General features: G+C 43.7%; 1 protein-coding gene across 3 annotated transcripts; it reads left to right on the top strand.

Annotated features, from left to right (window-relative positions):
• Window positions 1-66,206: 66,206 nt before the first annotated feature.
• On the top strand, window positions 66,207-90,605 carry LOC141140944 (serine/threonine-protein phosphatase PGAM5, mitochondrial-like). Of its 3 annotated transcripts, none has more exons than XM_073628511.1 (6): window positions 66,207-66,450; window positions 68,015-68,193; window positions 69,938-70,063; window positions 76,733-76,821; window positions 76,920-77,050; window positions 89,344-90,605. In XM_073628511.1, the coding sequence occupies exons 1-6, from the start codon at window positions 66,296-66,298 to the stop codon at window positions 89,492-89,494; spliced, it is 831 nt and encodes a 276-aa protein (XP_073484612.1). In that variant the 5' UTR covers window positions 66,207-66,295; the 3' UTR covers window positions 89,495-90,605. The 3 variants fall into 3 exon arrangements, with proteins under 3 accessions (XP_073484612.1, XP_073484604.1, XP_073484621.1); XM_073628503.1 differs by having other exon boundaries at window positions 76,917-77,050; XM_073628520.1 differs by lacking the exon at window positions 66,207-66,450 and adding an exon at window positions 66,462-66,671 and having other exon boundaries at window positions 76,917-77,050.
• Window positions 90,606-144,179: the final 53,574 nt, after the last annotated feature.

The raw sequence follows: 144,179 nt of genomic DNA, 5'->3' as shown, positions 1-144,179 counted from the left end.
ATGTGATGCGAAGGGTCTTGGACACCATTCACCCTGACATGCAAGCAGTCCCAGTGCCGGGTAGGCACCGATCAATGTAAGAGGCCATTTGGCTATTTTATTGTCTCTTTTTTTACATATATTAAACGGTTTTACGCTATGGAGATTCCTTTTTGTTTCTCATATTTCCTATCCTGAATGAATGGGACGGGAGGGATCTATGCCTAAAGTACCACCCAGCCTTCCAGCCTTCATGTGAACAGGCACAATCCTGTATAAGCGCTAATGACTCTCTTTTTAGTTAAAGGAGTCATTGGTATCTGGTAAGCAGATATCTATTATTCCAAGGTGATTTCTTCCTCTTTGGTGACGGAACCTTTTATCATCGCTAAGATTTTGTTGCATCTATGAAGATTTATGTGTTTTCCTTGGTGTTGTTTTTCAATATTTTTTGCTCTAATCTCTTCATTGGATTGGGACAATCAATTATCACGAATGCAGTAAATATACCCACAAACAAGGACTTTTTTATTTTGAATATCACGCAACAAGTTTTTTTGAACAATTTTTTTAGCACAATTACTTTATTATGGCTCACTGTTTTTGATGTGGATTGTTATGTCTTTATTGGCAGCAGTTTATTAACACTTATGTATATAGGTTTTTAGCGCCCCCTATTGTATACCATTTCTTTATTTGATTATCTCATTCAAACTAAGGGGAGCAGCTTGTCACTTGTGTTTTTTGGGTTTTGTTTATTCAATTGATCATCTCCAAGGTGCTGTTCTTGAAGGCAAGGGGAGAAAACCCTAGTTACTTACCGGGTACATTATTTCTATGAGCCTTTCAGGACAGCAGCTACTTCCCTCCTTTGCTTATTATATGCATTGATATAGTATCTCTGGTCGTTGGTGTTTTCTATGCTTATATCTTCCAGCATGTCGGAGGAATTCTCGGGGATGACTGATGGCATGGTGGAAGCAGCTGCATTTAAAGGGCGTTGTCACAGCAGTGTTTCCTGTGAAGGGTGGAGCTACTCTCTCTCCAAGGTGCCGTCCTGAAAGGCTCATAGAAATACCGTTACCGTCTAGAAAACATGGTGGGAGAAATCTACAGTAAGTTGCATCTTTCAATTCGGGGTAGGCAACCTTTAAAGAGGGTGAGATATACCTGAACAAGAGAGAAGTCAAAGATCATCAGGCTCAGTGTATCCCCTCCTCACACACAATTTAAATCTCTATTTGCTGTACTATGTTCCAATCGTGTGCATGGCATTATGGGTTTAAATCAGGTGGTGCGGAAGCAACATAATATCGTCCCCTCCACCTCTCACACACACTCAGATCACTTGCCTGCTGCACTTGTGATTGACCCCTTAGTTGCATTTGGCAGCAGCACACGTAAAGTTTCAAGTAACTAGGGCCACTCTGCAAGCATTCCTCAAATGAATGCTTCTGCAGGGTCTAAGGGGTTAAAGCTAGTGGTGAGAAAGCAACACTGCCTGCTTTACCCTCTTGTTTGCTGTACTGTACAAGGTTGTATGGCACTTCAGTCTGCCCTCGTTCACTTGAATGGGTCATGCTTGGCAGGTGCTACACCCACCAACCATGACAGGGTGTAAAACGCCGGCTGCCACTGTGACATGTACACCCCTGGGCACTGCAGCTAAAGGGGATGCAGTTGGGGCAAGGGTGGTAAAAGAAAGTCTTAACTGTGGGGTTTTACTCCCCCCACCTGCAAATGTAAATGAACCCTTCTGTTAAGGGCCTATAAGGCTACTTTCACACTGAAGAGCTGCGGTTTATCTGCACCGCAGGGGCAGTGCATCTGCAACTTTCCTGGCTTTGCCATAGATGTCTGTAGCACCCCCTAGCAGTAGGATTTTTAGTAAGTGTAGGTAAATTGTCAGGCTTGGATAGCAGCCAAGCCTGTGTTTTTCTGGGTCAGGTGTGACTCAGGGAGGCTGGTATGATTCACAGGCATCATCTCTGATACCTCCCCCTACTTCTGGAAACTAGCAGAAGATTCCAGAAGGATGGGTGTGGAGGGGAGGAGGAGCTGCCTAGAGTAATCTGAGGGCTCTGACCAATCCCAAACAGATGGGTTGGCAGGGGGCAGGCCCCCTCAAATACTCAGTCAGCCCAGCTGGGGCAGTGTGAGTTGAATTGGAAGATGGAGATGCAGTGTTAAGCTGTCGGAGGACTTTGAGAGTAGCTCCCTAGTCGGGGGGGAGGGTGCAGAAGGGGGACCCCTTCTCATGACACACAGCAGGATCCTGAATCAGGAGACACAGGAGCAAAGAGAGGATAGCAGGAGAACACTGCTGGGCAAATCTCCAGGGAGAAAGACAGCCAGGGCTGGTGAGTGTTAAGCTGGATACACACTATACAAGTTTTGTTGTTTGATTCCGTTTTAGATTTACCAAAACCATGTAATGCAAGGGCCTGCCTGATTACAAATTGAAAGTGTTAAGGTTTGACCTCTATATTATATGGTCTTGGTAAATCTAAATGGAAAAAATCTACAGAAAATTGTATAGTGTATCCAGCTTTAGTCAGAGGACTGAGAGGAATGCAGGGACTGGGTGCAAACAGTCTGGGATGGATGCAGAGTCAGTCTGGGAGGACTGTGGAGAAGTAGCCAGGGGGGCTAGTGAAACGGGCAGTTGCAGCCAGCTGGGCTGGCAGTGCTGAAGAAGTGGTACTGTGATCATTAGCCACAGGAATTGGACAACTAAGCACTAAAGACCTCTTTTTCTGCTACACTACCAAAGGGGCCCATGGTCCCTGCCTGCAAAGGGCAATTGCTCTGGATCTGCATGCTATTTATATCATAGGAGCCAGTCCAGGAGGCGGGACTTTGTATGACAGCTGTCACCAGGTAAGCTGGAGATCCCCAGTTCCAGGTGGTCCCACTCCCGATCGGCCCTGCAAAGCGGGGACAAAACCGGGGACACACTTGGTCCAGGGACAGTGTTCTCAGTCTGGGGAGATATCTGGTCACCCTAGGCTAGTAGCCAGCAGGCCCCACAGGTCCACGGCCAGCTCCTGGGTGCTGTGGGTCCTGCTGGGAGCTGCCCACCGGCCTGTGGGTCCTGCTGTCCTGTAGGTCCTGCTGGCCATGGCCAGCTCCCAGCAGGATCAACAAGTCATGGCCAGCTCAGAGCAGGACCCACAGTGTTGAGGGCTATTTTGAGGTTACTGGGTGGCCACTAACCTGGGGCAGGGTAAATAGGGTGTATGCTGTATAGGAGGGGGGTAGATGGGATGTGGGGTTCAGCTGCGGGTGTCAGGGTCTCTCATCTCAGTGATGACAGGTGCCCATGCCAGCTCAGCAGGTCCTTGCATGGCCTCCTCCGGTCCTGGGGGTGTGATGCTCCTGTCCTGAGGTCAAGTAAACTTGCAGCCTGAGTCAGTCACGAGGGTCCCTACTCCCTGGCGCACCCCACTGCCTCTGCCTGCCTACAAGATCTGGAAGTTGTAGTTTCCTGGCTGCGTTGCGCTGCTCTCAGTTCTCCACCCATCGGGAGCTTGACTGCGCACATGGACTACAACTCCCAGAATGCCACAGAAGGATGTCGGGCTGCGGCTGTGCCCCTGGCCCGACATCCTTTAGAAAAAAAAAAAATCATCAGCGGGTGGCTGCCAGCCGTTTTGCATATAAAGTTGGGACGGCCTGGGGGAAATTGCCACCCTGCCCCCAGGCCCAGCTTGCCCCTGCTGGAGACCGCTAGCCAGGATAAGAGGTGGAGCGCAGTTGGTATCACTCCACATAGGACAGGAGCCAGCACTACAGAGAAGACATCTGTTTCTTGTTCTTGCTCCCTACTACAGCTCCAACTTTACAAGTAATCCTTTTGCATTACACCTCTGTTTGATGCTCTGAAATGGCTGGTCAGCAAGCCCGGACTGAGATCTACCAGTCACCTGTCCACGATCTACAGGTTGCTGACCCCTGTTTTAGATCCATTTCCTGCTCCTCTACCCTCATTTGCGCATCTTAAGGTTGTCACTGCCCTAAAATATTTGGGTATTTATAACTAATTCCCTAAGATTGGCTCAGATAATACACCTTTTACTGCTGAGATTCCATAATCAATGTGAAGTGTGGTGCAAGCGGCACCTCTGTCATTGGTCATGTGAACTTGCATAACTCCCAATATGGATACTGCCAACATTTTTTTTATTAAAGATTAATGCCATTTTAAGGGATCTGACTTGGGAAAAGTCCACTGGGGTCAAATTAAAGCTATTACAATATTCTAAAAGTGCAGGAATTTTAGTGGTTCCCAGTCCCTGGATATATTTTATTGCGGCCCAGTTGCAACATTTAGCTGGGTGGGACTTTGTGGATTGTCCTAACAGTTTCTTTAGGTTACTCAGGTTTTATTTCATGATAGGCATCCATTGTATGTACTAGAAACACCTATTGGTAACAGATCTATCTTCTCAGACCACCATTTTCCTGATAAAGGGATGCGATTCAGCAAAATAAATTGTTAGGGGTAACCTCAGTAAGTATATTTCCACTTGGCACAATGACCTGTTTCCAGAAGTTCATAAATTACAGGGATTTTAGAGATGGGGAAAGGGCTGGAGCTTGTTCCCTGTCCATCTTTATTTACAATGGGTTTTTAAAGTCTTCTCCAGTCCTTAGACTTCATCAAAATACTTTGTGTTCCCAACACCCTGGCTGCATTTTCAAGCAAATCCTGGCTGTTTTGATAGCTGAGGCTGGTTCAGGATCTGATCTTGTGGTTTGACACTACTAGAATGACATCCAAAGTATTAAGAGGTGTTATGTAGCAATTGCTACATTTGCCCCTTTTTCAGCTGTCTTGCTGCTGACCTTGTTTTGCCCACAGGTGAGCTGATCTCGCTCTTCAGTGATGGTGATCTCCGCTTCCTCCTCCTCCAATTCAGAAGTCTGAAATGAAGGAAAATACATTCAAGTGATTATATATATATATAAAAAAACAAACATGTTATACTTCCCTGTTCTGTGTAATGGGTTTGCACAGAGCAGCCCCATTCCTCCACTTTTCCTCCCCACCCCCCCGCTGATGCTCCTGGGGGCTCCCCCCCCCCCCCCTTGCTCCCATAGCAAGTCGCTAGCTATGGAGCTGCATACTAAAGGTTTTGTACCTTCTTGTACAAAGGGTTTTATTGAAATAACAGATCAACAGGCTATTACAAAAACAGCGATGAACACATTATGTAGGAATATTTGAAAACTTCAAGTATCAAAAAGGGTTAGTCCGAGACACAGAGATTTACGCAAGTTCTTAAAAATCCAAGGGAGATGAAGTGTGGTCAGCAAGAGGCTGTCAACCACTTGTAAGTCCTGATGCGGAGATATCAAGTTAAACTAGATTTGCATGCTAGTGGTCTAGCAGAACCATATGTAACTCCTGTGTCAAGAGGAGGATGTAAAACATAACATTGTAAAAAGAAGAGGGGAAAAAAAAGTACATAAAGAAAGATGGTATATACCGTTATTCAGTAAAAACATTTTCACATCATGTGTCCAATCCCAGCAGGACCAAGCCTGTGGGCCAGAGAGACATAAAAAAGAAGATAGGAAGGAGCAGTGAAGAGGGGCAAGACCGGAGAAAGAATAGGATAGGTGTACAAGGCAAAGAAAAGGGAAAAGGAAGAAAAAGAGGGGGGGTGAGGGAGAAGAGGGGAGTCCACAGGGTGGGGGGAATAGAGGCACACTAGAGAGAAAGGAGCGCTGAGTCAAATCGTGAAGGGTGGTTATGAGCCACCCAGGGATGCCATGTCCGGAGGAATTTGTCATGGGTATCTGCTAACACGGCTGTCAGTTTCTCATTAACCATGATGTCATTGACATGGTTTTTAACTGCTTCAAAAGTGAGGGCCGGAGTTTTCCAGGCCCTTGCTATTGTCAATTTAGTTGCAGTAAAAATATGCGACGCCAGTTGGCGTTCTGTGATTGGTTTCCACAGAAGGGCCTCAAAAGGGTCCCTCTTTAGATTAGTGTTGAAAAGGTTGTGAAGGAGTGCGTAGACTCTGGCCCATGGGCGGATCCAGAGTCTTGTCTCGGGAGGGGCACTGCCAGAAAATCCGTTTATTTTTGTGGGCAATTTATCGGGGAAACGGCTGGTGTTGGCGCTTCAATCATCCCAGCACCATGGTTGTTACAGTGTTAGGATGATTGAAGCGCATTATTTTCTATAATTACATTGTAATATAAAATGAAATAGTTCAACTCACCATAATGCAGAATCAGTGGGAGCCCTGAGTGTGTCACTTGCCACGTCACCTGCCACACGTTGCGGATTGTCACTTGCCACATCGCCTGCCACACCTTGTGGATTGTCACTTGCCTGCCACCAGATGCAGATTGTCACTTGCCACGTCACCTGCCACACCTTGTGGATTGTCACTTGCCTGCCACCAGATGCAGATTGTCACTTGCAACGTCGCCTGCCACACCTTGCGGATTGCCACTTGCTACGTCACCTGCCACACCTTGTGAATTGTCACTTGCCACGTCACCTGCCACACCTTGCGGATTGCCACGTCACCTGCCACACCTTGTGAATTGTCACTTGCCACGTCACCTGCCACATCTTGCGGATTGCCACTTGCCACGTCACCTGCCACACCTTGCGGATTGCCACTTGCCACGTCACCTGCCACACATTGCGGATCGTCACTTGCCACGTCACCTGCCACACATTGCGGATTGTCGCTTGCCACGTTACCTGCCACATCTTGTGGATTGTCACTTGCCTGTTGAGGTGTTTTGGTTGTCCCTTGCTGTGTCCCAGACTCCCAGACTGAGTCAGGCAGCAGGGAGATAATGTAATCTCTCTGCTGCCTGCCCACTGAGGGCGGAAGTTACTGCAGGGATGCAGGGCTGGCGGAGAAGTGTATACTGTATGTATTGTAACAGGGGCGGCGCCGCTCCAGGCTGTGTCACACTGTCACGTCGGTCGGCTCTGAGAGGCTCGAGTCAGACCTCCGACATGACGCCGTGACTCACTCACTCATTGCAGTGTGAGTGTGACTGACCGTGACGTCACTCGTTGCTAACGCCAGGGCCGCCTGGCATCTAGCAACGAGTGCAGAGCAGGGAAGAGGCTCCACCCACCTATCCTTCCTTCAGTGTCAGTGACCGCCACCGTCGCCCGTACGTACCACACGCGAATCTCTCTCTCTGCGCCGCTGATCGGCACATGTGAGAGAGAGACTCGGGCCGGCAGCGGAGCGCAGCAGACAATTACATTCAGAGTGTGTGTGCTATTATTTGGGGGGGGCAATTGCCCTGTTGCCCCCCCCCTGCATCCGCCCCTGCTCTGACCAACAATCTACATACCCTGGGGCATGTCCACCAGATGTGCGCCATTGTACCTTCCTGGGAATACCCACGGAAACATAAGGGGGAATAAGATGGAATAAAACTTGCCAATCTGGCTGGGGTGTAATACCATCTGTAGAACACCTTTATAAAAAGAGAACATTCTTGGAGCATTTGGACAGTGCAATAGTCATGATCTGCCAATCTTCCGGGTCTAGCTGTTTCCCAAGCTCCGCCTCCCACTGGAGGTGATAAGGTCTCAAGGGTGGTTTTTTGGAACCAATTATGGCTGCATAGATCAAAGAGATTAGACCGGAGGTTTGAGGACGTGATCTACAAAGACTTTCGAAAGGGGTCAAAGTGTAAGGGGTGCTTTGAGATTTTATGAGTTGTTGGAGAAAATGTTGCAGATAACTGTAGTGCTCCCTTAGGGGGATATCGTGAGAAGAACGTAAGGTTGCAAATGGGATAATCTTAGTGGGGGTGAACATGGAGTGGATATCCACAAAGCTGTTCTCGGTCCACCATGAAAATTGAAGTGGATTATCGCAACCTGGTGGGAATAATGGGCAATGAAGGAGGTGGAGTAGGGGAAGATGGGGAGAGGTCAGGCACGCTGAGTATTTGACCGTGTCCCACAGTCGAAGCGAATGAGCCAGACATGGAACTATTGTATCTGGGCGGTGGGCTCGAGGGAGGCTAGTGGTATTGGATGAGAATCCACTAAGTCAATGGTGGCTCACAATGACATTTTATGCTTCTCGTGAAGATGAGACAGTGGGGCGATGGCTGCTGCTGTGTAATATGTGTGTAGGTTGGGAACCGAGAGGCCACCATTTAATTCTGCGGGCGTATAGAACCTGTTTTTTGATCCTGGGTCTCGTGGAGCCCCAAATAAACTGCATCATGATTTTGCGCTGGTGTATACGCAAATTGTGAGGAGGAATTTGGACCGGCAAGAGAAAAAAATAAAGCAGCTTTGGGAGATAAGTCATACGCACAGTCGCAATTCTACCGAACTAGGACAATGGAAGAATGGACCAGGAGGAGAGCACAGCCGCCAACTATTCAAAAAGTAAAGGAAAGTTGGCTTGGTATAGATCCGAGTATTTTGGGGTAAGCCTGATCTCCAGGTAGGGTAATGAGTTTAACCATTGAAAGGAGAATGCAGCTTGTAGGGATTCCAGCTCTGAGGGCGAAATATTGATCGACATTGCTTTGGATTTCGCGGGGTTGATTGATAAGCCCGAAAACGTAGCAAAAGTATTTAAGAGAGAAAGTAGGTTAGGGAGGGTGATTCTGGGTTTATTAATAGTCATCAGAATGTCATCTGCAAACAATGACAGTTTGTGCGAAGTGCCCGCTATCTCCACCCCCCATACATCCGGATGGGATCAGATGGACTCTGCAAGGGGTTCCAGTGCCAGGATAAACAGAAGTGGAGACAGCGGCCAATGCTGGCGGGTTCCCTTATTAACAGGGAAGGTAGGCGACTCAAAACCATAGTACTTTATTTTGGCCTGGGGGGAGTCATAAATAACTGAAACCCATCTCAAGAAGGAGGTGCCAAAACCATAATGGTGAAGCACCTGTGTCAAGTAAGGCTATGACAGAGTGTCAAAGGCCTTATTAACGTCCAGTGACTAAAACATTGTTTCTAAGGATCTACCATGGACTATATATTGGATTTGAAGGAGGCGTCTAATGGCGTCACCCGCCTGCCTCCTTGGGACAAAGCCCAGGCCAGGTGGTCTTTCTTTATCAGGCGTGGGAGAAAGGAATTCAGGCAAATGGCCAATATCTTAATCAAGATTTTCATGTCTATATTGATTAGGGAGATCGGTCTAAAGTTAGCCCAAGAAGAATGGTCCCTGTCTGGTTTAGGAATAATTACAATGTTGGCAGACAGCAACTTTGATGTGAATGAATGGCCCTCCTTTACTGAGTTATACATAGCTGTTAGGTAGGGGGCAATAACATCTGCTAATTTTCGGTAGTATAGTGCCGTGAAGCCATCCGAGCCCGGCCGTTTACCTACCTTCAACTCTTTAATGCACTGGAGAACTTCCGAGATCTGTATGTCTCGGTCCATTAAGGACGTTGTATGTTTCGGATAGAGAGGGTAAAGACAAGTCTGCCAAGAAAGTGTCGAGGCCTTGGGTGGCAGAATGATCGGGGGCAGAATAGAGCTTAGCAAGGCGATGATGAAATTCGTCCAGAACCCTCTGGCGATTGCCAGTGAGGATGTTGTGGCGGGTGCGCAAAGTTATGGGAGCATATTTTGGAGAGAAAGTGCGCAATCGATTGGCCAGCATCGCGTTAGGCTTGTTCGCCTTGGCATAACACTTCTGTCGTGCCCAGCGTAGGGTGCGTTCTGCTTCTTCGGTTAAGCATAAATCTCGATCCATGCCGGCTTTGTCTAAGAGCCTGAGATTGGCAGGGGTGGGAGATTGCTTGAAGGCCACTGATAGGGCTTCCAGTCGCTGCTCCATATTGCGGCGAGTCTGGGCTGGCTCTTTTTTGCAATTCGACACTAGGCGAATAACATGGCCCCGAAGGACAGCCTTATATGCTTCCCACAATGTCACTGGGGATGAAACTGTCCCTGCATTGAGTCTGAAGTATTCCACAGAAGCTTTGTGAATGTCACTAAGAATCATTTTGAAAGTTAAGAGGGAGTCCTTCATCACCCAGGGGGGGTGTTGTGGTTTGCTAATCAGGGAGTGACAAACAGTCAAGATAGGGTCGTGATCCGACCATGGGGCAGTGAGGATGGAGGCCAGATCGATTAAAGGGAGGTGTTTCCGTAGCAGGAACATATGATCGATCCTGGAGTGAGAGTGATGGGGATGGGAATAGTGGGTATAGTCTCTGCCCAGGGGGTGAAGCTCCCGCCAAATATCTACAAGGTCATGGCTTTGCAAGGAATGTAAGAATTTTTTCGCGGCAGGGGAGGGGAGGTTATGATCCGATGGGTAGTTATCAACAGAAGGGTTCAGTGTCACATTAGAGTCACGCACCAACAGAAGGGTGCCTTTCTGGTGGGACAGTAACAGGGAGCAGATGTGGGTCAGGAAAGGCCCCGGGTTGTTATTCAGAGCGTAGTAAGTCATGATGGTCACCTCATTGTCTTGGATGGTACCTTGCAAAATAAGGTATCTGCCATTTGGGTCTGCTATTTGTTTACTGCAAATAAATGGAACCGATTTGCATATAGCAATAAGGACTCCTCTTCTTAGTAGGGCCATTGGCCAAGTCGACTTGGGGGTAGTTTGCAGCAAAATATTTTGGACAGGAAGAGGAAGAGAAGTGGGTTTCCTGCAAACATGCTATATCTATATTTTGTTGTTTGAGATATTTAAAAACCTTAACCTGTTTTTGGGGGGAATTCATGCCCTGAACATTCAGGGACAACCAACGGAGGGTCATGGAATCAAGAGGGTATGGCTATATGGTACTCCGTCCACACACCCCGGGGACTGGAAGGGAGAGAGAGAAAGGGGCAGAAAGGAGAAGAGACAGAAAGGGGGGGGGGGAGCATGACATAAGACTTAAAGGTTGAGTTGAAAAATCATTGAGAACTTAGATGTTTTAGTTCGTGGGCTGTAAGGCCCACAATGGGGTGGGACATTGGCCAAGACAGCCATCTTAGCCAAGTGCCAGCTCATGGAGGGGAGCAGTGGTCCATCGGAACCACCAGCCTACCGTGAAATAATGCAATCAACTTAAATGTCATTGGCACAAAATCTAACAAACTTCTAATAACATGGTCAATGGGAACAAGCAAAAACAATATGGAGAACCTAGTACATATATAACTTGTGAAGGTATAAATGCCAGAGACCCCCGGGCTCCCCGGGGCAAAAGCCGTAGGCCCTTCGACTCAGGGAGCCAAGGCGTGCCAGTGTAGCACTTCCACATCCTTAGTTCCGCCAAACCACCATACAGGAGTGGGGAACTGTGGTGCGGAGACAAGAACCATAACCAATTTGGTAAACAGTGGAAGGTTCAAACAAAAAGGAAAATGCTGCGCTATCCAGTGAGACAAACTAAAAAACTATAGAAAAATGGTGAAAAAAACTGCGCTAGCAACCAAAAAATCAAATATTGTGAAAAGCAGCAATCCCCACAAAAACATCAATTGTAAAAGGCATAAAAAGAAAATAAGGGGTAGCGCTAATACTGATATGACATAATAAATAATTTACAGTGAAGAAGAATTCATATAGTGATCATAGATGAAAATAATCAATGTGCAAAAACATTTAGGTGATAATAAAAAACCATTAAATAAAACATCCATAAAGTGTCTTAAAAAGTCCAAATCACCAACAAAGTACAAAAAAAGTCCAAGTGATGATAATAAAATTCTGTGACAACAAGGGAAGGTCCACCACCAGGAATGGAAGGGGTTACTCCTTACCAGAAGGCCATGACCCCCCACCACAGAGGATCACAGCAAGCAAAAGCCTTTAAAAGCCAAGAAATGGAAACTGCCAACGGTGTCCACCAGGGGTCATCTCATCATCAGCAACTCCACCAGCCCAGGGCGTAGATACAACTGCAAGCAATCTCTTATAGGAGATCACAAGTGCTTCTGGTTTATTACCTAGCCCAGGCCTCTGATTCACACTGCCAAGATTCCAGCGTTTTCACAGGAAGTATAGCTCCTATAGGTGTGCATTGCCAGATGTTTCACCTCATTACGCTGAGGCTAAAGCATAAGGCAATCAGAGCTTGTGTTGTCTCCTCAATACTGACACGAATGTGTGGCAAGTTATCCTTGTATCTGGGATAGTACCCTGAACACATATGAACTTTTATCAGTTAAGGTGCATTTAGATTGTAGGCGCTCTAAGTGCCTACAATCTAAATGCACCTTAACTGATAAAAGTTCATATGTGTTCAGGGTACTATCCCAGATACAAGGATAACTTGCCACACATTCGTGTCAGTATTGAGGAGACAACACAAGCTCTGATTGCCTTATGCTTTAGCCTCAGCGTAATGAGGTGAAACATCTGGCAATGCACACCTATAGGAGCTATACTTCCTGTGAAAACGCTGGAATCTTGGCAGTGTGAATCAGAGGCCTGGGCTAGGTAATAAGCCAGAAGCACTTGTGATCTCCTATAAGAGATTGCTTGCAGTTGTATCTACGCCCTGGGCTGGTGGAGTTGCTGATGATGAGATGACCCCTGGTGGACACCGTTGGCAGTTTCCATTTCTTGGCTTTTAAAGGCTTTTGCTTGCTGTGATCCTCTGTGGTGGGGGGTCATGGCCTTCTGGTAAGGAGTAACCCCTTCCATTCCTGGTGGTGGACCTTCCCTTGTTGTCACAGAATTTTATTATCATCACTTGGACTTTTTTTGTACTTTGTTGGTGATTTGGACTTTTTAAGACACTTTATGGATGTTTTATTTAATGGTTTTTTATTATCACCTAAATGTTTTTGCACATTGATTATTTTTATCTATGATCACTATATGAATTCTTCTTCACTGTAAATTATTTATTATGTCATATCAGTATTAGCGCTACCCCTTATTTTCTTTTTAAACTAAAAAACTAAAAAACACTATCTGCTAGCACACAACAAACCAAGTTTTCAAAATGTAGAATAATAATACAGTGCAGCGCTAAACTACATGCATAAATATGATGTGGTATGCTCATGTGAAACAAAGTAACATATAGTGTCAAACATCCAAAATATGTGTAAGCAGTGACCTGCTATAAATGGACAAAGTAATGTCTATGCCAAATGTGACAAACACAAAAGTCCATCAATCGTGGGGTGAGTGACCGTCTTCTCCAGAAAGGATGAGGGTACCATGTATCCTGATGAGACTATGGGCACTCGAATGTAAAAGCGGCCACAAATGACATAAAACTTCAAGAAGGAAAGATGGGTACCCTTACCGGATCAGTAGGACGCATCTACCGTATGGCAGTGTGTCTTATCAGGCATAAAGGGGTGTTGTGTCCAGGAAATCCAACCGGATGGCGTCCTTTGTCTCAATCACCAATGAGGGGTGGTTGTCTCAGGCAGGCGTTAGACCTCCGGTGCACACGATCTCCGGTTCCAGAACGGGTAAATCAAGAGAAAATGATTCTCAATGGGCCCATGGAGGAAGAAAAAGGGGAACTCCACATAGTGTAAATCAAATGGGGTTTTTAATGTCCAAAAAAAACATACAAAATACAGGTGATCACGAAACAGATAAAAAGTATAAAAAATGCCAATGTGCGAAGCTGAGGGCCGGCCCAAGCTTCCCACATTGCCATTTTTTATACTTTTTCCTGGACACAACACCCCTTTATGCCTGATAAGACACACTGCCATACGGTAGATGCGTCCTACTGATCCGGTAAGGGTATCCATCTTTCCTTCTTGAAGTTTTATGTCATTTGTGGCCGCTTTTACATTCGAGTGCCTATAGTCTCATCAGGATACATGGTACCCTCATCCTTTCTGGAGAAGACGGTCACTCACCCCACGATTGATGGACTTTTGTGTTTGTCACATTTGGCATAGACATTACTTTGTCCATTTATAGCAGGTCACTGCTTACACATATTTTGGATGTTTGTCACTATATGTCACTTTGTTTCACATGAGCACACCACATCATATTTATGCATGTAGTTTTAGCGCTGCACTGTATTATTATTCTAAACAGTGGAAGGTTACCCTTACGATAAATGCATTACCCTCCCCTGCTGTGGCATTCCAGGAGTCAGCTAGAGAAAATAAGGCAACAAAAGTCAAAAACAGGCTCGGGCTAATGTGGATGCAGCAGCATGAAAGGAGGCCGAAAACCCGCGTGAGATCATCATAGGGGAGGTAGGCAACACCCCTGACCGCCATCTCACAGGTGGGGCGGCCTATAGCAGGGTGACCCCCTCCGACTCTGCGGCAAGGTTCAAGGCAGGGTGCAAATGTGGCAAGGGAGATGTTCCAAAGTAGGCCGCTCTGAGCTGCGTGTAGAGATTGTAGTTACACAAAATCCATCAGGTGCGGCTCAGGGTCAAGTGGCAAGGAAGACTGGATTGATCAAGGATACAAATTAGGAACATTCAGCCATTGTTGGAGTTCTGGAAATGTTGGGCCTGTAGGTCCAGCAGTGCCTGGGATCCAGATTGAGATCTTTGGGGAGCTTAGGGAGCTTGAGAAGGCCGACGAGGAGGCCGAGAGAGTACGGTCTGGGGGACGAGGACGGTGCATCAGGTTGAGACTGAGGCAGGTCCAGTTGTAGGTCCAGGAAGTGGCGCCTCAGTTTGGACGGAGAAGTGGTGTGAAAGTGACGGCCTAGGTGGGACAAAGAGAGCTTAAATGGGAAGCCCCATCAGTACTTGATCCCCTGGGTTTGTAGAATTTGAAGATGGGGTTTGAGGTCCCGTCGTCTGGCAATAGTGACTGGTGAGAGGTCCGCGAACAGCTGGAGGAAGTTCCCTTGGAAGGAAAGGTCTTGCTGCTCCCTTGCTGACTGTAGGAGTTTCTCTTTAGTACGGTAATAGTGAAATTTAATGATGACATCCCTCGGGGGGCCATCAGAGGGTTTAGGGGCCAGGGACCTGTGGCTACAATCAAATTCCAATCTGTCCACTGGGATCTCGGGGGCCAATTCCTGGAAAAAAGCGGTGGCTGTTTCCTGCAGGTCAGTGATAACTTCAGGGATACCACAAATGCGAAGATTATCCCTGCGGGCCCTATTTTCTGCGTCCTCTAATTTGTCTCTCAGGGCCTCCAGCTCAGCAGACATTTTATCTACCTCCTCCTCATGGCCCTTTAGCACAGTGGTGGCCAAGGCCATGCGTTGATCTAGCTGATTAGTGTGGTGGCCTATCTCTTTAAGGCCCCACACTAAGTCTGAGGAAAGCTTGCGGGAAGACACAGTAATCTCATCCCGCACAATACTGCGGAATTTGGCCAGCATATTGTCTGAATCAACAGGCAGAGGACTCACCAGGTCCGTGGGGAATTGATTGAGGCTGGTGACCCTGGATCCGCTGCAGAGAGCTGTGTAGTATCGTCTGGCTCCGGAGGGTCGGGCGCCATCTTGCCTTTGCCCTTGCCTGAGGCTGGGGAGGGCTTGCTAGGCTGCCTGTGTTTAGGCTTGTTTTTAACAGAGCAAGGCATAACCGCTAGCAGCCTGAGGTGTTCCGGAGCCTCTGGAGGTGGGTGAGCGGCGTCCCTGCTTGATTTGTGCTTTGTTAGGCCGGGTAGTTTTTTGCATAGTTACATAGTAGGTGAGGTTGAAAAAAGACACAAGTCCATCAAGTCCAACCTATGTGTGTGATAACGATGGTGCGGAGCGGAGGAATCGGGCGTCCATTTCCTTCATTCGCGCGCATGCGCCCCGAAGGTTTTGTACCTTCATGCAGGGAATACATTAGGGTAACGCACCTTCAGGATTTAGAACCAATTTAACATCTTGTGGACCGCCCATCCACAATGTACTGCAGACAGGCGACCCATGTAGGCAAAGCGACTTCCCGGTCCATAGCTGAGTGCCTTCGGGTTTAGGGCCCCTTCTTCCCTCTCCGCCCCTTCCTGGGTGGATCCTCTGGGGCAGGTTTTCTATATATACCCCCTCAGTAGCTGGTGAGCTTTCTTTATGTCTGCATGATGTTATAAGGTGAGTTTGTTGGGTGGGATTTTGTATTTATTTTTTTTGCTTCTGTTTATTACATGTACTTGTATACTACTATCAATTTATGCAGCTCCCTACATGTATAGAAAATTCATGTCAGTCCCGGCCTTCAAGGAATGTACAATCTAAAGTCCCTAACTAACGTTTTTTTTGTTATCTCAATGTTTTCTTGGGGGGCCAGTTTTTTCTGTTTCATATTATCAATTTAATTTATTTTGCATTTGTTACGTTTTTGCTAGCTTAACAAATGTGATACATTTTGATCATGCATCCTTATATTCTTCACCCCACACGAACATTGTTTTTGGCTTGTCCTTTGCTTTTTTCCAGCCTGTTAAATATTCCTTGTTAGATTAACTTGTACGTGGGTGTTTTCCATGTTCCTGAACTAACAACCCTCGATCTATTTTCAATATTTCTTATAGCCTGAGGTTTTTACTCTGCTGCTTTCTTACCCCATCAGTAGCAGGTGTCAGTGTAGACCAGAATACTGCCACAAAGAGGTAACAGTTTAGGTATTATACATTTTACTTGTTGTCTGTCTTTTCACTTCCATGGCTATAAAATCATATTGTCCTTGGGACAAGAGTATTATAGTAACACTTTTTCAGTCATGTTTACCTATTAAAGTAATTGGGTGCACTTTAAACGTTATTCCAATATTCCCAAATTTGTCGTTTATATGCCTTAGCGCTTTGGTTTCTCCAGCCTTGAAAATGGTTTTGGGCAAATCTTATCTACTACATTCTATGAATCTGTGCATCTTGCATGTTTAGTTTATGTTTTGGTCACACCACTTCCATTACTATAGTTTTACTGGACAGTATTTTATCTCCTGCTGTTATCTATAGTTTTCCCATAGTCCTTTTATTTTGCATTTAATTCTATTTTCACAAGATGTTCACAACAGTATCACCCCCTCCCCTCAGAAAAGTTATCACTTGAACCGAATAGGCAAAATCTGTCAATGCCAAGACTTTTTCGTGATAACTGTATGAAGATTTCCATTACTTGTCTAGAGGAAGGAAGTATTATTTTTTTATAATGATTTGTTGGATATTGTGTTCTCTGTCCAGCCCAACCTTTTATGTTGCTCTCCCCAATGAATCCATCGCTGATGTTTGGAGAGTCAAAGACTTTTCTGTGTGACCTGACCGGCTTTTATCCGGAAGATCTGGAAATTTCATGGTTTAAGAGGAGCCAAGATGGAGAATTGGGTCTGTCCAAAAACATCTGCACAGGGCTTCCTGTTCTGGAGGACAACGAGACCTTTAGGGTCAGCAGCCAGATCACTGCAGCATTTTCTGAAAATGATGCCAGTATTTTTCTGATCTGTGAAGTCCGACACGAGTCTCTACGAAGTCCATTGAGAAGCAGCAGCACAGTTTATTTGATGGGTAAGTGCAAATGTGCAGCTTATCTGTGGGACAAATTAGATAGCAAGCAAAGTTAAGGTGCCTGTCTCGTATCAAAGCAGACAAGCCCTTGCACTTCATAGCTTGATGGTGGATTTAATGGTGACCACATGCTTGGAAGTTTTGTGATCAAATTGATTCGCAAACAATTGAATAGTCATAACTTCCATTCCTGTTTTAGACAAGACTGGATCAAACTGTCTAGCAACCAAGGCAGATAATTGGATTGTGTTGCATTGATTGGCAGCACTGGGACTTCATAAATACAACTGTATTTTAATTGGTCAGATTGTGAGATGACATGGGAGGAGGGGTGCAAATGCGATTGATAAAATCAATCTTAAATATTTATTTTAACCCCCTTCTATGTGTGGCATATCGATTGAATAGGTTGATTACAGATAAATTATTCCTAGTGGAAGAAATCGGTCATTGAAGCTTGTATGGTTATCACGTAAGAGATTGTACGATCAGACTGTATAGTGTATGGTCAGCTTTAGTAGTCACACAATATCATATAAACCCAAACATCAGTGTATTTTCTCCATTGTGGTCTGGTATATATACAAAATCTGTTCAGTGACAATGACATGCTGTACTCTGCCTGCGACTCTAATCGCTTTGCTTCAAGCTCTTTGTGCTACACAACTTATCACCTGTAAGATGAGAGGAAGGTTAGTGTAGTCCTGTCCTATGGTTACAACGCAGCTCCACCAGATGCAATACAGTGAGCCTCGTCACCCTTATGCCCTGTACACACGGTCGGACATTGATCGGACATTCCGACAACAAAATCCTAGGATTTTTTCCGACGGATGTTGGCTCAAACTTGTCTTGCATACACATGGTCACACAAAGTTGTCGGAAAATCCGATCATTCTTAACGCGGTGACATAAAACACGTACGTCGGGACTATAAATGGGGCAGTAGCCAATAGCTTTCATCTCTTTATTTATTCTGAGCATGCGTGGCACTTTGTGCGTCGGATTTGTGTACACACGATCGGAAATTCCGACAACGGATTTTGTTGCCGGAAAATTTTATAGCCTGCTCTCAAACTTTGTGTGTCGGAAAATCCGATGGAAAATGTGTGATGGAGCCTACACACGGTCGAAAGTTCCTATCACACCTTTTCCGTCAGAAAATCCGGCCGTGTGTACGGGGCATAAGACTGTTTTGCTTTGTCTTTTAACCACTTGCCGACCAGCCACCGCAGTTTCACTGCTGCAGAATGGCACGACTGGGTGAATCGACGTTATGTAACATCGCTTCGCCCTGTGACTAGGGGCACGCGACCACTGCTTGCCCCCCCCGCGGTCACGATCACTGCCGGGCTACCACAATCACTGGTGACAAACCAAGAACCAGGATCTATGTGTGTAAACACACAGTTTCCAGTTCTCCGAGGGGAGAAGAGACTGATCATCTGTTCATACAAAGTATGGACAGCGATCTGTCATCTCCCCTAGACAGTCCTCTCCCCCCTTCAGTTAGAACACAGGGAGGGAACACAATTAACTCCTTGATCGCCCCCTAGTGGTTAACCCTTTCCCTGCCAGTGACCTTTTTACAGTAATCAGTGCATTTTTTATGCACTGATCGCTGTATAAATGCCAATGGTCCCAAAAATGTGTCAAAAGTGTCCTATGTGTCCGCCATAATGTCGCAGTCCCAATAAAATTCGCAGATCGTCGCCATTACTAGTAAAAAAAAATTAATAATGAAAATGCCATAAAACTATCCCTTATGTTGTAGATGCTATAACTTTTGCGCAAACCAATCAATATACGCTTATTGCAATTTTTTTTACCAAAAATATGTAGAAGAATACCTTTCGGCCTAAACTGAGAAAAAAATTGTTTTTTATTATACTTTTGGGGGATATTATAGCAAAAAGTAAAAAATATCAAAAAAATTTCAATTTTCAATTTCAATTTTTTCAATTTCAAAATTGTCGCTCTTTTTTTGTTTATAGCGCAAAAAATAAAAACCGCAGAGGTGATCAAATAACACCAAAAGAAAGCTCTATTTGTGGGAAAAAAAGGACGTAAATTTTGTTTGGGTGCAACGTTGCACGACCGCGCAATTGTCAGTTAAAATTACGGTTAAAATTACTCTGCGGTTAAAGCAAGGAAGCATAAAACATCTGTAATGTAGTAATATGCTTTACTAAACAAATGCTGTACATATAAACTATCTACAATTAGATGAAAACAATAAAGACTGCAAGATGAACATGTACAAATGCACAAGCTACCTAAACTTCCTAGCGAATGAGTATGAACAGTGGTCTGTGTACAATGGGAATATGCTTGTTGGCACAGGTTATAGTAGCTTTATGATCGCTGTAGGCAACAAGGACCCGAGGCTCTACTACGAGTGATTTTCTTTTTTAAAGTTACTTTGCAGTAAAGCAAGAAAGCAAAAACCCCTCTGTAGTATATTAAAGTGGTTGTAAAGGCAGAAGATGTTTTATCTTAATGCATTCTATGCATTAAGATAAAAAGCCGCTTGTGTGTAGCAGTTCCCCTAACACTCACCAGAGGTCCCCCTCTGTCCAGCAATGTCCACGAGTGTCTCAACCATCCAAGAGTCTCCTTCCTGATTGTCTGAGACACAGAAGCAGCGCCATTGGCTCCCACTGCTGTCAATCAGCTAGCCAATCAGGGGAGAGGGGACGAAGCTGGAATAGGGCTCCGTGTCTGAATGGACAAAGGGAGCTGTGACTCTGCTCGGGTGCCCCCATAGCAAGCTGCTTGCTGTGGGGGCACTCAACAGGAGGGAGGGGCCAGGATCACAGAAGAGGGACCTGAGAAGAGGAGGACCCGGGCTGCTCTGTGCAAATCCACTGCAACAGAGCAGGTAAGTATAACATCTTTATTATTTTTATAGGAAAGAAAAAGAGGCTTTACAATCACTTTAATGTGCTTTTCCGAAATGCTGTACTCACACACTACATACAATTTTATGAATATACACAACATACAGAGTATCTTAAAATATGCATACAATATACGCAGCAAAAGCTATCTATCCTTTCTAGCAAATGAGCATGGACTATGTATGCCAGTGGTCTCCAAACAGTGGACCGGGGATCGGATGCGGCCCTTTGCTTGTCTTTATCTACCCCTTGGAGCACTATTTCCTCCACTGACACCAACAATGAGGCACTTCTTCCAATTAAACCAATGATGGGGTGGTATTCCTCCCACTGACACCAATGATGGGGCGGTATTCCTCCCACTGATACCAATGATGGGGCGGTATTCCTCCCACTGACACCAATGATGGGGTGGTATTCCTCCCACTGACAGCAATGATGGGGTGGTATTCCTCCCACTGACAGCAATGATGGGGCGGTATTCCTCCCACTGACAGCAATGATGGGGTGGTATTCCCCCCACTGACACCAACGATGGTGCAGTATTCTTCCCACTGCACCCAATGATGGGACGGTATTCTTCCCACTGCTGACACCCATGATGGGGCGGTATTCCTCCCACTGCTGACACCCATGATGGGGCGGTATTCCTCCCACTGCTGACACCCATGATGGGGCGGTATTCCTCCCACTGCTGACACCCATGATGGGGCGGTATTCCTCCCACTGCTGACACCCATGATGGGGCGGTATTCCTCCCACTGCTGACACCCATGATGGGGCGGTATTCCTCCCACTGCTGACACCCATGATGGGGCGGTATTCCTCCCACTGACACCCATGATGGGGCGGTATTCCTCCCACTGACACCCATGATGGGGCGGTATTCCTCCCACTGACACCCATGATGGGGCGGTATTCCTCCCACTGACACCCATGATGGGGCGGTATTTCTCCCACTGACACCAATGATGGGGCACTATTCCTCCCACTGACACCAATGATGGGGCACTATTCCTTTCTTCAGCACGTGGCTGAGTTCAAGCCCTTTGTTTCCTCCTCCTACTTTCTGCCAAAATCACTTTCTGTTGCATGAGCTTCATGAACCAGTCAAGTTCATTAGCATATGCATAGGGGAAGCCTAGATTCTAAAAACACATGGTAACCAAAATGTATAATTCCACATATTTATGCTATAAAAAAGATCACTAAAATAGCCTTGGCCACACAAGGACAGGAAAGGTTACTATCAGGATCCCCGGGTGAAAATAAAGTAAGAGCCTGAAAAAAGAATGCAGCCATACTTAATAAGTTGTAAGCTGCAATATATTACGTTTTCTGGGTTTAGCTCATTTGAATGTAAAAGAGGGAAGACACATTAAGGAGTCAATGCTGCTCACCCCAATATGGACAAAAAAATGGAAAAAGGTCCCCCGAGCGGGGTTTTTAGGCAGCTAACCATAGATATGAACAAGGCATTAAATAAAATATTATATTAAAGTGCTTTATTGAAGGGTAATGAATGAATGTAACATATAAATATAAATTGGGAGCTCCAGTGGGAAAATACCCATACCAAATACATATAATAGCAAACATAGGTTATACACAGCATATGATAAGGCTATTGCATAACAATCCTGACGCGTTTCGACCCATGAATTTTGGGGTCTCTTCAGAGGATGAGTTTGCTACAAAAAAGAAGAAAAATTTATAACAGTATGTCCAGCTTATTTAAAAGAATTACAGCATAGGCAAGTTTGTTTAGCAACACTTTGCACATAATTACCACTGAGTTTGGATGTACCCCTCGATCAGAGCCTCCCCACACAGCAGCCAGACCATCCAGTGTGCCCGCACGTAGCAGTACCCCAGGAAGAAGGGGGAACAGGAATCCACTTGATATGGCTTGCAAGGAGTCACACGTATAATTGCCCCCCTACCAACACACCACATTGAATGTTGCCTTGAGCACCATCGGCATAGTACCTTCTGTTTTTCCAAAGACCATTTATGTTCTGAATGGCTGTGTGTAATGTCTTACGGGTTCTCATGTTTTTGCAGCCCGGGGTGAACCACAGGGGAGTACAGCAGCCACAGTGTCTATTGTCTGTACAGTCCTGTTGGCGATTATATTTGGAATCTTGTATCAAAGATTTCTTGCTAAAGGTAAGATGCGGTATGATCACTTCTCAGAAATTGCAGAAGAATCCTCAGCTTTAGACCTCAACGTAAGATGAGCAAATCACACGCACACCGCAAATTGGTCAGCTTTTGAAAAACACATTGATTTAAAAAACAAGATCAATGGGCCTAAAAATGCTACTGGTATTCTGTGCAGAACATTTCCTCCCATGCTTTGCATCTGTACTGACCATATTACCTTAACATCTTTAGGCTCCATGCACACTGGAGCTCATAAACAGAAGTTTTTTGGAGTTTGGGTGTTTTTTTTAACAGCCTATGAACTCTACTCTATGTTATCCTATGTGTCCATGCACACATGGACGTTTTATTAGCTTTTATCAGCAGTAGAGTTTATGGGCTGTTCTCTGAATGCCATAAAATCGTGTTCATAGAGCCGTTTTTCTGACCACAAAAAACGCTAAGAAACAACAAACGCCGATAAACGCACGTTAATTAGCGTCCAGTGTTTATGTCACAGCTAAAAAAAAAGATACAGGAAATTCTGTGCATACAGGAAGCAAAATTTGACCTCCCATCCACCCATCTTGAGCAGATCACCTCCTCTCTTGCTGTACACACATCTGGTGAGTCTTTTGCAAAATGGCAAAGGACGTTTCGCAGTCACAGCTCATTGCTGCAGAGCAAATGCACCCTGCAATTTGGGACTTGTCTCACCCTCACCATGGGGACTGTGTATCAAAAAGGAACGACTAGAATGAGATCTGCTGCAGGAGGACTGGGATGGAATGACCCATAGGATGAAGAAAGATCGAAGTGCAGATGCGTGCATGAATGGAATGTTTTTATGTGCATGTTGTATATAGTTTCAAAAATGCTTAATAAATCCCTTTTTTTGCCTCAGTTGTGGCTTTGCAGACTCGATGGAAGTCACTAGTTGACCGAATAAGGAGGGAAGTAAAAGAAAAGTTGCTTGCACACCGCAGTGGAGCACCTTCAAATATTAGGTCACACCCCTTAGCAGAAGAGCTGCCTTTCCTAAGATGCTCCATGGAGTCAAGAGCTTAAGTCATTTTTATTGCAGGGAGGGGCCAGTGGGGTGATGTAGCATTGGTACTGAGTATATTACACTTTTTATAAGATTTTTTTTTTAAATAATTGTATTAATTTTTAAAATATTTAAACTAATCAAATTTTTTTTAAATTTTTTATAAAATTATGTTTTAAAAATGTGTGTTTTTAAACTTCATTGATTTTTAAAAAATAATATTATAATTTTTAAATATTTTAACTAATATTAATAAAAATTGTATTTATTTTTTAAAATAAAAAAAAATAAAATAAAAATCACATTTGAAATGTTATTACGTTTTTTAAATATTTTTAAATATTCAATAAATATTGTAAACATTTATTTCAAAATACAATTTTCAATTTATTAAATTTTTTATAGCTTTATTTTGTAAATTTAAATTTTTTAATATTTTACCAAAAAAATTACAATAATATTTTTTAAAATAACTAAAATGTTTTTAACAGTAGTCACAACATTTCTGTTATCTTTAGAACCACATCAAATTGGAATGCTGAGACAGAGGCAGATGAGGAGGATGATCAGAGGGAAGGAAGTGTTGCACAGGCGACTGTTTCCCCAAATCTTAGCACATTGTCCACGCCGTCAGAAGTTGGGGGTATTGATCCGGAAAATGAGCAGGTATATTTCTTATTATTATCTAATATATCTATCCATCTTTAATAAAAATCAATTATCTGCTTTTTTTCTTCATAGGAAAATACAGTTCGCAACGCATGCTCTGCCAGGGGTGGTCGTGGACGTGGTAATCGTCGGCAGCGTGAACCAGACAACACCAACCGCAACCAAACGGAACAGCGCATTGTACAGCTGATTGATGATTTAAACAAACAGAGAACCGAAAACGATGTCTTTATGGACCATAGTCATCCTCGTGCGACTTTCTGTTGCAGCCTATTCATGCTGCTTTCAGATCTTGATGCTGAAAGGGAGAAGCAGTGCATGGAGAACATGTACACATATGTGTTGGCCTGCAGAGTGTCGCAAAGAAGTGGAAGGCCAACACCACCCATTTTGGTTTCTCCTTTTGGCAACATCTCCAGCACTGCTTCCTCCTCTTTAACCAAATAATTCCACCTCATCTGAAATAGTGCCAGTTCCCTCTTCCACTGCTCCTCCTGGGCCACCAGTGTACCAGTCCACCTATGTGCCAGGTCCCTCTTCCACTGCTCCTCCTGGGCGACCAGAGGACTTGTTTTCAGAGTGTCCGGAGCCCTCCCTCCCTCCACCAATAGGGCGGTAACGTATGAGTGGAATAACCAAACTCCTGCTTTAATATATGCATAGTACCTTTGACAACTGTCTGCATAGATGTTACCGATACCGGGCTTATATTCAATCCATATGCTAATGAGCAGTGCCTATCGGAGTTTATTCGCAATTCTGCGGTGACTTGTGCTGTATAAAGTCTACTGTTACTAGACCATCTTGACTTTATAGCGTGCCTAGCTATACATGTTTTGTATACCATTCTGCACCAACAATCATTACCTTGCCATTGCTGGACACAGCCAGGTACTCCATCCACTCTTGTCATCCGGCTGCCAGGCAACCATCTCCAATGACCCCCTAACAGTTCCCTTTCCCTCTTTCCTCCCCGGCCCCCCCCCCCCCCCCAATATATGCTCCTCGGCAGCATAGTCCTTGAAATAACCACCTACACCAGACGGCTATGCCATTGTGCTTGCCTACATTGATTTAGACCCACTAGCTGCCGAACAGCATATTAAGTCCGGACCGTGTCGGTGTCGTTGTGTATGTGTGTCTGTTTTTAATGTTGTCCTAGGTATAGTAATACCTTGGTTATTTTTGTTGTTTTTTTGCCATATCCATACTGTCAGCATAACCTCCATGTTTGCCTCTCACACATTTTGTGGATTTTAAATCATTTAATAAATTGATTATTTCATGTAACTACCTCTGGTCACTCATTGCTAAAATAACCGCTTTTCCACTTGATATCTCATATCAAGAACTCCCTCCCTTACCCCTCCCCATTGTCCCCCCTTTGAATCACCAGTGTACCAGTCCACCTATGTGCCAGGTCCCTCTTCCACTGCTCCTCCTGGGCCACTAGTGTACCAGTCCACCTATGTGCCAGGTCCCTTTTCCACTGCTCCTCCTGGGCCACCAGTGTACCAGTCCACCTATGTGCCAGGTCCCTCTACCACTGCTCCTTCTGGGCCTTCTTCGTACTCATACAATGTGCTAGGTCTCTCCTACGTACAAAATGTTCTCCAGCAAGCATGCCATCCCCACCTCAACACCGGGTACATTTATTTAGCACCACTAATCCCTCCAAATCACCTTGCCAGGAATCACAGAGTGAATATCCTGTTTATGAGCAATTATGATTTTATTTTTATTAAATTTGTGTTTTTTGAAGTTGTCACCCATTTTATTGATATCAGATAAAAAGTTATTGGCCAGTTGTTACAGTTTTGACCTTTTTTTTTAAAAAAAAAAAAAGTTACACTATATTAAAGTAATGTGGTAAAATCATAATGTTTTGTTGTATGATTTTCCATTACCAAATAAAAAAAAGAAGCAAAAAGATCTGAACTTTATTGTAATGTAATGAACTTTATTAAAATTTACTTAACTTTATTGAAATTTAAAAAAAAAATGCATTTTTTAAAATCTGTGATATCATTCAAGGTAAGTAACTAAAAGGCTAATATCAAGAACAAATTAACTAAATATATTGGTCTTGCCAGGCCAAACTACCAGCAGGGGAAACAAAAAAAAAATTGGCAAACTGACTCCGGATGTTTATAATTCTAGCAGTGCTGCGCAAGTCCATGAATTGCATATCATGTCCTGGGTTTGGGGGTGCAGGTTCTGTGGTGACTCTCTCGTTCACAATTAAAAAGTTATGCAGCACACAGCATGCTAGCTATAGTGCTCTCCACATCAAGCTGCATGGCGGAGAGAAGTATACGCCTCTTTGCTGTGCACTCCACAACACGTCTGGCTCGGCTTAGTCTATAGTTGTAAATTCTCTGCTGGTAAGTCCGCTTCCACTATATGGGCGCATTTGATTTTCTGCTAAGCCACATGCTTCATTGGCTATCATCACCAGTGGAAGACCGAGCTCCGTAGTGCCCGGAAGTGGCCTACAAGAAGAAATCACTAGCCATCCTTTGTGCAGCCGATGACCCAGTGCAGACTTCCAGAATATTCGGGCATCCCCCTGACTCCCGTAGGCCCCCACATCCACAAATATGAATTGCAGATTTGCATCCGCCAATGCCACAAGTACAAATAACGCACCCCGGAGTTAGGTGGTTTTTTGACGCGGACATGCTTTCCATCCAGAGATCCTATACAGTTTGGAAACTGTCTTTTCCCAAAAATCCTTAGTCACCTGTTCCCACGTTTCTTCTGTAGGCTCAGGCATCATATCGTTATTTAACTCCTCCCACAGAGCAAGGCAGGTCTCCCGGGTCACTTTTCCCACCGTGCTTACACCCATCAGAAACTAGTGATGTAGCGAGACAAACGATTGTCCTGTGGCCAGGAACCTACAAAAACATTAAAAAATGTTGTCAATAAAATTTTAAAATGGGGAAAAATTTACAAACTAACATTTTTTATATCCAATCATTTTTATTTTATAAAAAAATATAAAAAAAAAAAAAAAAAAAAAATCAACAAGCAATTTTTTTGTGGATAAAATATTGTCCAAGCAAAAAAATAATTCTGCATTAAAAAAAAAAATGTTTCTGTAAAAAAGGCAAACAATATTTTTAAAAAATGTATATTTTTTAAAGACAACTGCGGAAAACATGACTGTTTAGCAAAAAAAAAAAAAAAAAAAAGTAACATCCAGAAGATTGTCAAAATGTGCCAACAGACATCCTTGTAAAGTTAAAAAAACTTTTCAGGATAGTTACACAGCTGAACGTATAGGCTGGTGAAATATCCTGAAGATATGCATTGGTCCATCAACGGATGGGTCCAGTACCGACGAACTCTGGTACTCTCATTCATTTCTCTCCATCTTCTGATCCGATGGAACAAAATCAAGAGGAGCATTTCCTGCATTGTCTTCACGGCTGGATCCAGAGTGAACGCAGCTAGCAACAGTAGACAGCTCTCTGCTGAAGACAGTGCTCTTTCTGCTCTTAAATGGCTCCTAGGGTAAAAAATTATATTTTTTCAATGCATTGTAGGAGTTTGGGAATGCATTGTGGGATTTTTGGAGTGTCTTCTGTGTATTTTTATCAAAAACACGCATAAACGCTAAAAAAGCGCATAAACGCTAGTACAAAACGCTGTTTTTCAACCAGCGTTTTCTGCCAGCAATCTGGCATCCAGAAAAAGCTCTTTTGAGCTCCAGTGTGCATGGAGCCTTAATAGGTGCTTAGAGGTTTACCAAGGTATATGTCATGTTGTTCATGTCGCAGATCAGGATTATAAACCTTCCATTTGGATCGCAGATTACAACATGCAATTTAAATACGATAGAATGTTTAACCGCTATCAGCACTCCCCTTTTTTTTTTTTTCACTGGTGCTGTGGTGGTGAAGATATGTGGGAAGGCTCTATGGGAGCATTTAGGTTGTTTGTTTGTCATGAAATGAGTCTCCTAAATGCAGAGTAAATCGCCTTTAAGATTGTCTATTTCCTTCCACATGAAGCTTCTTTTGAACGGGCTATTTAGGCCATGAACAGAGACAATTGACAGTGTCATGAGTAGTGTATTAACCACTTCAGCCCCGGAAGGATTTACCCCCTTCCTGACCAGAGCACTTTTTACAATTTGGCACTGCGTCGCTTTAACTGCTAATTGCGCGGTCATGCAATGCTGTAACCAAACGAAATTTGCGTCCTTTTCTTCCCACAAATAGAGCTTTCTTTTGATGGTATTTGATCACCTCTGCCGTTTTTATTTTTTGCGCTATACACGGAAAAAGACCGAAAATTTTGAAAAAAAATGATATTTTCTACTTTTTGTTCTAAAAAAAATCCAATAAACTCAATTTTAGTCATACATTTAGGCCAAAATGTATTTGGCCACATGTCTTTGGTAAAAAAAATGTCAATAAGTGTATATTTATTGGTTTGCGCAAAAGTTATAGCGCCTACAAACTAGGGTACATTTTCTGGAATTTACACAGTCTTTAATTTATGACTGCCTATGTCATTTCTTGAGGTGCTAAAATGACAGGGCAGTACAAAACCCCCACAAATGACCCCATTTTGGAAAGTAGACACCCCAAGGAAATTGCTGAGAGGCATGTTGAGCCCATTGAATATTCATTTTTTTTGTCCCAAGTGATTGAATAATGAAAAAAAAAAAAAAAAAAATTACAAAAAGTTGTCACTAAATGATATATTGCTCACACAGGCCATGGGCATATGTGGAATTGCACCCCAAAATACATTTAGCTGCTTCTCCTGAGTATGGGGATACCACATGTGTGGGACTTTTTGGGAGCCTAGCCGCATACGGGGCCCCGAAAACCAATCACTGCCTTCAGGATTTCTAAGGGCGTACATTTTTGATTTTACTCCTCACTACCTATCACAGTTTTGAAGGCCATAAAATGCCCAGATGGCACAAACCCCCCCAAATGACCCCATTTTGGAAAGTAGACACCCCAAGCTATTTGCTGAGAGGCATGTTGAGTCCATGGAATATTTTATATTTTGACACAAGTTGCGGGAAAGTGACAATTTATTTATTTATTTATTTTTTTTTTTGCACAAAGTTGTCACTAAATGATATATTGCTCACACAGGTCATGGGCATATGTGGAATTGCACCCCAAAATACATTCTGCTGCTTCTCTTGAGTACGGGGATACCACATGTGTGGGACTTTTTAGGAGCCTAGCCGCGTACGGGACCCCGAAAACCAATCACCGCCTTCAGGATTTCTAAGGGTGTACATTTTTGATTTCACTCTTCACTGCCTATCACAGTTTCGGAGGCCATGGAATGCCCAGGTGGCACAAACCCCCCCCAAATGACCCCATTTTGGAAAGTAGACACCCCAAGCTATTTGCTGAGAGGCATGGTGAGTATTTTGCAGCTCTCATTTGTTTTTGAAAATGAAGAAAGACAAAAAAAAAAATTTTTTTTTTCTTTTTTTAATTTTCAAAACTTTGTGACAAAAAGTGAGGTCTGCAAAATACTCACTATACCTCTCAGCAAATAGCTTGGGGTGTCTACTTTCCAAAATGGGGTCATTTGGGGGGGGTTTGTGCCACCTGGGCATTCCATGGCCTCCGAGACTGTGATAGGCAGTGAAGAGTGAAATCAAAAATTTACGCCCTTAGAAAGCCTGAAGGCGGTGCTTGGTTTTCGGGGTCCCATACGTGGCTAGGCTCCCAAAAAGTCTCACACATGTGGTATCCCCGTACTCAGGAGAAGCAACAGAATGTATTTTGGGGTGTAATTTCACATATTCCCATGGCATGTTTGAGCAATATATCATTTAGTGACAACTTTGTGCAAAAAAAAAAAAAAAAATAAATAATTTGTCTCTTTCCCGCAACTTGTGTCACAATATAAAATATTCCATGGACTCGACATGCCTCTCAGCAAATAGCTTGGGGTGTCTACTTTCCAAAATGGGGTCATTTGGGGGGGGTTTGAACTGTCCTGGCATTTTATGCACAACATTTAGAAGCTTATGTCACACATCACCCACTCTTCTAACCACTCGAAGACAAAGCCCTTTCTGACACTTTTTGATTACATGAAAAAAATATTTTTTTTTGCAAGAAAATTACTTTGAACCCCCACACATTATATATTTTTTTAAAGCAAATGCCCTACAGATTAAAATGGTGGGTGTTTAATTTTTTTTTTTCACACAGTATTTGCGCAGCGATTTTTCAAACGCATTTTTTGGGGAAAAAACACACTTTTTTACATTTTAATGCACTAAAACACACTATATTGCCCAAATGTTTGATGAAATAAAAAAGATGATCTTAGGCCGAGTACATGGATACCAAACATGACATGCTTTACAATTGCGCACAAACGTGCAGTGACAACAAAATAAATACATTTTTAAAAGCCTTTAAAAGCCTTTACAGGTTACCACTTTAGATTTACAGAGGAGGTCTACTGCTAAAATTACTGCCCTCGATCTGACCGTCGCGGTGATACCTCACATGCATGGTGCAATTGCTGTTTACATTTGACGCCAGACCGACGCTTGCGTTCTCCTTAGCGCGAGAGCAGGGGGGACAGGGGTGCTTTTTTTTTTTTTTTTTTTTTTTTCTTTATTATTTTTTTGCTTTTTTATTTTATTTTAAAACTGTTCCTTTCATTTTTTTTTTTTTTAATCATTTTTATTGTTATCTCAGGGAATGTAAATATCCCCTATGATAGCAATAGGTAGTGACAGGTACTCTTTTTTGAAAAAATTGGGGTCTATTAGACCCTAGATTTCTCCTCTGCCCTCAAAGCATCTGACCACACCAAGATCGGTATGATAAAATGCTTTCCCAATTTCCCAATGGCGCTATTTACATCCGGCGAAATCTAAGTCATAAAATGCTCGTAGCTTCCGGTTTCTTAGGCCATAGAGATGTTTGGAGCCACTCTGGTCTCTGATCAGCTCTATGGTCAGCTGGCTGAATCACCGGCTGCATTCTCAGGTTCCCTGTTGAGACAGGAGAGCCAGAGAAAAACACGGAAGACAGTGGGGGGGGGGCATTCTCTCCCACTGCTTGTAAAAGCAGTCTAGAGGCTAATTAGCCGCTAGGATTGCTTCTACATGAAAGCCGACCGCTGGCTGAAAAGAATGATACCAAGATGATACCTAAACCTGCAAGCATCATTCTGGTATAACCACTCAAAGTCGTGAATGCTGTACCTGAAGACAAAAATATGGTTAACAATAAAGCACAGTAAACGGTAAAGTATAAAAAATTGCAGACCTGAAAAGCAAACATGATAAAACATAATAACAATAAAACATTGCAGAATAGAATACAGTAAAAAAGAGCAGAACAATAGAGAGAATAGAGAAAGAGAGAATAGAGAGAGAACAATAAAACGACAACTATTATTTTTTATTTTATATTTTTGTTTGTGTTTTTTTTTTTTTTTTTTACACTTTTTTTGTAACTGTAACTTTTATAACTGTAACCGGTTCCAGGTTCGGGTCTCTCAAAATGCGATGGCATCTTGGGAGACCCTGTGAAAGTGTGTCCTAGTCTGTGCAATGCTGTACCCTACGCTAATACTCAGCTAGTGAATGGTAGCGTTCAAAACATTCACCAATGCAAAGACCAGGATTGTCAGGACAGGAGGGACAATAATAGTGGGTGTCACGCCTATATCCGCGCTTGCTGCAGACACAACATCTTTTTTGGGGGGGTTCGTTGGGTAGGGGTACTCGGGAGGACATAAAAATGCCTCTCATGCAGCCGACTGCATTTGGTTGGGGATGTGAATGGGGGAAGTACGGGCGCTGCAGAAGTGGTGGGTTCCCAATTAGGATTGGCGAATGCAGCAGGAAGGGCACTATGGGCATGACGGGCCTGTGTTTGTCTTCTTGGTGGCAGCGGGACACTATTTGTGCTTGCCACCTCACCAGCTTGAACTGCACTTATGGGACTCGCCACGTCACCAAGTGTTACTGCAGTGCTGGTTTGACTACGACCGGGGTGTACTAGGCCGCTGGCGCTTGCCAGTTCACCAAAACGCTATCAAAAAAACTGTTAACGATCGCAGGGATCAGGCCTGACTCTGCGAACGCTGCAGTTATGCATTTAGTGTTTTGTAAGTGACAGTGATCGATACTGCACTTGGGTGGGCTGGGCTGGGCCGGGCGGAGGGGCAAAACGCAGGTGCTAGCAGGTATCTGGGCTGATCCCGCTAACACTGCGTTTTTGGGAACCCTAAACTGCTGGGGACGCCAGTATAGATCTGATCGGATCAGATATTGATCAGTTCAGATACTATACCACTAAGGGAGGTGTACAGTGCGTGCGTGGGTGTTAGCGCTACTGGCACTAACCTGACGCTGCCTGGGGCTGGTGCTTGCCAGTTCACCAAAACGCTACAAAAAAAACTGTTAGCGATCGCAGGGATCAGGCCTGACTCTGCGAACGCTGCAGTTATGCGTTTAGTGTTTTGTAAGTGACAGTGATCGATCGATACTGCACTTGGGTGGGCTGGGCTGGGCCGGGCGGAGGGGTAAAACGCAGTTGCTAGCAGGTATCTGGGTTGATCCCGCTAACACTGCGTTTTTGGGAACCCTAAACTGCTGGGGACGCTAGTATAGATCTGATCGGATCAGATATTGATGCGTTCAGATACTATACCACTAAGGGAGGTGTACGGTGCGTGGGTGTTAGCGGTACTGGCACTAACCTGACGCTGCCTGGGGCTGGTGCTTGCCATTTCACCAAAATGCTACCAAAAAAACTGTTAGCGATCGCAGGGATCAGGCCTGACTCTGCGAACGCTGCAGTTATGCGTTTAGTGTTTTGTAAGTGACAGTGATCGATCGATACTGCACTTGGGTGGGCTGGGCCGAGCTGGGCGGAGGGGCAAAACGCAGGTGCTAGCAGGTATCTGGGCTGATCCCGCTAACACTGTGTTTTTGGGAACCCTAAACTGCTGGGGACGCTAGTATAGATCTGATCGGATCAGATATTGATCTGTACAGATACTATACCACTAAGGGAGGCGTATGCTGCGTGCGTGGGTGTTAGCGGTACTGGCGCTAATCTGACGCTGCCTGGGGCGACGCATATCACCGCCGGGCGATCAGGGGGCTAAATCTTTATTCGGTAATAAACGGCGGGTGCCCAGACACTATAAAAAATAAACAAACTAACCAGCGTCACCCGTAACGGTTATACAGTGATCAGTGGTGAAAGGGTTAACTAGGGGGCAATCAAGGGGTTAAAACATTTATTAGATAGTATATGGGGGTCCCTGTCGCTATAAAACTCTGACGGCGAACCTAAATATTTACGTCCCTAACTAGCGTCACCAGCGACACTAATACAGCGATCAGAAAAATGATCGCTTAGCGACACTGGTGACAGGGGGTGATCAAGGGGTTAAAACTTTATTAGGGGGGGTTAGGGGGGTACCCTAGACCTACAGGGGGCCTAACACTCACTGCCCTGACACTGTAACTGTCACAAACTGACACCAATACAGTAATCAGAAAAAAAAAAAAAAAAAAAAAAAACCTGCTTGGTGTCAGTTTGTGACAGGGGGGGGGGTGATTGGGGGGGGATCGGGGGTGATCGGGGGGGGGATCGGGGTGTTTAGTGTGCCTGGCATGTTCTACTGTGTGTAGTGTGTTGGTGCACTTACATTGCAGTCTTCTCTCCTCGGCCCGGAACGGAAAATACCGAGCCGAGGAGAGATGACATCATTTCCTCTGCCTCTGTGTACAATACAGAGGCAGGGAAATGATCCCATTGGCTGAGAGCGATCGCGAGGGGGGGGCCACGAATGGATGGCCTCCCCCTCACCTCCGATCGCCGGGGGAGATTTGCCGACCGCCGCAGGCACCGGGGGGGGGTCCGATAGGACCCCCCACCCGCGGGCAGGCAAGGACGTACATATACGTCCTTTTGCCTGCCCGTGCCGCTCTGTCGACGTATATAGTCGTGCGGCGGTCGGCAAGTGGTTAACCACTTAAGCCCCGGACCATTTGGCTGCCCAAAGACCAGAGCACTTTTTGCGATTCGGCACTGCATCGCTTTAACTGACAATTGCGCAGTCGTGCAACGTGGCTCCAAAACAAAATTGATGCCCTTTTTACCCCACAAATAGACCTTTCTTTTGGTATATCGATCTCCACACACACACCCCAAAAAATATATTAAAAAAAAATGTTTTCCTCAGTTTAGGCCAATACGTATTCTTCTACATATTTTTGGAAAAAAAAAAAACGCAATAAGCATTTATTGATTGGTTTGCGCAAAAGTTATAGCGTCTACAAACTAGGGGATAGTTTTATGGCATTTTTATTAATTTTTTTGTTTACGAGTAATGGCGGCGATCAGCAATTTTTATCATGACTGCGACGTATATCGGCGTGAGCCGGCCGGTAAGCGGTTATAAAAGATCTTAAGGGTTGATGGTAATCTATTTTGTAGCAATTGTAGTTTTTTTTACCTGTAGGTGGTGCTGTTGGGTCAGGAATAGCCAGCCAGTGCCGATCTAAGGTGGTGAATTCTTCATCAATGGATAGTCAGTGTAGAATTAAGGTGGCTTCTTCATAGTGCTCCTCGGGTACAGTTGGAACATAGAAAACAAATAAAATTAGGAACAAAAGCATAAAAAGGTGAACAAGTTCACTATGTGCGAAAACTTTCGCAATGATTTGAGGGGGGATTTAGCTACCAACAACCTAGAACAGACATCCTGTTTCAGATGAAAACCGAGGAGAATTTTATATTTTATATATTACATACACACACATACATACATACATATATAGAAAAAAGACGTGGACCGATGCTTGATGCAAAAAGTGTCTTTACTAAAAATGTTCCAATTAGTACAAGCAAGCCACTGTACAGTTCCGAGCGCACATCGCTCTTCGTCAGGCTATTTTGGCTGTGTGTGAAAAGCCAAAACACAGATTTCCTCTTATTCACACCCAGTCCGCCTCACACATGTGTATCAACTTAATTACTAAAAAACAGACAAACAACCACCTAATAAGGTAATTAACCCTTATTATTTCAGCCAAACAAAGTGAAGATATTTCCTATCCTTCAATATACATTCTACTATATACATAGTCATCCTAATATGCGCATTTCTCTCTCATCTTCCATCAATACGATATTATGTAGCAAGTGAACTCTTTTAGATATACATCACATTCAATATATTATCATATTAGTAATGACATTCTTGGTCGTTTCTCAGATCTCATCAAAGATTCCAGCTAGTATTCTTTTGTTTCACATTCCCAACAGGAATTCCTTCCAAACGATCTACGGGAGTATAATACATATAAAACATGACTACGATCCCCATGTGTCAAATTGTCATATCCTATACAAATAAGTATAAATCATAGTCCTTGTTCATACCATCGGGATGCAAGGACTGTAATTTATTAATCCACCAGACCTCACGTCTCTTCAGTTTTAAAATCCTGTCCCCCCCTCTTTTATCACGGGGAATTTCTTCCAATATCATAAATCTTAAGTCAGTGTCCCTGTGTCCCATCTCGGCAAAATGACGCGACACAGGGAGACCCGACTGAGGATGTCGAATTGTACTACGATGCTGTGCAATGCGTTCTTTTAACTCCTGGGTCGTCTCGCATACGTAAATCAAATTACAGGGGCACATAAGAATGTAAATCACATAAGAGGACTGGCATGTGTAGAAACCATTTATTGTTATCCTAGTCTTCGTTACAGGATGAAAAAAATGATCGCCTTTAAGCATCAGATTGCATTGGACGCAACCAAGACAAGGATAACAACCCTTCTTTTTCCTACCGAGAAAGGTGACCCTTCTCTCCTCCTGATTTTCAGGTTTGAATTCAGATCGTACCAGAAAATCACGCAGGGTTTTATTGCGCCGATAAGCCTTCATGGGGATCTGTTGGAATTCTTCTATCTGTGGGTATGATCGTCTTAGGATCGCCCAATGCTTTCTTAATACATTAAATATTTTATCACTATAGCTATTAAATTGGAAGACAAATGGGATCCTGGGTCTGTCAGGATGATATTTTTTATTATATTGACAATTATCAGATGGTTTCAGGATTCTATTTAGTTCCCATCTGATCAGGCCCTCCGGATAACCCCGCTCTTTAAACTTACAGCACATCTCGTCCAGTCTCTGATCTTTTATTGTAATATCACTCACAATACGTATAACTCTAAGCAGTTGGCTTCTGACAATAGACCCAAACACATGAGGGGGATGGTAACTGTCATACCTAAGTAACTGATTCCTATCCGTAGGCTTAGTGTATATATCCGTTTCAATCAATCCCTGCTTAACATATACCGGTGTATCTAGAAAGGGGACCGAGTCCCCGCCGATATGTATTTGAAACTGGATATTTGATGAGAAACTATTATTGGTTTCATTAAAGGCTTTAAGAGATTCAATGTTGCCCCGCCATATAGCAAAAACGTCATCTATATATCGCCACCAGGTGGCGCAATGTTCCCGAAAACTTCCATTAGAAAAAATGTTCCTCTGTTCAAAATCATGCATGAAAGAACATGCATATGGCGGGGCAACATTGGAGCCCATAGCAACCCCCGTGAGTTGTACATAGAACTGGTCCCTAAAAAGAAAATAATTGTTATGCAAAATCAGATTAAACAATTTTTCAAAAAAGAGAATCTGTGCATCCGAGTATTTCCGACATTCCCTAATCAGGTTGATCGCTGCTTTAGTACCAGATTTGTGTGGAATTGACGTGTACAAGCTAGTTACATCCCAAGTGACAAGAATAAAATCCTCTTTGATAGGTGGTAAGTCCCTAATTTTGGAGAGAAAGTCACCAGAGTCCTTGATAAAGGATGGAGTATTTTTCACCAACGGCGATAACACTCTGTCCAATAGCTTGGCTGTGGGTACAAAAATCGAGTCATTCCCTGATACAATCGGGCGCCCTGGTGGGGACTGTTTATCCTTATGGATCTTGGGAAGTGTGTATAAAACCGGGACACGGGTATGTGATGGTAACAAGAAAACTTGAAGGTCATGCGAAATGTGCCCTTCCTTAAATGCTGGCTTGACAATATTTTCTAAAGTTTTTTTTAATACTCCATGTGGGATCAGAGTGTAAGGGTTTATATACTGTGTCATCATCCAGTTGGCGCTTAATCTCATTTTCATATGCCTGAGGATCCATAATAACCACGAACCCCCTTTATCCGCGGGCTTACAAATGATATCTCTCTGCTTAGTTAACTCTCGCAAGGCTGATTTTTCATGAGGAGACAAATTATTAGGTACACGATCTTTAAAGTCTACTTGTTGAATCAGACGTTTAATGTCTCGGGTAACTTCTTGTACAAACATTTCAACCGGTACATAAGTAGTGGGGGGAACAGATTTAGATTTCGTTATCAGTCCCAAGGATTTGTTATCCAACCTCCCTTCAGTTGTTTCATTCTGAATAAATGGTTTATGAAGAAAATGAACCTTCCATCTAATATTACGAAAAAGGCGATACAGATCTTGGTCTAACTGGAAAGGGTCTAAATGACTTTTAGGACAATATGATAAACCACGGTTAAAAAGTCCTACCTCTTCTGATGACAAGACCTGCCTGGAGATATTGTGTACTAAGTCTCCCTTGATCGGCCACGGTTGCCTCGTGTGTAACGATATCCGTCTTGACTCCCTTCTCTGTTGTAACGGGATCTGGTTTGCATCCGGGTAGTGGACAACTCTATCCGATCTCCTTGCAAAAAATTAGATGAGGAATCGGTGTCTGTATTAGCTGAAGAGTTATCGGACATGTCTCTCCTGTGGTTACCATATTCGTTACGACCTCGTCGATTGTAAGGACGGGGCCATCGGTATACCTGATTTCTTTCATAATCCTCAATGTCCCGATCAAATTTGTTGCGTTTCCTAGTTTCCAATTCAAACTGATATTTATTAATATTCTCATCAGCCAACTCTTTACATCTGTTGAATTCCTCCAAACTCATTGCTGAGCGTAATTCTGATTCAATCTTGGTAAGTTGTTCAGACAGCGAGGACAATTCTTTATGTATAAATGAGATGGTTAAGGTCATTACGAAGAGCTGAAGAGCGATGTGCGCTCGGAACTGTACAGTGGCTTGCTTGTACTAATTGGAACATTTTCAGTAAAGACACTTTTTGCATCAAGCATCGGTCCACGTCTTTTTTCTATCCATTTATGGTGGAAGGTTGGGAGTCCACCTTGACGGTGCCTTGATCGGACAGGATCTAAGAAAAGAGGGTAACCCACCTGAAGTTTATTATTATTAATATATATATATATATATATATATATATATATATATATATACATACATATACACACATACACACACACACACACACACACACACATATATATATATATACACACACATATATATTATATATACACATACATACACACACACACGAAAGGTAGTGGGTAGTGATAGCAATGAGATTATGCTGCTTGCCATTCTGGAGACAATCTTTGTGGTGGGGATGTAGAGGGATGATGTTGGTGTCTTCTGGTAGCAGATTCCATCTCCTTGCCCAGGGCCAACCCGTCTTCAATTGTCATGATGACATGGTGCGGTTATCTTTTGTGATGAGGATTTTTGTGGGGAAGCCCCACAAGTATGGCATCTTGTGGTTTGGCAGCAGTTTGGTAGGTGTAGACAATTTCCTGCGTGCCATCATGGTGTGTTGCAACAGGTCTGCAAATACAGATATGCCAGAGAAGGGACTTGGGAGGGGTTGATTTCTCCTAGTGTAACGCATGATCTCGTCTTTGACGTGGAAAAAGTGGATGCAAGTGATAACGTCCCTGGGAACCTTTTCAGGTAGGAACTTTGGTTTTGGAAGGCGGTGGGCTCTGTCCACTATCGCTTCCCTATCAGGGGTATCAGGTAAAATGGCCGCTATGAATTGTTGGACATATTGCCTTAGCTCAGCAGGGGTTACAGATTCTTCTACCCCCCGCAGTTTGATGTTGTTACTTCGCGACCTGTCTTCTAAATCTGCTATTTTGTCTTTCATAGCTTGCCATTCTCCCTCTGTTTCATTATGTTGTAGTATGGGGTCTATATTCATATATAAAACTTTAGTTATTGAATTACAAGACTTAGTAATAGTTTTAAGGTGTGTGTGTAATATATATATATATATATATATATATATATATATATATATATATATATATATATATATATATTTATATTATGTTTCTGAGCTCACAGATGTCACTCACAGAGGGTCATTGTCTTGAGAACATTATGGTTAGTCTTTTGTTAGTACCAGATAAAACTAGCTTTTTCGCGCCTTCCATCTAGCCTTTAAAAGGTCAGACAATAGAGCAGGCCAGCGGACTTCTTCTATGGACATGAATGTGGGACATGAATGTGCCTAGATTTTGAACAGATCATCGCTTTCCAGAACTTTAAGTAGTTATGGGGTCCCCTGTAATTTAATATGCTATATTTATCCTGTATCGTATCATCTGTAATACATCTTTAATCAAAGCTAAGTAAAACTTTTTATTACATTCTTTGTGTTGTGTGTTTTAATCCTTGCATTTACTGACCACATATCTGAAAGGGTAAATATATAAATGAATAAATGTAACACAGAATTTAACCCCTTGTTAAATTAAATTCATTGTGGGCAACAGTGAATTCCCCCATTTTGTCCTCAATGTGGCTGACCCTGTCTCCTATAGATGAGACATCGGATTTCAGTTGTGAGATACAGTGCATCATGTCTCTGTGCAGTGATCCCCTGAGTGTTACTAGCATGTACCTCATCACAGTGTCACTTAGAGGTTGCCCTATGGTGGGGAATTAATCTGCTCCACAAAATCTTTTGTGCTGTCCTGTGACTCATTGTAATCCCCAGGGTCACCTGAATACTTGTGCTCAGAGGACCTCTTCTGGGCTGATTTTTGTGGGCTGTTGATGGGAAAAGCCCCAGGTGTGGACCCTCCGCTGCTATGTTGGGATGATGAGCCCGCTGGATTAGGAGAGGTGCCAGTGCGGCTGCTGTGCACCGTGATCAGGAGGCCTCAGCGCCATCTTGCGGCCTAAGAGTACTCGCCAATGGACAGAAGTCGGTCAGTTTTCTCAGCCCCTTCTTTCTTTTGCCCATGACTATCAGGATGGTCTCCTGAGTGCATGGAGCCTGGATAATGTCTGGGATGGCTGTCCGTGTTGCTGGATTGCGCTGGATGCTGGTGGTTCTTGTGGAGCTCTCCTCACACAGCCATTAGCTCCGGCTGCCGGCCACACCCCCTTGACCATCAGTTTCATGACTGAAACTTCAGTGGGAAGATCGCTGTCAACTGCATGTAAGTAATCTTTTTCAAGAAAGCGGCAGCCACCAGTGGGGCACACATAATTAGCCTATTGGCATGATTGGGAACTTTTGGCATTCCTGACAATGGGATGGATGGGGCTAAAGCAGCACATAACAGTGTTTGGGCCTTAAAACATGAGTCTGGAAATCCTGTGCAGGAGTTGGAAATATTTAAGTGCCGCGCTAAGTACCAGAACTAAAGTGGAAAAAAGAACAACCTCTGAAAAGTGAAACAACACCCTGCAGAGCGAGCTCAATAGTAAATAGTATGACTCATATTCTGCAGAAGGGTGAACCAACACCAAAGAGTTAGCTCAATAACCATTGTGAATACAAATACAATATTCAATGGAAATATGAAAAACAAAAAACCTCCAAGTGAGTTTAAAAGAGAATAAATATCTCTACCAAAAGTTCCCTGAAAAGTGAACCTCATGCAGGACAATAGTCCTCTGAAGGGTGAGTTCAAAACCGTAGAAGCAGGATTTCTGTATCCTTCACAAACACAAAGCTCTCTGAGGCTTACCAGAGCATATGCCACTTCCACATGAGAAGTCACAAACAGTTTTTGTGTCAAGTAAGATGCTCTTCTGCACAATTACATAGGGCAATTGTTCGCCTCTTGATCGCTCAATCTGCGCTCAGTAGCATTATCATACCAGAGCATATGCTAACCTCACACAAGAAGTCATATACAGCGATTGTATTAAGCAGGTTGTTCCTCCACACTATGGGACAATCACTGGCCTCCAAATCGCTCACTCAATATTCATAATATATTGGCATCATACATGTAATGAAATGCAAATGCCACCTCCCATAGTGTAAATCTGATTACTACATTTATTAAAATTGGTAAAAACACAAACAAATGGATTGAAAAGCCACATATAAAATACCATATCCCAAAATCCTCGGCAATGCTCACGTATGTGTAGTAATGTCACAGCCTCAAGCTTCACCCAACTTGTTTCTTTAAAAATTACATTATCCTCCACAACCACCTAACCTGCCATGCATTGTAAAGTGGGAAACAGACCTTCAGTGCAATTTCACGGCAGTCCAGAAACAAAACATGATAGCTCTCTACCTTAAATCCTAAATATGTACTAAAATACAAGAGATGAATTATAAAATCCTGACGAGGTGGTATTTAACACCTAGTCGTTTACATACTATATTTCCCGATACGTCCAAATATTGCTGGCGATGTCAGGAGGAAGAGGGAACGATACTACACATGTTTTGGTCCTGTCCTAGACTGACGAATTTCTGGACTGCAGTCCGCTCTATTTCTCAAAAATTCACGGATTTCCAGATTCCGAATGACCCGGCATTTTTCCTACTCCATGTCTCTTCCATACCGCTCAAAACTTATAAAAAAAATCCATATTACGCCATCGAACAAATGCAGCCAAGTCCTGTATCCCCATGCTATGGAAACAAAATTCCCCACCAACCATATTGATGTGGTTACGGAAAGTAGAGGACATAAACAAAATGGAAGATATTATACTGACGGCTCAAGATAGACAAGCAATTTATAAGAAAACTTGAACGCTCTGGAATATGTTTAAATATTCAGATGAAGGTAAAGCCCTTATTGGGAACCTTACTCACTAACAACTTATAGTCCTTCTGTTAAAGGAAGACTTGCTTAGCTAAAAGCTTCCGTTGGCACCCAACCACCCCCCTCCCCACCTTCCCTTCCCCATTTTTCCTCCCCAAACTTTTCCTTCTTTTCTTTCCTATCACTTGCTTTTCTATTTCTTTAATTCACTCTCTGGTAGCTGCCTCCTGACTGACGTAGTTAGGTCTTTATATAAAGACTGAATGCTCAACTGAGATATAGACCGCTGATCTTTATGAGTATACACGGAATTTGAAGTTCTGAGATGATGTAACAATGTGAAGATGTACACGTCAGTGATAATAACATAACACAGAACTAGGTTGACAAGTTTTTTTTTTTTTTTTTTAAATATACTATGCTTTATTATGATGTAATGTCAGGAGGTTGTGACCTCACTTTTCTATTTTGTACCATTGTGGTATTTTGTTTGGGCTCTGCCCTTTTTCTATAAAAACTAATAAAATATATATTTGAAAAAAAAAAAAAAAATTACATTATCACTCTGGGGTATTTAGATTCTGGGGGTAGCAAGGAGTTCAATCAGCACCAGGAACACTACTTCCATGAGTGTCAGTGACTACGGACAGGGTACAAGAGATGGTCAGAGACTGCAGACGTGGTACAAGAGATGGTCAGAGACTGGGGACATCTAACAAGAGATTGTCAGAAACTGGGGACATTAACAAGAGATGGTCAGAGGCTGGGAACATGATACAAGAGATGGTCAGAGACTGCAGACATGATACAGAAGACTTTCAGTGACTGTAAACATGCTATGTGAGTTGTTGGAGACGGGGTCTGGGTCCATGTTTCATAAGACAGTCATAGACTGGAGACATATTACATGAGACTGGTATTATAATTGTTGCTATAACAGTGCAATAGGCAAACACAGGGGCCCCCAAGGGCCACACAAAAAGTACCAATTGGACTGCATGCAGCCCTTGGGCACCAGAGATTTAGATCTTGGGGGTGGCAAGGAGTTCAATCAACACCAGGGACAGTACTTCCATGAGTGTCAGTGACTGCGGACGGGGTATTATGTACGAGAGAAGGTCAGAGGCTGGGAACATGATACAAGAGATGGTCAGAGACTGCAGACATGATACAGAAGACTTTTAGTGACTGTAAACCTGCTATGTGAGTTGTTGGAGACTGGGTCTATGTTTCATAAGACTGTTGCTATAACAGGGCAATAGGGAAACACAGGGGCCCCCAAGGGCCACACAAAAAGTACCAATTGGACTGCATCATGCAGCCCTTGGGCACCAGAGATTTAGATCCTGGGGGTGGCAAGAAGTTCAATCAGCAAGAGGGACAGTACTTCTTTGTGCTGGTGGCTGCTGTGTTCCTCTGTTCCCATATACAACCACATCTGTGATCTTTTGGTGCTGCGGGGCCTAAAACAAGCCACTTTACCTGTCATAGATGCTCATTAAAAGTGCTGATGATGCCCGCCCTTTCTGCTCCCTCCTCTATTCATAGAAGCTGTTCTATCAGCTCCCGCAATGGAAAAACTGTATGAGTGGAGGACAGCGAATAAATTAAAGGTCCACCTCCTCCATTCATAGAGTGTTTTCTGAGCTGATAGTACATTTGATTTTGGAATGAATGGACTTTACCAAATGCAAAGCACCATTGGAGGGACAAGGTATTCCAGTGCCCAGGGCGAAGATGCCAAAATGCCCCCCCCCCACCCCCCCACCCCCCCACCCCCCCATGGTTGCAGAGCACAGGGGTCGGAGCTAGTAGAAGCATTTGCAGCACACAAAAACACATGTGATGTTTGCAGAGTGCACCACTATTACCATTAGATTGTAAATAGTGCTCTAGAACTATGATCTGCGGGCTGCAGCGCTGATCATTGTATTCTGACAGTGGAGGAGTCCTGCTGTCAGAGTACAATGGCACAGAGGGGGGATTCCTCCATCCACCTTGTTTTGAGTGGATGCAGGAATCTGTTCAGCTTGCTGGAAAAAAAAATAGCATGTACTAGGGTGGCACTGATACCGGTATCGTTGCTGATACTAAGCATTTGCAAGAGTACTTGTACTTGTGCAAATGCTCCAATATCTAAAACCAATACTTTCTCTGCGATTTGAGCTCATACTAAATGAGTGGGCTCAAATCGCACTGTAAAGAATCAAATATGATTTGAACAGGAATGTGGTGTGATTCCTGTCTGAATCACATGCAGTTTCCCACACCGCTATTGTGTGAACCCAGGCTTGTCATAATGACTTCAGTCTGGGTTCACACTGGAGTGGTGCGGGAAACCACATGTGATTCAGACAGGAATCGCACCACATTCCTGTTCAAATCAAATGTGATTCTTTACAGTGTGATTTGAGCCCACTCATTTTGTAAAAGCTCAAACCGCACAGCAAAGGTATTGGCAACTGGTATCAGCGAGTACTTGAGCTATTGTTGGTACAAAACAGGTATTGGTGCAACCCTAGTGTGTAAACAGCTTTAGACAATGTGTCAGGGTGTTTGATGAACTCAAAGACAAAGCTCCTGGGCAAACAAATCTGCATAGGTGAGAATAAAGATAACAGGGAAAACATTTGTCACTGTTAGTACTTACGCAAAAGAACACTTCACTATAGGTATAGCATACACTATACAATCTGATTGTACAATCTCTGCACAATCTCTTTTAGAATTACGAAAACTTTGTAATATGTAGACAACCTAAACAATTCATTTAAGTAGTATCCAATGAAGCAGGCCTTTGTACTACATAGTTGGTGGTAGATCCAAAAGATATTGTACAATCAGATTGTATAACGTAAGGTAAGCTGGAGGCTGCCCATAGATGGATCTTTTTTTTTTTTATCAATCAGCGTCTGATCGAAAAAAATTGAATGGATCCCCCCAATCCACACAGCTAAGGTGGATGAGGGAATCCTTTGTGTTGAGACATCTATGTCAGTGCTGCAAATCTAAGGAAACATTTCTGCTGGTTTGAGAGAAGTTGATCATTAAATTGATGTCTCTGTAGCAAGAATGACTACAGAAGGATTGAAACTTGTCCAGTCCTTGCTGGATCAGTTAAATTTTCATCCATCTAAGGCCAGGTTTAGTAGCTCCTGTTTTCTTATGCCTGGGGAGCTCAGTAAGCCTCCATGTATAGTTCTATAGGACCCATTGACATGTGGAGCAGACATGTGTGTATGAAGCCTGAAAGTATGTCTTCACAGCACAGAGACACAGGAGAGAACAGCACTCAGTTTGGCTGTGCTGGTAGAGAAGAGGTGTCTGAGAGAAGGGCACAGGAGGGGAGGGGGTCACTATACAGAGCAGGGATAGGCTTTGAGATAGTCTAGATCAGGGAGAGATAACAGGAGGCTGGGGGGGGGGGGGCAGAGGTGGTGATCTTCCACAGACATCCACAGCGTGAGAGATAGAGCAGGAATTATAAAAAATGACTGGAGAGGGGGGTGGGAAGCCGCTGTCCAGGAGAGGAAAAGTTGTATACATGTAGACTTATTCAGGAAAGTGCTGATATATTCCCAACCTCACGTGCCCCGCCTGCTTCACTCTACTGTTGCTGAAAGACTAGTACTGTGTACTGTGCAGGCAGGGGGGGCGAGTGTAGTGGTGTGCTACGATCTACATGCAGGGACAAAGACGCTCTCTGCCTGTGCTATATGCTGCAGAATGGGAAGGGTTGTACCCGGCAAACTGCGCCCTCTTATATTAAATCATCCCGCCCAGGGCAGCTGCCCCTCCCACCCACCCCTAGTACCGGCCCTGCAAAGCACACACGCTGTTAGAAGATAATTTGTCTGCAAAAATGTTTCCATCCTGCTCCTTTGGATTTTATTGTCAGGGAAAACGAATGTCGATTTGACCTCACTAATGATTAGAAAAATGAACTAAATGTTCTAGAACCTTTTTTTTTTTTCTAAGAAATTTCTTTGAATTTCTACTATGGCCAGCTTTAGTCACTTGTCTAAGTCACTTTTCAGAATCACTTGTCCAAGTCATTTTTCACAGTTACTAGTCTAAATTAGAGGTCGACTGATATGGATTTTTCTCTGGCTGGTGCCGACATTTAGAAATCGCGGCGGGCGATAGCCGATATAGGATGCCGGATTTTTTGGGCCGATAGGTTAGGCCGTTTTTTTTTTTTCCCCCTTCATCTCATAAAATCTAACAGTTAGACCCCTTTCACACTGAGGCATTTTTCAGGCGCTTTTGGGCTAAAAATAATGCCTGTAAAGTGCCTGCAAAACGGCTCCCCTGCAGTCTCAGTGTGAGAGCCCGAGTGCTTTCACACTGAGGCGATGCGCTGGCAGGATGTTAAAAAAAGTCCTGCAAGCAGCATCTTTGGAGCGGTGTATACCGCTCCTCCACCACTCCTGCCCATTGAAATGAATGGGCACCACTGCCGAAGTGCCTGCAAAGCACTTCGGAAGCGGCACTACACGGGCGCATTTAACCCCTTCATCGGCCGAATAGCACCGCTAAAATGACAGTAAAGCGCCGCCAAAACTAGCAGTGTTTTACCGTCATCGCCTGCCCGCTCCAGTGTGAAAGCAGCCTTAAGTAATAAGTGATACAGAAAATGTCTTACATTTAAACATTAAACAAAACAAACCTCCAATCAGTTCATTTGTATGTATAATTTAGATTAAAAAAAACAAAAAAAAAAAAAAACAAACACTATATCTTAATTATTAAATACACAAAAACAGGTAATCAAAACTTTTGGACGAAAAAAAATGGACTAACTTTACGGTTTAGTTTTTTTTTTTTTTAATTCATTAAGCAACAAGTGTCAGAAAAGATTTAGGCCCTTTTCACACTTGTGCGACTTCAAAGTCACGCGATTTTACCGCAATTTCACGGCCACGATTTTATTAAGTTTTTGCACGATTTTACCGTGATTTGGGAGCAGTAATACTTTTTACGACTTTGTTACAACTTTGGCATTAACCATTCTCAGCTTGTGCTTACAAAGTCGTACTGAAATCGTGTCTATATTATTTAGGTACGATTTGCATGCTACTTGAGGGTTTAACATTGAGGTCTATGGACATCAACTCGCATGGAAGTTGCACCAAAGTAGTGCAGGGACTACTTTGAAGTCGGCACGACTTAAAGTCGTGCCAATATGAATGGTAGTCATTGAAAATCATAGAGAATGACTTGTCATACGATTTTGCAGTACAAAATCGTGGGACAAGTCATAGAAGTGTGAAAGGGGACTTCGTGCCAGTTCGCACTGATGCGAGTTCATAACGAATGCGATGCGTCAAAAACATTCTAAATTCGTATGTCATCCATAAAGTCATCATTTTCAATGATGGTCGTTCACATACATGCGTTGCGATTCCTCTACGAATGCGATGCGATAAAAAAAAGGGTCTTGTGTGAGTTTTCAGTGTTGCGTTGCGAATTTAATCTCCATAGACATCAATGTAAATCGTTCTGAAATCGCATTATTGGTTCAGATATGTGCGAATTCCACCACATTACTCCCCACAAAAACCAGGAAGTACACAGGAAGTTAAGACTTTTTTTTTTTTTTTTTTTTTTTTTTTTTACATCATGATTCCATTGGCTAGAACATCAGTCGCAGCTATGTCCAACTCCTGAAATTCGCGGTAAAATCGCGGTAAATTTGCAGTAAAATTGCACCTCACACAGGACAATAAAACTGAACAAATTCACAGCGCAGCAGTGTGAACCCTAGTCTTTAAAGGGTTAAACTGAAAAGAAGTTCAGTCCATTGATAAGTATAAACATTGTATCTCTTTACTTCCTTTCTCAGACTTGGCAGGCTGCCCAGACAGGAGAGACAATTCTCCATGGGAAGACTTCAGGCAACTTACATTGACTTTTATTACAGAAGTGGTTTGCAAGTCGCGCTGAAGTTTTAAATCGGCACAATCGGCCAATGCCGATTAATTAAAAAATCTCAAAAATCGGTCGATATATCGATCGACCTCTAGTCTAAATCACTTCTAATGCCCCGTACACACAGTCGGATTTTCCGATGGAAAATGTTCGATGGGAGCTTTTTTGTGGGAAACCGTGTGTAGGCTCCATTGGACATTTTCCACCGGTTTTTCCGTCACACAAAATTTGAGATCTGGCTCTCAAAATTTTCCAACAACAAAATCCGTTCGGAAATTCAGATCGTGTGTACAAAATTCCGACGCACAAAGTTCCGCGCATGCTTGAAATCAAGCAGAAGAGCCGCACTAGCTATTGAACTTAATTTTTCTCAATTTGTCGTACGTGTTGTACGTCACCGCTTTCTTGATGTTCGCAATTTCCGACCAACTTTGTGTGACCGTGTGTATGCAAGACAAGTTTGAGACAACATCCGTTGGAAAAAATCCATGGATTTTGTTGTCGGAATGTCCGATCAAGTGTATGGGCATCAGAGTCACTTTTCAGAACCACTTGTTCAAATCACTTTTCAAAATTATTCATCTGAATCACTTGTCAGAATAACTGATCTGAGTGACTTTTCTAAATAATTTGTCTGAGGCACTTATCTAATTCACTAGTCTGAGTCACTTTTCAGAGTTATTTTTAAAGCGGTTGTATACACATTAGTATGACTTTGCATTGAATTCTCAATTCTATTGATTAAAATCATTTGCCATCAATTTTTTCTTTACCTGCTTCCGTTGCGACTTATCGCTATATTAGTGATGATGTATAACGTGCATGCGCCATATCTTCTATCTTTCCGGCAAGCCGAAACCCTGCCGGAAAAACGGAAAATTGTATACTCACCTTTCCGTAATTTTCCTTTCCTGGTGCATCTTTATGGCAGCATATATATGGGTTGTGACTCCACCCCCCCAACCTGATAGGACTGGTTAACTATAAATCAAAGACAGACCCGGCTCACAGCATTCTCTGTAATTCTTACCATTTGGGTGGGCATCTGTATGCTGCCATGAAGATGCACCAGGAAAGGAAAATTACGGAAAGGGGAGTATACAATTTTCCGTTTTTCTGGTGCATCATGGCAGCATACAAAAGGGGACTAACTCCCCATATGGGAGGGTGCAAGAAAAATTTTGTAATCAGTAGCGCAAGTATGTACCATGAATTTTCCAAATTTTACTGTCGTGAGCAGGGTTCACTTATTAAAAGTGTAATGAAGGTGTCCTGAGAGGACCATATTGCTGACTTGCAAATAACCTCAGGAGACACTCAGCGCTGAGCTGTCCACAGAGCTGGCACTGCCCTAGGTAAATGTGCTCTTAAGACCTACAAAACAGGAAGGCCTTGAAGAGTAGGATCTTTTAATTGTCTTAACAATCTAGGAGGTGACTGAACGTGTTGATGCTGACTGACCCTGCCTTAAGCCACGCTGGAACCAAGAACATATTTTAGCTTTCCTGAATGAAAAGGTAGCTGCCAAGCAGGTCACCAGCGTTAGCTCAACATCCAGGGGATGTGGTTCTCTCGAACAAGAAACACGGCAAATTGACTTCCTGATTAAATTGGAAGGAGAACGATACCCCATGGATAAAAGCAGTCTGGAGTTTTAGGACTATTCTGTCTGGGTAGAACATTAAGTGGAGCTCCTTGAGTACAAAGCCTGCAGTTCTGACATCCTTTTTCACAGAGGTTGTAGCAACCAGAAATACGGTCTTTAGGGTTTGCAGAGTGTAGTCAATTCTGTAGGATAGAAATGAGAACCATAAGCAAGTTCCACATAGGGAACAATGGTTTCCTGGAAGGTCTATAACTTCATGCAAGCCTTTTAAGACTTGCATCACTAAAGGGTTAAGGACTCCTTAAACCCTTGCAAGTGAAGACAAGGCTGAACTTTGAGCTTTAAACATATTTGAACCTAGGCCCCTGTCCAGCCCCAGTTATAAAGAACTGTAGAACCTTGGCTGGTTTAGGAGATAAAGGACTCCAGGCTTTTGCTGTGTGAGATCTGCATCATTTTCCCATATTCTTTGGTAAATCTTATTCATGAAGAATTCTCTGGTTTGACACAAGGGAGGGGGAGGGAGGGAGAGGGAGAGGGAGAGGGAGAGGGAGAGGGAGAGAGAGAGAGAGAGAGAGAGAGAGAGAGAGAATGAATTCCCTTGTGGAAGTTCTAGTGAATTTTTCCCGTTGCCATTGCAGACAGTAAGACCTTTGTGAATGCCCTGGGATGTACAGACCGAAAGGGGAGGGACTCAAACCGGTAGAGGAATTGAGGATGAATTGGTACAAGTAGGTGTCTGACAAACCTACAGGAGAATCCAGTCTCCCAGATTTAAGAATAATATAATTGAGTGGAGGTTTTCCATCTTGCACGACTCTAACTTCCTGTGCTGCTTGTCAATTTTATTTATTTTTTTTACTTTAGCACTGGGCACAGATTACCTCGTTTTTATTTTTTATTTATTTATTTTTTGTTGTTAGGAACAGAGATGAACCGAATCCGCATCTCCTCTGGAGAACCTAGAACCTTCACGATCGATCTTTTTTTCTTTTTTCCTTTTAATCCAGCTACAAACTGGACCAGAATTTTTTACTTTTCCATCAACTCTGGTAGCCTGGCTGACTGGAAGAGATTAAAAGTGGACTTCCCACCTGTCAATGTTATATGATCGTTATGTTCATTCAATTATGCCCCTGTATGGTTTGTCATGATGTTATACTTTTTCAATAAAAGTTATTGTACCAAAAAGGTGGACTTCCCTTAAACTTCCACCAATGTCATGCCAATATAGCTAATATGGCCCACTGATCCTGAAGGTTTTCCATCCAGGTGTGTGCGTAAGCTTCGCACAGGCACCCCCTGGATTAGTGCACCCTTAAAAAGGACTTCCGCTGTTCTAAGACAGGAGCCTTAGATCTTTAAAGCTTCAAGAATGATGATTGGGTACTTCAGTTTGTTTACTAATCATTTTCCCGGTCCGTAGGATTTTGCTGGTATATACTTGGGAGTCGCCACCTGTATGCTGGACCTTTTGAATTTTCTGTTTTTTTGTCAGATGATATTCGCCCTGACCTGCTAATGGTCACTCTTGAGATGGCTGTATCCTGTCTACTCCCAAATAGATTGGATCTGTGTTCTGGTGTCTTGCACCATTTTTTTTTTTGGGCGGAATCCACCAACCTTGGCTTTTCAGCTATAATGCACTCCTTGCCGTGACTACGGGGAACACCGCTCTTGAAAAAAACATCAATTGACATCTGACACATCTACCAGAGTATGCCGCCAATTTCAGCTCTTACAAAGCTGTTACCACCTTGTCGCTTCACTTCTTCCAGACGGGGTTATTTAACCACTTAAGCCCCGGACCATTTGGCTGGCCAAAGACCAGAGCACTTTATGCAATTCGGCACTGCGTCGCTTTAACTGACAATTGCGCAGTCGTGCGATGTGGCTCCCAAACAAAATTAACGTCCTGCTTGTATGACTGGTTCATTGATTTTCCCAGAGTCTGCACCAAGATAAAAGTCAATTTTTTGGCATCCATTGCAATAAAAATTTAATTTTTGGTAAGATACTCCAAATAGGGAATAACGTCTAAAGGGATGCAGACCCTGCCACTTTCCTCAGAGTCCTGCAGGTGCAGTAGCTGGTTGATAACTATGAAACCACTCCCGTTAGACTCACTCAGTACATGGGCTGGTTATTGCTGGTGTGCTAGCACCTGCAGATGCTACAGAATGTAGGAGCACTTCAGATCGAGATCTAATTTTCGGACTAGAGCCTCCTTGAATGTGACATGTCTTGCCAGCTACATTCATGATGCATCCATCATCGGAGGAGACTGCGGCAGGTTGACCTTTAGCTTTTTCAGGGTATAGAGTTTTGACAGCCTGTTTATAAGGGCATTTTTCTCTGACCCCTTCAATTCTTCCTGGATTAACTCTTCCAGTTGTTCAGTGAAGGAAATTAGTACTTTCTAACCTTGTGGAGCGTTCCTGGATTAACTCTTCCAGTTGTTCAGTGAAGGAAATTAGTACTTTCTAACCTTGTGGAGCGTTTCCTCCATTTCAACCCAGGCAATTGCATCCTTAGCTGCCCTTGCAAAAAAAAAAAAAAAAAAAAAAAAAAAGTCTCTATTGGGCAATCTTCAAAGCTTGTGGTCCCTGTAATGCTTTAGTCTCATGGCAAGCTTTCCTATTTGGACACCACCTACTGGCTCTGGTTGGAAGTGCTAGGCAATTCATGCACTGTAGCTTGTCAATCAATGACTTTCCACCAAGAATGCAGCAAGCATTAGCGCTGGTAATCTGTGGTGTTTGTAAACGGGGAGCAAACAAAATGAGAGGTGAGATGATGACATTGATCAATGTTGCCTTGCTTTTAGCAGGCTCTCTTCACCTTGAGGTCCTTGCAGGGCTGTATAGTGCTTGTTCCAGGCAGATATGACATACTAGCTAAGGCAGGCAATGACTTTCCACAACAAATGCAGCGAATATTAGGCCTGGTAACTTGTGATGTTTGTAAACGGGGAGCAATGATAATGAGGGGTGAGGTGATGTGTTTAATTAACATTGCCTTGATGTCTGTTCTTAGATGGTGACTTGTCTTGACCGTCAGAAGGCTCCCTCCATCTTGTAGTCCTTACAGGACTATAGATATTGGCTCTCTTTTTCTCAATCTTCACTACTTACCTAATCCCTATACCTTAAAGGCAATGGGTGGTCTGACTGGACAGCGTTTCTCATAGAAACAGAGCAAAGCAGCAGACTGAAATGAAGAACAGCATAATGCTAAGTCTACACTATTGCGACCTGAAAGTCGCATGATTTTGCCGCAAATTTGATGCAACTTGAAGCAATGCCTCTGTATTCTTAAGGTCTATGAATACAGATATGAATGGTACTCATTGGAAATCATGGGGTACGGCTTGTCATGCGACTTTGCAGTGACAAGTCGCACTAGTGGAAACTGATCCCAGAGCAAGCATTGAAAAGGGGATAGGAAGAGCCCAGGTGAATGTCATGAAGAGCACAATGATCCTAGAGCAACACTGAGAAGGAGATGGGAAAAAAAACACAGGCGAATGCCATAAAAAGGAAAACATACCTGCAAACAATGACCACATAAGCATCCAGCATGCATGAGTAGAGAGCTCCACCATTTGTTGCCCAAAACTGCCATAAAAACATATAGAACTCACATTTGCCATTAGTGATGATATCAGTGCCTGAGCATGTTCAGATCACCATCCTGGAAAAGCTCTAGCCAGAAAACACATATCTGCATCACTTCCTGCCTCTCATGCTCAGAGTGTACCCGACTGCTGCAGCCATCTTGGGAATGGCAAATGCCCATAACACAGAGAAAAGAAGTAAAAAGCATATGGAAAGCAAAAGGAAACGCTGTCACTAACGTCAAAGCTTGTTTAAAGCTTTCTTTGAGCCTGCACTACCATAATGGGGCATCAACCATATAGCTCATTTAGAAACTGTAGAGGAAGGACTTTCACCCAGGAGAGGCTGAAATATGCCCCCCAGATCACCAGAATGGGGCTCCAACCATATAGGCTCATTTAGAGACTGTACAGGAAGGACTTCCACCCAGGAGAGGCTGAACCAACAAACGGTAAGGGATACCTCGCGATTTCAGCCCTGATCAGGTGAGGGGAAAAAAAGGAGAATGCTGTGAGCCGGGTCTGTCTTTGATTTATAGTTAACCAGTCCTATCAGGTTGTGGGGGTGGAGTCACAACCCATTTGTATGCTGCCATGACGCACCAGGAAAATGCTGTGTCTATGTCGGGGCTGCGTCATTTCCTGTTGTAGACGCCAGCCCTGACATCCCGCAATGCTACCTCCTAATTCTTCACTATGTCACAGGGTGGAGAAGACAGACGGAATGAACAAGCTGTGATTCGCTATGCTACGAAGAAGAGGCTTGGATATTTTGCTATTACTGCACATGCGTGGGATTACGGAGACGAATATGTACTGTGGGCGGAAATAAATATTTATTCAGACGCGGAAGACCACAGCGGAGATGGCATCGGCTAATATGAAGAACAAGCGTTTATAATATAAAGAATATTTACAGTAAGAACGACTTTTATAATTATTCAAAGTGACCATTTAAATCTTAATTAATATTTGATAATATTGTTAAAATAGCTTTTATGTGGGAGGGTTTACTACCGCCTTAAGGACCACTTGTGCCTGAAAAACGCCTCCCCTGCAACCCCAATGTGAGAGCCCGAGTGCTATAAACACTGGGGCGGTGCGCTTGCAGGATGTAAGAAAAGGTCCTGCTAGCAGCATCTTTGGGGCGGTGGAGGAGGGGTGTATACACCCCTCCTGCACTGCCCCTGCCACTGAAATCAATGGGCACTGCTGCTGAAGCACCTGCAAACTGCTTTGGCAGCGGCGCTTTGAACCCTTTATTTGGCTGCTAGCGGGGGTTAAAAAAACTTTACCGCTAATGCCCCCCCGCGCCAGTGTGAAAGTAGCCTTATAGAGCAAAAAATAAAAAACCCAGTAGTGATTAAAGTGGAAGTAAACCCTGTTCTTGAACTTGTACCTACAGGTAAGCCTATATCAAGGATTACCTGTGGGTATAGTGAATATCTCCTAAACGTGCCACACTGCATGCAGTCGGTGACATCAAAGATGAATGTTCTCTGAAGGGGTGGCATACCATGCCGTGGTCCATGACTCTTGTGCGCAAAAGTGGGAGTGATGTCATTGTGGCATGGCCAATCAGAAGGATGGAGGACACGAACCTGATAGGAAGACCGGGTGAAGATGGAAGCCCTGTCAGCAGTGACAGTGCACCACTGGAGGGCTTTGTTCTAAAGGTAAGCATTTCACACACACAAAAAAAAAAAAAAAATTAAAAATAGGTTTACTACCACTTTAAATACCACCAACTGTAAGATCTATTTGTGTGAAAAAAAATCATGAAAATTAGTGGTTGACCCTGCGCTACGGTATCTATCAAGCAAAAAAGAAGGAAGAAGATAGTGGTCCTAATAGTAAGGTCCAGTAAATAAATGAATAATAAATAAATGTCACAGTTATGTATGTAAAATGATAGGAGATATATATATATATATAAAGAGATATTTAAAAGAAAAAAGGGAATTGCTGCCTCTACATAATACTACCACCCTAGTGGAGTATGCAAAATGAATGTTAATAGGAATGGCGCTATTCTCCTCTTAATAAAGTGCCTGATGGTTTACAGTGCAGAGATGTGCTAAAGCTGTAACCCCCGATGTTAAACCCTCTGCCTGATATGGTCAGTTCCTATGTCAGAAAGGTTTTATGTAGTGATGTTACTCTCCTTGAAAGAAATGATAAACTCAAATAACTGACCAGCTTTAAAATCAAAAAAATATTTATCATTTTTTTGTGTAAGGTGTGTTACACCCCCTGCCCCTGGGTCGGTACCGTACGTCTTTGCATCACTTCTGGTCGGAGCGGCGATCGTTTGTATACGCCGCCGGCTCCATTTTTACTTGATTTTAAAGCTGAATGTAATTTTCTGACTCAATGTGAGTACATACCTATATATTTAAAATAAAAGTTTTTTAAAACAATATCACGCTATGGGCATTCCTCTCCTGCATGTGACAACTTGGGGAAAGGCCAATTTTTGAGGTGCAGACCATCCAGCACGCTCCAGAAAGCTACACAGTTTGAAGCGCAAAGTCACTATTGAAACAGTTGGACTATTTTTTCCACACTTTATATTTTCAATTTTTTATTTTACATTTAATATCTAGCTGTTTAATATGAAATAATTTATACTTGTGGTTATATGTTTATGGTTTGATTTCTGACACAGAGGATCAAACACACTTATCACTTAGCTTGCAAATAAGTGTTTTCTTTTAAAACATCCTCTATTCCCAGAGGGTGCAACACTCTTAGTTTATTATTTCGTGTTTTATTATTTGTTTGCTGTATAATTACTGTATGAGTGTATTTTATCACTTTGACACCCAACAGAGGATATAACACACCTATTCTACCTATTGTTTCTGGTGCACATATTTATTTTTTTAGTTCATCACATAACTCTACTACCAGAGAATCAAATTGTTGGCTGCATGATTATCGCATGAGTGGAGTTCATCACTTTAACACCCGCCAGAGGGTATAACACACTTATTCAATTTGGGATCTGTGACGTATATTTCTATAAATCCCTTTCATGACTAAGCCTATTTTTGAAATTTGGTGTTTACAAGTTAAAATCCATATTTTTTGCTAGAAAATTACTTAGAACCCCCAAACATTATATATATATATATATATATATATATATATACCCTGTTTCCCCGAAAATAAGACCTAGCGTGATTGTCGGTGATGGCTGCAATATAAGCCCTACCCCCCAAATAATCCCTACCCTGTTTCCCCGAAAATAAACCCTACCCTGAAAATAAGACCTACAAGTAATTAAACTAGGGCTTATTTGGGGGGTAGGGCTTATATTGCAGCCATCACCGACAATCACGCTAGGTCTTATTTTCGGGGAAACAGGGTATATATATATATATATATATATATATATATATATATATATATATATATATATATATATATTTTTAGCAGAGAATCTAGAGAATAAAATGGAGATTGTTGCAATTTTTTATGTCAAACGGTATTTGTGCAGCGGTGTTTTAAACGCAAATGTGAAAGATGATGTTACACCGAGGAAATAGATACCAAACATGTCACGCTTTATAATTGCACGCACTCGTGGAATGGCGACAAAGTACAGTACCTAAGAATTTCCATAGGCGACGCTTTAAATTTTTTTTACGGTTACCAGGTTAGAGTTACAGAGGAGGTCCAGTGCTAGAATTGTTGCTCTCATTCTGACGATCGCGGCGATACCTCACATGTGTGATTTGAACATCGTTTACATATGCGGGCGCAACTTCCATATGCATTTTCTTTGCTGCGTGAGCGCGCGGGGACGCTTTAAAAAAAAAAGTACTAGTTACTTACCGGTAACTGTCTTTCTAGGAAATCTTCCAGGACGGCACACCTGAGAGATGAGAGGCTCCTCCCCACAGGAAACACAATCAATCAACAGCTGTTTTAAGTCCACACCCTTCCCCTTGATCCTCAGTTTGTAGAGAAGTAACTCCTGAACCTGGTTCACAAGGGAAATCATTCCTCATAGGCACTCTCCTTCTAGTGTTCTAAAATTTTCCCTCCTCCAACGGGTGGGAAGTAGGCCTGCCGTCCTGGAAGATTTCCTAGAAAGACAGTTACCGGTAAGTAACTAGTACTTTTCTCAAGTCATCTTCCAGGACAGCACACCTGAGAGGATAATCAAGTACCTCAGGCCTACCTTAGGGTGGGACCACTGCAAGACCCTCTTGGCGAACTTCGGTTCTGCAGTAAGCTTTACCTTCACTCCATATGCTTGATGAAGGTATCTTAGCTGGATCATGCGGCTGATCTGCCGGTCTACTCCACCGGTGTCCCTGCCTTCTGTTTCGGATGCAGGATCTAGGTGGAGTGGGCTCTTAAAGATGGAATCAGAAAACATGTTAAACTTGTAGGTTATCAATGTTGCCTGTCACACATCTAACAACAATGGCCTATTCTGCCTATAGGTGCTGCTTAGAACCACTAAAAAGATTAATCGGAGACCTGTGTTGTAAGACAAGGACACTACATTGATCCATAAGGGGGCCTGTCTTAACACAACCCTGTCCAGGGAAATAAAACTGCCAAAAAAGGGGGGCCCCTGACAGACAACCCCTTTTTGTTCATTTTTATCTTTACGTCAGCAAAGACTGAAGGGAAACCTACTTAAGGGAAATAGATTAACAAAAACTTAATCCCTGGGTTTAAGGCATGCCCAATCTATAGTTTTGCTTACGCCTGAGAGCCTACTCAGGAGATTAACATCTATAGCAGGAGAAGAACACTCATATTGCTACATCTAGTTTTGCTAGAAGGGCAAAATGAAGGCCATGCACCAAGCCGTAACCTATTTGGTCGAGTATACATCTCTATACTTCATATTCAGGCCATAAAACTCCTCTGAACCGAACTTCCTAAGTTCTTATTAAACAGGGCGATTCATTATCGCCTTCCCCCAGTGACCCATAACTCTACTGGGCTTCAACCCTAGGAAATGGTTCTGGCATCCCTGAATGTAAGGGGTCGAGGCTTTCTGACATGTGACATCTGCAGCCAGAACTCCTGGCCCTTCCACGGAAGAGAAGGCTGAAATACAAAAAGGTGATACATGTATTATTAATATCACAAATAAAAAAAATCATAGATTGTGGACATTCTAGATTTAGACAGAAAGGACACAAGCATAGACAACAATGTTGTGTATCTGAGTGTGACTAGCTAAACCAAAATATCAAATATGGGAAGAGACCCAAATCTGAACCTCACAGTCTGGTTTTCTGATGTGCGGCCAATATGTAAGCATTAAGACACAAACACACCTTAAATGCTGCGCATTTCTGAAGTGCAGCTAGCTAGGTCATAACTGGTAAATACAGAAAGGACGGGAACCCCCTTTTACAGTGGTGTTTTACTGATGTACGGTAAAACAAGGCCATAAAGAGAAGACAGAAAGACCCAAACTTCTATGTTGCGTATTTATGACAAACCACCAAGTACAGTTATAAGACCATCCTTCCTGTTATGCAGTTCTGTAGTGCAGTTACATAGAACCAACAGAGAAAGAACACAAGCAACCTACAGCATTGTGTTTTTCTGAAGTGCCATAAGGTAAGGCAATATGAAACAGAAAGCACCAATAAGCTCCAATGTTGAGTATTTCTGCTGTGCAGCAACATAAAAACAAAGAAACAACAGACAGCCTTTACAGCTGCGATCTTTCTGGTCTACTGCAAAATAAGGCAATAACTCCACAATGAGTATTTCTGCTGCGTTGCAAAACCTGAACCAGAAGGGACAGATAAGCTTAGGGTTCCCACACCCGTGCGACCCAACCTGCCACTTGGGACTGCAAGATGCATGAGAAGTCATATACTATGGCTTCCAAAGGGTACCATTCGTGACTGTGCGACTCCAGGTCGCAGCGTCTCCAGCAGTCCCTGCTTACGGAACCACAGACCTCAAGATTACACAGGTCGCAAGAAAAGCAGTTTTCAGGTCGAACAAACAAGGGGACCCCATGCTGTGGCTCCCTGGAGGAGTGCAGCCAACAACCCCCTACTGTGTATATCTAACAGCAAGGAAGATCAATGAAAAACACCACTTACTGCTGTGCCTTTCTGATATACGGACGATAAGGCAGTAAATATAGGACCTACAGGACACAAACAATGTTCAATCTTTGTGTATGTCTGATGTGTAGCATATACCAATAATGAGCAGAGATGTCATCACCCTCAATGTGTCTCCCTGCTGAGCAGCAAAAACAAATCAGAAAAAGACAAACAACCTTCACTGTTGTGTCCTTTGATATGCAGCCAATAAGGCAGTAAATGAAAGACATAAAGGACAGACAACCTTCAATCTTGTATGTGTCTGATGTGCAACAACAATCTTGAATAGAGATAGCACATCCATATTCAAGTGATTTGGCATGTGACTCAACATGTCAAAATCGCATGCCTAAAATAGGCAGCCATTGCCGTTAATAGCACTGTCTGAATCAGCACGACGTCACTTTGTGGTGCTGCACCGATTACCAATAGCAGTATGTGTACTACCCATGGCACAGGTTCAATTTGTATTTTCCAACAAAATCAGGACAATCCATCTTCACTGCTGCCTTTCTGATAAGCAACCAATAAGGCAGTAATACAGGACCCACAGACAAACCTCAATCGTGTATATCTCTGATGTGCAACAATCTAACAATTCTGAATAGAGATAGCACATCCATATTGAAGCGATTTGGCATGCGACTCAACATGTCAAATCACATGCCTAAGATCGGCAGCTATTGCCGTTAATAGCACTGTCTGAATCAGCACAACGTCACCTTGTGGTGCTGTACCGATTACTAAAGGCAGTATATGTACTACCCCTGGCACAGGTTCAATTTGTACTTCTGTTATGGAGCCCGACAAATCAGGACCATCAATCTTTCCTGCTGCCTTTCTGATAAGTAACCAATAAGGCAGTAATACAGGACACAAAAACCCCACAGACAGACCTCAATCTTGTGTAAGTCTGATGTGCAGCAATATAACTATGAGCAGAAATGTTATCACCAGACTCAATGATGTGCGTTTCTGGCGTGCGGCACAAAACCAGAAAGTACAGACCACCTTCCCTGTTGTATTTTCTGATCTGTAGCCAAACAAAGCAGTACCTTTAGGATATAAAGGATACCCAACAAGCTTCAGCAGAGATGTCACAAATCTCAATGTGTACTTTAGTTGTGCCACCAAACACCCCAGCAAGGACAAACCTTCACTACTGAGGTCTACTGGTGAGCAGCCAAGAAGGAGTCATGTTGTATCCCTTTATGAAATAACCAAATGGGCAATTTATTTCATAGGCATAGCCTGGGCTGTAGATACTAATCCTTCACCACCAGTGAAGGAACCAATCCTAAAATGGTTGGACACCTTACTATAGTAGCTGTTGTCCTACCTTACCTCCGTAGATTGAGCAAACGCTAGCCAGCTCATACACAGGTGGGGCTGATCAATAACTAAAGTTTCAATGAGCCCAGCCCTAGAGACCAATATAAGACCTCTAGAAAGGGTGGTTACTAATTTAGCCTGGAGGTAAATAGCCACCTGCAGGCCTTAAAGAAGCAATCATATAGCCATCTAGCTCATGCATATGTTTGCACAGAAAATCCTTAATCAAAGGATATAGGAAAACGATTTATGGTAAATCGCTTTTAGATCTGTCACTGAGTGGACTGTCGCCCAAACCAACAAAAAGGTTTTTCTTACCCCCTGCATTAAAATATAACCACAATGTAAGGGTGGAGTGGGAGGTTGGAGCTTATGAAAAGTTACCCATAGCAAGCAACCCCCAAAAGGAGGATCTGTCACAAGGGAACCCCTACTGTGCCACACAGAACCTTGGTCCCTGCCACACTGTTGAAAGTTAGGTCAGCTTTTAAGCATCTTGGAGCAACTTTAAGCAGATTCCTAGCAGCTGGGCTAATAGGGCCAGATAACCTAGTGCACCTGCTGAGCAAGGGATCTTACTCCTGAATCCTTCAACCATTGCACCATTAATAACTTGTTCAGTGGTATACCTGGCCAGTAAGGAACTCTTTGTTCTACCAGGTCACCCTCTTTGCTATATTCACCCTTACTAATGTACCACAACCGGGTATGTAGGGAGAGGCTGGCAACCTACTGTTGTGATAACCACAGTGTCTACTATAAGAGGAAGCTGTGGCTGGTGGTTTTTAGCAGTAGCTTCTGGGCTATTTTGTTATGGAGACCCCAGGTCCTGCACTGCACCACTCAGTAAATACAGGTGGAAGGGGAAAAAATGCCTTACCTACCTCTTTCCCATCTGAGGTGGTTTAGGCACACTCACTCCTCTGCACCACCATACAGCATCTCTGATGTAAGAGGGAGCTGTGGCTGGTGTCTTTAGCAAAAGCTTCTGGGCTATTTGAATCCAGACCCCAGGGGAGATTATCTCAAATGCCCAGAAACCATCTGGCTGGGATTGGGGATTTTTGACTCACTGTTGTCGTCTTCCCCTTTTGCCACAGCCACCGGGCTTGCTTTTCCATCCTTATGGTCCACACGCAAGAAGGATAGCCGCCAAAGTGCCCCCCCCCCCCCCCCACAACAACTGCTGTCCCTGTAGGGAGCTGCAAGGTTAGGCTGTGTCCTGCACTGTCCAGTCAGTATATACACATGGGGGGGGGGGGGGGGGGGCAATGCCGTACGTTCCTCATTCCCATCTGAGGTGGTTTAGGCAGACATTCACCATAGTGAACTGGTGCCTCTTCGAAAGGAGGATGTGGGCGCCGCCTCCTGCTGACTCTCAGCCTTCCCTTATGGGTAAGAACGCGGGTCGTTCAGGCGGTGCCCTCCCAAGCAGCCCACGCGAGCTACCAGGGACCCAGGAGTCAGGGGATACGATCCCCCTGGAAAAAACCGACGGCCAGCACCCCCCGTCTGAATGGCCGTCCGGACAGGTAAGGGGGGAGACAGGATAAAGGCCCCTGAAGTTCTGGGTACACCACTGTACCCAGGGGCCTTCAGCTCTCAGGGGGGCTTTCCTAGTTTCTGCTGCCCCCCCTGAAGAAAGGATAGGGGAACCCCCCTGGGAAGGATAAATATATCCTGCCAGACCCAGAGGCTTCCCAGGCATTTGGTCCGGCTCCCAGGGGGAGACCACCAGCCCCAGGCTTCGGTCATTTGGAAAAAAACAAACAGTTTCGCTGTGTAGGGAGAAACACAATCAAAAACTGAGGATCAAGGGGAAGGGTGTGGACTTAAAACAGCTGTTGATTGATTGTGTTTCCTGTGGGGAGGAGCCTCTCATCTCTCAGGTGTGCCGTCCTGGAAGATGACTTGAGAAATTTTTTTTTCTTATTTATTTTATTAATTTTTATATTTATAAATTGTGTTAAAAAAAAAAATTTTTGATGACTTATATTGCTGTCACAAGGAATGTAAACATCCCTTGTGACAGTAATAGGTGGTGACAGGTACTATTAATGTAGGGATCGGGGGTCTAAAAGACCCCCGATCCCTCCTTTGCACTTCAAAGTATTCAGATCGCCGAAAACGGCGATTCTGAATACTGTGTATCTTTTTAAAATCGGCGCCATTGGCAGCCAAGTAAACGGGAAGTGACGTCATGACGTCGCTTCCGTGTTTACATTTAGAAGGCTGTAATGAAGCCGCCCACAGCTTCGTTCCAGCCCGCCCCCAGCTGCCGGAGGCAGCCGATTGGTCACCGGGCCTCCCGATCGAACGGGAGGCCCGGTAACAGCGGCGGGAGGGGGGGTGTCCCCTCCCGCTGCTCCGGTACAACAGCCGAACGGCTTTTAGCCGCATCGATTGTTATATCCGGAAAGCCGATCGCCCGCTGTAAAAAACGGTACTAGGATGATGCCTGCAGCTGCTACCATATCTGATATTGTATCAAAAGGAAGAAAAATTGTGGGTCACTTTAAGCATTCTCCGCTTGCTTATTCCAGATTACAAGCTTTGCAGATGCAGTTTGGAATGGCACCGAAACAACTGCAGCAAGATGTAGCCACTCATTGGAACAGCACCTACTATATGCTACAAAGTCTTTTTGAACAAAAGCGTGTTTTAGCTGCATACATTGCAGATTACGAGCTGCCAGCAACACTGAGTGCACATCAGTGGACGTTAGTTGAAAATAGTTTGTCTCTTCTATCTCCATTTGAACAGTTAACAAAAGAAATAAGCTCAGCTAATGCTTCCATTGCTGAAGTTATCCCCTTGATTGCTGCACTGAAGCGTCTGCTTGGAAAAGAGGTAGAAACAGTCCATGGCGTAAAAACGGCTAAAACCACTCTACTGGAGGCCGTAACAAACCGGTTTCAAGACACTGAGTCCAAACCTCTGTACTGCGTTGCAACAGTTCTAGATCCTCGATTTAAAGAGCATTACTTTAATGTGAGGAAAAAGCAGCGTGCACGGGAAATGATACTGGCACAAATGGAGGTGGTGGAAGCATCTAGTGAAGGAGTTTCGAGGTGTCGCACAGAGGAAAGTGAGAAACGGTCGCATACAAGTGAAGAGGAACACACTCCCTCCATATCTGATATGTTTGAAGAAATTTTACACGAATGCACCCCAATCCATAGCTGTGCCACAAGTGCAGCTACCCAACAGCTGGACATTTATTTAGCTGAACAGCCTATTGACAGAAGCGACAATCCCCTTGAGTACTGGTGCATTAACAAAGAACGTTTTCCCTTGCTTGCACAGATTGCATGCAGATATTTATCTGCCCCAAGCACCAGTACCAGAGAGTGAGAGACTATTCAGTCTAGCATCTCATATTCTTGAAGAGAAGAGAAACCGTCTCTCCTGTGAGAAAGCTGAACAGCTTTTGTTCTTAAAGCGAAATCTGCCACTTTTACTGAAATAGATTTAAAAATCTGTAGCATAGACCAATTCATTTACCATGTTGAACATAGTAACTGAATTGGTATTGGACTGTGCTATTGGACAATTGGAACATACAACATACTATACAACATAGTATGACTGACTACCTAGTATGTTCCAATTGTCTAGTTGTGCCATTTGTTGGTTGTTCATTGTAGTTCTTCTACAGTTTTTTGCACTTCAATTTAAGAGAGAACTCCAGCTTTTGAACTACTGTACCATAGTTTGTTGCTGTTGGGCTAAAGTTAAACTATGTCTCTCCCTAAGCTGTCAGCCCGCTGCGTGTGCAAATGCAAAACTGTATGTTCTGTATCTGCGGCTGTCTACATACTACAGTGCTATACAGCACTGTGTTCCGGGTATGGGCGGTGACTTCCATAAACACAGACTAGTCTACATTGCTTGCTGTGATTGGCTGAGCACCGCTGCTGTAGACTAGTCTGTGTTCCACTTTCAGGATGTCTCCACCCATACCCGGGGCCGGAACACAGTGAGGTCTACTGTATGACTAGTATGTATCTAACCCGCAGCTATATACATACACTTTTATATTGCACATCCAGCCGCTGACACCTTAGGGAGAGAACTTGGGGAAAAAAACTACTTGTTCTCATTTAAGTTGAAAGAAAATAATAAAATAAAAATATTATTATAGCATAGCAGATAGCACTGTACTATGTTATATTTACAGAAACTGTGAAACAGAATAACGGCCTTCTGCCATATATCTGTTATGGTTAGTTGAGAGAGTTGTTCTTTAAAGTACTACTTACATGTATAGTTTGTTCTGTTGTTGGGCCAAACTATATCATTGTCTCTCCCTAAGCTGTCAGCCCGCTGCATGTGCAAAACTGTATATTCTGTATCTGTGGCTGTCTACATACTACAGTACCACACTGTGTTCCGGGTATGGGTGGTGACTTCCATAAACACAGACTAGTCTACATTGCTTGCTGTGATTGGCTGCGCACCGCTGCTGTAGACTAGTCTGTGTTCCAGGATGTCTCCGCCCATACCCGGGACCGGAACGCAGTGCAGTCTACTGTATGACTATGTATGTAACCCGCAGCTACATAAATACACTTATCGCACATCCAGCCGCTGAAACCTTAGGGAGAGAGAACTGAATTACTAGTTCTGATGTAAGTTGGAAATTAATAAAATATAAAAAAGTCAGTCTTTGGCATTTTTATATTAATATTAAATTAATTATTATTATTAATATTATTATTTATTTTATTTTTGTATGCCTGTTTTATTTGGTATGGTGGTGCAATGTGCACTGACTGCAGTCTTATTTTATTTTTATCTTCTGTGTCCACTGTCCAATTTTATGTGGGTTACTTTTTATTAAAGTACTTTTGGACATTACTGGATTGTAGTATTCTTTTCTTCATAAAATTAATGATTAAGTCGAATATAAATAATATAATGAATATGAATGTAACACAATTTTGTATATCCAATAATTTTTTGGGGTAATAGATTAAAAAAAAAGCCTATTTCGGTTTCGGTGCTGTTTCGGTATCGGTTTTCGGGATCAAGGAAGATTTATTTTCGGTATTGGTTTCGGCCACAAAAAACTCATTCGGTGCATCCCTAGGGGTTACAGCTTTAGCACATCTCTGCACTGTAAACCATCAGGCACTTTATTAAGAGGGGAATAGCGCCATTCCTACACTTTAACATTCATTTTGAAAAAAATCATATAAATTTCATTCGTGTACAGTGTTGTATGACCACGCAATTACCAGTTAAAGTAGCACAGTGCTGAATAGCAAAAAATGGCCTGGTCATGAAGGGGGTAAAACCTTCCCGAGGGAAAGTGGTAAAATTATAAAACGTTTATAATAATATAATATATATTATATTATATATAATGACACATCCCCAGGCTCCGTCTTCAGCCGCAGCTTTCCAGTCAACAACAGCAGAAAGGCTGCAGACTCTGGCAGTCTGAATAAGATGTGTTGTTATTTGCTTCTTACACCTCACCAAAGGATAACCACCGCTCTGCATTCTCATCTTCCACACAGACTACACTTCCCACAATGCATCTGTGCCGGCTGTACAGGAGGTGGGCGGGGCCGGGAGAGCACGGCGTTCCTGTATTGTGTGATCCTCGCTCTGTGTCCTCACGATGTTTTTCCGCAGAGCTCTGCTAGTCGGAGGATCAGCTGCTGCTACCGCAGCGCTTCTGGCCGCTGTGGCTGTCGGTAAAAACGGAGGAACATCCGAATCCGATAGTCTGACACCGCCGGTAACAACGGGGAAATGGGACCGCAATTGGGACCGGTGAGGCTTCGTTTTGCGCATGCGTGTTGCTGGATGTTGGAGCGTGAGCTGCAGATTTTCCTAGTCTTGATATTGCGGCTGTATTCGTCTTTTCCTTGCCTTAGAAAGCAGACACAGACTATTGGTAAACGGTCTAAAAATGAGGGCCTCATGTTCAGCCCCTGATGCTTCTGGATGTCCGCTTTAGTAATGCATTTTCATCTGAAGTGCATTGTGCCAAGGTAGGCTGCCCGTTCAACGTGAATAGCCTGTAACGCACTTCAGCGCCTGAAAATTTTGATCCTGCTGCATTTTTTTGTTTTTGCAGCATATTGCAATTTGAAACAAGTGGGAGTAAAATAAGCCCTGCCCTGTCAGTGTTGCCAGTGGCTGCAATCCAAACCTCCAGCATTGATGTCAGTAACTGATCTAATAACCCCCAGCACTGGTGTCAGCAGAAGCAGTAATAACCTCTATCATTGGTGTCAGCAGAAACAATAATAACCTCCATCATTAGCGTTTAAGGATGAGCTCAGGCGTGTTCGCAACCTGCACGTACAGAGCCCGCCAGGAAGTCGGCACTGCACAGCGTTAATCGCAGGCAGTGAGACATTTCCCGATCTCTGCAGCCGCGGATTGGGAAATGTCTCACTGCCTGCGATTAGCGCAGTGTCGGCTTCCTGGCGGGCTCTGTACGTGCAGGTTGCGAACACGCCTGAGCTCATCCTTATTGGTGTTAGCAGAAGCAATATTAACCTTTGTCATTGGTGTCAGCAGGCACAGTAAATTACCACCAGCGTTGGTGTCAGCGGACGTGCTGATTACTGCCAGCATTGGTGTCAGCGGACGCGCTGATTACTGCCAGCATTGGTGTCAGCGGACGTGCGGATAACCGCCAGCATTGGTGTCAGCGGGCGCGCTGATAACTGCCAGCATTGGTGTCAGCGGTCGTAGTAATAACTGTCTCAGTAAACAGACTAAAGCACCGTTTGTGTAGAGTGATAAAGAACAAACGAGTTGTTTACAAGATGGGTGGTTAAAAGAGGAGTAAAGGAATTTTTTTTTTTCCTGATGCACACTTACCTAGGTGGATGCAGCATCTGTCCCCTGGCGCCTCTACAGTGAGAACTGAGCGATTGAACACCACCGATCACTTGGTTTTCAGTGCTCCGCTCCGTGAGCAGAGAGCTGCAGACTGTCAGTCACAGCTGTCTACTCTGCCCCCTCCTAGCTTACTGGAGCGCTGAGCTGTGGAGGGGCGGGGAGCGGCCGTCTCAGGCTCTCAGTGGCTCGCTGAGATCCTGAGCCGGGTGTCAGTCCAGGCACCTGGCAGAACCAGACTTTATTGTGCCTGGACTGATATCCGTGACATCAACAGAGAGCGGAACTCAGCCTGCTCTCTGCTGAAAACGGGTCAAAGAAGTGCGAAACGAATTGCAATCTTGTAACATGCAATAGGAGAAGTACAGCCAAACGAGCTTTGGCTATATTTCTCCTTTAACATAAACATTAGAAAGGAAAAGGGTTGCAATAACTTTTGTTGAAGTATGTATAGTAATCTTTGGATGCTTATTTTGTCTTGTAGTCGGGAACCAATGTCAATGGTGAACCTACAGAAGATCAATGGAGAAACAGGAGAGGAAGAGTTGAATGCAAAACTGACTAAGCACAAAGCTAAAGCCACTAGGCACATCTTTCTTATACGACATTCACAGTATAGACTCGATGGAAAGACGGATGAGGAAAGAGTTCTCACATCACTTGGTGGGTATCCTAAAACATTTATTGTTGATGTCCAGATCATGTTAACCATTTGCTGCCCTGACCAATTCAGACATTTCTCACAAACATGTAAAAATCAGCATTTGTTTTGTTAGAAAATTACTTAGGACCCCCAAACGATATATATTTTCTAAAAACAAAGTCCCTGGAGAATAAAATGGTAGGTATCACAATTTTTTATGTTGCACAATATTTGCTCAGCAATTTATCAAATGCAAATTCTTAGGAAGAAATACCCTTACTGAATTTTGGTGCACACAAACACAATATAATATCCATTTTTTGGTAAAATATAAAAGATGATATTACGCCAAGTAAATAGATACCTAACATGTCCCACTTTAAAATTGTGCACACCCATTGAACAGCGACAAACTACGGTACCTAAAAATCTCCATAGGCAACACTTTAAAAGCCTTTACAAGTTACCAGTTTAGAGTTACACAGGAGGTCCTGTGCTAGAATTATTGCTCTGACTCTTGACACAATACCTCGCGCGCGGTGCGATCACTGTTTTACGTATGTATATGGCACCTTCGTGTAGGTTCACATTTGCGTATTAGCACGGGGGACAGGGGCAAGTAAAAGAAACAAACTTTGTTGACACTGCACCTATTAATTATTTTAATTGAACTTTATTTCTATCATAAGGAGTGAACAACATCCGCTTTGAAAGCATTGCCTGTGACAGGTCCTCTTTATGGAGAGATCTGGGGTCTATTAGATCCTATTAGATCTGCCCTTCAAAGCAGCCGATCAAAACGAGATTGGTTTGATCAGCTGCTTTACAAGCTAGTAATAGCTTGTAAACAAACTGAAACTGGAGATGACACAATCCTGATTGCTTCCAGTTTCTGATGTCACAGAAGAGGGGAAGGAACCTCTGTTCCTTTCAGTTTTCACAGTGTATCTGATGTGACCAGAAGGGTAGGACCCTGTTCCGCCGACTGTAAAAGTGATCGGGTGGCTGTTACCCTGACCTTCTGGCGCCCCCAATCAGCGCTCTCAGCTCTGTCTCCATAGGAAGCTGCATCCTATGTTGGCACATGTGTGGTCTCGCTCCCAAGCCAGGCTGTGTGCATCCATAGACACACACAGCATGGCTCTGCCCCGCCCCCTGCTCCTTCCTCACAGGATTTGACTAACGGCAGCAAGGTCGAATGGCTCCCGCAACTTACAGCCAAGCTTGTGGGAGAGGGGAGAGAAGACCTGCAGATGGGCACAGTGCTAGATGAATGTAAGTATTTAGGGAGGGGGGATGGAAGAACAGCTACTAGAAGTTTTTTTTTTTTTTTTTTTTTTATCTATAGAATGCTATAAAAAACCTTTTGACTTTATAACCACTTTAATGTATGCTTTTTCAGAAGGATGCAAAAGCTGATATTCCTTTCATGGAATGCTTGATATTTTATCTGCCTGGTTTCAATTGCATTACAACTGTTATGCTTTGCTTTGTGTAAAAATGAAACAAAGATTGTAACCCTTAGACCGGCCATAGATGGAGCAAATTTATATCCTGCAACCACATTTTGATTCCCCCATCAACACTGACAGGGGAATGCCTCCCGCTGAGCCATTGTAAAATCTGGCAGGCTGGTTGTGTACCCAAGTTGCTGCCCATATATGGTTTGAATCTCAGCCAGTTCAGCAGGAACCTTCTATGGCCGGATTTAGCTATAAAGTGAATTAACTTTTAACAAATTAAAATTTGTTATTTGTTTTGAAGGTCGTGAGCAAGCAGAGCTAACTGGGCGGCGTCTGGAAAGTCTAGGATTGAAATACACTCATATTGTACATTCATCTATGACCAGAGCTAAAGAGACAACTGAAATAATAAGCAAATTTTTTCCAGGTAAGGTTGTTTTACAGTAACCCTGCCCATACTCGCTCCAGTGGGAGCAGTCAGATATTCTTTAAGGCCTGTGTTGATGGGATTTGGGCTTGTGTCTCTGCCATCAGATTAAAGCGGACCTTCAGTAATTTTTTCAACTTTCCATCTATTAAATCTTCTGCCCTTGTTGTTTTAACTTTGGATAGTAAAACATTTTTTTTCTGCCAGTAAATACCTTATACAGCCCACTTAGGCCCCTTTCACACAGGCACCATCAGTTTAGCCACGTTAAAAACGTATCAGTTCTTATCTGTTGCTTCATCCGTCTTCATCCGTCATCCGTTCCGTTAATCTCCGTTTTCATCCGTCTTCTGTTCCGTTAATATCCGTTTTCATCCGTTAAGGTATACGTTTACATCCGTTTTTTCATCCGTTTTTGTATCCGTTTTCATCCATTTACAGCAGTTTCTTTGCATTTAAGGAAATTACCCAGAAAGCCTTGCTCCACCCATCCTACATTGCCATGCGTGAACAATTTGCTGACTACTTTCTATCTCCATCAGGAGAAGTTTCATGGCAGTATATATATATATAATGCAGTGCAAATTTAAATTTATTAATTCATTAATTTGGGTATTTCATTGTGTTTTGATAGCATAAAAAGACACAAAAGCACATGATATGTTCAAAACAGTTTTAGTTTTATTATTCTGCATAACCCTTTTAAAATAAAGTTTTTTCACTTTGTTTTTTTATTTGTCAAAGTATGAACTTTGAATAATTTCTTCAAAACGGATCTTAACTGATCGGACGTTGACGGACATTGTCAGTTAACGTCAGTTAATATCCGTTTTGACGGATCTGGACGTAGCTTTGTACGTTAAAAAAAACGGATAAAAACGGAAGCGGAGGTTAACTGATGGTAACGGATGGTCATCCGTTTGCCCATAGGAATGCATTGTCGTCCGTCGACGGATGGAAGAAAAACGGATAGACGGTCCGTCCGTGTGAAAGGGGCCTCTCTGTTTCTTGTCTGGTCATTAGCCTAGGCTTATGACAGCATGCACAGCTCTCATTCTTATGAGAGTTTGCCAGGAGGGGGGGGGGGGGGGGCAATGAGAGCTGCAGAGCTGGAGGTGTGCCTCTGTGTAAATCCAGGAAGTGAACAGGCAGCAGCTTCAGCTGCCCACAGTTAAAATGTCTGCAGCAAGACTCAGTGGAGGAAGATTTATGCAGCATATTTGGCAAGTACAGAATCACAGTATATATAAAATATGCAAAGTGGTTGGAGGGAAGCTTCAGAATGGCAAAGATGTTTTTATTACAAATCATGTGAGCAGATTGCAATTTCTCTTTAATATGCCTCTGAGATCATTTAAAATTGATGACAAATGCAACTGACCTGCAGTTGACCTCCTCCTGACCTTCCTCAAATGGGTTTTGCATTCCCATAGATATGTAAGGGAATTCAAAACCTGCTTGATACTAACAAAAGCCTGTTAGCACATGCCCTTAAGCTGGTTATTCACATTACAATCTGATTGTGAAATCTATTTTAGATAAATAGTTGCCATTCTTCCACTTTTTTCCATCATTCTTTTAACCACTCCCTGCCCGCGCTATAGCCAACAGACAACTACAGCGCGGGGCTTAATTGCCGGGAGGGCGACCATGGACGTCCTCCTGTTTCCCTATTCCCCATGCGCCGCTGAGGGCACGCATCAGGGAAAATCTGTGTTGACCGTGTCCCATGGACACAGCCAAACACAGATCGTGGTAAATGGCCAATCACAGCGGCCATTTACCACTCGATCGAAATGTCCAATGGGAGATGATCTCAAATGTAAACATATGAGATCATCTCTCAGTGCCAGCTCTCCTTCCTCACACAGAGACCGCGTGTGAGGAGGGAGAGCTTCGCAGCTGAAAATCTGAGTGATAACCATTTTCATAGTACAGTAAAAATACAGTAAATCGGTGCCACATCAGTGCCATTGGTTGTCACAGCCCTCATCACTGTTAGTGTCACAGTGCCATGTGTCACCTGCCACATCAGTGTCATGTGTCAGCTTTCATCAGTGTCACGTGTAATCAGTGTCACGTGTAATCGGTGCCTTCTGTCATCAGTGTCACGTGTAATCGGTGCCTTCTGTCATCAGTGTCACCAGTGCCCACCAACAATGGCTAGAAAATCATTTACAGCTGAGGAGGCGTACAATATTCTTGCAGCCGACGAGAGCAACGGGGACCTCTCCGCTTCGGATTCCTCAAATTCAGATTCTAAGCCTGACGTGGACTACGAGCCTGTCCTAAGCAGTGGAACACTGACAGCCTCAGAGCAGGATGAGAGCCCGCCCGCCAGACGAAGGCGTTCTGGTGAGGAGGCAGTTCCATCGACCAGCACCGCAGAGCCATCCACCAGCACCGCAGTACTAGCAAGAAAGGCCAAGTACCAGTCCCATGCCAGCCTTCCCTATTCCCTTCAGAACCCCTTGTGGCTTCCTCCTCATTCAGGAGAAGCTAAGGTTCCCCCTTTCACTACCCGTCCAGGTGGACACACAACATTTTTCACCATAGATTTTTTCCACCTTATTTTTACTGAGGACATGCTTGCATCAATTGTGGCCCAGTGCAACCTATATGCCCAACAATTCATAACAAGTAACCCAACGTCCTATTATGCCCTTCCCTACGAGTGGAGGGCCCTAACAGTGGAGGAGTTTAAGATTTTTTTGGGCTTCACATTCTGTATGGGACTAACCAAAAAAATGAATTGCGTTCATATTGGTCATCCCTCCCCATCCACCACATGCCCATCTTTTCCTCGGTAATGCCAAGAACCAGATCTGTCATGATTATGAGATTCCTATACTATAATGATAATATCCAGTGCCCTCCCAGAAATGACCCAAATTATGATAAGCTCTATAAAATTCGGCCACTACTAAATTATTTTTCTGAAATCTTCCCCAAGTTGTTTACCCCAGACCAACACATATGCGTGGATGAGTCCCTTGTCAAATTTACTGGCAGGCTGGGCATAAAACGATTTATTCCCACCAAAAGGGCCCGCTATGGGGTGAAGCTGTATAAATTGTGCGACCGAGCAACAGGGTATACATATGCTTTCATGGTATACGAAGGGAAGGACACCCAGCTGCATCCCCCTAATTGCCCAGACTACATAGGAACCAGTGGGAAAGTCGTTTGGGAACTCATAAACCCACTCCTGGAGAAAGGCTATTTGTATGTGGACAACTTTTATGCTAGTTTGCCCCTGTTCCGCAACCTTCACAGGAAGAACACTCCAGCATGTGGCACCGTAAGGAAGAACCGGAAGGGCTTTCCTCAAAGGCTCCTCAATCAGAAATTAAGAGTGGAGACGGTGAGTTTATGGAATGAGGAAATTCTGGCTGTGAAGTGGAGGATCAGAAGGGATGTCTACATGTTGTCTTCTATCCACATCCTTTGTGGAGATCACCAGGAGGAATGGCCGAATCCAAAAGCCAACATGTATCCATGAATACAATATGTTCATGCGGGGTGTCGACTTCAACGACCAAATGCTTGAACCCTACTTAGCCACAAGACGAACATACCAGTGGTATAAAAAGTATTAATTTGTTTAATTTGGCCATATACAACACCTATATAATCTATCGTAACTCCACTGAAAGCCCCAAACCCTTCCTTGGCTACCAGGAGGAAATCACTACTGCCCCTATATTCCCGAACGGCCCACCAGAAAACATTTGATCTAATGTGATTAGCCCACTCTCCGAACGCCACTTTCCCGATAAAATCCCTCCCAGACCAACAGGCCAAAAACGTCAGAATGCCGGGTATGCACCAAAGGAGGAGTGAGAAGAGACACCATTTATTATTGTTCCCAATGTCCTTCAGAACCAGGCCTCTGCATAGTTGTATGTTTCCGCCGTTACCATTCTTCAGTAAATTATTAGTGAAGTATGGTAACCATAACCCTCACTTCATGCCATTTATTTTCACACCCCTTATGCCTCTGCTTGCTCTGTAACTGACCCTGGCTTGTTATTCAACCACTTTTCTGCCTACCGATTCTGTACATACCTCTGACTGATCTGGAACTGACCCTGGCTTGTTATTCGACTATGCTTCTGTCTACCAATTCGGTACATACCTCGGCCTGATCTGGAACTGACCCTGGGCTGTGTGACCATGCCTCTTGGACTGATCCAGTACCCTACTACTGGACTAGTGGGATTCATAACACAGGGGTCTCGCATATGTGAGGGGCTCCAGAAATGTTTTTTCTGGATGAAGAAAACTTTTTTTTTTTTGTTTTCTCATTCCTAGATTAGGGTCTGGAGACTCGGAGGCTTCAAAGAGATTTGGGTGGGAGAAGCCTCTACCCCTCTTTCCATTCTGTCCTGAACGAGGCCCTACTTCTGCCTGCAGGACTTCTGCTATCATGCCTCTGCCTGTCGTATGAACTGACCGCACCACATGGACCATGTTCCTGCCTACTACCAGGACCAATATTTTGGCACTGCTGACAATCTCTGCCTGCACTGACCCTGGACTATATATGGACAGTATCCCTGCCTGATGCCCTTTACTGACTATGGACAGTATTCCTGCCTGTTGCCTGGACAATTGTGTTCACTTTTGGTGACCAAGTCCCTGCCTGCTGCCTGGACCAGTGCTATCCTCCTGTGGACAACTACGCTACTAAAACCACAGGTAATCTTTTGTTTACCCTTTGCTCAGCAGAATGTATTTTGGGGTGTAATTCTTGGTATGTGCATGCTATGTGTCCCTAGAACACCTGACTGTGTTCCTTGCATGTTGGGCCTCTGTATGTGGCCATTGTCCTGGTGCTCCAGGGCCTTCAAACGTGTAATAGGTGGATGAGAAATGAGATGTGTAATTTATGCTCCTAGAATGCCTGACTGTGTTCCTTCATCTTGGGCCTCTGTATGTGGCTAGGCTGTGTAAAAGTCTCACACATGTGGTATCGCCATACTCAGGAGGAGTAGCAGAATGTATTTTGGGGAGTCATTTTTGATATGCACATGCCATGCTTTGGAAATATCTTATAAATGGACAAATTTTGTAAAAAAAAAAAAAAAAATGCGTTTTCATTTTTTTCCCACATTTTCCAAAAACTTCTTGGAAAAAAAATGAACCGTTCAAAAGACTCATTATGCCTCATAGATTATATGTTGGGGTGTTAGCTTTCCAAAATGGGGTCATTTTGTGGGCATTTCCATTGTCCTGGTGCTCCAGGGCCTTCAAAAGTGTAATAGGTAGTCAAAAGTTAGATGTGTAATTTATGCTCCTAGAACACCTGATGGTGCTCCCTGTATGTTGGGCCTCTCTATGTGGCTAGGCTGTGAAAAGTATTGCCATACTCTGGAGGAGTAGCAGAATGTATTTCGGGGTGTCATTTGTGGTATACACATGTCATGTGAGAGAAATAACCCATTACAATGACAATTTTGTGGAAAGAAATATAAAAAATACTAATTTTGCAAAGAATTGTGGGAAAAAATGACAACATCAAAAACCTCACCATGCATCTTGCTAAATACTTTGGAATGTCTTCTTTCAAAAAAGGGGTCATTTGGGGGGTATTTGTACTTTCCTGGCTTGTTGGGGTCGCAAGAAATGAGATGGGCCACCAGTACATCAGGTGTGTGTGATCATTTTTTTTTTTTTTTTTTTTATGATTTGTGCCATAGCTTGTAGACTTTCTAACTTTTACACAGACCAAATAATATCCACTAATTTGGGTTATTTTTACCAAAGATATGTAGCAGTATAAATTGTGGTCAACATTTATAAAGAAAAATTAATAATTTGCAAAATTTTATCACAGAAACAAAGAAAAATACGTTGTGTTTTTTTTTTTTTTTTTTTTTAATTTTTGGTCTTTTTTCATTTATAGCACACAAAATAAAAACCCAGAGGTGATCAAATACCACCAAAAGAAAGCTCTATTTGTAGGAAAAAAAGGACAAAAAATTAATTTGGGTACAGTATTGCATGACTGAGTAATTACAATACAAAGTGTGAGAGCACTGAAAGCTGTAAATTGGTCTGAGCAGGAGGGGGTTTAAGTGCCCAGTAGGAAAGTGGTTAAACTTGTCCCTTGTGTTGCTGTTCCCAGGCATAAATTGTGCATTGCCTAGTTAAAGGAGAAGTCCAGCCAAGCTTGTTTGGCTGTGCTTCTCCTGTGGATCACAGGAGTGCAGTTCGTTTTGCACTCCTTTGACCCGTTTTCAGCAGAGAGCGGGCTGAAGTCTGCTCTCTGCTGACGTCATGGATGTCAGTCCAGTCATTGCGACAATAGAGTCTGGATCTGCCAGGTCCCTGGACTGACACCCGGCTCAGCCTCTCAGCGAGCTGCTGAGAGCCTGAGCTGGCCACCCCCTCCACAGCCCAGCGCTTCAATGAGCGAGGAGGGAGCAGAGCATAGAGCTGTGACTGAAAGTCTGCAGCTCTCTGCTCTTGGAGCTCTGAAAACCGAGTGATCAGGGATGTTCAATCGCTCGGTTCTCAGTGCAGAGCTGCCGGGGGACAGATGCAGCATCGGATCGATGCTGCATCCACCTAGGTAAGTATGAATCTGCGAAAAAAAACCTTTTACATCTCTCTTAACCACTGATATGGATCTTACTCTGTTGTACCTTTTTCCCCTTACTTCAGGTGTGAAAAAATCTAGCTCTGATTTGCTTCGCGAAGGAGCTCCTATCCGACCAGATCCCCCTGTGTGCCACTGGAAACCAGACGTAGAGGTCAGAAGAGTTTACTATACGTGTAACAACCTATGTTGTGTATATAGATAGCGGTTTACAGTCTGTATGGCTTCTGATCAGAAAACTATCTCCAGCAGTATTATGAAGATGGGGCACGTATTGAGGCTGCATTCAGGAATCTTATTCACCGAGCTGACCCTAAGCAAGAAGAGGACAGTTATGAGATTATTGTCTGCCATGCAAATGTGATCCGGTACATGGTCTGCAGGTGAGACTCATCCTCTGTTTATCCCATTAGTGCCCAGTAGACTTTAAAATTGTCTTTTCAGTCTTAGAATAAGATGATGATAAACCCTTCTTGTTGTTCAAACAAAAGGAAAAGCAGCTAATTCTACACCCAAGATGAGGCTTTTTTTAAAGTAGATTCCAGGCAAACCTAAGAACACCATTTTATAGCCCACTTATGAATGCCATAAAAATTAATCCTTACTAAAATTACTAGTTTACCATTCTGATAGCAAACTGTATTCTTATATTTTTATAATAGTACAGTCCTACCTCTCGTTGATCACTGAAGTGTCAGGCTGTCTAGCTTCAGCTCAGCGCTGATAAGACATTCAAAAAGCTGTCATAGCAGTGGTGCTGCGAGGATTACATGGTAAAAATAAAACTAAAGGCTTTAAAAAGATCATTTTACTTTGCCCATCAAGGGCAACTAGCATTTTTAGATATGGAGGCAGCTACTTCAGGCTTCATTTACTCTCAGTAACTGAGATTCAAATTCTTACAAATGCTCAATCCTAATGTGGATTTTTTCTAGCTTGTATGATCTTCCAGAACAGTGCAAGCTTCTGCATTGCAAGCTAAACAGGCTTAAGTGCACAGCTACTGGAGGGGTTGTGTTGAGGCTGATTACAGGCAATGGAAAGGTCAAATGATGACTATAGGTCAGTGAAAGATGCATGCAGTAATGAAAAGAGGTGTCACCTTTCTAGCCTTTTAGAATTACACATGCTTCTAAATCCAGAAGCTGACTGAACAAAATTAGGATTTAAGCTGCCAAAATCTATATCTTCACTCTTTCTTAAAAATCTTTCCCATAGAATTCTACAGACCATTACAGTGGATTGTAAGGGTTTACAACCATTTTAATATAGCATGGGTTATAGGCTCATACCTTCAGGTGATTTGATACTGGCAAGCTTTTGATGACATGCCTCTCTTGGGTGCCCCCCTCAAACCCTACCCCTATCTGTAAGAGCCTCATTTTTTTTGCTAGTGCCTGAAGGTGATGGACCTCTTTTTTTCCTTCTTGACTTCACGAGTTCATCATTTTTTTTTCTGGGGAGGCCTGTAATATTTGCTTTAGGCTCTGAATCCTGCATAGGGTGTTAACCTTTGGCACTTGGTGCAATGAGTTAGTCACAGGGTGCCATACAATCACTGAAGACAACTTCAGGGGTATGCCCACCAAGACCAGCAAAGCCTGGACTTTATATACAGTCCAGTGTTGTAGCTAGGTAAGACGGGGTCACCCTGTGTCTTTGACCATTACTGTGTAAAACAGTGCTATGTTTGAAATGTTTGCACTATGAAGTAAATACATTCCAAACTTGGTGCTGGAATTCAGCCACTCAGAGCTCCATCTCAATCACATTACTGGTTGCACTTCCCCTAGAGCCCGTATACGGTATTCAGACCCTTCCTCCCCTCCTTTCGTCATGAGGATTCATTGCAGGATGGTCTTACACCTGGCTCACTCCTTCTAGACAGGCTTACTTGATCTCCTGCACTCTACTCTGTGAGAACCACACACGGGACTACCCTCACTTTTAGCTATAGTGGAGACAGGCGAAAGGGAGCCAATTCTAAATAGCAGGCGAACATTTGCTCTGCCGAATGCCAGTACAACACTGGTCTCAGCATGTGATTCTAGCTCTATTTCAGGCATGCAACGAGCAGCTTGTTTGACAAAAGCAAAATTTTCTGCAACTATGTCACAATTCCTTGGACAGATTATGGCCTTAATCCTGTCCTGCCCAATCTGGCATACTTTTAAACGGTTCTAGTGGGAAGCATCAGTGATTATGGTACCATTGTGATTGCTGTCCCATTGGTCTCATGATGGGGAGCCAGTCCCACCAGTTGACGATTATTAGTGGGGTGTGGGATCAAGAGCTGTCTTTGACAGTGACACAGTGGTTTGCAAGGGTTCGCGATATTCAGCAGATGGAGCTTCTTACAGCTGCACTAGGGGAAAGAGAGGAGGAACACAATACCCGTTGGATACACTGGGACCTGTTCCGCTTCTTGGACAAATATAAGACCTACATTTAAATGCCTTATTCAAGGTTAAATTAGGGCATTGGGTCGTCGGCCTTGCCAGAACTCCATAACCACCCCTCTTTTCACCTTCTTACCTACATCTGCTCCCCCCCCCCCCCTTTTTTTTTTTTTCCTTTCATAACCTTCCCCCTCATTGACACCACGGGTGTCGCCCACTTTCCTTTTCCTAAAAATTTTAAAAAATATACCCGGATTGCGAATACATACTGGCACTACTCCTGGGAAATCAGGTTAGTGAGCCACAACTCACAAGAAGTCTTGTATACTAGATCAGCCCACCAAAGCATACTGGCTTGATATCCGACCAAGGGGGACAAGCCCCCCCCCCTCCTCCCTAATGAGCATACGGAAAGGTCTATACAGATCTCTTAAAGCTAGGTTTTTTGAGGGTTAGGAAATTTCCTATACAGTCCTGGTTGAAATGCAAAAAAAAAAAAAAACAATGTCTATTGCAGAATCTTTTATAAACAGTTATCCTGCTGAATTATTGAATTGTTATGTAACCTTGATTAACATCCCAGTATTGTACATCGACTTAATTGATGATTAATTGTAATAGCCTAACCACAGACTAAACTGTTTGTCATGTTTGATTCATTGTATTTCTGTATAATCCACATTCCTTAAATAAAAAAAAAAAAAAAAAAAAAAAAAGAGCTGTCTTTGATAGCTCAGTCTCTGTGCTGGGAATGTGCAGTAAGCGCACTGTCAGTACGGAAATAGCTACTGGGTGACACATATGCGGCGTGTGGGCGTTAAAGCCCTCTCTTTTGCTGCTGCACAAATTTGTTGAACGGCCAGCAACAGGTTAGTACAGCCATCCTTGCCCAGAACTCAGAAGTGCCTCAGCTCCTCTGCTACTTCTCAAACAGAGCCCAACCCTGATATGCCAGTCCTAGAAGATGCAGAATTAGGGGAATGAAGAAGATTTTTAAGGCAGTGTTGGAGGAAGCGGTAGTAGATTTCTCTCTCCCGCCCCATTGCCATTAGAGTTTTCCCTTTAAAGCTATTGCTTCCATTAGACAAATGGATTCCCTGTTTCTTCTTCCTCAGGACCTCACAGGGGGCACCCTGCTTCAAAATCCACCATTGCATTTTGGATAAGGAACTTGCTTACAAGAGCGTTAGCTCTTTAACAAAAAACTCTTCCTGTATTATGTGCCCACTCTACCAGATCTGTTGGAGAAATCCAGTGTCTTTAGGCACCAAACCTCTGTTGTCTAAGGCTGGCCATACATTAATCTTTTTTTTTTTTTTTTTTTTTTTTTTCATTCAACCAGTGGGTTGGCTGAAAAAAAAATGTACCTCGATTGTGTGAATCGCTACCACAGTGCTATTGTATTCTACGGCACTGATTGTTCAGAAAAACCTGACAGACTGGTTCTGTACAAGTCAATTGATCAACTTGTGTACAACCAGCAAGCCCATACATAGATCGAAATGAGGCGGTCCCTGATGAACTGGATTAATTTCGATCTATGTCTTATGTTCATACTTTCTAAAGGTTTTACCATGTTGATGTCCAGTCTTGTGCAGATGCAGCATTTGGTCGCAAGGTTCTTGCAGCGGCACTCTGAACTTCGGTGCTTTACCTCTGTTGTTTTCTGGGGCCTGTTGGCACAGTTCCATTTGCCTAGTTGTTGCCCATCCTTTCTATTGCTTAGGCACGTCCCATGGTGCATGAATAAGTTGCCTGTGTCCTGTACTGTACAATTAGGATAAGAGGAATGTTGACTTGCCTGTAAATTCCACAGGCCACTCTCCCTAAATTTTCCTTGGTACTCTGCATTGCTTACTACAAAACTTCATGTGTGGGGTAAGGTGCTTCAGGGGGTGTGTCCTCAAAAGCTCACCTGAAGATGTAAGCTTATAAATAGTGATGTATGCGTAAGTTGCCTGTGTCCTGTACTGTACTACAAGATATGAAATTTACAAGCAAGGCAAAATTCCTGATTGGATTGATAAACTTTGTTTAATTTGTACTTTAATGTAAAGTTCAGCCTCTACTGGTCGATAAGACGACAAATGAGCTAATGTAAGCACTACAGCTAAGAACTAATAAGCTGCAATATATAACATTTTTTGTTTTTGAGTTTAAATGTGCTTTAATAAAGGTATGCTCTAACTAGACTAAGAAATGTATAATTGAAGACCATATAGGATGCCACAACCTGCTAGCATGAGGCTTTTTTTTTTTTTTTTTAAATTACCCTAACCATGTTTGAATACACACTTTTATAAAACACTCTGGGTTCAAGTGACCTGTGATTCTGTGAACAGACTAACCTGAATCTGTTATTCTGCAAGCTAAATATTTTCAGCTGTCTAGCTCCCTGTTAATATTTGCACATCTGAGAATAGATTATAGGAAGAAGTATTACTTTCAAGTTTCACAGAAAGGAGTATGAATTAATTTCACCACCTAGTGTACTGTCAAACACTAGCTATGTAAACACAGGATCATGGGAAATGTATTGACTTAAAGTGGTTGTAAAGGCAGAACGTTTTTTATCTTAATGCATATGCATTAAGATAAAAAACCTTCTGTGTGCAGCAGCTCCCATAATACTTACAGTATCTCACAAAAGTGAGTTACACCCCTAACATTTTTGTAAATTTATTCTATCTTTTCATGTGACAACACTAAAGAGAAATGACACTTTGCTACAATGTAAAGTAGTGAGTGTACAGCTTGTATAACATTGTAAATTTGCTGTCCCCTCAAAATAACTCCACACACAGCCATTAATGTCTAAATCGCTGGCAACAAAAGTGAGTACACCCCTAAGTGAAAATGTCCAAAGTGTCAATATTTTGTGTGGCCATTATTATTTTCCAGCACTGCCTTTACCCTTTTGGGCATGGAGTTCACCAGAGCTTCATTGGTTGCCACTGGAGTCCTATTCCACTCCTTTATGACAACATCACAGAGCTGGTGGATGTTAGAGACCGTGCGCTTCTCCACCTTCCATTTGAGGCTGCCCCACAGATGCTCAGTAGGGTTTAGGTCTGGAGACATGCTTGGCCATTCCATCACCTTTTACCTTCAGCTTCTTTAGCAAGGCAGTGGTTGTCTTGGAGGTGTGTTTGAGGTCGTTATCATGTTGGAATACTACCCTGCTGCCCAGTCTCCAAAGGGAGGGGAATGCTCTGCTTCAGTATGTCACAGTACATGTTGGCTTTCATGATTCCCTCAGTGAACTTTAGCACCCCAGACAGCACTCATGCAGGCCCAGACCATGACACTCCCACCACCATGCTTGACTGTAGGCAAGACACACATTTTGTGCGCCTCACCTGGTTGCCGCCACACATGCTTGACACCATCTGAACCAAATAAGTTTATCTTGGTCTCATCAGACCACAGGACATGGTTCCAGTAATCCATGTCCTTAGTCCGCTTGTTTTCAGCAAACTGTTTGTGGGCTTTCTTGTGCATCATCTTTAGAATAGGCTTCCTCCTTCTGGGACGACAGCCATCCAGACCAATTTGATGTAGTGTGCGGCGTATGGTCTGAGCACTGACAGGCTGACCCCCCCAACCCTTCAACTTCTGCAGCAATGCTGGAAGCACTCATGTCTATTTCCCAAAGACAACCTCTGGATACGACGCTGGGCACGTGTACTCAACTTCTTTGGTCGACCATGGCAAGGCCTGTTCTGAGTGTAACCTCTCCTGTTAAACTGCTGTATGGTCTTGGCCACCGTGCTGCAGCTCAGTTTCTGAGTCTTGGCAATCTTCTTCTTAGCCTAGCTCTAGGCCATCTTTATGTAGAGCAACAATTTTTTTTTTTTTTCCAGCTCCTCAGAGAGTTCTTTGCCATGAGGTGCCATGTTGAACTTCCAGTGACCAGTATGAGAGCAATAACACCAAATTTAACATACCTGCTCCCCATTCACACCTGAGACCTTGTAACACTAACCACTTCAATGTAAATAGGAAAAACCGCGCTAACCTGAAGATAAAATAAATTAAATAAAATAAATATGCAGCAGCATATAGTGCGATTACACCAAAATCTAAAGTCCTGTAAAAAGCTGCGCTAAAAATTACTAAAAGTCCATATAAATGACATCAAAGGGGATTTCTCCAAATCCTTTTCAAGTGAAAACACCACCACCGTGCACTTCTTAAACAGTAGTGACAATCCACCCTAGTAGTTGAGCCTGCTTACCAGATGGCAAGCATAAAAGGGCAAGTGGCTTTAGCCTAGCCAAGGCCTTTTAGCTTGCTGGCGCTCCCGGTGTTCCTATGGGGGGTAAATCTCCAGGCTCGCTTAGATTGTCCACATATCAGCATTCAACACGAGAAACCCGGATGACCCAGAAGGAGAAAAGAACTCGCCATAGTATAAAATCCTCCAGATATTTATTAAAGAAAACAAGTAGTCACTTACATTCAAGTTAGCAAAGTTGTGTATACAAAAAGAGCCGGCCGGCATGCAAACAAACGGAGCCCGTTCTCTCACTCCGAAAGCGTGGTGACGTCAATGCGTACCTTCCCAGACGCGTTTCGTCATCATCTGACTTTGTCAATGGGGAACGGGCAACGCAGCGACTCACCACAATATAAAGGGAGCCAAGCCTCGTTCTGAGTAACGAGCATCCAGGCGCCATATTAGATGTGGGAAAAAATTCCCTGAGTATCCAGACGTCCTGAGCGGATGTGTATCGCTACACTCTACACTCATCAGTCTCAAGATGAAAAAATAACCCCAATTTGAACGCACTATTGATGTCTATCGCAGCCTTATATGTACAAATTAGGTGTGAAAATATATATAATTACATTATATATAGTAACATTAAACTATCCTGCTTCTATCCCAAATTAAACTGTGTATACAAATACACATGAAAAGTATATTAAATGAATAATACACTAAGTGAAATGTGATCAACATGTATTAGCCAGAAAAAGAACTTTATGGTGTGATGTATGTTCCCTCCTATTATTGAAAATATTTCCCAAAAAATATATAATATATAAGTAAATATATATATATATTGTGAAAAAAAAAAAAAAAAAAATATATATATATATATATATATATATATATATATATATATATATATATATATATATATATATATATATATATATATATATATATATATATATATATTCATGAACAAATAAAGTACTGTGTGTATATCAAATCAAACTCTAAACTAAAATAGTGTATGAATGCATATTATATAGTTTACAGTGAATGTTGAATGGAATCAACACAAAAAATATTTTATTCACCCTAAAAATTTATTTTACGATTATTTAGTGTTATAAATGTATATAATGATAAGTGTTCCACCTGTTAGATCATCATGCTCCAAATCAGGTATTATATGACATAAGTGTCAAAAACAGGGTCGTAACCAATGTCACATTTTATAAATCTTAGTGACAAGAAAAAAGGGGGGAAGGATAAAAGGCACCCGCATGCTCATATCTCAGATCGAGTTCACAAACCCCAAAGAACAAATTTGATGTAAATTAAAAAAATGTTTTGATATACAAGTAAAAATACAGCAATGTAAGCCAAATAAATAGAACACTGCACCACTAAGGAAATCATGAATTGTCAATGAAAGCATTGACATCGGTTTCAATATTCAACCCATAGGGTGCATATGTTCTTAATCTATGGATCCAAACCATTTCTAACTTTGATATTTCCCTAACTAGGTGGCTCCCTCTCCAATGGGAACTGAACCTATCTATACCTAAAAAAATTGTGTTGGAGGGGTCCCTGTCATGTACTTGTAAGTAGTGTTTTGATACAGAGTGGTTCCTAAAGCCGCTTTTAATATTTGTAATGTGTTCATTAAGGCGGACCTGAAGAGGTCGCTTGGTCCTGCCCACATATTGCAGGCCACAAGGGCACTGCAACATGTACACTACCCTCTCCGTGGTACAAGTGATGAATGGTTTGATAGTATAAGATTTTTTAGTACTATTAGAGAAAAAAGTGGTGGTCCGTCTGTGTGAACAAGCACTATATGCACAGACCCTACACCGTTTGCATTGGTAAAATCCCTTCAAGTGGTTGAAGAAACTAGGTTTTGAAATTGGTGGATTCAAAATGTTTGGGGCCAACTGATTACGTAATGAAGGTACACCCCTAAAAATAACTCGTGGTTTATCAGGCAACACCTTATTCAGTATCGTGTCGCTGCGTGCAACGTGCCAGTATTTATGTATAAGGTTCTTAATGGAATTGTGCTGTAAAGAGTATGTAGTCAGAAAGGGGACACCAAAGGAAGACTCATCCTTAGTACAAACCTCCCTCTCGGCCAGTAAATCATCCCTATTTACTACCTTGACTCTATCAAGGGTGGTCCTCAAGAATTCCTCAGAGTATCCCTTTTCCAAGAATCTATCAGTAAGAACATTCGCCTGTTCAATAAATTGAGTCTGACTAGAGCAATTCCTCTTAAGGCGGAGATATTGACTTTTTGGGACCGACTCTAACCAGGGACGATGATGACAACTGTCCACAGGTATAAATGAGTTTCTATCGGTCTCCTTAAAAAAGGTTGATGTAACAATATTATGTTCACTAATAGAAACTTTTAAATCTAGGAAATTAATACTAGTCTGACTCATCTCATAATTTAAAGCAATGCCCCTCTGGTTAGCATTGAGGAAGGACATAAATTCCCGCAAGGCCACCTGCTCGCCATCCCATAGGAGGAGGATGTCATCTATGTACCTCGCCCACAAAATAATCTGTGGCACTTCGCGAGCATAGATGACATCCTCCTCCCATTTCCCCATGAAGAGGTTCGCTAGGCTAGGGGCATACTTAGCCCCCATAGCTACTCCCGTATTTTGCCTATAAAAGTTATTATCAAACCAGAAGTAGTTGTGGGAGGCTGCATATTCCAGCAACTCCATTATAAATCCCACCTGGTTTGACAAAAGGCCAGAATCTCTATCCAGGAAGTGTTTAACCGCCTCCAAACCCAACAAATGTGGGATTATGGTATATAAGGATGATACGTCTGCCGTAACCATCCACATCCCAGCCCTAACTTCAATGCCAGAAAGTAACCGAATAACGTGCCTAGAGTCTTTAATATATGACGGCAACCTCTGTACAAGGGGTTGTAAATAAAAGTCTATATATCTGCCCACCCGGGACGTGAGTGAATCAATGCCACTCACAATTGGGCGTCCCGGGGGGCAGACCAGACTCTTATGTATTTTCGGCAAATAATAAATTGTGGGTGTACATGCAGCTCTAGGGACCAAATATAGGCTTTCTTTTTGACTAAGAATGCCCAAACGGTACCCCTTATTAACAATTTTCTGCAGTACTTTCGCATATTTCAATTTAGGATCAGAGGGAAGTATTGTATATGTACTCTGGTCCTCCAAAATTCTATACATCTCGGTCATGTAGTCTTGCCGGTCAAGAACCACAATCCCACCCCCTTTGTCCGCAGGTCTTATAACTAAATCCTTATTTCTACAGAGGGAATCAAGGCCTTCTTGTAAGGTTTTATTGAGTTTGGCATTCTTGACCTCCAAAAGGTCCAAATCTTTCAACAACATGTCTCTAAATACCTTGAGTGCGGGTGCCAGCGTGCCAGGGGGGTTGAATAATGAGGCATTGGAGAGCCCTGAGTGAACAATTCCTGTCTCCAACGTCACATTATCTTTAATGGGATTGTTAGCCATATAGCGTTTGATATTTAATTTTCTTACAAATCTATGGATATCCATATATGTATGGAATTTGTCCAGCTTGGTAGGCGGGACAAATTTCAGACCTTTGTCCAAAATGGCTTTTTCAGGGTCAGTTAAAATTCTAGAACTGAGGTTAAAGATCCCCTTCCCTGTTACCTTTTGGATCTTTTTAGCTGTTCGTAACCGCCTCCCCCCTCTGACTCCTCTCCTCTTTCTCCCTGTCTTTTGATACCCTGAGTGGTTTTGTGAAAACCCCAACTTGTCTGTTCCGGGGGGGCCAATGCCTCATTACGAGGTGTTGGTCCATTGGGGTTCCTGAGTGAAGGCGTGGAAACATCCCTCCCACCAAAACAATAGGACTGGGAGAGATCCTGGGGAAAACTGCCATCAGGTCCCTCACTATCAATAAGTGGGAAAAAACTGTTGGATGTTGGGATATTGCTACCCCATTCTGGTTCGAAACCTGAGTGGCCATAACCTGGTGATTGATATCCTGAATTCCCATCATATCCGCCTCTCCAGGTTTCTGGGTAGGCGGTATTGTAACCCCCACCTCGCTGACTAGAATGGGGCCCTCCTCCCCTACCTCTATGGGGGGGTGCCCTGTTAGAAGGAAAACCTTGTTGATAACCTCTAGGGTCATAATTGGGAGGATGTTGGATTCTGGGTGGACCACTTGGTCTTATTTGACCCCGAGAGGAGGGGCCACCTCTAATTTTCCCATTACCCCTATATGGTGAATAATGGGAGTAACCGTTTCCTCCTGTTCGTGGGGGTCTAGTCTGGGGCATACTCCGCTTACTGAGATAAGGGGCGGAAGTTGGTACACCCGGTGGACCCACCCTCATATCTTGGGGTTGGTTGGCAACAGAAGTATCCATCTCGTTGCTATTTTGTTTGGCTAACTCCTCAAGAAGTTTTTTTTGCCAGTCAAAAACAACATTCCCATGGTAATCTGATAGATCTCTATTATATTTCTTTTTTTTCTTTTATCCTTTGATCTTTGTCCTCTTTTTCAAGGATTTTTTGTAAACTCAATGATTTTTCTTTATATTCCTCACTGTCTTTATTGGGATGAAGCTTATCTTTAATAGTTTTAATCTCATCATCTAATTTAGCTAATTTAGTGGTCTTTCTATCCACCAAAAATTTCAAAAATGAGACACCTGCCTGATTAAAATACCTGTAACCACTTCAATACCAGGCACTTTTGCCCCTTCCTGCCCAGGCCAATTTTCAGCTCTGTCGCACTTTGAATGACAATCCTCTACTTGCGCCGGCAGTTATCATGAAAGACATCATGACGTCCAGTCAGGCTAACCGCCCGGCCATCATTCTGCTATAGGCCGGGCGGGAAGTGGCTAATTGGGCCCAATTTGGACATTTTCGCTTAGGGGTGTACTCCACTTTTGTTGCCAGCGGTTTAGACATTAATGGCTGTGTGTTTTGAGTTATTTTGAGGGGACAGCAAATTTACACTGTTATACAAGCTGTACACTCACTACTTTACAATGTAGCAAAGTGTTGTCACATGAAAAGATATAATAAAATATTTACAAAAAATGTGAGGGGTGTACTCCCTTTTGTGAGATACTGTAATTGAGCCCTATCTCTATCCAGCGTGTGCATGAATGCTTTGGCTGTCCGGGACTCTCTCTCTCCTGATTGGCTGAGACACAGCAGCAGTGCCATTGGCTCCTGCTGCTGTCAGTCAGTTAGCCAATCAGGAGAGGGGTTGGGCTGAACTGTGGTTCCACGTCTGAATGGACACATGGAGCTGTGGCTCAGCTCGGGTGCCCCTATAGCAAGCTGCTTGCTGTTTGGGCATTTGACAGGAGGAGGACATGGAAGGTCTGAATAAGGACCCCAGAAGAGGAGGATCTGGGCTGCTCTGTGTAAAACTACTGCACAGAGCAGGTAAGTATAAAATGTTTTTTTATTTCTTTAAAAATAACAGACTTTACAATCACTTTAAGCTCAAGCTGAGCTGCCTGATCATATAAGGGGTCTATTTATTAAGGTTTTCACCCAAGATTCACCCATTTTTCTTATTGAAACCTGAAAAAAAGAGTGAATCTTGAGTAAAAACTTTAATAGGTATACTCCATGGTGTAGAGTAGAAAAGGGCAGCAGCCCTTGGGCGGCACAGTGCTGTAGTGGGTAGCACTTTCGCCTAGCAGTAAGAAGGGTCGCTGGTTCGAATCTCAACCACGACACTACCTGCCTGGAGTTTGCATTTTCTCCCTGTGCCTGCGTGGGTTTCCTCCGGTTTCCTCCCACACCCCAAAGACATGCTGGTAGGTTAATTGGATCCTGTCTAAATTGTCCCTAGTATGTATGAATGTGAATTAGGGACCTTAGATTGTAAGCTCCTTGAGGGTAGGGGCTGATGTGAATGTACTATGTATATGTAAAGCGCTGCGTAAATTGACGGCGCTATATAAGTACCTTACATAAAAATAAATCCTCATAAGTAAGAAGAATATGTTCCTGTTTTTGACATGATTTGTCTTTTTGCACAGGGCATTGCAGATCCCTCCTGAAGCCTGGCTCCGTATGTCACTTAACAATGGGAGCATCAGCTACTTGGTTATCCGCCCCACTGGTAATGTCTGTCTGAGGATGCTTGGTGACTCTGGCTTTATGCCACCTGAGAAAATTAGCCGGACGTGAGTGTCCACAGCTTGTTGCACCATGCAGCTCCATCACTGCCTGCCCTGAAGATACCTGGATAATCTGACGCTGCATTTAATGTGACCAGCACGCACCCTTTCTGTGCCTTCTTCTGTGATTCACACATTTTTAACAAGATTGGATACTGTTGTAAAAACAATGACTATGGGTTTTGTTTTGGAGGGTGTTATTTGCATCTTCAGGATATCAAGCACATCTACTTACAGCAGATAGGATGCGGACCACTTTGGGCTTTCAGTTTTGTAAGAGAAGTACAGCACAGGTGGCCATATGCTGTAATACAGAAGGGAAAGTAGTATCAGTACCTGTTGTGTTGTTCATAATGACTTTATTCCTAATTATTATTTTTTTTTTACAATATAAATGTATATTAATGTGTAAAATTTAGTGATCACAGATGCTTTCTCCAAGATGGGATTTTTCAGGTTTAAAGAAAATAAATTCAGGGATTATGTTTTACTGTTAATATCTAATGACAAACGCCCTTTTTAAAGTTTTGGATAAAGTATAATCAGTTAAAACATTTTTTTTTTTTAAATATATCCGAGTAGTGCATGGAGAGCCTGTTGTCTGTGCAACAGCTCTCACCATTGAAGATTTGTTCTCTAGTCCTGTTACGGTGACAACTGTAAAATTTTAGTTTGGGCTTGACCTATCAAATATTTTGGTCAATAAAATCGTGCTAAAGACAGTAGTGATAAGCAAAGTACAGTAAACTATACCAGCATATAATTGATCAAATCATGAAGGACAGTGTGCTTACTTGTTTGAGGTTACAACTCTTTGCACATCATCTGTGAGCTTGCCAAGAGTTATTGAACAAGTCTAGAAGTTCCTATATCATGTATGTCTATGACCATTTTCTCTCAAGTCATATCAGTAAATCTTCCCAAATTCCCCTTCTCAATGTAAAAAAACGAAAAAAATTACATAAAAACCAGGGTGTCCAGCTATTTTTTTTCTTTTTTAATTAAATGGACGAAAGGATTTTTTTTTGTATTGTAGTAATTTTTACCAAGTGCTCCCAAGCATCTGACAGGTTATTAAATGACTGTAGTTAAAGCATTTAATTAAAATGTTATAGTTGTTATGCTGTGTTTACTATCTCATAAGCTAAATGTATGTAAACATTGCATGAAAGGTTCATTTGAATGAAAGCTTGCGATCTTAATAGCCAATTAATGAAATGGCCTATATGAAAAATGTAGAATGAATTGACACCATGATGTTGCAGAGCTGTTACTGCACAAAGATTGTACATATTTTACCTAGTGCAGCTCTACTGAGAATACAGACTTCTTTCTGTACCCCTTCTCTAGAGGTCTTAAGGCATTTCTCCTGATTTAGGCTTGACGCAACACACACTTCTTGAAAGACTTTGTCGCCTTCCTGGCATATTGTGGGTTCTCTCCTCCCCCACTGAACCAATATTAGCTATAAAGCTCTGGGAATGCCATTGCTTCACCATTTTCTTTTATGTCTCTCCATAGGACCATTTTTTTTGTAAAATCTTTATTTAGCAACATTTTAGTAGGAAACTACACACCATGTAAACATACAGAACAAAACATATAGAGGTTATACTTTGATACAGGCTAGTGCAGGTGACTATGCTAGGCTCAGGGCAACATCACTTTTAATGGTCAATAGTCAACATATTAAATTAAGATGACCAAGGGATGGGAGTCTGGCCAGGTGCCAGCTCCAATCCACCCGAGGTGCTGAATGCTCAAGAGGGTAGGGGGGCGCCTCCCCCAATAGCGATCCAAGTAGAGGGGGGCAATTCGCCTCCATCAACCTCACCCAAACCGCCACCCAGCAGAGAGCGCCCCCCCTTCAATCCCAAGTCAATCGGGAGGCGGAAACAAAAGCCCACCCCCTTAAAGGGGGGGGGGTCTCCTCCCCCCCAGCTAACCATTGCAACCCTAAGTCCGGACAGTGCAACGAGTAAAACATATTGTTGCATCCTGATATCAAAGAGGCATTAGGTAGTTAAAGAACCAAAGAGAATAAGAGAGAAAGCAAAGAAGAAGTGAAAGGGTAAAGAGAGAGCAAGGTAAGAGGGGGAAGGAGGATGGGGAAGGGTAGAGGTGGAGCAAACCTTATGATCTGGAGAAGTCCTGTAGATCAGAGCCGAGCGAGATCCGTCAAGGACAGGCCCTCTTTATAGCAGGTAGGGGTGAAGGATATCATTCAGTGGACATTATTGCCGTTGTCTAAGAGGGATCTTAGAGATGGCTCTGCCAACTCCAGCAGAGCCAGGTCCAGGCTAGAGGATACATGATCGAGGTCAGACATAATGTATAGTCTTTCCATGGACTCCATATAGTGTCAAAACGCTGCACTTTTTCTTTACAGGTCGCTATCCAGTGTTCGGCCTCCCTGATATCGTGTACTTTTTTGATCCAATCTTCCCTTGAAGGGATCCTGGGTTGTTTCCAGTAGATGGCGTCTAGCTGCATTTAAAAGATGCGGTAAGACACTGTTTTTGTATCCACTAATCGGCATCCGGGGAAAAGCAAGAGGAAGTAGGCTGGAGACAGGGGGATATCAAGACCTAGGATTACCTTTTATTAGAGATTTAATATCCGCCCAATATGACTTGATCAGAGGGCACTCCCACCAAATGTGAAGGAGTGTACCTCTGTGGCCACATTTCCTCCAGCATTGGTCCGACACCGAAGGGTAAATATGAGCTAGATCAGCCAGTACTCGGTACCAGCGTGACAAAATCTTGTAATTTGTTTCTTGGGTTTTGGATTCTATAGAGCTTGAGTGAGTGAGCTGGTAGCAGTGTGTCAATTGGGTTGTGGAAAAAAAAAATCGAGGTTTAAGTCCCTCTCCCATGCTCGTATGTACGTTGGCCTAAGGTTGTCAGTGACATTGCTTAATAGATGATACAGATAATGGCGTTACCATCATCCAGCCAAGGACCAAAAGGCCATTTGTTCACCTGGCGGAAATGAAAGGAACCCTCTTAACGGTGCCAGCGGGGACATGGGAGGAGATAAATTTAGAACCAATTTATCCTGTCCCAAGTGGAAAGTGCGTGCATCGTCAGCAGGGAGGTAGCCTCTGACAGCCCTCTATATTCTTGGGGCAACCATGGTGCATAGGCTAAATTCCTTCCCGCCAGCCATTTTTCTAAGGAGACCCAAAGCTTGGACTGGGTGTGAAAACGCCAGTTGAGGATTCTCTGGAGAACAATGGCCTATGGTATTTCAAAATGTCAGGGATCCCCAGGCCTCCTGTCAGTTTCGAGCGTTTTAGTGTTTTCAGGGCTATTCTGGATTTCTGCGCATTCCACACAAATCCAGATAGTATGCTATTAATCTGGGAGAAGTTGTTTCTCGGTAGGGGGATTGGTATCATTTGTAAAAAAAAAAAAAAAAAAAAAAAAGTATGCGGGGCAGAATATTCATTTTTATTATATTAATGCGGCCTATCTACGTAAAAGCGGTCTTAGTCCATTGGGAGAAATCTTTCTTAATTGCGTTAAGGGAGGAAAGTTTGCGACAGAGGGTATCGTAACGGTCCGTTAATTGTATACCTAAGTATCTAATGGAAGACTTGGCCCAGGTGAAGGGAAAGGTGGCTTGTAAGCGACTTGTCAGTGAGGGAGTCAAGTGGGCAGGTAAAATTTCGGATTTAGAGAAATTAATCTTGAAACTAGAAAGCGACCCGAATGTCTTTAGTTCCTTCATCAGGACTGGCAACGAGATCAGGGGCTCAGAGATGAAATAGCACATCATCTGCGTATGCCAACAGTTTGTGTTCAGTGTTTCCAACCCTTAAGCCCCTTATGTCCGCATTTGCCCTTACAGTACATAGTAACAGCTCAAGAACTAGAGCGAAGAGGAGGGGAGAAAGGGGGCACCCTGTCTCGTGCCATTCCGACTCGGGAACTGGGAGGAAAGCACTCCATTCACTTTGACCTGTGCACAGAGAGTGGAGTACAGGGCCAAAATAGAGGTCAGCATGCACATTTTCAGCCCTACAGCCTCCAATACCATTTTCAGATACGACCTATCAACCTGGTTGAAAGCCTTTTCGGCGTCGGTGGAAAGTATTATGTAAGGTTTCGGGTCGGGGCTGGTACGGGCCCAGTGGATGAGTTGAATGGCTCTAATGGAGTTGTCCCTCGCCTCTCTCCCTGTGATAAACCCTGTTTGGTCCAGGTGAATAATATGAGGCATAAGACTTCCAAGCCTGTTTGCCAAAACCTTTGCTAGAATCTTAACATCAACGTTAAGAACAGATATGGGACGGTAGCTTTGGGGAATCATCGGATCTTTACCTTCTTTAGACAGCACAGTAATGTGTGCCAGAAGTGCCCTAGTGGGGATGGGAGTCCCTTCCGCAATGGAGTTAAAGTAGTTGCACATGTGTGGTACCAGGAGGGGTAAAAAAGTTTTATAGTATGACTCGGTGTAACCATCCGGTCCAGGGCTCTTTCCTTTGGTTAGAGATTTCATTGTCAATTCTATCTCCCCAGGGGAAATCGGTAATTCAAGGTCTGTACATTGATCGGCACTCAAAGGTGGGACACCAGCTGAGGCTAACTAATCTTGGATGACAGCGGACCTGGGTGTTTGAGCATCTAAGGCAGGGGTCCTCAAACTACGGCCCGCCAAGGTCTTTTACCCGGCCTTTCGGGCACTGGAGCCCCCACAACGGTCCGCCCGGAGAGATGCTTTCCCTGCAGACACCGCTTCATAGGGGGAAACAGTACCAATTTCGGGCACTGTCCAGAGTGGGGGCGGAGACACAGAGAGCCTGCTCCAGCGCGGGAAAGCTTCACAAGGATTCTCCTCGCGGCTGCCTGTTCATAGCGGTAAGTCCCACGGTGCTCCTTTCACTAATCCCCGTGCACTGGACAGGTCAGGCTGCATTACTTGGCACAGGTCAGGCTGCATTACTTGGCACAGATCAGGCTGCATAACTGGGCACAGGTCAGGCTGCATAACTGGGCACAGGTCAGGCTGCATAACTGGGCACAGGTCAGGCTGCATAACTGGGCACAGGTCAGGCTGCATAACTGGGCAATGGAGAGGCTGGCTGCATTACTGGGCGCAGGTCAGGCTGCATTACTGGACAATGGAGAGGCTGGCTGCATTACTGGGCACAGGACAGGCTACATTGCTGGGCACTGATCAGGCTGCCTTGCTGGGCACTGATCAGGCTGCCTTGCTGGGCACTGATCAGGCTGCCTTGCTGGGCGCTGGTGAGGCTGCATTGATTCGGCCCCCCAACAATCTGAGGGACAGTGGACTGGCCCCCTGTTTAAAAAGTTTGAGGATCCCGATCTAAGGGGTAGTCAGGAGTCAGATTAGAGTTGTGTGTAATAGTCCTGAAAGCCTGAGGCAATTTTAGAGGACTGGACCGAAATGTCGCCCGAGGGGGAACGGAGCTTTTGTATGTAAGTCTGAGCATGCTTCTTACGAAGGGCCCTTGCAAGCATACGTCCGCACTTATTGCCATGCTCGTAATATTTGTGCGACAGATTTCTGGCCTGTTTGCGTGTCTGCCGATCCAGCAAACGTAAAAACAGGTTTCTCAAGTCAGTCAACCTCAGCAGTGCCTTAGGGCCTCCATTTTGTTTATGTTTAAGTTCCGCTTCCTGAAGAGCGGCTAGTACTCTGGTAAAATCTGCCTGAAGCATCTTTTTAAGTTTGGCACCCAAGGATATTAACTTCCCTCTAACTACCGCCTTGTGGCCCTCCCACACCATACCCTCACTGAGGACGTCTGTGACATTCTCTCTGAAATAATTTGTGATGACCTCCAACACCTTGGCAGCCGCCGCCGCATCGTCCAACAGGTTTTCATTCAGCCTCCACGTCCAGGCCCCACGAGAGCTGGACGGGAGTGTGAGGGTCACCCCTACTGGTGCGTGATCAGATAGTGTAATATTCCTGATGGACGCGGACTGCAGGAGCTCCAGTGTTGGGCGGTCAACATATATATATAATCTATGTGGGTATATACATCATGGACAGCCGAGTAATAGCTGAAGTCTCTCTCCACAGGGTGGAGGATTCTACAACTATCAAGAAGTAAATGAGATTGAAGGGACTTTCGAAATTGCTTAAGAAAGGCATAAGAGTATGAATGGCTGGTGCTAGAGGTGTCTATTGAAGGGTCTGGGCTAACATTAAAGTCCCCCCCGAGGATAACAAATCCTTCCTTAAACTCTGTCAGCAGTTCGAGGGGTACTGTCTATGAAAGAAATTTGGTTAGAGTTAGGCACATAGATCAAGGCGAATGTGTATCTTCGCCCCGCTATGATACCTTTCAGAAAAAATGTAGCGGCCTTGTGGGTCTATTTTGCTATCCGAAAGCTGGAATGGGCAGGACTTTTGAATCGCAATCGTAGTGCGTTTAGATTTAGAGGTAGAGGAGGTACTGTGGAACCATTGATTAAATAAGTGGGTAGGTAATCTAGGCAGGGAGTGATGGGTAAAATGAGTTTCTTGTAAGAAGACTACTTGGGCCTTTAACTTCTTAAGTGCCCACCATAATTTATTTCTCTTCCCAGGGGAGCAAAGGCCTCTTATGTTATAAGATATTACCTTAACCTCCCTGGCGGTATGATTATTTCGGATTTTAGGTGCTGAAAGCGGTACAATTATTTTGCATGGAAATTTGGCGTTTTATATTGTAGGTCTGTAAATCTTAACAATAACACAATTAAATCTGTCCAAACCAGAGTCTAGTAGATATCCCGGGTATGATAAAGTTTGAAACACAAAAACATAAATTATAATATAATAAATAAAAATAAATAATTAAAAAAAATTAAAAAAAATAGTAATAAAATAAATTTCCCCACAATTCACTATCGCTCAATTCTGCAAGTGTTCTAATTTACTATCGCTGTTTTCTAGCTGGTCTAAAGCCACTTTTGACGTAAAGGGACACTTTTTGGTTGCTATGGACAATCTCCAGTTTCCAGGCAGAAAGAACAGTGTATATCATGTATAACTGCATGCAGGGCATGGGCCAGAGCACTGGGGACAAAAGGGATGTGAAATCATTTCATACAGTACTGTAATCTGTAAGATTACAGTACTGTATGTGTTATGATTCTGACATTTTTTTGAATTTGCCGCCAGGCTCCGCCCCCGTGCGTCGCGCCGCTCGCAGGGAACGGAGCCTGGCACGGAGAGGCTTCGGAGGAGGACGGAGCCCTCGGACACTGCGGGGGACATCGCAGGATCCCGGGGACAAGGTAAGTAACGCCGCCCCAGGATCCTGCAATGCGATCCCGAGTGTGGCTCGGGGTTACCGCTAATGGTACTGAATTTTAACCCCGAGCCACACTCGGGAAAACCGCCAGGGAGGCTACGTGTAGACACAAGGGGTCGGATATCCGGAAGGTTGTCGAATGATCAAACTCGCCCGGCGCAGGATCCCAAGCGATGGAATGCTCCTGGGAAAGGAAGGGGAGGAAGGAAGAAGGATGAGGAAAAAAGAAGAGCGAGTGAAAAAAAAAAAAAGCACAAAGAGTCAACTATTAGAGTAAACAAAGCATAACAACACAGCAGTAACAGTGCTGATAAGTAAAACATCTGTATGTTAGGTGTGAGGTCTCCCCCAAACGAGGGGGGGCCCCAGACCCAAACCTAGCGTCCCAATAGGGGACAATACCCATTAATGGGTGGCGCATGGGGGGGGGGGAGACAGGGAGTTCCGTCTCCGTCCACCGCATCTTATGGGGTTTTGGGTGTTGGAAAGGGAAATGATCTTTAGGGAAAAGCGAAAGTCTGCCAACTCCTAATAAGGGCCAAAGTGAAAAGATAATGGAGTTCTGTCCATGTCCCGGGCAAGGTCTGCAAAGTTCCACTGACTGGGGGGACTGGAGGCAACGATCAAGCCATCTCAAAGGGATCAGGGCTCCAATTAAGGCAGATCTAAAGTTCAGACCTAAGTGTCACGTCACCTGTGTCAGGCTTAAGAAGAGGGGAGAATGATAAAATGAAGGGGCAGGATCTCCTCAAATCAAGTATGGGGAGAGTCAAAGGTCACCGACTTGGCACAGGAGGGTCACATCTTCAGTCCCGAGTAGCGGAAGGGCCCACCGAGTAGCGGAAGGGCCCACCAAAGGCTGATGTTCTCTGATTCTGATGTTCTCTGTCCTTCTTGCGATTCTTACGTGTAACCGTTGACCACTGGGGGAGCTTAATCCCAGAAGCGTCAGATGGGTCCCTCCAATCTGGAAAGTCCACGGGGTCTAGACCAAGGGTGGAAAGGAAATGTGGAAGGTCTTTGTTGCGTAATGTGACTTGCCTTCCATCCTTAGTCACCTGCAGAAAAAAGGGAAATCCCCAGCGGTATGGTAAACCAGCTTCCTGAATCGCCATCAGGAGGGGGCGGAGAGCTCTGCGCTGCATGAGGGTGCGCCTGAATATGTCCTGGTAAAAAAATAAATGTGCACCATCAAAATCATAAAAGGGCTTGCCGTGCATTTTTTGCATAATGCGGTCCTTGATGGTGTATTTGTGGAGTTTACAAATTATGTCTCTGGGGTTTTCCACATCTTGAGACGGAGGTCTTAATGCTCTATGCGCCCGATCAATTTCTATGAGAGCGGAAGCTGGTAGGCCCAGTATGTTTCTAAGAGGTCTGTCAGCGTGGGAATAATGTCCCTCGAAGCTGTGGCTTCTGGCAGGCCCCGGATTCTAATATATTTTCAGCATCATCAAGGTGACACAGTAAAGCTTCAATCTGCTGGTCTTGCATTTGACATTTAGATTGCAGCAGAGCAATAGTGGGGAGAACCTCCTCCAGCTTTTCCTCTAGGGATTCCACCCTGTTACCCAAATGTGAAGTGTCAGCTTTTAGTTGGGCAATATCTTCAGTGAAAGCTTTTTCCACCCTGCATGTAAAGCGTTCCAAGTCCTCTTTAGTAGGCAGGGACATAATATGGCGCCTGATATCTTTATCACTGAGGTAGTCAGAGACCTCAGAGTGGCCATCTAGTGAGGCAGAGGAGGCACAGGGGGCCAAATCACTCACCGACCCTGGGGATGGAACCGGAGATGTTGGGGAAGCTGTCCCTTTCAGCGGCCGGACCGTGGCTGCTGCTGGCTGGGATGATTTGGCAGATTTCTGGGCCTTCCCGGTTGGCGCCATCTTGGAGGCCTCACAGCCTTGTCCTCGAGTCCCAGGGAAGTAGGAATCCAGCTCTCCCTGCCGCGATCTGTCGGTCCTTTCCGGTTGGGACTGCCGCGATCGCTGTGACATGTGGGGAGTCTGTGGATGTGAGTATCCCCCGTTTTTGTGCTGATTTTTGCGGCGGTGGAGCGGAGCTGAGGCGATGCATGTCCTCACTCCTCCACAGCCAGGACACGCCCCCCACAGGACCATTTTAAACCTCTTAGCTTCTAAGTTTTTTTTTTTTCTTGCCCATCGGGTCATGCTTTTCTGGGTGGAGTTCAGCACCTTAACCACTTCACGCAAATCCCCGTACCGGTACTTTGGTTTGAGGAAGTGGATGTATCGGGATATAGCCTGCACCCGCAGGCTATACCCCAGTACCGTTTTTCAGAGCTGTCGGTCCGCTATTTGGTGATAACGGGCGATCCGCCTCGGCCGTTATCACAGGCAGCTGGAGGGGATGCCCCCTCCTCCCTAGGCTGTCACCCGAACAAAGCTGAATTCTGCTTTGATCGGGTCTCCGTAGTAAAATTCCGGAAGCGATGTCACAACATCAATTCCGTTTACTCGGCTGCCAATGGTGCCGATTAGAAAAAAAAGTGAGTGTTCAGAATTGCAGATTTTGGCGATCTGAAAACTTTGAAGTGCAAAGGAGGGATTTGGGGTCTTTTAGACCCCCGATCCCTCTACAAAGAGTACATTTCACTGCCTATTAACTGTCACAAGGGATGTTTACATTCCTTGTGACAGCAATAAAAGTGATCAGATTTTTTTATTTTATTTTTTTTTAAAGGGACAGTGTTTAAAAAAAACAACTTTTTTTTTTAAAGCGCCCTTGTCCCTGCGTGCTCGCGCAGCAAAGAAAACACATACGCAAGTCGCGACCGCAAAAGTAAATGGTGTTCAAATTACATGTGAGATATATTGCTGTCATTGTGAGCAATAATTCTAGTACAAGACCTCCTCTGCAACTCTAACCTGGTAAGGATTCATTTTTTAAAGCGTCGCCTATGGAGATTTTTAAGTACCATCGTTTGTCGCCATTCCACGAGTGTGCACAATTTTCAACCTTAACATGTTTGGTATTTATTTACTTGGAGTAACATCCTCTCACAATATATGAAACAATTTGGTTACCTTTACTGTCTTCTTATTAAAAGAAAAAAAAAAGTATTTTTTCCCCAAAAAATTGCTTTTAAAAAGACTGCTATGCAAATAATGTGACATAAATCATTGCAACGATGACCATTTTATTCTCCTGTCTTTGCTAAAATTATTATTATACTACAGGATTTATATAGCGCCAACAGTTTGCGTAACGCTTTACAACATGAGGGCAGACAGTACACTTACAATACAAATCAATACAGGAGGGATCAGAGGGCCCTGCTCGTTAGAGCTTAAAATAAATTATTTTATATATATATATATATATATATATATAATATGTGTTTGGGGGTTTCAAGTAATTTTCTAGCAACAAAATACTGATTGTAAACAACAAGTGTCAAAAATGGGTTTGGTCCTTAAGTGGTTAAGCTGGCCATACAGTACACGGATTGAGATTGGGCCAGTACCAATGAGAAGTCAAATCTGTCCTGATGGAAAATTTTTCACTCGATTAACGCATGCAACCTTTAGGCTGCAGCACTGATAAGCGTATTCTGACAGCATTGGAGTCCTACTGTCAGAATAAAATGACGCAGTGAGGATTCCCAAATCCACCTCAAATATGTAGATGAAGAAATCAGTACAGCTTTTTTTTTTGTTCAGCTACCTTCCAATCCCCCATAGGAAGTCAGCTCCTCTATATTATTAGTCCACACTCTTGTCTCTGCGATCAGCTCCACCACCTGTCTACATGCCAAACCTGCCGCTTTAAGCATATAGGTTTATAAGCATATAGGAGTACAGAGGAAGCTGTCTTTTGCACATCCAGTCACTGGTCACAACGGTAGATAGAACCATCTGTCCGGGTAATGCCCTACCTGAGTCTACTTATAAATTCTTAGCCTTGCACCTACCTTGCAGACCTGGACAGGCAACCTGTCGGATTTCAGAAGATCCTGAGAACAGATGATAACCTTTGACTTTGAGGTCAAAGTATTTAAATTTATTACCAAGAAAATAGACCCACTTTTCTTTGCTGGAAAAAAGATTTTAAATAAAATGTACCTTACCTGTGACTATCTTGTGGATGTGAGACCACTCTTGCCCTCTTGCCTCCAGTGATCCTGGTAATAGCTGTATCCAGTTTTCCTCTAAGGCCTTGTGTACACTGCTGCTGCTAAACAGACGTTTAGGGGGAGTTGGGCATTTTTTTCAGCTGCCCCTGAACTCTCCTCTGTTATTCAGTATATGTACACAGGGTCATTTAGTTGTTTCTAGGCAGTTGAGTTTAGAAGCATTTTTTGGAATGCAAAAAAGTGTGTTTAGACGGATGTTCAGAGGCATTTGAAACACCAAATGCCTGCAACAGCTTCTAACGTGCGTTTAGTTTACAGACGTTTTCATTTTAACAAAAAAAAAAAAAGGATGCAAAACGCGGCTAAACTGACTTTTTTGTAGATGCCGGTTTCTAGCTGTCAAGTTAAATTGTTCAGGAGAGGTTAACCGATTCCCGACCAACCGCCGCAGTTATACTGTGGCGGGTTGGCTCCCCTGCGCAAGCCGTCGTAACTATACTCCAAAGACATGCTGGTAGGTTAATTGGATCCTGTCTAAATTGGCCCTAGTATAGGTATGAATGTGAGTTAGGGACCTTAGATTGTAAGCTCCTTGAGGGTATAGGGACTGATGTGAATGTATAATATATATATGTAAAGCGCTGCGTAAATTGACGGCGCTATATAAGTACCTGAAATAAATAAATAAAATAAAACTATATGTCGGCTCGCGGCGTCGGAATAGCAGGCGCGCCCGCTGCACAGCAGGGGTGCCGATGCTCGTGGCCGAGCCGAGCCAACCACGAGCGATCATGAGCAGAAAACACAGAACAGGGACGAGTGTGTGTAAACACACACTTCCCTGTTCTGACAGGAGTGACAGATCGTGTGTTCCTATTAGCTAGAAACCACGATCTGTCACTTCCTCCAGTCAGTCCCCTCCCCCTTCAGTTAGAATCACTTCCCAGGGAACACAATTAACCCCTCGATCGCCCCTAGTGTTAACCCCTTCACTGCCAGTGACATTTTTACAGTAATCAATGCATTTTTATAGCATTGATCGCTGTATTAATGCCAATGGTCCCAAAAATGTGTCACAATTGTCCGATGTGTCCGCCTTAATGTCGCAGTCACGATAAAAATCGCAGATCACCGCCATTACTAGTAAAAAAAAAAAAAAATAATAAAAATGCTATATATCTATCCCCTGATTTTTAGACACTAACTTTTGTGCAAACCAATCAATATACGCTTATTGAGATTTTTTTTTTTTTTTTTACCAAAAATATATATCGGCCTAAACTGAGAAAAAATTTGCTTTTTTTTTTTTTTTAAAAAAAGGAGATATTTATTAAAAAGTAATAAATAATGCGTTTTTTTTTTCAAAATTGACGCTTTTTTTTGTTTATAGCGCAAAAAATAAAAACTGCAGAGGTGATCAAATACCACCAAAAGAAATTCTATTTGTGGGGGGAAAAAAAGGACATAAATTTTGTTTGGGTGCAACGTCACACGACTGCACAATTGTCAGTTAAAGCGACGCAGTGCCAAATCGCAAAAGGTGCTCTGGTCAGGAAGGGGGTAAATTCTTCCGGAGCTGAAGTGGTTAAACAACATCCTGTGTGCATGAAGCCTAAACAGTGCCTTGCCATTGAATGGTATACAACACCAAGCTTGTTTGGAAGGTGGGTCCACAGACCAGGGCTTGAGCCAAAGGTCTGCTTAAGCTGTTAGACCAAGAATCCAACATTATGCTCTTGCTGAGTTTTGGATAGCACCAACAGAAGCTTCTGCTATAAAAATGTGATGGATTCAATTCATCCAGGGCTAGCTTTCAGAAAATTAACACTAATATCACTACAGAATATGGGAGATGTTTGTTTTCGTTAGACCCAGAAGTTCAGAACAGCAAGCAGGTCCATATCTAGGAGTGGGTTAATCACCCAGTTATTAGCCCTTACGAATGTGAGATGGGAAGTGAATCCCTTTGTTAACCGATTTCTAAAAGTTGTGCTGAGATTAAGGCCCACAAGAAAGAATATGTATTGCCAGTGGAATTTTTTTAGTTCTGGAAGGACTTTCATCTCCTTTTGCATCCATACAACAATCCTGCTTATTGGACAATACATTTAAAAACTACCGCCTTAGTGGTGATATTGTCAGGCTGGAGCGTGTCAGAAATACAAGCCTTTGGCAGTACAGAACCTAATTTGACTTTTTACCCAGAGTTCATAGTGCTCAAATAAAGTCCTCTGATGTGAAGTTAATATATTTCCCATGTGACATGAATCCTTCAACAAATCACATTCCATGAAAAATTCCTTGATCCAAACTATTTTTATGTGCTCCAAAAAAACACTGTGCCACCTCACGCGTGCTCCCCCCCACCCTTATGAGTGTATCCTCACCTCAAGGTGTGTGACCCCACACTTAAGTTAGGTCAAACAGCGCTTGTGAGCCTCTCCAGGGCTCAAGCTTCTATGCTCTTCCATATAGCAATCTCCCCATCAGTGGATAGCATCAAGGTGCATATGGGTTTAAAAAAAAAAAAAAAAAAAAAAAAGCTCCACCAATAGTGCTTATACCATTAAGACATTGGGGTTGATTTACTAGCTTAGTAAATGATGGAGAGCTCTGTTGGCTTCCATCATCCAATCATGTGCAAGGAAAATTACAAAAACAGCATTTTTGCTTACACGTGATTGGATGATGGAAGTCAACAGAGCTCTCCATTATTTACTAAGCTCTGGAGCAACTGCACTTTTAAAAGTGCACAGTGTATTTACCTTTAGTAAGTCAATCCCATTGACTTTATTCAAATTTATTAAAAATTGAGTACTCACATACTCCTGATGCTTCCAGCACACCAGGCAGTGGTGCATTAAAATTCCCCCAAAAGCCGCACAACCGCTGACTTTCCCCTCGTAAGGGTCTGGGTGCCTTCACCATCCTCACCCCTCCCGTCAACACAGGGTCACGTGTCTTCCTCAGGGGGATCTTCTGTATGACAGTTTGACGCTTTAAAATCACTAAAGCATTATCTTACATGTACAAGAACATTTGGAAAGTCTTAAAGACTTCTTCATTCTGTGTAGTGCAAAGAGTCATCCAGCCTCAATCTGAACTAATGCTAACTGGATTATAAGACTAAATGAAAGGGGTTGTAAACCTCTGACATGAAAAAGCAACAAAGCATACTCTTCTATAATGTGCATTTTCCACAATCCAAAGCTCCCAGTGTCATTCCTCCGCCATTTACATGACACATTTCTAAGCGGTTATGTTGACGCCAGGCAATCCTAGTTGATGGCCCCACTTCACTCCAGCACACAGCAGGTGATTGACAATCTCAGCTGTGCACATTATCCAATGGTACTATGTAGGGAGGGTGTGTCCCTTCCACACCCTCCAGTCAGTGTAGATCCCTGCTTAAGCTGAGAAAAATCCATTGATCTGTTTGTTTTATGAGGCTGTATGGAAGATATGGCTGCAGATAAACAGGTACAATTTCTGCTAAATGATTTGTTTCATCTCTGTGTACCACTTAAGGCTAGTCACTTAAAGGACAGGTTGACCTTTAAAGGCATGTTATACCCATATTTACGATGTTCCTATTCACCCACTGCCGGAGTCCCCCTCTCTATGACAGCAGGTGGGAGTGCCTCTCCCTGTTGTCACATTTTGAAAATGCTATAGCGTTGCAAGTAGAGCATTTCACAGCAATCTGTAAATTAATCAAATGCAAGTCCCGTCTTCCACGACAGACAGACATAACTGCAAGTGTGCTAATCAGTAGTAGGCTTGTAGTGCATTCACACTGCCTACAACTCTGTACCCGAAATGCCATACAAAGGTATGGGCACAGAGCCACAGAAAGTGTGTGCAGAAGGAGCCTGGCATTGCACCACAATCCACTGATTGTGGGTGCAATAGTCTGTAGGCTCCTGTGAAAAAATATATATATTCATATATATATTTTTTTTTTTTCCCTGCAAAAAAGTGTGGATTTATGATTTTTTTCAAAAGGTGACTTTAGCCTTTAAGTGGGTATATGTAAGGGTTTACAACTCCTTTACCAAGCATACAGGGCTATTGGTAAACCAGTGGGGTTTATTTACTAAAGGCAAACCCACTTTGCACTACAAGTGCACTGAAAGTGCAGTCAGTGTAGATCTGAGGGGGACATGCAAGGAAAATAAATCACAGCATTTTAGCTTGGACATGATTGAATGATAAAATCAGCAGAGCTTCCCCTCATATCTACAGCGACTGCACATACAAACGCACTTGTAGTGCAAAGTAGATTTGCCTTTAGTAAATCAACCCCACTTTGGCCAAAGACTGTTGAAATACTCTCTGTGAGCAGTAAACCATTGTGAAGCTTCTCTCTTGTAATTACAGTATCTCACAAAAGTGAGTGCACCCCTCACATTTTTGGAAATATTTTATTATATCTTTTCATGCGACAACACTGAAGAAATGACACTTTGCTACAATGTAAAGTAGTGAGTGTACAGCGTGCATGAGTGTAAGTTTGCTGTCCCCTCAAAATAACTCAATACATAGCCATTAATGTCTAAACCACTTGCAACAAACCCTAAGTGAAAATATCCAAATTGGGCCCAAAGTGTCAATATTTTGTGTGGCCACCACTATTTTCTAGCATTGCCTTAACCCTCTTGGGGATAGAGTTCACCAGAGCTTCACAGGTTGCCACCAGAGTTCTCTTCCACTTCTTGAGATCACGGAGCTGGTGGATGTTAGAGACCTTGCACTCCTTCACCTTCCATTTGAGGATGCCCCACAGATGCGTAATAGGATTTAGGTCTGGAGACATGCTTTGCTAAGTCTATTACCTTTATCCTCTGCTTCTTTAGCAAGGCAGTGGATGTCTTGTAGGTGTGTTTGGGGGTCATGAGGTTGGAATACGGCCCTGCGACCCAGTCTCCAAAGGGAGGGGATCAATGCTCTGTTTCAGTATGTCACAGTACATGTTGGCATTCATGGTCCCCTCAATATACTGTAGCCCCCCAGTGCAGGCAGCAATCATGCAGCCCCAGACCATGACACTCCCACCACCATGCTTGACTTTACTTCACTTTTGCAGATTACACCATTAACCGCTTCAGATCCGGGCCATTGCCAAATGACGGCAACAGTGCGGATCTAAATTGCCGGGACTACGTCTATTGACGTCGTCCCGTGCACGAGCGGCCTGCGCGCCCCCTGCAGGGCGCGCTCGGTGATCAGCGAGTCTATGAGACTCGCCTGATCACAGATCAGAGTAAGGGGTCGGTCCCGACCCCTTACCACATGATCAGCTGTCAGCCAATGACAGCTGATCATGTGATGTAAACAGAGCCGGTAATCAGGTATTTTTCCTCCTCGCGCTGACAGCGTGAGGAGGAAAAAAGAAACCCGATCACCGGCGGCCGTGAGAGGGACATCAGTCTCGATCACGGCGCTCTTCTGATACAGAGCAGTAGGCAGCAGTGCCGCCTACCAGTGCCCACCAGCGTCACCCATCAGTGCCCACAGTGCCACCCATCAGTGCCCACAGTGCCACCCATCAGTGCCCACAGTGCCACCCATCAGTGCAACCTATCAGTGTCACCTACCAGTGCCCATCAGTGCCGCCCACCAGTGCCCCCCATCAGTGCCCATCTGTGCCACCTATCCGTGCCACCCATCAGTGGCCATCAGTGCCGCCTTATCTGTGCCCATCAGTACCGCTTTATCTGTGCCTATCAGTGCGGCCTTAACTGTGCCTATCAGTGCCGTCTTAACTATGCCTATCAGTGCCGCCTTAACTGTGCCTATCCATGCCCATCAGTGCAGCCTATCAGTGCCCACCAGTGCCGCCTCATCAGCGCATATCAATGAAGGAGAAAAATTACCTGTTTGCAAAATTTTATAACAAACTATTAAACATGATTTTTTTTTTTCAAAAATTTCCATCTTTTTTTGTTTGTTTAGTAAAAAATAAAAACCCCAGCTGTGATTAAATACCACCAAAAGAAAGCTCTATTTGTGGGACAAAAATGATAAAAATTTCACTAGGGTGCAGTGTAGCATGACCGCGCAATTGTCATTCAAAGTGCGACAGCGCTGAAAGCTGAAAATTGGTCTGGGCAGGAGGGGGGTTTAAGTGCCCAGTAAGCAAGTGGTTAAACAGAGAGGATAGTTAAGAGCCTGCATCAGGAAAATAGAAAAGAATAATTCTGTAAAGGCAAGACATTTTTAAATGATCATTTATTTTTAATAATGTAGTAAGAAGTGTTTTATTTACCTATCCTCCTGCTCCAAAGTATGTTAAAAGCTGCAGTCTTCCTTATTCTTGTATTTCTCATGATTCATGGAGGAAAATTAAGTAGTGGCCTACTTGTCCTATAAAAATGTGAAAGGATTTCTTGGAAAAGCTGGGATGGGTAAGAGTTTTTGTTAACCTCTTCCCACCCACGCTATAGCCAAAAGACAGCGATAGCACGGGCCTTAATTGCCGGGATAGCATACATGCACATCCTCCCAAGAATGCCAATCCCGGCCCCTTTCCACGCTATCAGCTGTCAGCCAATGACAGCTGATCCCGTGATGTAAACAGAAGATCATAATCGTCTTTTTTTTCCCCCCTCACGCCGACAGCATGAGAAGAAAAAAAAAAAAAAAAGTCGGTTACCGGCTTCTGTCAGAAGGACATTGGTCCCATACACAGAGAGCCACTGCTGCAATGCAGTGCATATCAGTGCTGCCAATCAGTGCCAGCTATCAGCACACATCAATGAAGGAGAAAAATTAGCTGTTTGCAAAGTTTTATAACAAACTATGAAACTTTTATCAAACTTTTCAGTCTTTTTTCTTTTAGCAAAAAAACCCAGCAGTGATTAAATATCACCAGAAGAAAGTTCTATTTGTGTAAAAAGAATGATAAAAATTTAATTTGGGTAATGTTGCATCACTGTGCAATTGTCAAAGAGTGACAGCGCTGAAAGCTAAAAATTGCCCTGAGCAGGAAAGGGGGGGGGGGGGATAGTGCCTAGTAAGGAAGTGGTTAACCACTTCCATACTAGGCACCCCCCCCCTTCCTGCGCAGGACAATTTTTAGCTTTCAGTGCCATCGCACTTTGAATGACAATTGCGCAGTCATGCAACACTATACCCAAACTAAATTTTTATAATTTTCTTCCCACAAACAGAGCTTTCTTTTGGTGCCATTTGATCACCTCTGCGTTTTTTTAATTTTGGGCTATAAATGAAAAAAAGACCGACAAAAAAAACAAAAAACTGATGGGCACCAATAGGTGGCACTGATGAGGAGCTACTGAAAGGCATTACTGAGTTGCACCAATTGGCACTGAGAGGCATTACTGATGGGGCACTGATTGGCGTTTATTATGGGGACAGGCTGGCAGGTGTTGGGCACCGATTGGCAGCTGATGAGCACCTTTTGAGGGGGGCTGTGCCGATTATCAGCACAGCCCCCCCCCTCTGACAGGGAAAGCCGCTGCTCGACTCTCCCTGTCAGCGTGAACCAAGGAAAGCCATTTACCTGCACTTCCTGGTTTCAGGCGATGATCAGCTGTGATTGGTCACAGCTGATCACGTGGTAAGAAGCCTCTGTCAGAGGCTTCATACCATGATCGTAGTTGCGGTGTTTCAGACTGACCTCCGATCGTCGCGCTGCGCGCCCCCTGCAGGCATGCGCCGGCTGTTTTATCCTGATCATGTCATATGACCTTAGGATATCGCAGCCACTTTGCCACCGTCATTCTGCTATATGGCTGGCGGCAAGTGGTTAAACCAACATGCATGTACTCTTACTTTTTTATTATGTACTGCGGTGAACAGGCCTGGTGCTCAAACGTATCTGCTTCACATTACCCAAACTTCTTTAGTGCATATAAAGCAGCAGCAGGCTGGTCCATATTGGGCACAGGGGTGCCGCCCCCTAATCCACGCGCCCGAACCCAAATCTACATGCAGGGCGCCAGACGCATGGATTCCAATGTTTTTTTTGTTTGTTTTTAAGTAGCAGAAGCACATGAATAGAGCCGGAAGCTCTAATTGGCTGCAAAAAAGCCCATCCACCCAGTTGTTTGACAATAGCGAATTAATATTTGCTATTGTCTTCCTGATTCTCCTCCCAGCCAATCCCAATTCAGGAAGCAGGTCTTGAGACCCGATTGGCCGAGAGGAGAAGCAATCCTAGGGAGGAGGAGATGCAGGGGAAGCCACGGAAGGAGGAGACACTGGTTACTGGTTGAAGCCGCCGCGCGGAGGGGGTGTAATATGCAGGGTGTGTGGGTAGGGGGGCTGTGTAATATGCAGGGGGGTTGTACAATGTAGAGGGGTGCAGGGGCAATCACGATCATGTCATCCTCAGCCACCTGGTACGAGCCAGGATCAGTATAAAACATGTACCATGCTATTGCTAGAGACAATTCGTAAAATTTTTAGCTATGAGTCCAATCATTGTAATAATAGTTATATTCTTTTTTTCTTCAGCAAATCACAATGTGCAAAAAAATTGCAGAAAGGTGGATGCTGAATGCTGGGTTTTCCACTTGGGCAGAAAAATACTTTTTCATAGAACACCTCGGCAAGCCAACATGCCTAATTTGCCATGCAGGTGTTGCTGTGAACAAGGAGTTCAACCTCAGGCGACACAGACTAAACATTCAAGATTAGTGAATTTAGTGGGCAAGGAAGGATGAATTTAAAAAACTTAAACTGAGCCTAGCCATTTCAGCTCCGGAAGATTAGGCTGCTCAATGACCAGAGCACTGTTTACAATTTGGCACTGTGCTGTTTTAACTGGTAATTGCGCAGTCATGCAATGTTGTACCCAAACGAAATTTGCGTCCTTTTTTTCCCACAAATAGAGCTTTCTTTTGATGGTATTTGTTTATATCGCAAAAAAAATAAAAATCGCAGAAGCAACTTGAAAAAGACCGAAAATTTTGAAAAAAAAAAAAAAAAAAAAAAAAAAAAAAAAAATATTTTCTACTTTTTGTTATAAGAAAAAAAAAAAAATAAACTCAATTTTATTCATACATTTAGGCCAAAATGTATTCAGCCACGTCTGGTAAAAAAAAAAGTCAATAAGTGTATATTTATTGGTTTGCGCTAAAAAGTTATAACGTCTACAATCTAGAGCACATTTTCTGGAATTTACGCAGCTTTTAGTTTAGGACTGCCTATCTAATTTCTTGAGGTGCTAAAATGGCAGGGCAGTATATTGCTCAAACATGCCATGGGCATATGTGGTATTACTGCTATTTGGGGTGTAATTTCACATATGCCCATATCATGTTTGAGCTATATATCATTTAGGGATGACTTTGTGCAAAAAAAAAAAAAATAATTTTCCAGAAACTTGTGGCAAAATATAAAATATTACATGGAGTTAACATGCTCACATAGCTTGAGGTGTCTACTTTCCAAAAAGGGGTCATGCACAACATTTAGAAGCTTATGTCACACATCACCCACTCCTAACCACTTGAAGACAAAGCCCTTTCTGACACTTTGTTTACATGAAAAAATATTTCTTTTTTTTGCAAGAAAATTACATTGAACCACCAAATAATATATATATTTTTTTAAAGCTAAGGCCCTACATATTAAATTGGTTGTTGTTGCAATTTTTTTTTTACACAGTATTTGCGCAGCGATTTTGTCAAACGCAATTCTTTTGGAAAAAACACATTTTTTTTTTCATTTTAACCACTTGCCGACCGCCGCACGACGATGTACGTCGACAGAGCGGCACGGGCAGGCAAAAGGACTTACAGGTACGTCCTTGCCTGCCCGCGGGTGGGGGGTCCGATCGGACCCCCCCCCGGTGCCTGCGGCGGTCGGCAAATCTCCCCCGGCGATCGGTGGTGAGGGGGAGGCCATCCATTCGTGGCCCCCCCCCTCGCGATCGCTCCCAGCCAATGGGATCATTTCCCTGCCTCTGTATTGTACACAGAGTCAGAGGAAATGTCATCTCTCCTCGGCTCGGTAATTTCCGTTCCGGCCTGAGGAGAGAAGACAGGTATGTGAGTGCACCAAAACACACACACACACACACAGTAGAACATGCCAGGCACACAAAACACCCCGATCCCCCCCCCCCCCCCGATCGCCCCCCAATCACCCCCCCCTGTCACAAACTGACACCAAGCAGGTTTTTTTTTTTTTTTTCTGATTACTGTATTGGTGTCAGTTTGTGACAGTTACAGTGTTAGGGCAGTGAGTGTTAGGCCCCCTTTAGGTCTAGGATACCCCCCTAACCCCCCCCTAATAAAGTTTTAACCCCTTGATCACCCCCCGTCACCAGTGTCGCTAAGCGATCATTTTTCTGATCGCTGTATTAGTGTCACTGGTGATGCTAGTTAGGGACGTAAATATTTAGGTTCGCCGTCAGCGTTTTATAGCGACATGGACCCCCATATACTATCTAATAAATGTTTTAACCCCTTGATTGCCCCCTAGTTAACCCTTTCACCACTGATCACCGTATAACCGTTACGGGTGACGCTGGTTAGTTCGTTTATTTTTTATATTGTCAGGGCACCTGCCGTTTATTACCGAATAAAGGTTTAGCCCCCTGATCGCCCGGCGGTGATATGCGTCGCCCCAGGCAGCGTCAGATTAGCGCCAGTACCGCTGACACCCACGCACGCAGCATACGCCTCCCTTAGTGGTATAGTATCTGATCGCATCAATATCTGATCCGTTCAGATCTATACTAGCGTCCCCAGCAGTTTAGGGTTCCCAAAAACGCAGTGTTAGCGGGATCAGCCCAGATACCTGCTAGCACCAGCGTTTTGCCCCTCCGCCCGGCCCAGCCCAGCCCACCCAAGTGCAGTATCGATCGATCACTGTCACTTACAAAACACTAAACGCATAACTGCAGCGTTCGCAGAGTCAGGCCTGATCCCTGTGATCGCTAACAGTTTTTTTGGTAGCGTTTTGGTGAACTGGCAAGCACCAGCCCCAGGCAGCGTCAGGTTAGCGCCGGTCGCGCTAACACCCACGCACGCACCGTATCCTCCCTTAGTGGTATAGTATCTGATCGGATCAATATCTGATCCGTTCAGATCTATACTAGCGTCCCCAGCAGTTTAGGGTTCCCAAAAACGCAGTGTTAGTGGGATCAGCCCAGATACCTGCTAGCACCTGCGTTTTGCCCCTCCGCCCGGCCCAGCCCACCCAAGTGCAGTATCGATCGATCACTGTCACTTACAAAACACTAAACGCATAACTGCAGCGTTCGCAGAGTCAGGCCTGATCCCTGCAATCGCTAACAGTTTTTTTGGTAGCGTTTTGGTGAACTGGCAAGCGCCAGCGGCCTAGTACACCCCAGTCGTAGTCAAACCAGCACTGCAGTAACACTTGGTGACGTGGCGAGTCCCATAAGTGCAGTTCAAGCTGGTGAGGTGGCAAGCACAAATAGTGTCCCGCTGCCACCAAAAAGACAAACACAGGCCCGTCGTGCCCATAATGCCCTTCCTGCTGCATTCGCCAATCCTACTAATTGGGAACCCACCACTTCTGCAGCGCCCGTACTTCCCCCATTCACATCCCCAACCAAATGCAGTCGGCTGCATGAGAGGCATTTTTATGTCCTCCCGAGTACCCCTACCCAACGAACCCCCCAAAAAAGATGTTGTGTCTGCAGCAAACGCGGATATAGGCGTGACACCCGCTATTATTGTCCCTCCTGTCAATCCTGGTCTTTGCATTGGTGAATGTTTTGAACGCTACCATTCACTAGTTCAGTATTAGCGTAGGGTACAGCATTGCACAGACTAGGACACACTTTCACAGGGTCTCCCAAGAGCCATCGCATTTTGAGAGACCCGAACCTGGAACTGGTTACAGTTATAAAAGTTACAGTTACAAAAAAAGTGTAAAAAAAAAAAAAAAAAACACAAACAAAAATATAAAATAAAAAATAATAGTTGTCGTTTTATTGTTCTCTCTCTATTCTCTCTCTCTCTATTCTCTCTATTGTTCTGCTCTTTTTTACTGTATTCTATTCTGCAATGTTTTATTGTTATTATGTTTTATCATGTTTGCTTTTCAGGTATGCAATTTTTTATACTTTACCGTTTACTGTGCTTTATTGTTAACCATTTTTTTGTCTTCAGGTACACCATTCACGACTTTGAGTGGTTATACCAGAATGATGCTTGCAGGTTTAGGTATCATCTTGGTATCATTCTTTTCAGCCAGCGGTCAGCTTTCATGTAAAAGCAATCCTAGCGGCTAATTAGCCTCTAGACTGCTTTTACAAGCAGTGGGAGAGAATGCCCCCCCCCCCACCGTCTTCCGTGTTTTTCTCTGGCTCTCCTGTCTCAACAGGGAACCTGAGAATGCAGCCGGTGATTCAGCCAGCTGACCATAGAGCTGATCAGAGACCAGAGTGGCTCCAAACATCTCTATGGCCTAAGAAACCGGAAGCTACGAGCATTTTATGACTTAGATTTCGCCGGATGTAAACAGCGCCATTGGGAAATTGGGGAAGCATTTTATCACACCGATCTTGGTGTGGTCAGATGCTTTGAGGGCAGAGGAGAAATCTAGGGTCTAATAGACCCCAATTTTTTCAAAAAAGAGTACCTGTCACTACCTATTGCTATCATAGGGGATATTTACATTCCCTGAGATAACAATAAAAATGATTAAAAAAAAAAAAAAAATGAAAGGAACAGTTTTAAAATAAGATAAAAAAGCAAAAAAATAAGAAAAAAAAAAAAAAACAAAAAAAAAAAAAAAAAACAAAAAAAGCACCCCTGTCCCCCCTGCTCTCGCGCTAAGGCGAACGCAAGCGTCGGTCTGGCATCAAATGTAAACAGCAATTGCACCATGCATGTGAGGTATCACTGCGACAGTCAGATCGAGGGCAGTAATTTTAGCAGTAGACCTCCTCTGTAAATCTAAAGTGGTAACCTGTAAAGGCTTTTAAAGGCTTTTAAAAATGTATTTATTTTGTTGCCACTGCACGTTTGTGCGCAATTGTAAAGCATGTCATGTTTGGTATCCATGTACTCGGCCTAAGATCATCTTTTTTATTTCATCAAACATTTGGGCAATATAGTGTGTTTTAGTGCATTAAAATGTAAAAAAGTGTGTTTTTTCCCCAAAAAATGCGTTTGAAAAATCGCTGCGCAAATACTGTGTGAAAAAAAAAAATGAAACACCCACCATTTTAATCTGTAGGGCATTTGCTTTAAAAAAATATATAATGTGTGGGGGTTCAAAGTAATTTTCTTGCAAAAAAAAATAATTTTTTCATGTAATTAAAAAGTGTCAGAAAGGGCTTTGTCTTCAAGTGGTTAGAAGAGTGGGTGATGTGTGACATAAGCTTCTAAATGTTGTGCATAAAATGCCAGGACAGTTCAAACCCCCCCCAAATGACCCCATTTTGGAAAGTAGACACCCCAAGCTATTTGCTGAGAGGCATGTCGAGTCCATGGAATATTTTATATTGTGACACAAGTTGCGGGAAAGAGACAAATTTTTTTTTTTTTTTTTGCACAAAGTTGTCACTAAATGATATATTGCTCAAACATGCCATGGGAATATGTGAAATTACACCCCAAAATACATTCTGTTGCTTCTCCTGAGTACGGGGATACCACATGTGTGAGACTTTTTGGGAGCCTAGCCGCGTATGGGACCCCGAAAACCAAGCACCGCCTTCAGGCTTTCTAAGGGCGTAAATTTTTGATTTCACTCTTCACTGCCTATCACAGTCTCGGAGGCCATGGAATGCCCAGGTGGCACAAAACCCCCCCAAATGACCCCATTTTGGAAAGTAGACACCCAAAGCTATTTGCTGAGCGGTATAGTGAGTATTTTGCAGACCTCACTTTTTGTCACAAAGTTTTGAAAATTAAAAAAAGAAAAAAAAAATTTTTTTTTTTGTCTTTCTTCATTTTCAAAAACAAATGAGAGCTGCAAAATACTCACCATGCCTCTCAGCAAATAGCTTGGGGTGTCTACTTTCCAAAATGGGGTCATTTGGGGGGGGTTTGTGCCACCTGGGCATTCCATGACCTCCGAAACTGTGATAGGTAGTGAAGAGTGAAATCAAAAATGTACACCCTTAGAAATCCTGAAGGCGGTGATTGGTTTTTGGGGGCCCGTACGCGGCTAGGCTCCTAAAAAGTCCCACACATGTGGTATCCCCGTACTCAAGAGAAGCAGCAGAATGTATTTTGGGGTGCAATTCCACATATGCCCATGACCTGTGTGAGCAATATATCATTTAGTGACAACTTTGTGCAAAAAATAAATAAATAAATAAATAAATTGTCACTTTCCCGCAACTTGTGTCAAAATATAAAATATTCCATGGACTCAACATGCCTCTCAGCAAATAGCTTGGGGTGTCTACTTTCCAAAATGGGGTCATTTGGGGGGGGTTTGTGCCATCTGGGCATTTTATGGCCTTCAAAACTGTGATAGGTAGTGAGGAGTAAAATCAAAAATGTACGCCCTTAGAAATCCTGAAGGCAGTGATTGGTTTTCGGGGCCCCGTATGCGGCTAGGGTCCCAAAAAGTCCCACACATGTGGTATCCCCATACTCAGGAGAAGCAGCTAAATGTATTTTGGGGTGCAATTCCACATATGCCCATGGCCTGTGTGAGCAATATATCATTTAGTGACAACTTTTTGTAATTTTTTTTTTTTTGTCATTATTCAATCACTTGGGACAAAAAAAATGAATATTCAATGGGCTCAACATGCCTCTCAGCAATTTCCTTGGGGTGTCTACTTTCCAAAATGGGGTCATTTGGGGGGGTTTTGTACTGCCCTGCCATTTTAGCACCTCAAGAAACGACATAGGCAGTCATAAATTAAAGGCTGTGTAAATTCCAGAAAATGTACCCTAGTTTGTAGGCGCTATAACTTTTGCGCAAACCAATAAATATACACTTATTGACATTTTTTTTACCAAAGACATGTGGCCAAATACATTTTGGCCTAAATGTATGACTAAAATTGAGTTTATTGGATTTTTTTTAGAACAAAAAGTAGAAAATATCATTTTTTTTCAAAATTTTCGGTCTTTTTCCGTGTATAGCGCAAAAAATAAAAACGGCAGAGGTGATCAAATACCATCAAAAGAAAGCTCTATTTGTGGGAAGAAAAGGACGCAAATTTCGTTTGGGTACAGCATTGCATGACCGCGCAATTAGCAGTTAAAGCGACGCAGTGCCAAATTGGAAAAAGTGCTCTGGTCAGGAAGGGGGTAAATCCTTCCGGGGCTGAAGTGGTTAATGCACTAAAACACACTATATTGCCCAAATGTTTGATGAAATAAAAAAAAGATGATGATCTTATGCCGAGTACATGGATACCAAACAGAACATGCTTTAAAATTGCGTACAAATGTGCAGCGGCAACAATCTATATACATTTCTAAAAGCCTTTAAAATCCTTTACAGGTTACCACTTTAGATTTACAGAGGAGGTCTACTGCTAAAATTACTGCCCTTGATCTGACCTTCGCGGTGATACCTCACATGGATGGTGCAATTTCTGTTTACATATGACACCAGACCGACGCTTGCGTTCGCCTTTGCGCGTAAGCACGGGGGGACAGGGATGCTTTTTTTTATCATTATTTATTTTGCTTTTTTATTTTCAAATTGTTCCTTTCATTTTATTTTTTAATCATTTTTATTATCTCAGGGAATTATAAACATACCCTATGGTAGCAATAGTTAGTGACAGGTACTCTTTTGAAAAAATTGGGGTCTATTAGGCCCTAGATATCTCCTCTGCCCTCAAAGCATCTGACCACACCAAGATCAGTTTGATAAAATGCTTTCCCAATTTCCCAATGGCGCTGTTTACATGCGGCGAAATCTAAGTCATGAAATGCTCGTAGCTTCCGGTTTCTTAGGCCATAGAGATGATTGGTGCCGTCCTGGTCTCTGATCAGCTCTATGGTCAGCTGGTGGAACCACTGGCTGCATTCTCGGGTTCCCTGTTGGGACAGGAGAGCCTGAGAAAACCATGGAAGACAGGGGGAGGGATCCCTCCCTCCCACTGCTTGTAAAAGCAGTCTAGAGGCTAATTAGCCACTAGGATTGCTTTTACATGAAAGCCAACCGCTGGCTGAAAAGAATGATACCAAGATGATGATACCTAAACCTGCAGGCATCATTCTGGTATAACTAAAGTCCAGCAACATACTAGTACGTCGCTGATCCTTGTTGGGCATACATTGTAGTGTTCTTTTTGTTTTCATGCAGCCTGAACGAAAAAAAGAGATTGATTGGTGGGTATGCCCACCATTAGAATACCACCCTTCATCCACCCACTTCTAATGATGGGCATACATGCACCATTTTTTTTTTAACTGTGGGGGTGAAATCACCTCATACAGCAATGGAGTTGCTGATTTACGTATCGTGGGAGCAAAACGCTGTTGCTGTCAAGGTAAATAAAATCAGTGCTGCAGCTGAATGGCGTACATGAAAAAAAAAAAAAAAGGTTAACAATAAAACAGTAAAGTATAAAAGAATTACATACCTGAAAAGCAAACATGATAAAACATAGTAAAAATAAAACATTGCAATTAAGCATAGAATACAGTAAAAAAAAGAGCAGAACAATAATAGAGAGAGAGAGATAGCGAGAGAGAGAGAACAATAAAACGACAAATTATATATATATATACACACACACACACACACATATACACAATTTTTTTTTTTTTTTTTTACACTTTTTTGTAACGGTTCGGGTCTCTCAAAATGCGATGGCATCTTTGGAGACCCTGTGAAAGTGTGTCCTAGTCTGTGCAGTGCTGTACCCTACACTAATACTCCACTAGTGTGTGGTAGCGTTCAAAACATTGACCGATGCAAAGACCAGGATGGTCAGGACAGGAGGGACAATAATATCGGGTGTCACGCCTTTATCCGTGCTTTTTACAGACACGACATTTTATTTGGGGGGCTTGTTGGGTAGGGGTACCAGGGAGCACATATGGAAAATGCCTCTCATGCAGCCGGCTTACTGCATTTGCGTTGGGAAGGTGGGGCACAGCATCGTCTGGAAACAGAAGGGCTGTGACGATCTCTTACTGGATTTTAAGGAAGGATCCAGTTCGTCCTGACACTTTGTATAGCACATAAGCGTTCAGCAGAGCCAAATGGAATAAGTATACAGACTTTTTGTACCAGCGTCTGGTCTTACGGCAACTAGTGGACACAGAGGGGTTTCTCCACAACACCAGTCGCCGTGTCTGCATGAAGGGAGGACAGAACGAAAACATTCTTATCCCTCCACTTCACAGCAAGCAAATTATTACACTTCAAGCAGGCTCTCTCCCCCAGTCTAAGATGGGAATCTACAAGCCCCTGAGGTAAGCCCCGGCGATTAGATCGCACGATGCCACATGCACCAATTCAATGATCAAACAAGTGACTAAAAAGTGGTACGCTCTTGTAATGATTGTCCACATACAAGTGGTACCCCTTTCCGAATAAGGGGGACACCAAGTCCCACACAATCTTACCAGCGCTCCATATGTAGTCTGGGCAGTTCTCCGGCTCTACGTAACCATCTCTTCCCTTGTAAGCCATAAAACTATATGTATAGCCTGTGACCCTGTCACAGAGCTTATACATCTTGACCCCATATCTTGCACACTTGCTGGGAAGATACTGTTTGAAAGACAAGCGGCCAGAAAACTTAAAGTGGAGTTCCACCCCCCCCCCCCCCAAAAAAAAAAATTAGTAATGTCTTTTTTTTTTTTACTTACGTCTAAATGGCTGTTGCTAGGGGGTCCCTCGTAGTCTGCCTCCTTCGGTGCCTGGGCTGGTGACATCACTTCCCTCGGCGCAGGAAGGGAGATCGCCTCTCCACCCTCCCTCTTGTCAATCTGGGACACGTGACCGGTCCCAGATGATTACGGGGCCAGTGACGGCACGCAGCTCGCGCATGCGCAGTGGGTGCCCGGCTACGCCCACAGTTAAAATGCCGGCGCCACCGAGCAGAGGGGGGGACAAGCGGGGCTTCGATCCCCCGCATCGCTGGACCCTGGGACAGGTAAGTGTCCGATTAAAAGTCAGCAGCTGCAGTATTTGTAGCTGCTGACTTTTATTTATTTTTTTTAAATGGGAACCCCACTTTAATCAGGGACTCATCAAGGAAGACAACTTAATCGGGAGTAAACAAGGCTGCAAACTTGGTTAAAGTGGTTTACGAGGGGCTGAATTTTGTAGCACCGATCGTATGCAGGGTCACCCCGAGGACGACAGAGTTCATTATCATTGAAGTGCATGAACCGCAAGATCTGCTCGTATCGTGCCCTGGCCATGGAGGCATTAAGCATTAACATTAAGGGCGGATTGCCCCCATGCTTCAGCATATATATATATATTTTAGGCACAGATTGTGTTAAAAAAGGTTTTATTTTTACGGTTTTATTGTATTTGCTTTGCAGGTATGGTATGTCTTACTGTAACGTTACTTTGTTTTATTGTTAACCATCATTTGCTTAGCTTAGGTACGTCATTTAGCTGCAGCACTGATTTATTTAACTTGAGAGCAACAGCGTTTGCTCCCATGATACGTAAATCAGCAACTCCAGCGCTCTAGGAGGTAATTTCACCACCACAGTTAAAAAAAAAAAAATGGTGCATGTGTGCCCATCATTAGAAGTGGGTGAATGAAGGGCGGTATTCTAATGGTGGGCATACCCACCGATCAATCTCTTTTCTGTTCAGCCCACAGGCTGCATGAAAAAAAAAAAAAAAAAAAAAAGAACATTAACCACTTGCTTACTGGGCACTTAAACCCCCCTCCTGTCTAGGCCAGTTTTCAGTGCTCTCACACTTTGAATGACAATTACTCAGTCATGCAACACTCTACCCAAATGATTTTTTTCCATACAAATAGAGCTTTCTTTTGGTGGTATTTGATCACCTCTGGGTTTTTTATTTTTTTGCGCTATAAATGAAAAAAGACCGAAAATTTTGAAAAAAAAAAAAAAAAAAAAAAATTTTTCTTAATTTCTGTGATAAAATTTTGCAAATTGTTAATTTTTCTTCATAAATTTTGGCCACAATTTATACTGCTACATATCTTTGGTAAAAATAACCCAAAATTAGTGGAAATTATTTGGTCTGTGTTAAAGTTTACAAGCTATGGTGCAAATCATAAAAAATGTATCACATCTGATGTACTGGTGGCCTATCTCATTTCTTGAGACCCTAACAAGCCAGGAAAGTACAAATGCCCCCCAAATTACCAATTTTTGGAAAGTAGACGTTTCAAGGTATTTAGTAAGAGGCATGGTGAGTTATTTAAAGTTGTAATTTTTGCCCACAATTCTTTGCAAGTTTAAGATTTTTATTTTTTCACAAAATTGTCATTGTAATAGCTTATTTCTCTCACATGGCATGTGCAAATGACACCCCAAAATACATTCTGCTACTCCTCCTGAGTATAACGATACCACATGTGTGGGACTTTTTCACTGTCTGGCCACATACAGAGGCCCAACATGCAGGAAGCACCATAGGTGTTCTAGGAGCAAAAATTACACATCTCATTTCTCAACCACCTATTACACTTTTGAAGGCCCTGGAGCACCAGAGCAATGGAAACACCCTCAAAATGACCCTATTTTGGAAAGCTAACACCCCAACGTAAAATATTTGAGGCATAATGAGTCTTTTGAACGGTTCTTTTCCAGAAGTTTTTGGAAAATGTGGGAAAAAAAAATGAAAACGCATTTATTTATTTATTTATTTATTTATTTATTTTTTTTTTTTACACAAAGTTGTCCGTTTATAAGATATCTCCAACACATAGCATTTAGATAGCAAAAATGACACCCCAAAATACATTCTGCTACTCCTCCTGAGTATGGCGATACCACATGTCAGACTTCTACACAGCCTGACCACATACAGAGATCCAACATACAAGGAACACCGTCAGGTGTTCCAGGGACACATAGCATGCACATACCAAAAATTACACCCCAAAATACATTATGCTGAGCAAAGCATAAACAAAAGTTTACATGTGGTTGTAGTAACGCAGTTGTACACAGGAGGATAGCACTGGTCCAGGCAGCAGGCAAGGACTTGGTCAGCAACGGCAAACAATTGTCCAGGCAGCAGGCAGGGATACTGTCCATATACAGTCCAGGGTTAGTGCAGGCAGAGATATTGTCAGAAGTGCCATAAATATTGGTCCTGGTAGTAGGCAGGAACATGTGGTGTGGTCAGTGCAACAGGCAGGGACATAATGGCAGCAAGTCCTACAGGCAGCAGGCAGAAGTATGGCCTAGTTCAGGACAGAATGGGGACAGGGGTAGAGGCTTCTCCCACCCAAATCTCTTTGAAGCCTCTGAGTCTCCAGACCCTAATCTAGGAATGAGAAAACAAAAAAATTGTTTTCTTAATCCAGAAAAACAATTCTGGAGCCCCTCACATATGTGAGACCCCTGTGTTGAATCCCACTAGTCCAGTTGCAGGGTACAAGATCAGTCCAAGAGGCAGGCAAATATCATGGTCAAACAGTCCAAGGTCAGTTCCAGATCAGGCAGAGGTATGTACAAGATACACAGATATGCACTGATGAGATGGCACAGATGGGCACTGAGGTGGCACAGATGGGCACTGATGAGGCGGCACAGATGTGCACTGATTACACAGATGTGCACTGATGGACGTGGCACAGATGGGCACTGATTGATTGCACAGATGTGCACTGAGGTGGCACAGATGTGTACTGAGGTGGCACAGATGAGGTGGCACAGATGGGCACTGATGAGGTGGAACAGATGGGCACTGACTGCAGATGTGCACAGATGTCCGGACACTGATCGCCAATGGCACAGGTGAGCAGAGATTGTCACAGGTGGGCACAGTACTGATGGGGCACTGTTTGGGCACTTTTATCACTGCAAAATATGTTGTTTCACTCACTGAAGCACAGATCGCTGTCAGATCCTCTCTCTCTCTCCTCACGCGGTCTCTGTGTGAGGAGAGAGAGCCGGCAATGAGAGATGACCTCATATGTTTACATATGAGATCATCTCACATTGGCACCGCCGATCGCGCTGTAAACGGCCACTGTGATTAGCCGTTTACCGCAATCTGTGACTGGCTGTGTCCAAGGGACACGGACAGCACAGAATTTCCGTGATGCACGCTCGTGAGTGCGCACGGGAAACGAGGAAAGGGGAGGGCGTCCCATGTCAGCCTTCCGGAGATTGAGGTCCGCGCTGTAGCCATCATTCGGCTATGGCCCGGACCTCAAGTGGTTAAAATGTATGCCCAACAAGGACCAGCAACGTACTGGTATGTTGTCATAGGGGATATTTACACTCTCTGAGATAGCAATAAAAAAAAATTTAAAAAGCACCCGTCCCCACGTGCAAAGGCAAAGGCAAGCGTCGGTCTCGAGTCATATGTAAACAGCAATTGCACCATGCATGTTGTGTCCATGAAATATTTGATATTTTGCCACATTTTTTTGGGAAATTACAATTTTTTTTTTTTTTTTTACACAAAGTTGTCACTAAATGATATTTTGTTCGAACGGGGCATATTTTATTTTTTTGTCACAAGTGATTGAAAAATGACAAAAAATAAAAAATGACACAAAGTTGTCACTAAATGATATTTCTCTTTCATAGTGGATGGACACAGCACCTTTAATCTTGACCTTAGGGTTATATCGCTAAGGGGCCGCTGTGTGACTGGGCATAGGGGGTGCGGTCCTCTGGGTCCTGCGCTGGGTGGTTGGTGGTCCGCTTGTTTCTCCCTGTTTTTTAGGCCGTTTTTTGTGAATACCTGTGAGTTGCCATGTGGGGACTGGCCGTCGCGCGCTCCGCGGCCATTTTCCGGTGGCCGAGGCCATTTTCTTGCAGCTGCAGCCAGTTTTCTTAACCGCGGCCATTTTCCCGGTGCTCTCAGACGTTTTTTGCTGAGTCGGCTGGCGGCCATTTTCTAGTAGCCTCAATTTGTGTTACTCTAGCGCTGGGCGGCTGGTTCAGTCTGTAACAGCGCAAAACTACTCAGAACACCTCGTGGCTGGCACAGGGGAGAGCGGACGGCGGCAGCACAGCACGGTACCTGGGTCAGAGTGACGAGTCCTGCGGGGGGCCCCTCAGTCTGTGGCAGCTAGGAGGGTGGGCTTTTTTTGTGACTTGCCTTAGGTCCCTAAGTGGTGACAGGCGAGAGTGGGTCAGCATGGCGTCAGAAGCTGGCGCTTCTTCCCCAGACATCACCGTTATTGCAACCGGTTCCCCTGCGGTGCCTATGGACGCTCAGTCGGCGGTCCTAGAGTCCTTTGTTGCCAGGGTGGAAGCGGCATGCGAGCGCAAGGGGGGTAAAAAACGCCCCCTCCCCCCACCGTCTTCTGGGGAAAGCTCTGATTCAGACTCTGGTCCCGCTGTGGCAGGCAGCCCCTGTTCTGACGTTTCAGAGGATGCGGACCAGGACCGTTCGGACAGCGAGGATGACTCCGTGTATGGGTCAGCGCAGGAAAAAACGCTAGTAGGAGCACTTATCACAGCGGTGCGGGATACCCTAAAGATAGAGGATACGGCGAGGGCATCTGCAGAGGTGTTAGTCCCTTTTGGGTCCCACAAGCCGGCCCGCACTACTAAGGTGTTTCCCTACCCAACTTATTTTGATAAGATTATTTACAAGGAGTGGAAAAGCCCACAGCGGGACTTTTCAGTCCCGAGACGGATGGCGGTGCAATACCCCTTTGAGGAGAGTTTCCTGAAAAAATGGACATCTCCTCCGGTCGTTGATCCCCCGGTATCCAGGTTAAATAAGGTAACCACGATTCCGGTGGAAGGGACTCCTGCTTTCAAGGACCCTGCGGACAAAAAGGCAGGGGTGGTTGCCCGGTCCATGTTTATGGTGGTGGGGTCAGCATTGCGGCCAATGTTGGCCACGGGCCCTGGTGTCACAGACGTTTGAATGGGCTAAGTTGTTGCACCGCGAGTTGGAGAAGCAACAGGTTTCCCCGGTCTACGTGGAACTGGCAGACCAGTTGGTGCAGGGCCTGAAGTATGTCTGTGATGCGGCCCCCTTGCTTTCTAGAGCCTCAGTATCAGCAGTGGTGCTAAGTCGCTTGATTTGGCTTAAATGCTGGTCTGCGGACCAGACTTCTAAGAAAGCGCTGGCGGATTTGCCCTTCCAGGGGGAGAGGCTATTTGGAGGCTCACTGGATGACATTATTAAGAATGTTATTGGGGGGAAGATTACTTTGCTCCCACAGTCCAGAAAGGGTAAGGAACCACGCCGTAGGCAGGGGCCCTCTTTTTCTGCTCAGAAGCGGATTTTTCGTCCGCCCGGGTTGGCAAGTAAGTGTTCCCAGTCAAAGTGCCTGCTGAGGGACAGAAGCGTCCCTGGTTTCGCAAGCCTGCAAGCAAATCTGTTGCCGCATGAAGGCTTGCCCCTGCCCGACTCTCAAAACCACAAAATACATTCTGCTGCTTCTCCTGAGTATGGGGATACCACATGTGAGACTTTTTGGGAGCCTAGCCGCGTACAGGACACCAAAAACCAAGCACTGCCTTCAGGCTTTCTAAAGGCGTAAAATTGTGATTTTACTCCTCACTACCCATCACAGTTACGGAGGCCCTGAAATGTCCAGATAGCACCCCCCCCCCCCCCAAATGACCCCATTTTGGAAAGTAGACACCCCAAGGTATTTGCTAATGGTGAGGCATGGTGAGTATTTTGCAGCTCTCATTTATTTTTGAAAAAGAAAAGAAAAATGTATTTCTTTTTTCAATGTTCAAAACATTGTGACAAAAAGCGAGATCTGCAAAATACTCAACATGCCTCTCAGCAAATAGCTTGGGGTGTCTACTTTCCAAAATGGGGTCATTTGGGGGGGTTTGTGCTATCTGGGCATTTCATGGCCTCCGAAACTGATAGGCAGTGAGGAGTTAAATAAAAAATGTACAGCCTTAGAAAGCCTGAAGGCGGTGATTGGTTTTCGGGGTCCTGTACGCGGTTAGACTGAAAAAGTCCCACACCTGTGATATCCCCATACTCAGGAGAAGCAGCAGAATTTATTTTGTGGTGTAATTCCACATATACCCCTGCCATGTTTGAACAATATATCATTTAGTGACAACTTTGTGCAAAAAAATAAATAAATACATTTTAATTTTCCCAAAAATTGTGGCAAAATATTTTAAATATTCCATGGACTCAGCAAATAGATTGAAGAGTCTTCTTTCCAAAATGGGGTGATTGGGGGGAGTTGTGCTATCTTGGCATTTTATGGCCTTGGAACTGTGATAGGTAGAGTGAGGAGTGAAATAAAAAATTTACACCCTTAGAAATACTGGCGGCGGTGCTTGGTTTTCGGGGTCCTGTACGCGGCTAGGCTCCCAAAACGTCTCACACATGAGGTACCCCCATACTCAGGAGAAGCAGCAGAATGTATTTTGGGGTGTAATCCCACATATAACCATGGCACGTGTGAGCAATATATCATTTAGTGACAACTTTGTAATTTTTTTTTTTTTGTGTCAATTTTCAAATCACGTGACAAAAAAAATAAAATATTCAATGGGCGCAACATGCCTCTCAGCAATTTCCTTGGGATGTCTACTTTCCAAAATGGGGTAATGGGGGGGGGGGGTTGTACTGCCCTGCCATTTTAGCACCTCAAGAAATGAGATAGGCAGTCAAACCAAAAGCTTAGTAAATTCCAGAAACCGTACCCTAGGTTGTAGACGCTATAACTTTTGTGCAAACCAATAAATATACGCTTGACATTTTTTTTTACCAAAGACATACGGCTGAATACATTTTGGCCTAAATGTATGACTAAAATTTAGTTTATTGGATTTTTTTTATAACAAAAAGTAGAATATATATTTTTTTAATTTTCGGTCTTTTCTCGTTTATATCGCAAAAAGTAAAATTCAGAGGCAATCAAATACCATCAAAAGAAAGCTCTATTTGTGGGGAAAAAAGGACATAAATTTCATTTGGGTACAGCATTGTATGACCGCGCAATTACCAGTTAAAGCAGCGCAGTGCCAAATTGTAAAAAGCGCTCTGGTCATTGAGCAGCCATAGCCTCCGGCTGAAGTGGTTAAGGGTGTACTCACTTTTGTTGCCAGCGCTTTAGACATTAACCGCTTCAGCCCCCGGAAGATTTTACCCCCTTCCTGAAAAGAGCGTTTTTTGCGATTCGGCACTGCGTCGCTTAACTGACAATTGCGCGGTCGCACGTGTCTCCCAAACAAAATTGATGTCCTTTTTTCCCCACAAATAGAGCTCTTTTGGTGGTATTTGATTGCCTCTGCGTTTTTTATTTTTTGCGCTATAAACAAAATAAGAGCGACAATTTTGAAAAAAGCGCATTATTTTTAAACGCATTATTTTGCTATAATAAATATCCCCCAAAAATATATAAAAAAACTTTTTTTTCCTCAGTTTAGGCTGATCGTATTCTACATATTTTTGGTAAAAAAAAAAAAAAAAAAAAAAAAAAAATCGCAATAAGCGTTTATTGATTGGTTTGCGCAAAAGTTATAGCGTTTACAAAATAGGGGATAGTTTTATGGCATTTTTTATTAATTTTTTTTTTTTTTACTAGTAATGGCGGCGATCAGCGATTTTTATTGTGACTGCGACGTTATGGCGGACATGTTGGATATTTTTGATACATTTTTGGGACCATTGTCATTTATACAGCGATCAGTGCGATTAAAAATGCACTGATTACTGTGTAAATGACACTGGCAGTGAAGGGGTTAACCACTAGGGGGCGGGGAGGGGTTAAGTATGTCCTAGGGGAGTGATTACTAACTGTAGGGGAATGGGCTAGCAGTGTCATTACTCTGATCACTGCTCCCGATGACAGGGAGCTGTGGTCAGTGACACTTGTCACTAGGCAGAACGGGAAGATACTGTTTACATCAGCATCTCCCCGTTCGTCCTCTCCGTGAGGCGATCGCAGGTATCCCCGCAGCGATCAAGTCCCCGGGACCCGACTCATGGGGCTCCCGGCCGGTGGGGCGCATGCAATGGCATGGCGGGGAATTCAAATGGACGTATCTGTAAGTCTATTTGGCCAGCCGTGCCATTCTGCCGACGTACATCGGCGTGCGCCGGTCGGGAAGGGGTTAATGGCTGTGTGTTGAGGTATTTTGAGGGGAAAGCAAACTTACACTGTTATACAAGCTGTACACTCACTACATTGTAGCAAAGTGTCATTTCTTCAGTGTTGTCACATGAGAAGATATAATAAATTATTTACAAAAAATGTGAGGTACTGTAGGTATATACCATACGTATGCTTCAGTGGAGACACTAGGAAAACCAACAATTGTATACTTACCTTTCTTGCTGCCTATCCTTGGCAGAATACAATTCCCACCCTTTTCTTGGAGATAGTTACAATAGGGAAGTGAGGCTATACTCTGACTTTTATAGTTACTGAGCTTGTGGCTTGGATGGGGGTGGAGCACCAACCATATGTATGCTACTATAGATAGGCACCAGGATTCCCAGAATTATAATATATTCTACACATTTTAGATCTCATAGTGCATAACCCCATGTACCTGCGTATGACATGTGTCCTCATCACGCTATTCATTTAAATGCAAACTAATACTAGAAATGCTTTAACATACAGTCAGGTCCATAAATATTGGGACATCGACACAAGTCTACTCTTTTTGGCTCTATACACCACCACAATGGATTTGAAAAAACAAACAAGATGTGCTTTAACTGCAGACTTTAATTTGAGGGTATTTACATCCAAATCAGGTGAACAGTGTAGAAATTACAACAGTTTGTATATGTGCCTCCCACTTTTTAAAGGGACCAAAAGTAATGGGACAGATTAACAATCATCCATCAAACTTTCACTTTTTAATACTTGGTTGTAAATCCTTTGCAGTCAATTACAGCCTGAAGTCTGGAATGCATAGACATGACCAGACACTGGGTTTCATCCCTGGTGATGCTCTGTCATGCCTCTACTGCAACTGTCTTCAGTTCCTGCTTGTTCTTGGGGCATTTTCCCTTCAGTTTTGTCTTCAGCAAGTGAAATGCATGCTCAATCAGATTCAGGTCAAGTGTTTGACTTGGCCATTGCATAACATTCCACTTCTTTCCCTTAAAAAACCCTTTGGTTGCTTTCGCAGTATGTTTCGGGTCATTGTCCATCTGCACTGTGAAGAGCCATCCAATGAGTTCTGAAGCATTTTGCTGAATATGAGCAGATAATATTGCCCAAAACACTTCAGAATTCATCCTGCTGCTTTTGTCAGCAGTCACATCATCAATAAATACAAGAGAACCAGTTCCATTGGCAGCCAATACATGCCCACGCCATGACACTACCACCACCATGCTTCACTGATGAGGTAGTATGCTTTGGATCATGAGCAGTTCCTTTCCTTCTCCATACTCTTCTCATCACTCTGGTACAAGTTGATTTTGGTCTCATCTGTCCATAGGATGTGGTTCCAGAACTGTGAAGGCATTAGATGTTGTTTGGCAAACTCTAATCTGGCCTTCCTGGTTTTGAGGCTCACCAATGGTTTACTTCGTGGTGAACCCTCTGTATTCACTCTGGTGAAGTCTTCTCTTGATTGTGGACTTTGACACACATACACCTACCTCCTGGAGAGTGTTCTTGATCTGGCCAACTGTTGTGAAGGGTGTTTTCTTCACCAGGGAAAGAATTCTTTAGTCATCCACTACAGTTGTTTTCCGTGGTCTTCCGGGTCTTTTGGTGTTGCTGAGCTCACCGATGCATGCTTTCATTTTTAGGATGTTCCAAACTGTTGATTTGGCCACAGCTAATGTTTTTGCTATCTCTCTGATGGGTTTGTTTTGTTTTTTCAGCCCAATGATGGCTTTCTTCACTGATAGTGACAGCTTGATCTCATATTGAGAGTTGACAACAACAGATTCCAAATGCAAATAGCACACTTGAAATGAACTCTGGACCTTTTATCTGCTCCTTGTAAATGGGATAATTAGGGAATAAACACACACCTGGCCATGGAACAGTTGAGCAGCCAATTGTCCCATTACTTTTGGTCCCTTAAAAAGTGGGAGGCACATATACAACCTGTTGTAACTCCTACACCGTGCACCTGATTTGGATGTAAATACCCTCAAATTAAAGCTGAAAGTCTGCAGTTAAAGCACATCTTGTTCGTTTCATTTCAAATCCATAGTGGTGGTGTATAGAGCCAAAAAGATTAGAATTGTGTTGATGTCCCCATATTTATGGACCTGACTGTACATATTAACTAGGACTAATATTACCATTTTTAATGGAAGGTGACAATGTAGCAGTTTTGTCAGTTATACCTCTTGCTGAGTTAATTGTGCTTTTTCACCAACCAAGCCACCATAATTGGCTTAGCAGAAATAAAAATTCCACCATGTCCTCCTTACAACATTAACTACCTCAATACCACCATACAACTGTATACATTTTTGTATTGAGGTGTTATACTGGGATCATGATCCCAGTAACAATTTTTCCTGTCGCATCTTCATGGCAGCATACACTTTGGGTTGTGACTCCGCCCCCACAACCTGATAGGACCACATAGCTATAAATTGACGAGAAGGCACCCGCCCCAGTATTCTCTTAATTTTCCTCACCTGTCAGGACTGCACGGATCTGCACCCCCTTACCGCTTCACCCCAGCCAGGTTCTAGCCTCTCCTGGGTGGAAGTCCTTCCTGTACAGCCTCTAAATGAGCTAAATGGAAGGAGTCCCACTCTGGTGATCTCAGGTCCATTCTCTTCTTCCTTACTGGCCGTAATACAAGCCTTAAACAGGCTTAACTTTTGTCAGCAGCCCTAAATATAAGCCTTAAATAGGCTTAGCAGTGGAATGGCCTTAAGAAATACATTAAAAATATAAGCCTTAAACAGGCTTAGTTGTGTGCAGCGGTCTCCCCCCCCCCCTTTTTCCTTCACCTTTCTCCAGTGCTTCTGGGCTCTTTTGTCCCTCTGCCAGCTTCCCTATGTGCGCCTAGCGTCCTCGGCGCTTCCGCGCATGCGCAGTGGCAGGGCGTTCTATGCCTGTGGCAGTTTCCAAGATGGCGCCGAGTGTCACGCGGCGCTGCTGCGCATGCGCGAGCGCTCGGCGGTCATGGCGGCAAATTTAAAAAGCCCCAGAGACAGTTTTCACTGCCTCTGCTGTATTTCTGCTGGAAATTGATTTTTGCTATTCAAAATCTTCCTACAGAGGTAAGTGGCTATCCTCTGTCTTACTCCTCTTCTACCCTGCTATTTCCTGCATATCTCAATATTTATGTATCTGTAGCTTCACCACTCTTTCTCTATGGAGACCGCTGCACCAGCAGATCACCGCCAGTCTAATAGATAAGGGGGGGGGAGACATGGTAAGTAGTGAAGACTGAAAAAGAAAGAAGGACATTACTAACGCTGCCTAAATTGGTCAGCCCTATCAGGTCCTCAAGAAAGTCTGGTTCAAGACACAGAGACCTCACACAGCAGAAGCCACTCAAACCGCAGGAGAAGTTGCTCGGGCCACAGGGGGAGTCGCAGAAGGAGCCGGTCCAGATCTTATTCAAGACACAGCCGCTCCCACCATAGAAGATCCCCTTCGCGCAGACCCCGGTCTCCAGCGCGCCACTCCCGTCCCTCCGGGAACGCCTGCTGGATATGCGGTGCGGTTGCCCTCCCAGACAAACTGGCCTGTCACAGGTGCCTCGGGGAGGCCACCAAAGAAAAGGTTCCGGATACCAGAGAATCCGCTGGAGCTTCAGCTCCACAGGCCTTGATTCCAGAGATGGAGTTTTCAACCCACAGTGCCTCTCCTGCTAGTACATCAAGAGAGCAGGACTCCCCGTCTGATAACGAGGGATTGGAAGCATCGGCTGGCTTCGACTTCTCTCTAATAGAACCTTTTGTCAAGTCAGTCAAGGAGGCAATAAACTGGGAGGAACCCCAGGAGGTCCAACAGAAACAAAGGAAATATTTCCCGAATCATAAGAAAGACCCAGAAACTTTCCCATTCATTGAAGAGCTGGACGAGCTAATCAAGGAGGAATGGCAAAAACCCGAGAAAAAATCCAGTCTAAATAATAGACTTGCCAAGCTGTACCTGCTCAAGGAGCCTAAAGTAACCCCCCTGGTTTCCCCTCCTGTGGTGGACGCATCCTTGATGCGCCTAGCCAGGCATGTTACACTCCCTATAGAAGACGCGGTAACGTTCAGGGACGTGCTCGATAGAAAGATCGACACAGATCTTAAAAGGGCCTACCTATCGGCAGGAGGCGCTTGCAGGCTGGCGGTAGTGCTTGCAGCAGTGGGTAGAGCCATTTCCAGCTGGTCCGCAAACACCGAAAAACTCGTATCAGAGGGCGCAGACCAGGAGAAGATAATAAAAGCTCTGCAAGAACTAAGCCTCACGGGGGGACTTTGTGGCAGAAGCCTCTGTCAACACAATCAGGTCTGCATCTAAGTCTATGCTGGCCTCTGTAATGGCCAGAAGGGCACTATGGCTAAAGCCCTGGACGGCGGACCCCGCCTCCAAATCCAACTGGTGCCGCATCCCGTTTGATGGGGAGAACCTCTTCGGGGCGAAGTTGGACTCAGCCATCTCAAAGGTGACTGGCAGTAAGTCCGGACTTATCCCTTCGGATAGAAGGCCGAAGCAACAGAGACCTCCTCCCTTTAAACGCACTCTTCCGGAGAGGTATAGAGACGCAAAAGCTTACAGGCCTGGGAAGGAATACAGAGCTGGAAAAATCCTCAGACGTCCTTCATGAAATTTCAAAAGCCCAAGACTCCCGCTTCCAGTGACCAAAAATCCTTTTGAAGGTGCGTCCGTCCAGCCAGCAGTGGTGGGAGCCAGACTCTCAAGATTCAAGCTGGTCTGGGCGGAAATTGTAAAGGAAATTGGGCGGAAATTGTAAAGGATCCTTGGACAGTGGCCACCGTCCGATCTGGACACAGGTGGTCGTTTGCCTAACCCATCTTCCTTCATCTCTGAGTCCCCAAGCGTTCACCCTCATATCTCAGACCTGGGGTCCTCCGGACATAGACCTTGCAGCGACGCAAGAAAACACAAAGTGCCGGAGATTATTGTCCAGGATTCCCTTTCCTTCAGCGGAGGGGACGGATTATCTCCAACACCCCTAGAACTTTCGCCTCGGCTACATCTGGTTGTGCCTGTGATTCCCTTTTGGCCGAGGAGGCCTTGGTTCACTACCCTCCTACAGTTGAACACGGCAGACCCTCTCCCGGTATCGGCAGACTTACTGTCTCAGGACCAGCTGCTTCACCCGAACCCGGAGAAGTTACATCTAACGGCCTGGAGGCTGAGAGGACTAGATTCCTAGACCAAGGCTGCTCTCAGAAAGTAGTGGATACTTTACTCCAGGCTAGAAAGTCTACCACTAACAACACCTACAGGAGGATCTGGGAAAAGTTTGTTGCCTTCACACATGAGCAAGGTTGGGACTCTTCTTCTCCATCAGTGTCACAAGTTCTGGAGTTCCTCCAGTCAGGCCTAGAGAAAGGTCTTGGTTCCAGCACCCTAAAGGTGCAAGTATCAGCCATTTCCGCCTTGACAGAAGTCAAGTGGGCTCACAATCCCCTTATTATACAATTTGAAAAGGCCTGCCTAAAACTAAGCCCCCCCAGGAAGCCTTCATTACCGGTCTGGGACCTCTCAATTGTCTTGGAAGCCTTATCCAAAGAGCCTTTCTTCCCACTCGAATGCACCTCCCTCTGGGACCTGATGCTAAAAGTCTCCTTCTTAATTGCTATAACATCAGCAAAGAGAGTCTCAGAGATGCAAGCCCTGCTAGCCAAAGAGCCATATCTGATCATCTACCCGGACAGGCTAGTCTTGAAACCTTCGGATCTTTTTATCCCGAAAGTTTCCACTTCCTTCCACTTTAATCAGGAGATCGATCTTCTGGCCCTTGTCAGGGATCAGGGCGACCCTCATCCACTGGATGTCAAGGGCAACATTTTGCAATATCTATTGGCAACCAAGCCTTTTAGGAAATCTGACAACCTCCTAATCATACCACACAGCTTTAAAAGAGGCCAGGCGGCGTCAGCTCGTGCCATCGCCTCATGGCTGGTAAAGACTATCAAGAAGGCCTACTCGCTGAGCACCTTACAGATTCCAGAGGGCTTGAGAGCGCACTCTACCAGGGCAGTGGCTACTTCGTGGGCAGCCCACTGTAGAGTCTCGGCGGAAACCATTTGTAGAGCGGCCACCTGGTCTTCCAGAAACACCTTTATATCCCATTATAAGGTGGATGCTGCGCGCCTATCAACAGTGGATTTCGGAAAAACCGTTATCCAGGCCAACTATTCTATTCCTTGTTAATAAACTTGTTTTTGCATTCCCACCCAGTTTGGCGAGTTATTCCCCAAAGTGTATGCTGCCATGATGCGACAGGAAAACGGAAAATTGTATACTCACCTTTCCGTTATTTTCCTTTCCTGTCGCATCTTCATGGCAGCATACAATCGCCCACCCTTCTGAGGTGATGTGTATATATACAGAGAATACTGGGGCGGGTGCCTTCTCGTCAGTTTATAGCTATGTGGTCCTATCAGGTTGTGGGAGCGGAGTCACAACCCAAAGTGTATGCTGCCATGAAGATGTGACAGGAAAGGAAAATTACGGAAAGGTGAGTATACAATTTTCCGTTTTTCAGCAGCCAATTGCCTACAATGTAAAAGTGATCCGAATGGCTATACAGACACTCGATCACTTTAGGAGACAGAAATGGGTCACTTTTCATTTTGATCAGATGCTTTGAAAGCCAGAGGAGACCCCAGTTCTTTCCATAAAAAGAGTCCGTCAGGGCTCATGCTATCACAAGGCATGTTGTTCATCCCTTGTGATAGCAATAAAGTTGATCAAGAAAAAAAAAAAACTTTTAAAGCACCCCTGTGCAAAGGCAAACATGCACATAGGTCCCACACGCACATGTAAATGGCAAATGCACCACACAGGAGATATCACTGTAGACATCAAAGCGAGAGCAATAATTCCAGTGCCAGACCTGCTGTATAACTCTAAACTGGTATTCTGTAAAGGCTTTTAAAGCATTGCCTGATAGGCATTTGAGATTTTTAGGTAGTATAGTTTGTTGCTGTTCCACAGGCGTATTCAATCTTAAAGTCTGACTTGTATCTGTTTACTCAGCATGACATCTTTTATATTTTACCAAAAAAATAGGTATTATATTGCATTTGTGTGCACTAAAATTCATTAAAAAGTGTATTTTTTTTCTTGAAAATTGGTGTTTGATAAACTGCTGCACAAATATCATGTGACATAAAAAATTAGCAACAACCATTTCAGGCCCCAGGGCCCTTGCTTAAAAATTATGTAAAGTTTTGGGAGTTTAAGTAATTTTCTAGCAATAAAAATAGGATTTTTATAACAGCTTACCTGTAAAAATCCTTTTCTTTTGAAGTACATCATGGGACACAGAGCCATAGTATGTGGGTTATAGTCCACCTTCAGGTGCTGGACACTGGCACACCCTAAACAGGAAGTTGCCTCCCTATATAACCACTCCCACTACTGGGAGTATCTCAGTTTTGTAGCAAAGCAATATACACGTGTATACTAGGAAAGAGGGGCGGGACCTCTGTGTCCCATGATGTACTTCAAAAGAAAAGGATTTTACAGGTAAGATGTTATAAAAATCCTATTTTCTTTAATCGTACATCACGGGACACAGAGCCATAGTAAATTACTGTGGGATGTCCCAGAACTATGCCATCTGAGGGGAGGGAGACACAACCAAAGTAGGGCACCATGTTTGGAGGATTTATACTGCTGCCTGCAGTACGCTGCGCCCAAAGGCGACATCCTCATGTCTTTTTACATCCACCAGAATCTGGTAAATGTATGGATTGAAAACAAAGTTGCGGCCTTGCAGAATTGAGCCATGGAGGCTTGGTGATGCACTGCCCACAAAGCACTAACAGCCCTAGAGGAGTGCGCTTTGATTTGAGAGGGTAGAACTAACTTTAAACCATAAGCTTGAACGATTACTTGTCGAATCCATTTAGAAATAGTAGATTTCGATGGTGCCTGTGCTCTTTTAGGACCTTAAGGCAACACGAACAAAACATCCGTTTTCCGAATTGGAACAGTCACCTTTAAGTAGACTTTGACTGCTCTCACCACATCAAGAGAATGTAGCGATTTTTCTTCCATAGAACAGGGTTCCGGAAAAATGAAAGTAGAACAATATCCTAGTTTAGATAAAAACCTGATATTACCGTCGGTAAAGTTAGGATGAGGACGCAATACTACCTTATCCTTGTGAACAATAAAAATACGGCTCTTTACAAGAGCGAGCAGCAAATTCTGAAACCCTTCTTGCAGCAGATATGGTTACCAGAAAAAATAGTTTCCTTGTCAAAAAAGGACCATGAGAATACGTCGTATCGGCCAAAAAAGTCTGTTTTGTAATGCCAACAAAAGTTCAAGTCCCAAGGGTTCAGGGGTTACCTAGCCGGAGATTAAGCCGTGTTACCCCCTGAATAAAGTTACAGACCAAAGAATGCGAAGCAAGTGGTTGTTGAATGAATACCGATAAGGCCAAGACCTGTTCTTAGAAAGCACTCAAAGCCAGCCTTATTTCTCACCCCATCTGCAGAAAGTCAAGGATTCTACCTTTGACCTATTTCCTGGGGTGCAACTCCACACCAGGAGACATATGTTTCCCAGACTCCATAATATATAAAATTATGGAGGCCGGCTCCCTTGCATTAACCAAGGTAGAAACTACTGAACCCGACAGCCCACGCTTCTTCAGAGTGTGGGTCTTAATAGCCAGACCGTTAAATTTAGCTTTTGTAAAGTAGGATGGAACACCGGAGTTTGCGAGAGAAGGTCCAGCCGTGATGGTAGGGTCCATGGGTGCCCTACTGCCATCTTTATCCATCTCTGCATACCAAGATTTCCTGGGCCCCGCTGGGGACCACAAGAATCAACTTCCCTTCCAGCTTGATCCTGCAAAGAAGTCGTGGACGCAGGCAGAATAGGAGGGAATGCATAAATCAGTGAGAACCGATTCCACGGGAATAGCAAGGCATCTGTTCCGCATGCTAGCGGATCCTTTGTTTTTGACACAAAGATGTTGATTTCTTTGTTGAACCTGGACGCAAACAGATCTATGTCTGGGATCCCCCATTTTTGACATATTGACAGAAAAATAACAGGGTGAAGGAACCATTCTCCCGGGAACAACTGCTGGCGACTAAAGTAGTCCGCCTGCCAATTTTCTACTCCTAGAATGAAGACTGCCGATAGGAAAAGTACATTGTTTTCTGCCCAAGATAGGATATGATTCACCTTTCTCTGGGCCGCACAACTTCTTGTGCCCCCTTGGTGATTAATATAAGCCATTGCTGTGGCATTGTTCAATTGAATCCTGGCAGGACAATACTGTAAACTGAACGTTCAGGCCCTCGGGACCAAGAGCTCTGCCTGAATTTCTATAATTTTAATGGGCAGGGCCATTTCTGATCTGGGCCACTTCTCTTGGACAGTTGCCTCTTCCAGGACTGTTCCCCAATCCCAAAAAAGGTTGGCATATGTTGTTACCACTTCCCAGGTAACCGAAGGAAGGATTTTCCCCTTAGTAGATATTAAACCATAAACTGAGGCTCCGGCGCACCCAGCCTACAGCACCTGGTATTTCCAAGTGGTCTCTCATCCAGGTACTAACCAGGCCTAACCCTACTTAGCCTCCAAGATCAGACGCCATCAGGCGTAGGCTTTGGAGTCAGACACATTGGGAATGTAGAGCCTGAACCTTTTGTTCCAACCCGAAAGGATACCGTTTTGCAGCAGTCTCAAATGAAACTGTGCATAAGGAACGGCCTAGAATGAAGCCATCTTTCCCAACTACCTCATGCAAAGTTGACTAGAGAAATTCATCTTGCTTCGACCACCTGACCACCTTCGACCACCTGAATCAGTTCCTGAATCAGTTATGGCGCTGATCTTTGCCTGGGGCAAGAATACCCTTTTCTGGGTGTATCTACGATCAGACCCAAGTATTTTAGCCTTCTTCATGGTTTTAAGGAAGATTTCTTCTAGATTGAGACTCCAACCTAGGTATTCCAGGTAGTTGAATGTGGTGACCATACTTTGGTCTAAGCGGGCTACCAACTGGTCTATCAAGAACAGATCGACTAGGTAAACCATGATCGTTATACCTTGGGCCCTTAATCTGGCTAGAAGAGGGGCCAGAACCTTTGTAAACACTACACACTGAAAATGAAGATTTTCTACCTTGAAAAGTAGATATTACTAGTGAGCGAGGAAATAGGCATATGGAGGTATGCATCTTTGATGTCGATTGACGCCAGAAGTTTTCTTCCTTGTAGGATGGAGATAACTGATTTGGATTGACTCCATACGACAAAAAGAGTGGTTATATTGAGGAACTGAATTTAGATTTTTGAGATCCAGAATGTCCATTCAGCTTTGGCACTGTGAAAAAAAGGTTTGAATCAAACCCCAATCTCTATTCTTACATGGCCCCATTATCACTTTTTTCTTTTTCTCTGGATCCTTAGAAACGTTTGATCTGAGAAAACGAGGAGACGGGAACTCTTGGAACGCCAGTTTGTACCCTGGAGCTATTGAGGAAGTCCCCCATTCATCTTAACACTCTTCCTGCCAGATCCTTGAGAACTGCAGAATTCCCCCTAGTCTATTGAACCTGACGGTGGAAGCCGCTGTGACTGCCTGGAGGCTGATGCCTCTGGCACAGGAGAATGAGCTTTAAAATGATTTACTCCTTTTCTTAAATGGCAAAAGGGGTGCTTTCCACTAGAATTTCTTTGGATGCATTATCCAAAACATCCCCAAATAGCTGTTTCACAGCAAAAAGGAAGACTAGCCAGGAGCTTCTTACAAGGCGCTTAGCAAAGGGCGCAAGGCCTGAAGGATAGAATCTCCCATAGCAACTATTGCAAACATAAAGCTGCCTCCTGGGCCTGCTGAGCAGGATAACTTTGAACACCTGTTTAAACAGGTCTCTCAATGATTAAGCAATTACTGTCGGCGCAGGCTGAGACACTCAATCTGCCAGAGAAAAAAAACGTTTGTTTTTTTTCAATAGAAATTCCACCTTTTTATCCATTGGATCCCTAAGCATTTGAGCATTGTCTGCTGGACAAGTCAAACTTATCCACAGAGGATATAGCAGCGTTAATTGCTGGTATACCCTACTTAGTGAATTTCCTCCACCATAGGATAAAGTGTGAAAACTTTTTAGGAGGGAAAAAATGTTGCGGACATTTCATGGCCCTAATGCTCACTCTGACCAGCCACCCCCTCTCAGGAGAGGATGCCATTTGGAGATGAGTAGGCTTTCCAGAGCTTGAGGGAGACCCTTTTAGCTCTTTTTTTGGGGGGTGTTTCAACCCCCCCTTCTGACCATAGCCCGATGCACAAAGCACAGGTACTACCAGAAGAAATTGCATCCACTGCTTGAGCAATAGTCCAGCTACTGCTGCTGCTATTAATACTCAGCCTGATGCAAATAGTAAATGTGTCAAATAGGAAATGCCTGTATCACCAAAACCTCTTTCATGCTCTTATGTCTCTCCAACAATTTTGCAGCCAGCATAAATGGTTTTCTGGAGGACGCCAACGCCGCGTTAAGCCCCACCCCCACCGTCGCATTGCGCGCGCCTCTTTTTTTTTTAATTTTCCCCGCGCAAGCACAGGCCTCCGATCCAACGGGATCAGCTTGTGAGTGAGGGAGGGATGGCGTGGAGGAGACCTGGAAGCCACCGCCATGTAGGGGCAGTTAAAGAAAACGGCATTGCCGATCATTTTTAGTTCTCCCTTATACTCAGCCTCTTGAAGAGGGGAAGAGTTCAGCTCAGGTGGGGGTATCTGGAGGAAGCAAAAACCCCCGAACTTTCCTGAAGGCCTGCTAGGAAAAAAGTCTGCTGCTTCTGTGACAAAGCGTGACTCTGAGCAAAGCATGAGAAGGTACGTGCTCCATACAGTCCCCAGTGGTGACACTTAGGCATGACAACATTTACTTTAAAGGAGACACATTTCATAAGAAAATTGAAAAGTTCCTTAGAAAAACTTCACTTACCTTTCCTGCCGCAGGGTTTTCTGTGGTAAAACCAACAGACCCAAGCTTCACCCTTCACGGTGGGTTCCGTTAACAAACCTTCAGGAACCGGGGACCCTCGGTGAACCCAGAATCCTAGACCTGTAAAAAGCACCCCGCCAGTAAAACTTTATGGGCTTAATACCAAAAGTACTGGATCCCGGGGTCCAGCTCTCTAAAAAGAGACGCGTTACAGGTAAAACCTTGTTTCTTCGGATACGAGGCCCGGGTACCATTCAAGTCAGCCTAAAAGACACTTTGAATGTATCTGGCTGCATAGCTAGCCCCAGCAAGGATTGCTCCAGGAGGAGCTTAGCACAGCACATCTTCACTCGTGACCAACACCTTCGACACTGGCAAAAAAACTGAGATACTCCCACTAGTGGTTATATAGGGAGGCAACTTCCTGGACTATAACCCACATAGTTATTACTATGGCTCTGCGTCCAGGGCTGGACTGGGATAAAAATTTGGCCCTGGAATTCATCCAGACTGGCCCACTTTAATTGTGCAAACAAGCACAAAAACAGTATATAAACTATACCAATTGTGCAAAAAAAATAAGTAGCATAACATCCTTAAGGAGTCCTCACTAACCTCTTTTATTATTTCACTTATTCTCCTCTGTATTTTTCTCATCTTTCTCACATCACTGCGTGAAGATGAGGCTGAACCAAGAAAGCCATTACTTTGACAGGCTGTCACTGAAACCGGCCCACTGAGCCATCGGCCCACCGGGAAACTCCCTGTAGTCCCCATGGCCAGTACATGCCTGTCTGCGCCCCGTGATGTACGATGAAAGAGCCAATTTTCACACGTATGTGAGAAATGTCCGAATTGGCCCGGGGGGGGGGGGGTTGTGTGGTTGTCAAGCGGTTAACAAGTAGTGTTGTAAAGCGCGTGTGCTGCATGTCAGTCTTCAGCAATGAGCTATTCCATGCATTACTGCCCCATGTCTGAACACACTCTGTGTTCCTTCAATTTACAGTGTGGTGTATGTGACAATGGCTCGTTACCTCTAATTCCTGGTGTACAGACACTCTGCAGTCTGTATTTTAGTGAGACAGGATGACATCAAATAGAGGAAGAAGTGCCAACGCAGGACGCAAAACACTGTACAGGGGCACTAAGCAACTCCCTTTGCAAAGGTGAACTGGTTGGGTAGAGTGAGAATGGAGGATCAAAAAAAAGCAAGAAAAAAAAACAAGCACAAGAAGCCTCTATTGCTTTTGACAGGAAACGCTTCACTTTTTTATATTTATAATAGATAATCGCCTATGTGCAATGGGATGTAGCAGACCTGCTATAGGGCTCCCGCTACAAATGCAGCTTTAAGCACTTACAGACCACCCGTCATCATTGTACGTCGGTACTTTGACATAGCTTCCATAACCCCGGTATATTCTTAACCACATCCATACCGGGCCTATTCTGGCACTCCTCCTACATGTAAAAATCATATTTTTTTGCTAGAAAATTACTCAGAACCCCCAAATATTATTTATTTTTTTTTAGCAGACACCATAGGGAATAAAATGGCGGTCATTGCAACTTTTTATCTCGCACGGTATTTGCGCAACAATTTTTCAAACTTTTTTTTTTTGGGAAAAAAAGTTTCACGATTTAAAAAATAAAACAGTAAAGTTAACCCAGTTTTTTTATATAATGTGAAAGATGTTAAATAGATAATAGATAGTAAATAGATACCCAACATGTCACGCCAAACTTCAGTACTTAAAAACCTCCATAGGCGACACTAACATTTTTTAAAGGTTATATGTTTAGAGGAGGTCTAGTGCTAGAATTGTTGCTCGCGCTTTAACGCACGCGATACCTCACATGTATGGTTTGAACAGTGTTTACATATGTGGGGCGGGACTAATGTGTGCGTTCGCTTCTGAGCGCGAGCAACCGGGGACAGGGGTGTTTTAAATTTTTTTTTTTACATTTTTTTTTTTACATTTTTTTTTTGATCACTTTTATTCCTATTACAAAGGAATGTAAACATCCCTTGTAATAGGAATCATTTGCGACAGGTCCTCTCTATGGAGAGATGCGGGGTCAATAAAGCCCCACCATCTCTCCTCCAGGCTGGAAAGCATAAGATCGGGGAAAAAAATCCACGCTCATGCTTACCAGCTGCGATCGCAGCTTTGTTTACAACCGCGGCTCAGACGTGACGTCATAATGTCGCGCCTGGGCCTCCGACGGTCACCGGAAATCTCTATGCTTGTCATCCGGCGGTGGGCGATTCTTTCTCTGGGTCCCCAATGGCCCGGGAGAGCCCGGAGAAGCACCGGATCGTGGGAGGGGGGTGTCCTCCCGTCGCCTGTAAGAACGATCAAGCAGTGGAACTGCCGCTATGATCATTCTTATGGTGCACAGAATCGCTGGCTGAAAACAAGGATATCTGAATGATGCCTGTAGCTACAGATATTCCCACTGAAAGTCCAGGACATCATATGGCGTTCTTGGGCAGGAAGTGGTTAAATAGCAGACGGTCCATCAAAAACGTCACTCACATTTAAGAGATTCTGTCATGCTTTTGTTTTTCTATTACAATTGGTGTTTACATTCCTTGTAATAGGAATAAAAGTGACCCAAATCTTTTTTTTTTTTTTTTTAAAAAAAGGACAGTGTAAAAATAAAAAGTAAAATAAATAAGAAAAACATTCTTTACCACTTAAGGACTAGCCTCGTTTTAAGATTTGGGCGTTTACAAGTTTAAAAGTTTTTTTGCTAGAAAATTACTTAGAACCCCCAAACATTATATATTGTTTTTTCTCGAATCGTCTTCCGGGGCAGCATCCGAGAGATAGGCTCCTCCTCCCTGAAACAGGAAACACGTTAGTCCACCATTATAAATTTCACAGTCTTACCTGCGTGCCTCAGGTGTTTGTGTTTCCTCCGGACCCACAGGAGCTGCAAAAGAAACGTTTGTTATTTGACTTCTGTCTCTGTGCTAGTTGCAGGAGACCCCCTGCCAGCATCCCATCCAGCCCAGCGGGCCTTCGGAGGGCGAGCAGGAGCAGCAAATTTGAGCAGAATTGCTCTGCCTGAGATTTCACCCCTACAGAGGGGTCTGCAATCATCCCCCCAAGCTGCAATAATGCACTGACATTTCTCCCATGCCGCTGATCAAGGGACCTGCCGCAATTTATCTGGAATCTCTTCCAGATATCAATGGTGTACAGAGGTGTGGGTGCATGGATGCCTTACCCCGACCACAGGCCACCGTGTAGGTGTCTCACTGCTTTAATTTTTTTCCTCTCACTCTGGTGATGTCCGCGCGCCCCCCCCCCCCCATTACTGCTATTTTCGCTGCAATCAGCGTCCTCCGCACATCGCAGAACAAGCCTCTCCACGTGGAGGCTCTGCGGGGTGTACCAAGATGGTGTCGGAAAATCATCATTTCCGGTTCAGCGGCCATTTTCCCAGTCTGCTTCCAGGAGATACAGAGCAGGACACTTGCGATTTCATCACTTCCGGGGGCGGGAATTAAAAAAAAAAAAAAAAAAAAAATTATTAGATCTATAGCTATATATCTCTATCTATATCTATCTACAGTGGGGACGGAAAGTATTCAGACCCCCTTAAATTTTTCACTCTTTGTTATATTGCAGCCATTTGCTAAAATCATTTAAGTTCATTTTTTTCCTCATTAAACGTACACAGCACCCCATATTGACAGAAACACACAGCATTGACTAGATTTTTGCAGATGTATTAAAAAAGAAAAACTGAAATATCACATGGTCCTAAGTATTCAAACCCTTTGCTGTGACACTCATATTTAACTCAGGTGCTGTCCATTTCTTCTGATCATCCTTGAGATGGTTCTACACCTTCATTTGATTGGACTTGATTAGGAAAGCCACACACCTGTCTATATAAGACCTTACAGCTCACAGTGCATGTCAGAGCAAATGAGAATCATGAGGTCAAAAGGAACTGCCTGAAGAGCTCAGAGACAGAATTGTGGCAAGGTACAGATCTGGCCAAGGTTACAAAATAAAATTCTGCTGCACTTAGGGTTCCTAAGAGCACAGTGGCCTTCATAATCCTTAAATGGAAGACGTTTGGGACGACCAGAACCCTTCCTAGAGCTGGCCGTCCGGCCAAACTGAGCTATCGGGGCAGAAGAGCCTTGGTGAGAGAGGTAAAGAAGAACCCAAAGATCACTGTGGCTGAGCTCCAGAGATGCAGTCAGGAGATGGGAGAAAGTTGTAGAAAGTCAACCATCACTGCAGCCCTCCACCAGTCGGGGCTTTATGGCAGAGTGGCCCGACAGAAGCCTCTTCTCAGTGCAAGACACATAAAAGCCCGCATGGGGTTTGCAAAAAAAAAAAAAAAAACAAAAAACACCTGAAGGACTCCAAGATGGTGAGAAATAAGATTCTTTGGTCTGATGAGACCAAGATAGAACTTTTTGGCCTTAATGCTAAGCGGTATGTGTGGAGAAAACCAGGCACTGCTCATCACCTGTCCAATTCAGTCCCAACAGTGAAGCATGGTGGTGGCAGAATCATGCTGTGGGGGTGTTTTTCAGCTGCAGGGACAGGATGACTGGTTGCAATTGAGGGAAAGATGAATGCGGCCAAGTACAGGGATATCCTGGACAAAAACCTTCTCCAGAGTGTTCAGGACCTCAGACTGGGCCGAAGGTTTAACTTCCAACAAGACAATGACCCTAAGCACACAGCTTAAATAACAAAGGAGTGGCTTCACCAACAACTCTGACTGTTCTTGAATGGCCCAGCCAGAGCCCTGACTTAAGCCCAATTGAGCATCTCTGGAGAGACCTAAAAATGGCTGTCCACCAACGTTTACCATCCAACCTGACAGAACTGGAGAGGATCTGCAAGTAGGAATGGGAGAGTATCTGCAAGGAGGAATGGGAGAGGATCCCCAAATACAGATGTGAAAAACTTGTTGCATCTTTCCCAAAAAGACTCATGGCTGTATTAGATCAAAAGGGTGCTTCTACTAAATACTGAGCAAAGGGTCTGAATACTTAGGACCATGTGATATTTCAGTTTTTCTTTAATAAATCTGCAAAAAATGTTAACAATTCTGTGTTTTTCTGTCAATATGGGGTGCTGTGTGTATATTAATGAGGGAAAAAATGAACTTAAATGGTTTTAGCAAATGGCTGAAATATAACAAAGTGAAAAATTTAGG

The sequence above is a fragment of the Aquarana catesbeiana genome, linkage group LG01 (assembly GCF_042186555.1).
Source record: "Aquarana catesbeiana isolate 2022-GZ linkage group LG01, ASM4218655v1, whole genome shotgun sequence".
NCBI lineage: Eukaryota > Metazoa > Chordata > Amphibia > Anura > Ranidae > Aquarana > Aquarana catesbeiana.
The sequence above is the reverse complement of the archived record's forward strand: the minus strand, read 5'-3'. Positions and strand labels throughout refer to the sequence as shown.

What these genes read in the sequence shown, in the direction of transcription:
- LOC141140944 (XM_073628503.1), top strand. Translation starts at nt 66,296, where the DNA reads ATGTTTTTCCGCAGAGCTCTGCTAGTCGGAGGATCAGCTGCTGCTACC. An exon ending in AATAAGCAAATTTTTTCCAG is followed by an intron (nt 70,064 to 76,732) that starts GTAAGGTTGTTT and finishes CCCTTACTTCAG; the next exon opens with GTGTGAAAAAATCTAGCTCT. An exon ending in ATCCGGTACATGGTCTGCAG is followed by an intron (nt 77,051 to 89,343) that starts GTGAGACTCATC and finishes CTTTTTGCACAG; the next exon opens with GGCATTGCAGATCCCTCCTG.